At 45.2% G+C, this 115,108-nt stretch overlaps 2 protein-coding genes across 5 annotated transcripts; one reads left to right on the top strand and one right to left on the bottom strand.

Annotated features, from left to right (window-relative positions):
• Positions 1 to 8,197: 8,197 nt before the first annotated feature.
• Positions 8,198 to 76,138, top strand: RFX1 (regulatory factor X1). Of its 4 annotated transcripts, none has more exons than XM_063119100.1 (21): positions 8,198 to 8,349; positions 25,251 to 25,592; positions 37,243 to 37,352; positions 37,984 to 38,067; positions 40,396 to 40,488; positions 45,209 to 45,298; positions 46,923 to 47,018; positions 49,858 to 49,952; positions 55,289 to 55,661; positions 58,948 to 59,129; positions 61,105 to 61,224; positions 61,628 to 61,743; positions 62,586 to 62,704; positions 64,768 to 64,877; positions 65,968 to 66,119; positions 66,440 to 66,537; positions 66,813 to 66,962; positions 67,791 to 67,999; positions 68,171 to 68,324; positions 69,620 to 69,665; positions 71,303 to 76,138. In XM_063119100.1, exons 2-21 carry the CDS (start codon positions 25,298 to 25,300, stop codon positions 71,467 to 71,469), a joined length of 2,859 nt encoding a protein of 952 aa, XP_062975170.1. In that variant the 5' UTR covers positions 8,198 to 8,349; positions 25,251 to 25,297; the 3' UTR covers positions 71,470 to 76,138. The 4 variants fall into 4 exon arrangements, with proteins under 4 accessions (XP_062975170.1, XP_062975167.1, XP_062975168.1 ...); XM_063119097.1 differs by having other exon boundaries at positions 8,268 to 8,345; XM_063119098.1 differs by lacking the exon at positions 40,396 to 40,488 and having other exon boundaries at positions 8,268 to 8,345.
• A 1,646-nt stretch (positions 76,139 to 77,784) lies between these two features.
• DCAF15 (DDB1 and CUL4 associated factor 15) lies at positions 77,785 to 111,818 on the bottom strand. Its single transcript, XM_063119074.1, has 13 exons — positions 111,701 to 111,818; positions 106,995 to 107,092; positions 106,713 to 106,848; positions 100,749 to 100,855; positions 98,818 to 98,954; positions 98,169 to 98,339; positions 94,019 to 94,597; positions 90,172 to 90,263; positions 87,104 to 87,232; positions 83,446 to 83,531; positions 81,475 to 81,579; positions 79,014 to 79,129; positions 77,785 to 78,488 (listed from the first exon to the last, which is right to left on the bottom strand). The coding sequence occupies exons 1-13, from the start codon at positions 111,815 to 111,817 to the stop codon at positions 78,433 to 78,435; spliced, it is 1,929 nt and encodes a 642-aa protein (XP_062975144.1). The 5' UTR covers position 111,818; the 3' UTR covers positions 77,785 to 78,432.
• Between the last annotated feature and the right edge of the window lie 3,290 nt (positions 111,819 to 115,108).

Here is a 115,108-nt window from a genome sequence, read left to right as displayed (position 1 = left end):
ATTAAAAATAGTAAACATTAAAAGTATACAAAAATTTAAAAAACATAAAAACAGTACAAAAACAACAGTATCCATTTAAAAACAACAATTCTGGGGTCCATTAAAAACAAACTTAATGTTGTTAAATGCTGTTAAAATGCCTGGGAGAAAAGTCTTGACCTGGCGCCGAAAAGATAACAACGTTGGCGCCAGGCGAGCCTCATCGGGAAGATCATTCCACAGTCGGGGGGCCACCACTGAGAAGGCCCTCTCCCTTGTTGCCTTCCTCTGAGCTTCCCTTGGAGTAGGCACTCGGAGGAGGACCTTAGATGTTGAGCGCAGTGTACGGGTAGGTTCATGTTGGGAGAGGCGTTCCGTCAGGTATTGTGGTCCCAAGCCGTGTAGGGCTTTATCGGTTAAGACCAGCACCTTGAATTGGGCTCGGAAACATATAGGCAGCCAATGCAAGCGGGCCAGAATCGGTGTTATATGCTCAAACCTCCCTGTTCCAGCTATCAATCTGGCCGCCGCATTTTGCACAAGCTGCAGCTTCCGGACCGTCTTCAAAGGCTGCCCCATGTAGAGGGCATTGCAGTAATCTAATTTGGAGGTTACCAGAGTATGGACAACTGAAGCTAGGTTGTTTCCTGCTAACGAAGCATGGCAGCTAATGTTTATGAAACTAAAAGTCACTTTGCATATCATTTTATTCTTTCAAAAAAGCACCCAAATTGAGGAAATAGGCAAGTTTATTTAACTCTAAAGGAAAGGAAAGGAACCTCTCGTGCAAGCACTTGAGTGATTACTGACTCCTCGAGGGACGCCTGCTTTCGCTGACGTTTCCTTGGCAGACTTTGTAGCGGGGTGGTTCGCCACTGCCTTCCCCAGTCACGGTTACCTTTCCCCTAGCTAGCTGGGTGCTCATTTTACCGACCTCGGAAGGATGGAAGGCTGAGTCGACCTGAGCTGGCTGCCTGAGAACCAGCTTCCGCTGGGATTGAACTCAGGCCGTGGGGAGACTTTTGGCTGCAGTAACTGCTGCTTACCACTCTGCCCCACACGAGGCTCTATTTAACTCTACTCAACTACTTATTAAAACACAGATGAATGTCCAATTTAAAAAAATGTAATCAATCATTACTGATTTTTTTTAATTATTATTTCTGAGATGCAAATCCCCCCTCCTCTGATGATGCTGAGAATGACCAAAATCAGTGGAAGCTGGTGGCTCCAATGTCAGTGGGGTAGTGAATCTGCTTCGGGTTTCAGTCAGAACCTTTCAGAATTCTAAAGGAGCTGTCCAAGGTACATGGAGCTGTCCATGGAGGTAACACCATGGATAGCTCTTTTAGAGTTCTGATGGAAACCTGGAGCAGATTCAGTGCCTCCATCCTCTGCTGATCAAATATACTTCATCCTGGTAGGAAAGGAAGAAAATGTACCCACAACTAAATCATAACATACAACAGTACAAATTTATCCAGTATTGGTGGTGTCGTACTGGGCACGGTGGTAACGAGCTAGAAGCCAACTTCAGCAAGCAAGGAGAAGATGCGGTAGTGCGGCCTTCCCCAATCTAGTGCCCTCCAGATGTTTTGGACTTCAACTCCCATCAGCATGGCCAATGGAGAGGAATGCTGGGAGGTGTAGTACAAAACATCTGGAGGGCCCCAGATTGGGGAAGGCTGGAGTAGTGGATAAAATGGAGGAGTATTTATTTCGTCAATCTGGGATTTTAAAAAGTTGATAGCCCAAAGACATTTCTGCTCTTCAGTGACAGCCCAAGACATTTCCATGACTGAGATGGAAAAGTGAAAATCCTCCCACACACACACACACACACATTTCCCCACTAATATACATAGAATCATAGAGCTGGAAGGGGCCTATAAGGCCATCGAGTCCAACCCCCTGCTCAATGGGGCACAATCTATCTGGCACATCTCCAGCACTAGCCTAATTGAATTGAACAAGAACTCACTACCGCTGCGCTCCTGAGCAGCTCCCATTCATTACACTGGCACAGGAGAACTTCCTGGTGGATTGTTGCCAACAGCCTGAGATACGTCTGTCTTGCCTCCCACTTTCCTGCCTTTAATGGCACCCCGAATCCACCTCCTTTGACGGCTGCCAATCGGCCTCACGGCAGGTCTGTCTCTGCTTCCCCCCCCCTTCCCAAGACAGCCGCTGGCAGCAGGAGCATCACTGAACTTTCCTTATCTCTCTGAATTCTGTCCTTTCAGCCGGCTGGAGATAAGACGCCTTGCTTCTCTGCCCTGCGATAAGAAATCCGCCTCTTCTGCCGCGTGTGAAAATGCCACCACAGGGTTCCGCTGGCACAGAGATAAACTTCGGCTGAAGTTTGCCCTCTGCTGCATAAGTGTAACATTTCAAACAAAAGAGCAATTCCTCACCTTTATCGCTGCCACTTTCCCCGGAGGCAAGAGATTCTGCCTGAAGTTCCGACTTGGTTGACCAATTGGAACTGGGAAGACTTGAGCTGGAGTTTGTTAAATTTACAAGAGAGAAAGAAATAGAGCTGCTAGAGAACATTCAGGGAGGATAAATTTCTCAATGGTGCTGAAGCATTAGACAACAGAAGAAACTTCCATGCTTTGAGGCCAATGTGCCTCTGAATATCAGTTGCTGGGGAGGGCGATCAGGGGCCTATTGCCTCCACACTCCACGTGAAGGCCTCCAGAGAACATCTGGCTGGCTACTTCTGAAAGGAGGAGGCTGGTCTCGTTGGAACTTTGGACACATCCTCCAGGGCTCTTCTTATATGTTCTTCAGAACCGGCCCTACAAGAAGGTGGAGTGAATTTATTTATTTATTTAAAACATTTGTATCCTGCCCTATATCATTAAGATCTCAGGACGGCGTACAGATAAAAACATACAGTATAAAACAATAAATATACACAGCTAAAAACAAATTAAGCCACGAACCAAGTTAAAACAATATATAATTTAAAAGCAGTAAAAACAATTAAAACAGTTAAAACAAGTGGCCCCTCATCTGTTGTACGGTTGTGGCAGCAGCAGTGGTAGTAGTAGTGTTGAGGAGTTGCAGAATAGATGCAACTATTGCGAGCCTGCAGTTCTGGGCACCACAGTTCAAGAAGGACGCAGACAAGTTGGAGCATGTTCAGAGGAGGGCAACCAGGATGATCAGGGGTCTGGAAACAAAGCCCTATGAAGAGAGACTGAAGAACTGGGCATGTTTAGCCTGGAGAAGAGAAGATTGAGGGGAGACATGAGAGCACTCTTCAAATACTTGAAAGGTTGTCACACAGAGGAAGGTCAGGATCTCTTCTCGATCATCCCAGAGTGCAGGACACGGAATAATGAGCTCAAGTTACAGGAAGCCAGATTCTGGCTGGACATCAGTAAAAACTTCCTGACAGAGCAGTACGACAATGGAACCAGTTCCCTAGGGAAGTTGTGGGCTCTCCCACACTAGAGGCATTCAGGAGGCCGCTGGACAATCATCTGTCAAGTATGCTTTAAGGTGGATTCCTGCATGGAGCAAGGGATTGGACTCGATGACCTTATAGGCCCCTTCCAACTCTACGTTTCTATGATTCTAGGTGTGCTCTCCCATTGCCACTGTTGCAATAATACTCAACGGCCAGTTCAGTCAGCTTCTTTATTTTGAGTGTGGGAGGGGCACCACCTTATCCTTCATCTTGAGCAGCAAAATATTACCTTAATATGGATGTGCATGCATCGTTGTTGCGCAAGGGGATGAGGAAGCAATCTTTGTATCTCCGGTATTCATTACATTTGCATTGCTACTACAGACCTATGACCTTCTAGCTGAAATTTATAAGTTGCCACTTGCTGGTTTTGCTCAGTTGCTTTGGAACTAAAGTCTGCAGAGGAATATATCAAGTGTCCTGAGCATCTTGCTGAACTAGAGGAACATTTGAACAGACTGACTCCCAACGCCTGCAAGCAAGTTATATCTTTCTCTTTGAAATAATAGGGACTATTGGTTGCATTCTTATGTTAACAGATTACTTCTGCATTTGGCCCTATTAACGGGCAATTGCTGTACATTTTTATGTATAACTGAGGTTCTAACTAAAGAAAGCTTGCTCAATTCAAATCTGTGTGAGGTTTATGCCAGCTAACCCTAAGAAGACCTACACAAGCAAATATCCCATATGCCCATGAGAAAGTATGGTATATAAATCTATTCCACATAGGCTGGAGGCACACTAGCCCTGTTCAGGCAGTTGCCTGATCGCAGGATGGCTAAAAGTGGGTAGGGGGGCAGGGATTCAAAAGTCCCACCACCAACGTTCCAGGGTGCGCGGGTTGGGCTCCTCCACAGACTCTTGTACTATCAATTCAAAGGTCTGAAAAGGGTTTTTAAGCACCCTAAGCAGTGATGGCAGGATCCCCGTTCATATGGAAGCTTCTAGGCATGTTCAGCTAAACACACTTAGAAACCCTGTAGAGGATGTTGCAAAAATGCAGGTTCAATTCCTGGTGAGTGCCCAATTTTCCACCAAGAACGAGAGGAACTTAAGAGGTGAGGGACAAAACAGTTTTATTTCTGCAGAAAGAGACGACGAGTGAACTCACGTTCCATAAACTCACGTTGCCCACCCAAAATGGGGCTGGGGCTATATATACTCCTGGGTAGAGTTTTTACATCTGTGCACTAACAATTCCTTTGTCTAGCTGGAGAGGAAGAATGCTATAAACCAGGTAGCCCTTCTATCTGAGAACTAGGGGAGCCACTCCATATATGGCCTGGCTCTCAGTCTGCTAGAGTAGCAGAACAGAGAAGGGGAAATCTTTCTGTGTAACAAGGAGACCACACAGTGAAGGATGATGGAGACGAGGCTTGAATGTATATGCTTATTCCCTACACACTGTTAGTCAGGCCTTGTTCAGGCCAACGCCCGAACAAGGCTAAACATTCTCTCAGAAAAAATGGTCTAAGATGGTATGATAGAGCCTGCATTGTTTGTGATTTGGGAAGAAGGTAGCTCTCCAAATGTTTTGGACCTCAACTCCACACACACACACACAATATCAGCACAGCCAATGGTCAAGAATGCTGGGAGTTGATGGCCAAAAACATCTGGATCTCTCTACCACCTCTGACCAAACAGGCTCCTAAAGTGCTTCAAAAACTTGCAAAATCTGATAGTGATATGAAAGAAATGTGCAACCATCATGATCATCTGTGGCAGTAATGTACCTCCCTCCAACGCTCTTAAAATACATAGTTTATTCCAGCTTTTATAACAATTGGCTGACACTCCAAAAACTACACTTTAACTCTAAGAATGCAACGTTCTTTGGTGCAAAGTCATCCTCCTCTCAGTAAAGAAGCAGGGCCCACAGGCAGATGTGGGTTAGGTCTGCCGCTCTCGGTGTTTAGCATCAAGGGCTGAAAACCTCTAGTACACCCTTCCCAAACCTGGTGCCCTCCAGATGTGTTAAGATTACAACTCCCATAACCCCCACCTAGAATTGCTAAGGAAAGCCATCAGGATTGGGAAGGCTTCTCTAGTAACTTGTGCTACTCACACCTAATCCTATCTCCCAGAGAAAGTTCCAAGTTTATATATGCTAAAGGAAACATTTAAACAAAGTCAACTAAGGTTAGCAATGGCCAAATGGTCTTCAATGCCCTTCTTCCCAGTCACTGACCACCTTTATCACTGTCTTCCTTTCCCCATGAAACATGTTTTTAACCTGGGTGTAACACATACCCCGTTCCTCAGCCTGTGCTTTGATGTCTTTCCTTTTTTTACCCCTTGCTGCTTTGTCAACCCACACGTCAGTCTCAAGTTCCATCCGCATCTACCCACTTTTGTACCACCTAGGAAAATATACTCGTGGTACAGGCTTTTGTAACTACATTTAATTAAAGAAAAAGCCCCCGAAACACAGCACTAAGCCTCCCCCAAACAACGGCCCACCAAATGCGAGAGGAGAGAGCCTACGTACAGGAAATACTGAAAAACTGGCAGGACGATAGGAGACAGGAAACAAAACCGAATGTTAAGAAGTGCAACTGGGGAGGGCCTACGCAGCCACACAAACCCAATGGGTACTGCTTCTGCAGCAAAAATAGAATCAGGCTGCAATCCTATGCATGTTCAGATAGAAACATGTCCTACAATGCCAGCATGCCCCAGGCCAAGTTTAGATTTTGCAGGGTTAGGACATTTATAAGAATAATCTTGAAGCTTTGGAACACCTTTTTGTAGCAAAAGGGCCACTGAATCTGGTTGGCTGTGCTCATAGTAATAAGTACGTTACAGGCCCTGCAGTAGCATCTCAGGTTAGAGATGCTGGGCTTTTTCAGACAGTGCACTAACCCATGGTTAGGACGCTATCCCCTTTGCAGCAAAGGGTTGGTGAGTGTGTTTAAACCAGTGGTTCCCAAAGGGGGCGGTGGGATTGCATAGGGGGGCGCTAAGAGGCAAAGGGGCGGCAAGGGGTCGCTCGAGGTGGTCTTTTCCGAGAAGCGCCTCTCCAGAAGGTCTTAAAACCCAGGGACATTTTTATGGGAGAAGGTAGTTTGGTCCCAAGCCATCTAGGGGAAGAATCCACACAGGTATTCATACCGTTTAAGAAGAGTCCTTTTAACGGTGAATTGAAATGTTTCAAAAGCACCAAAACGCTAATGAAGAGACATACCCTGCTTGGTGTGCCCTGCCACGCCGGCTGCAAGACAGAGGCATTCACTCGCTTTTACCTCCCTCCCTCGGCAAGCCTGTGGTGGGTGCTTCCCATTTAAAGGGGCCAATTGAGCTACAAAATGACATTGAGCTGAAGCCAAAGTTTAAGAAATCGTACCAGGAGTTTTGATTACAGAAGGAATTTTCTGATCGCTATCCTGCACTATGGAGAGTGGTTTAGAAGCTCCTGGTTGCATTTCCAACATCATATTTGGTGGAATGTGGTTTTAGTGTGGTCTGCCTACTTCTCTCTAAGCAAAGAAATTGACTCCAGATTACTAAACATGGTGATTTAGGACTCATGTTAAGTGATTTTAAACCAGACATTGGGAAACTGGTATCCCTTCATCAAGCCCATCCATCATGTTAAGAATTTACAGAATAGTAAGGTACTCTACCCTAGTTACTAAATGTGATATCTAATATTCTTGCTAAATGACATGAACCCTTGCTCTGTCGGGTGCTGCTGGTGAGCTTTCCTTAATTAAGCGTTTGCTTGCTTGGCCATTGTGGGAAACAGGATCATCCTTCGGCCTGATCCACCACGGCTGTTTTTAATGCGTACACATCCATACAATTTATTTATTTATTTATTTATTTATTTTATTTCTATACAGCCCAATAGCCGAAGCTCTCTGGGCGGTTCACAAAAATTAAAACCATAGTAAGACAACCAACAGGTTAACAACACAAATACAAAATACAATATAAAAAGCACAACCAGGATAAAAACCACGCAGCAAAATTGATATAAAATTAAAATACAGAGTTAGAACAGTAAAATTTAAATTTAAGTTAAAATTAAGTGTTAAAATACTGAGAGAATAAAAAGGTCTTCAGCTGGCAACGAAAGGAGTACAGTGTAGGCGCCAGGTGGACCTCTCTGGGGAGCTCATTCCACAACCGGGGTGCCACAGCAGAGAAGGCCCTGCTCCAACAGGGCCGGGGTGACTAAAGGTCAGGTGACTAAAGAGCACAGCCAGCTGGGGCATTCTGGGAGATGCAGTCCAACACATCTGGAGCGCCCCAGGTTGAGGAAGGCTGACCTAGCTGCTTTGCAAACACAGAAGCCGTACTGCAACAAATGAACTACATTGCCCAGCATGCCGCAATCCGCGCAGGCGCTTTACTCGGCAGTCTATGGCGAAGTTTCCAACGCGCCTTTACGCTTTATTGACAAGGCCTCCAGCCAATAGTAAAGTGCCAACTCCCAATCTGATCCCGCCGCCTTAAAGGCTCACCTTCTCTCTCTGACGGACAGGCTCCTCGTCAACGCCGGATTGGCCAATGGAAGGGCGAAGCATCCGGGCGGAGGTGCGGCTTCGGACCAACGGGGCGGAGAAAGCGCTGACAAATGACTGGCAAGCACACAGCCCAATGGAACGTCGACGTCGCCCAATCGGCGTCGGGCGCCGCCCACTTCCCCCCTCCCCGCGCCAAGGTGGGTAGCAACAGTTGCCCCGGTGAGGGAACACGGAGGGCGCCATAGCCACCGTAGTCGTGGCGACCAGGAAACCCGGCAACAACAACAACAACCGCCCACCCTCCCCGCCTCAGCGCGATTCCCGCCAAAATCGAGAGAGGGCACGATAGTCGCGACTTCGTCCCCGCCCCTCCCCCTGAGGGGACGCGGCCTCGCGGGGCCGGGACGGTCCAGGTGGGTCCGAGTCCGCTTCCCCTCCCTTCTCCCCGGCAAAATGGCGGAGCCTGTGGTTCCCCCCTCGCCCTCCCCGAGACACTCGGGAAAGGTGAGGCAGATAAGTTGTGGGGTTTTCTCCCCCGGGCTTTGGGCCCCGCAGCGGCGGCCACTCCAAGCAGGGCTCGTCGAGAAAGGGCCCAGGCCCTGACAGGCGGGGCTTCGGCGCTTTCCGTTGATTGGTGGGCTAGCGGGCCAATCGAAGCCAGCAGGAACCCCGAGGGCGGCCAATAAGGCTTGGCGAGAGGTGGGCGTGGGCGTGGCCTGCTCGCTGACTGAGGGAGAGCGAAGAGTTGACTTCAGAACGCGTCACACTGTCGAGGTGACGTCACGGGCAGCCGGTTTTCCTGTATGGTTACAATGACTGACGTTGCGCCGTGGTAATAAGTTTAAAAAGTTCGTGGCCCTCATCATAGTTAAGCATGATCCACGGTTGGGTAGGAGTAATGGTTTTAAAAATATCGTGGCTTTAAAAATAAATAAATGAAAAAATAATCATAAGGAGAGGCTGTTGTTGGAGTGGAGTGATGTCATAGTGATGCCATAGAGGGATTCCTACGGGGAGAGGTCATAGATTTTATTTTTATTTATTTATTTATTTATTTATTACATTTTTATACCGCCCAATAGCCGAAGCTCTCTGGGCAGTTCACAAAAATTAAAACCATAATAAAACAACCAACAGGTTAAAAGCACAAAATTAAGTGATAGATAGATAGATTAAGTGATAGAGCACATGCTTTGCATTCAAAACGTTCAAGATTTAAACTCTCCTTAAAACAGCTCAGGTAGAGTGGGCAATGCTGCACTGTCTTCGCATAATGCAGCTTCCTACCTTTGGCAAAGGTAGTAGGGGCAGAGATACTTCTGAGAGGGCTAGAAGAATGTACAGTCAGCTGTTCTTGCTCTGCCTTCGCTTGTGTAGCTCTGTGGCAGAGGACATGCTTTGCATGCCGACTTTCTTAGGTTTAGTGCCCCACATTTCTAGTTAAGGGATCTCAGGTAGCATGTGTGGGAAGGGTCTTGTGAAAAGGTACTAGTTAGAGCACCTACTGATGGTTTGGCTAGTGTGCTGGTTCACATGTAAGAAGCCCCAAATATATGCATTTCCCACCAGTGAATTACTTCCTGGCTTGATCAAACTGGTTTGCTGGTTCAATTGTAATCTGCAAGTAACTCGTTGAAATGAAGTGCTTGAGGGGAAATGAGATTGCATAGGCACATGGCTCCTTTCTGTCGTGACGAATCAAAATTGGTCTGATTAGAAAGAGCGCCATGCAGCTTCGTATGTTTATTATTTATTAAATGCCTCATTAAAATATATTTCTCTGAGCATTTTACAGTTTAAAACCTAATAATAATGATAGAAGTAAAATCCCAATTAAAGCAATCAATGATATAAAACTAACAAACATGCCAACACAAAATATCAGGTAGAAGAGGTAGAAGCACTTTGTATATGTGCAGCACATTAAGATGGTGTGCCAAGTTCATGGAATTGACACCGTCATGTCAGAATCCTCAAATGGGGCAAACGGGATCAAACTGCTGCGAAATGTTATTGCAAATTCATTGTGTAGTGGGGATTTTGAAGGCATTGTTATTTCACCCTGTGATGGCTAAGTGTGTTTTTGAACTCTGTTTTGTGTAAGATCTCTGATGTCAGGCCTAGAACTTTACACTCTTGACCGAGAGGGTCGATATGTTATTGTGACTGCTATATCCATTGACTAAATACAAAGAACAACAGGGCTCACCTGCCTTTAAGTGTAGTGTAGGTTGTGCACCTTGTTATGTGGGGTGACAAAAGCCTCACCTATGAAAAATATGTTTCCTAATCGCTTTTTAAGATACATGAAACTTTTCTTGTTCCTACCTGATGATGGTATAGTGGTGAATAACAAGGATGAATCCCATACCAAGCAGGCTTGATGGCCAGAGAAGATGGCAGAGGTCATTGTATTATATGGTGTCACATCAGGGAATAATATCAAAGATGGTTGGGGTTACAGTGAGATAGAGATCCTACACTGGATAATAGATGGATGCTGCTGTGAAATTGCTGCAGCTGAAGTTGTGCTATCTGAGTGTCCATAAAATATATATCATCATTACAGTGTTACATAAATTTTTGCCATATTTTCAATCCTCTTATAATGCAAAAATGTGAATTCAGAGGATATTCGTCCTTCAATGTAAAACAAGTATTGCATTTCACTTAAAACACAATATTATGTGTTGAAATTCTATTTCTTTGCTCTAAGAAATCCAGCAATTGTGCAGTTAAATCGGCTTTCAAGACATATTATGTACTTATACATATCAAGTATAATATGTCTTGACATATTATTCAAGACTTGGCATTTTCAGATGTTTTTCACAAAAAAGCAGCAAATACTCCCTGTTAAAAAGATTGCAGTAAGACCTACCATTATGATCAGACAGTAAAGTGTCATAACATTTTGCAGTGTGGGGTTATTATTCAAAGATATTCATAGTCTTGCTGTCCGTCCCGTTGTGGTGGGGCAAGCAGGAGTCCAGGTGTGCCGTATGGAAAAGGAAGGACAAGAGGACTGTTGTGGGTGGGAGAAACTGAATCTTTCTTGTCTTCTGCTTTGTCAGAGGATGTAAAAGGCTGTGTCCGGAACGCAAACTGGCAATCCAAATAGAAGATTTCATAGTTGAACCTGCTGTAGGACAAGAAATTGCCTATTGGATTGATTCTGTAGCCCTATGATATGATGCTAGATTCTAGAGGGCCATTATATCATCAGAGAAAATAATTGTGCCAAACTATCAGACCATTGATCAACTTCATACAGTATGCTATTCTTCATAGTGGCCGTATAGTTTAACAGAAAGAGAACACTTGTAGAATGATCCATTAGTTCTATGTTGTTTATCCCTGAGGCTTATTATCTTGAGGCCCCCTGAAATATGGACGTTTTCATCTGCCTTGTGAGATATTTGAAAAGGTGGGATAGAAATTTAAAAATAAATAATAAACATGTAGCCCATATTGGCCTTATATCCCTTTATCCCATAAATGTAGTTTCTGTTCCTTCAATTTGAACTGGATTATAATATTGGTCCTTGACACATCTTATGGTAGTTATGTACATGCCAAAAGTTATATTGATATCTTATTTTTACCAGGAGATTTAAATTGTTTACCCATGAGAAGGAAAATATGTTCTTTCTGTCAAAATATTGTGTTTTATATCTTGAGTTCAACTGAAAATGCAAAAGTCAAAACTTGCCTCATTACTTACACATAGCGACTGCTGTGAGGACAAAATTACAACAAGTCTGTTGGTTGTAACTACACCAGTCACTGGAAATACGGAGTTTCATCCAAAATGGGCAGACTTGTCATGCGAAACTATAGCCAGGACTGCAGCAGCGCAGCTTTTGCTTTAGCTGGATTCATTCCCTTCATCATTGTGTAATCTCCACTCATGTTGTTTGTGCCACATGTGCATGTGGGGCAAAAGCAAACATTTGGAGGTCTAACTCTTCATATAGAAGCTTCCTGATATGTTATAGCAAGGGTGTACAACCTTTTTGGCCCTGAGAGCCTTATCTGCTGGGGTGGAGGGGGCCTTACCTGAACATAAGTATTCATCAAGCTGCTGTTGGCCAAGAGAAGACTTACATGCTTTGGTCAGTTGGCAACCAAGGGATGCCTGTTTTGCCTTTTAATCTTACTGGTTCCGGTGGAAGGCGTTCCAATCATTTTTCAGCAAAGCGTTCCCTTTGAGTAAGACCTTTCTGATTCACATTGGGATTTTGCAACACTTTTACTTGAAGTAAACCTGCTTGATTTCAGTGATATTTGTTTCCAAAAAATGTGTTTAGGGTCCTTCCTGACTGTACCTTTTTCAGTTCAAAAGCTCACAGAGCCAAAGTAGTTTAATGAATAAAGATTTCAATAGGAGATCTAGGTTCAAGCTGCAACTTTGTCACTGGACTCTTGGGCAATGTTTCTGCAGCCTACGTTAGGCATCTGCAAAATAAAAAATAAATACAGCCTAACTGAAGGATTTTGTAAGGAGTAAATACAATAAAGGTTGCAAATATTTGCCAGTTAAATTGTGGAGTTAGCAGGAATTTGTTTTCATCAGTTCTGGTAGACTTGTAAACATGTTTGCCAGTAGCAAGTAAAAATCTTCTCTTGTTGATGAGGGAAGTTTGTATAAAGTGGGAGAGAATTGGATATATCGCTTCCTTTGGCTACCTTGCTCACTTTATATTACCACTTCCTAATATTTTAGGCTGAAATGGGAAGGGGATTTATTATTATTTATTGCATTTTTATACCGCCCAACAGCCGAAGGTGGGGAAAAAGGGAATCTTTGTAGGAAGCTTCTCAGTCACTCCCCTTTAACTGTAACCAAGCAGGAAGAACATAGCTTCTCTTTGCCCACTTTATCACTGGCTTCTCAGCAGGCTGGGACATTCTGGGAGTTGTAGTCCAACACATCTGGAGCACCCCAGGTTGAGGAAGGTTGGACTAGAGCTGGGTTAAAGATACTTTGTATCCCAGGAGTTCTGCTTAGGAAGTAAGCAGATGTTCATTCACAGGTCCTGGGAATGCTCCACCCTTTCAGCAGCAGTGCCAGCCGTCATAGAATCATAGAATAGTAGAGGTGGAAGGGGCCTATAAGGCCATCAAGTCAGCGCAGGAATCCACCCTAAAGCATACCTGACAGATGGCTGTCCAGCTGCCTCTTGAAGGCCTCTAGTCTAGTGTGTCAATGGCATCTATGCTCTTGCACAGCTCATGTTCACAGCTCATGTTCATGTTCACTGATCATCTTCACAGCTCCTTTTCATTTTAGTGGGGTTTGTGCAGAATTTCTTCCCAGTAAATTTTGGCCAGCTCTCCATCTAGAATAATGTAATTCCCTGCACTAGAGTGATACCTTTGAACGCTTGTGTTTCACATAAAACAAGGCCAAGTAATCTTGTGAAAGAGCCAACTTAATTACAAAAGAAATTGGCCGGGTTTTGGTCATAATTCCAGAAGTAGTCATATGCCACCTCTAGTAGTTTATGTTGAAAAAGGCATTCTCCTAAAATCTTCATCTTAAATAAATAGAGTTGCTGCCAAGTCACGTTCTGCATTGGGTGGTGGGTTGTTTCCTTTCCCTTCTTGAATGATAATGCTATTATCTACAGGCCATGAAGGGATTTTTGTCTCCACACCTGACTGTGGAGTTCAGTTAATAGGAATGTTTGCTTGCTCTAGGAAAGTGATAGGAGAAACATGCATGCCAGTATGAGCCCCTGAAATTAACAACTTGCTGAGAGTCTCATCTTCAAAGACAATGTCTGTGTCTGCCAGTGAGAGACTTGAGTATGCAATTCCTTTTAGGATTAGGCTCAGTTATTCTTTGCTGTCGTTCCCTGAATCCTCCCAGGGTCTAAAAACAGCCAGGTCATTTCCAAGTTTGGCTTGTTCTGAAAGGAGTGACCAAGTGCACAGGGACCTTTGGAATGCAGCCTAAGCACAGTGTTGTCATGCTGTGGATGACATGGGGCTCCTGCCTGCAGGAAAGTGGTCTTGTCTACCCCAGCTCCATTGGCATGAAGAAGACATCTGGGAGCGACCATCATTTTAGGCCATTTTAAGCATCAGTTGTGCATAGGAATGAACAAAGTATTTCAAATCCCTAGGGTTCTGCACCAGATTTTTAAGGACCTTGCCAATTAAGTTAGGGATTTTTCTAGCACTCATTTGGTGGCATACTTAAAGAAAGATTGTGAGCTTATAGCACTGGGCTAGGAAAGGCATTTCTCTGCTGAAACCTTGGAGAGTTTCTGTTACTCAGAGCAGGGGTGGTGGTGGCTTATGGGCACGTTTGGAATTTTGTAAGTGTCATGTGTGCCATCACAAAATGGCTGCCATAGGGGCATTCCCATTCAGAAAATGACTACTGCAGTAGCCATTCACTGTCAGAAAACCCCCACTTCAAAGAAGGTAAACTTTCTGTACCAGTCAGTTCACACCCACACCCTACCCAGATCTCTCTCTTTTTCCCAGGATACAAAGAGTGGGAGAGAAAGGAGGGGGAAAGTATAGAGAAAGGGGGAGATATCCAAACTCAGATCCAATAGCCAGACCCAGAAAGAGAAAGATAGGAGGGAGGGGCAGATCTGGGACGGGTGGAGAACATAGCCAGAGAGAGTGAGAGAAGAAAATTCACCCAAAACCAGAGGGAAAAATATGCAGACATGCCCCAGTCTTTCCCTTCCTGCTCCTAGTTGCTTCACTTTCCTTCTCCCTCACCCTCCCATCCCGCCCTCTGGTTGGGTCAGTATGGTATTCCATCTTTTTCTTTCTTTCTTTTAAAACATTTTTAGAGGGTGTTTTCCCTCCTTTCCTCCTGGTCACTCTGCTTTCTGGTCAGCTACTTGGATGCTAATCTCAGGCTAACACAGTACATAGAGTTGAGAGAGTAATGTGGGAAAGAGAGACACTTTTCCCACTTTCTCCTTCATCTCTATGTACCGTTACAGCCTGAGATCAGTAGCTCAACTGGTGAGCTCTGCCTTCAAAAGTACATAGCTGTCAGAGGAAGTAAGAAAAAATGCTGGTCTTTCTCGCTTCCTCTTTTAGGTCTCTTACTTTACAAGGCTGAGATTGCTCTTTTCCCATTTCTGAATGGAGTTAGTAGGGGAGTGGAAGCACAGGGGCTTTATGGGCACCAGGTGAAACTGTCATGGTCTTCATTGCACCTGTGGGCACAGTGATGGAGACTCCAGTCCTGGGATATAGATGACCAGTGATCTGGTCATCTTCAGCTTCAGATGTCCATAGCCCAGGGGTCCCCAAACATGTTGGACTGTGGGTACTCTCACAAAATGGCTACCATAGGGGTTGTTGCTCATTCATAAAATGACTGTAAAGGAGGACATGGCTGGTCACAAAACACTCATTTCCCAGAAGACAACCCAGTGGACTAAACGAAAAATAATTTGCAAAAGAACTGAAAGTATTGCGTCCAGTTCTGGGCTCCACAATTCAAGAAGGACGCAGACAAACTGGAGCGTGTTCAGAGGAGGGCAACCAGGATGATCAGGGGTCTGGAAACAAAGCCCTATGAAGAGAGACTGAAAGAACTGGGCATGTTTAGCCTGGAGAAGAGAAGATTGAGGGGAGACATGATAGCACTCTTCAAATACTTAAAAGGTTGTCACACAGAGGAGGGCCAGGATCACTTCTCGATCCTCCCAGAGTGCAGGACACGGAATAATGAGCTCAAGTTAAAGGAAGCCAGATTCCAGCTGGACATCAGGAAAAACTTCCTGACTGTTAGAGCAGTGCGACAATGGAATCAGTTCCCTAGGGAGGTTGTGGGCTCTCCCACACTAGAGGCCTTCAAGAGGCAGCTGGACAAGCATCTGTCGGGGATGCTTTAGGGTGGATTCCTGCATTGAGCAGGGGGTTGGACTCGACGGCCTTGTAGGCCCCTTCCAACTCTGCTATTCTATGATTCTATGATTCTATGAAATACAATACAGAGATGGGGTCTCTGTACAAAACCACTATTTTGAACCCAAATAAAAATGACAGTGGAGGGCAGCTCTTTGCTTTGCAGTATGCCCGCATCCCAGTTATTTTTTATTTCTTTTTTAAACAAAAATCTTACGGATTAAAGCATGAGGGGCAGGGAGACTGGCGGGCACTAAGAGAAGAGTCCATAGGTGCCCATGGGCACCATTCTGGAAACCCCAGCTATAGCCAATAGGAGGCAAACTGTAGAATCTAAAAGAACATTAGAATTGTTAGATGTGTGTGCAAATCATTGCCATAGTTGTTAGAAGACTTTCCTGCTGAGAGCTGAGACTAGGGCTGCTTCCTGACAAGGATTTATTATGGAATTGTCATAGTTCATTGATCACATTTTATATGGGGTCCACACAATTTTGTCATTCATGTGTAATCCCTTGTTTCCCCCCAGTGTTTTTCCTTACTTCTTTCTTAATAAGGAAAATGCATATATCTCAGAAAGAGAAGAAGCATGGGTAATCTTTAGCACTACCATTTAATTTTTTAAGATGCATAGTCTTGATGTGGGTAGTGACGTTTTGTAGATTTAGCAATATTGCCATGCCTCTTCATTTCCTCTGGGTGTATCTTCATTTTCACTATTATATTCCCTCCTCTTGAGAGAAGAGTGGGCGGGGAAGCCCAGACAGATCAGATTAGTTGGTGCCAGGTGTAGGTACAAGGCCGGTCTTGTACCTAGTAGGTAGATTTATTAGGAAGTAGTTTGAGAATGTCAGATGTCTCTGTAAGCTTATCTCTGTAAGAAATTCTGGTGGGATCTAGCTTGCTTACTCCCTGTTGCGGCCTTGAAGCTGCTGGTTCTCTGGGAACTTCAGAGTGTTTTAGAAAGGTGGGGGGCACTCTTGGAAGCTGTCCTCAGATTGTAGCATCATCGAAGTGGGTTGTAGCCGTACCGTCCTGTTGGCACATGGGCAGGGTTTACAAGTCAGAGGACCTGTTTATCAAGTGGCTTTGAATAGGCCTTAAATGCTTGTGCAAAGCTGAAAAAGCTTTGCTAGGTTTCATCTCTTGACACAACGCCTGGCCTCCCTCCTGCTTTGGATTTCATCTCCGATTTGGACTTTGAAAGCACTCTGCACATGGACGCTTTGCTATTTGGACTGTGCCATGAAAAGTACTGTGAGGCTTTTCATAGACTTGGACTTGCATTTGCTGTGGATTGTGTGTGTGGCCAGACTCAGGTGGCAGGGAGTCCTTAGCAGAAGGGTGGGACTCCTGTGCCTGAGGTTTAACCTTCCCTAAAGTCATGGTTACCAGGGTCAGCTCAGTTGTGGCAGGCTGAGATTGACAAGTGCGTGACCGAGCTTCTCTGCCTGGCTCTAGTGGCTCAGAGCAACCCTTCCATGGGGTTTTGTTTTAGGCAATTGGTCATGTCCCTTGAGGTGCCAACGTATGCCTGTCTACTGTGTGATTTCCTCAATAAAAGAAGTCTCACTGATGTGAGTGTCTCGTGTCAGCTTGCCAGCGCATGTGAATGCCAGAGGGAACAGGCATGAACACGACAGTTGGCAAGTGTAGCATTTGATTTCAAAGTAAACTATTCCTATGGTTTTATTAGGCACAAGAGAGCAAATAAAAATTTAAAAAATGTAAAAGGAGAACATATTTAGATGGTTGGGGGGAGACCATAGGAAGGGCTTTGGTAGACAAAACCATTTCAGGACAAAAACAATTTCAACAATGTTGCAGAAGTGAAGTTCCTTAAAACCACATCAAAGGGGAGGCCACTGATTGAAAGTTGCAATTATAAGCAAGTAAGTCCAACTTAACAGAATGGGACTTATTTCTGAGTAAACATACTGAAGATCTGTCTGTAAGGTAGCCAGTCCCAGTTCAATAATTCCTACCCCCTTTTGCCTTTGCCACGAGGAACTCTGCCAAAAGGCTTTAGTCTGGAAGCACCCTTGAGGTCATAAATACCAGTACTAATGGGGAACAACTCTATCCTTGAGCTGTCATATCTTAAGAGCTTATTTTTATCTGTGGGCTTTCTATATAATTTGGTACATAGCTCTTAAGATATGACAGCTCACACCCCAAACATATTAGGGATAACATCCCATATGGCCAATTGATTAGGATTAGAAGAAACTACACTAGGGAATCTGATTATGAAAAGGAATCTTGGACTTTACAACAGCAGTGTTTACAGAGAGGTTGCTCAGAAAAGTGCATATCAAGAGCAAAAGAAAAAGTAGACACTATAGAAGGTTCTTGAGGTCTAATCCAAAAAAGATTAATAACAGATTGATATGCAGTTTACCATTCAACAATATTAGTATGTCTTTAAGACACTCTATAAATAAATACTGGTTTTTAGTGAAGGATGTCATGGGTTGTCATGAGAAACCCTATATTGCATACAAAAGAACAGAAAGCATAGGGGACCGTATAATTAGAAGTAACACAATTACAACCTTGACTACGCAGTCCCTCCTACCAGGTTCAGGCCCACCTGCAGGACATTTTCCGTGTGGACATTGTAAATATTGCAGTCATTCTCTCAAATTAAAGCACTTTGTTAATCCAACAGGTAACAGAGAATATCCTTTGAAAGATTTTACCACGTGCAATACAGGGTTTGTAGTATATGGCATAATCTGTCCCTGTAATAAACTATATATTGGCAAAACTACAAGAAGTGTTAAAACCAGGACAGGTGAGCATATTAGCAAGATCAAATGTGGAATAGAAGGAGCACCATTAGTTCACCATTGGAAAGAGAAATCACATCAATTAAAAGATTTATCATTCTGGGTTATAGAAATAATCAAGAATAAATCTGATAGGATCCTTTTAGAGAGAGAGGCCAGATAGATCATCAGGCTAAACACGATCAGTCCCTCTGGCCTCTATGAGTCTTTGGAACTATCGGCATTGTTATAAGAAACATCTGTTTCCAACTAGTTGTCAAGGTCTCTTTTCCCTCTATATACATCTCACTTTTTCCTGTATCATGCTAGTCTAGCAGCTTCACGAATGTTGTAAGTAAATACGGTTGTTTGTTATTGTAACATAGATGATTTATTCCTGGTTGGTATATTTTGCATATATACTCTAATTAGCTGAGTGATGATGTATTACACCTTTTTGATTGCAATTTGTACGTCTGGTTATACATATGGTTTTAAAGTTTTTCTAATTAGATATTATAATTTTTTAAGGTACAGATACTTGTAAAATGCCTCTAATTGTAAATATTATGATACAAAGGACTTCTTTGTTTTTTAGATAAAGCCCTGAGGAAGAACGCAACTGCGTTCTAAACGCGTAGGCACCTAGGCACTTTAATAATTTTTTTTGCTAATATTTATGTTTGAAGATTACTTGGTTCCACCCTTGCCTTTGGCTATTTTTTACTCCCCCGCGGGGTTTTCCTTGCTTTTGCAACCAGTCATTGGCCAGGGATGAACAAGCAGGACATGGTGCAACAGCACCCTCCCACCCATGTTCCCCAGCAACTGGTGCACACAGGCTTATTGCCTCGAATACTGGAGGTAACACACAACCATCAGGGCTAGTAGCTATTGATTATCTTTGCCTCTAGGAATTTATCCAACCTCCTTTTGAAGCCATCCAGATTGGTGGCCATCACTACATCTTGTGGTAGTGAGTGCCATAATTTAACTATGCGCTGTGTGAAGAAGTACTTCCTTTTATTTCCCACTAATCAGCTTCATGGGATGACCCTGGGTTCTAGTATTTTGAGAATGGGAGAAAAATGTCTCCCTATCTATATTCTCCTTACCATGCATAATTTTGTACATGTCTCCCCTTAGCCTCCTCTTCTCCAAGCTAAACAATCCCAGCTTATGTAACTTTCCCTCATAGGGGAGATGCTTCAACCCCTTAATCATTTTAATTGCCCTTTTCTGCACTTTTTCCAGCTCTATAATATCCTTTTTTAGGTGTGGTGACCAGAACTGTACACAGTATTCTAAGAGTCATCGCACCATAGATTTATATAAGGGCAGTATGATACTGGCCGTTTTATTCTCAGTTCCTTTTCATAGAATCATAGAATAGTAGAGTTGGAAGGGGCCGGTAACGCCATCGAGTCCAACCCCCTGCTCAGTGCAGGAATCCACCCTAAAGCATCCCTGATAGATGGTTGTCCAGCTGCCTCTTGAATGCTTCTAGTGTGGGAGAGCCCACAACCCCCCTAGGTAACATTGTCGTACTACTCTAACCGTACTGATGTCCAGCCGGAATCTGGCTTCCTTTAACTTGAGCCCGTTATTCCGTGTCCTGCACTCTGGGAGGATCGAGAAGAGATCCTGGCCCTCCTCTGTGTGACAACCTTTTAAGTATTTGAAGAGTGCTATCATGTCTCCCCTCAATCTTCTCTTCTCCAGGCTAAACTAAGCTAAGATTTTCCAACTAAGATTGTAGTGCCTGAGTTTGCTTTCCTTTCCCCCCTCCTCCTCCTCCCTCCCAATCCCCTTTCCTTTTGTGTCATGTCTTTTAGATTGTAAGCCTGTGGGCAGGGACTGTCAAGAAATACTTTTGTAAGCCGCCATGAGAGCCTTTTTTGGCTGAATGGCGGCATAAAAATACTTAAATAAAATAAAAAATAAAATAAAAATAAACATGCTCAGTACCTCACGTGATTTGGAAGCTATACTTTCATTAATACAGCCCAAAATAGCATTTGCCTTTCTTGCAGCCATATCGCACTGTTGGCTCATATTCAGCGTGTGATCTACAACAAATCAAATAAATAAAATATTAAATAAATATCAAATAAATAAAATAGTTAAATATTGACAGCTTGTGATTCCTTTCACTAACTATATTAAGCATTCCATGGTAAACAATACACAGAATCATAGAATCATAGAATAGCAGAGTTGGAAGGGGCCTACAAGGCCATCGAGTCCAACCCCCTGCTCAATGCAGGAATCCACCCTAAAGCATCCCTGACAGATGCTTGTCCAGCTACCTCTTGAAGGCCTCTAGTGTGGGAGAGCCCACAACCTCCCTAGGTAACTGGGGAGTGAAATCTCAGGATGTTATAGAAAACTGTTAATTATATAAAAAAGCCTGATGTGTTTCAGCCCCTTATTTTTTTAAGCCTTTTGTCAGGGGGCTATAAAAGTAGATATATAAAAAGCAAGAATGAGACAACACAGAACTTAAAACCTTTTTCAATTATAAGAGCGCATTGCAAACACAGTCTGTGCATAAACGTAACCAATAACATAATTTCAATAAAACACATAGAAAGTTTTTAGGGCACATTGCAGATAAGGCCTGTGCATATATTTAATAATAAAATATTACATACTTGTTATGTCTGCAGTGTGTTGTCCCATTCTTGCCTTTTATATATTTCTTCTCTTTTTGTGTACATCTTGAATGCTCACCTGATCGTACCCATGATAAACAGTACGATTTCTCTTGTGCCATTCAAGATACACTTCAGATGCAAAGCAAATAAGATTAGCAATTATAATGTAGAACAGTGGTTTCAACACTTCCTACATTAACTTGGCTTCCATGGAACCCCTGTGTGTTGTGGAAGATTTGAGGATATATTCTAGAATGTGCACTTGGGACCATCCCATGCTATGTGACAGCAGACCCAGGATTACAAGCAACTGGATGTCAACATCCTGTCATGGCTCTCTCATTACCATATATAATGTATTATTCTCATTTTTGCAAACACATCATTTCTCATTCACATTACCTTGCTAGGTAGGCAATTAAAATATGTTTGAAGTGGTTCTGTTGCCTAACATGAATATTTCCACTACTCCGTTAAAGTTGTACATTACTAGAGAAAGTTGGCAGCAGTGGGCAAATCAGCTATCAGGGAAGCTGGTATGGTGTTACTGTTGTTCTCATTGACTTGGTTTGCATGATATATGCCATCTCATGCCCCTGTCAAAAATTTATATATATTGGGGAAACCTCAAGAGTCCTCAAGGCATAATAGAATTGGGGCACTGCTAGTGAAACACTTTTCGGAGAAAAAACACCCACCCGATTCTGGGCGTTCGAAAAAGCGAGAGGGAGCGGGAATGCCTTGAGCAGAAGAGAAACATTCTGGATCTTGCACTTGAAGTCTCTAGTCCAGTGGTTCCCAAACTTTTTCAGGTCACCGCCCCCTTGGTTCCACAAACTCATGCCCAGTGCCCCCTACCCTACACTATAACAATCATTATTCAGAATAGCAGTTTTCAACGACCCACTAAGGAAGATAATAATAAAATTCAAAACAGTAACAATGAATTGAAAATTTATTCAAAATCTGATGCACCGGCCATAGGCTTGCCAAGGGAGGGAGGTAAAAGAGAGCGAACGCCTCTGTTTTGCAGCCGGCGTGGCGGGGCACACCAAGCAGGGCATGTCTCTTCATTAGCGTTTTGGTGCTTTTGAAACATTTCAATTCACTGTTAAAAGGACTCTCTTGGCTTGGGACCAAACTACCTTCTCCCATAAAAATGTCCCTGGGTTTTAAGACCTTCTGGAGAGGCGCTTCTCGGAAAAGACCACCTCGAGTGCCCCCCTGCTGCCCCCTTGCCTCTTAACGACCCCTTATGCAATCCCACCGCCCCCAAGGGGGCAGTACCGCCCACTTTGGGAACCACTGCTCTAGTCCCAGAAGGTCTTAATGAATCAGTAGAGTGGAATACTTACAATCCGTAAGAGAGAAGCGTTAAACGTATTCGGCTACCCTGTGTAACCTATGGCAATGGAACTGAGTAATGTCAGAATCACTTTTGACTTAGTTTCCCACAAACAACTGTTCCTATTTAATCAGGCAAGATAGGGTACATGTGACCTTGGCTTGCCAAAAGGGCTATTCAAAAATTACAAGTGCAGCTCTAAGCACAGAACCCTGAAGATTGCAAGAACAAAACTACAAACCACAATCCGAGAAACTTTGAACTGCAGCAGCCCACTGGCAGCTTGTTACCCCTTTCCAGGTTGGATTTCTACACGTCTACAACATCACAGCGTGGGCTCTGTACGAGATATGCTTTTTCTTGGTTCTTTTGCATGTTATAAATTCCAGAGATAAGGTCCTAGCCATTTCAATGGGTAAAGTGATGTTGTTGAAAACAAGCAGACTTGACTCTTGAATGATATAGATAACTAACAAACTTGATTTTCAAAGTGCAATGATTGTTTATAGAATCATAGAATAGTAGAGTTGGAAGGGGCCTATAAGGCCATCGAGTCCAACCCCCTGCTCAATGCAGGAATATTTGTCTATCATTCATAACAAGCTATAATACCTACCAAGTATGATTAATGAGACATAAAATATTGTAACTCCCTATGTATTTACCTGGAGATGACACATGTTATAAATTGGAAGCGCTGTGATGCATGAAACAGTTATTTTTTTCAAAAGAATGGAACTCAGACTTTGGGTGTTGTTCCTCTTCTCTACTTACTTTATTCTAACTTGTTTATTTTAAAATTATTATAGTTCCTGACGAAGGACGTCTAGTCCGAAATGTTGAGCACTTCTGGATAAATTTTTTAAAAATATTTTTTTAAATTATACAATCTCCTGAATACCTGAGCTTGTCTCTTTTGTGTCTACATAATCAAAATAAGCCATGATGGCTCATTTAAATTGTGGCGTGGGTCAGGCGCTATTTCCATAATCAACGCCTGGGTGCAGTTATTGTATCATCCAAACCCAGGCAACATGGCTTGTTGAAGGGGGAAACAACCCTCCTGTAACCCATGGCTGTTGTAGGATTATTGGAGGGTTGTTTCATCCTTCAATAAAAGCAAGGAAAGGTGAAATCCTTAACAAACAGCCAGATAATGCTAAACAAAAAGTTAAGGATATATTCAATAAAACAGTGATATTTAATGTACAATAATAAAATTAAAATCAACAATAATATTACATTAAAAATACAACAACATCTGTTCCTGGCACTTATATTCATCTTTGGTGGGAATGTCAACAGGTCAAAACTTTTTGGTCAAGGGTTTTCCAAACCATTACAAACATTATTCATGCTGAAGTAGAAACTGACCCAGCACTGGCTCTACTTTCTATTTTTAGGAATGCCAATAGAAACATTATTCCCAAAGCCTTGGTCACCCATTTGCTGGTTGCAGCCAGGTGGGAAATTGCCCAGTTCTGGAAAAGCGACAGACCTTTTGACCATCAACGCTGGTTTGATAAGATTTGGAAACTAGCTTTAAATGATAAATTGACACAACACAGCAGGTTAGCAAGAGGAGAAATAACATCAGACACATTTGTGGAAAATTGGTTGGACTTTTTCACATTTATTAATATGAATCCTGGCGAACCTAGACCCCCAATAACTCAGGAATCCTTTTGGTCAGAGGTTCTAACTTAACCTGCATCTTTTTCTGTACCAAGTGCTTATTGAAGGAATGAACACCCATGCTTTTTTATAGTGGTGCTGTGGGAACATCTATATTGTTGTTGAGTGTTTTCTTTTACTCTGTGTATTTATTGTATTTGTCCTTACTTGAAAATCAATGAAAATAGTATTAAAAAAAATACAACAACATATTATACAGGAACAATTATCCGACAGAAACAACATAAAATGAACAGTCCAAACGCGTTTCAACACGAAGTCTTCGTCAGTGGCCAGTGTTAAAATACAACATGCAAAGAGAGCAAATTACATAATATGCATGCAGGGGCAAAAGGACGTAACATAGGTTGCTATAAATGTTGTTTATTGGGATTCACAAAATAGTTATGGCTAGATCGCCATGGGAAGTTCTTGTATTCCCAGTTCCTTTCCTTAGCACAGTGCAAGAAATATGGAGCACTGTGCCTGCCAAATCAGCAGCAATGTGACTCTGGGTTTTGGAAGCTTACATCACTCCTCCTGCCCTGGGGACTGCATAGCTTTGTCTCAGTCCTAAAGGCTGGATCTGTTGGGGACTGGAAGAACATTGAATTTCTGAAGGATATGAGTGTGTGTGTGTGTGTGTGTGTGCTTGCAAACGGGAAGAACACTGGAAACGTGTCTTGTGCAGTCATGCAGATTACACCTGGGTAAATACAAAGTGTTGTGTTCTGGGCTGTCAAATTTCCAACCTGATCTTCCACTGTGGAGTAATCAGTGTACCTACTGCTATTCTTTTCAGTAATTGACTGTAATTAGGTGTTAAGCATGGTGTATTATTAAGTTAGTGCTCAGTGAATAGAACTGTAGGGAGTTCTTTCTGTCTATGGAATGTTTTATAATCGATTAATTGTGTGTTTTTTTTCCTTTCTTTTCTGTTCTATTTGTTTTCCTCTTCTTTTTTTTTTCCTTCAACGAAAGGAAGCAAAAAAAAAGCCTTATTTATTATCATTTTCCCCACTGTTGGCATGGCAACACAGGCGTACGTAACGGAATTACAGGCAGCCCAACAACAGTCACAACAGCAGCAACAGTCACAGCAACAGCCAGCAGCAACGGCGGCCACAGCGGCCCCTGTGGTGGCGGCGGCAGCAGCAGCTCAGCAACAATATGTGGCAGAATTGCAAGGTGCACAGCAGCAGCAGCAGCCCACTCCGAAACAATATGTCTCAGAAATCCCGCCTCCTCAGACGCAGGCTCCACCCACTGGACAACAGACACCAACACCAGCCCCGCAGCAGTACATTGTAGTGACTGTCCCTGGTAAGTGTGTGGGGTGCAAGGGTGCGTGGGGGGAATAGCAGGAAAAGCCTGAGCCCTGGAACCTGGAGGCGTGAAGAACACAATTTATAGCCTTCAAGGAAAGTAGACTGTAAAAAAACCCAGGATTCCCCACTGATTCCAGGTACCACCTCTCAGAACGGCAGCAGGTGGAGGACCTAAGCATCCAGCCAGTTGTGGCCAGCTGGTGGAGGTTAGGGGGAGTCAGCCTAGCGCTTCCCTCTCTTCCTTCTTCGCCACCCCCAATCACCCTAGAGCCAGCAAACCTTTAAAATATGGCACAACAGGTGCTGGTCTTCCTCTTCCTTTCTTGTGGCAGGTCGGTTCCCGCGAAGGCAGCCTTCCTCAACCTGGGGCGCTCCAGATGTGTTGGACTGCATCTCCCAGAATGCCCCAGCCAGAATGGCTGGGGCATTCTGGGAGATGCAGTCCAACACATCTGGAGCGCCCCAGGTTGAGGAAGGCTGCACTAAGGGGAACGTTCTGAGCATATGTGGTATCTGTACATGTTCAGAATGTTCCTCCAGCAATGGCAAGTATAAGGGGAATGGTTTTGGGGCAGGGCCAACCTGTTGATCGCTCCCCCAAAGGCTGGAATTTCTCCATAGTGTTCCCTTGCTGGGAGCAAAGAAATTAATAGGAAAGCCACTCACGGTGGCTCTCATCCCTTCCTTACCAGGCAGGGCACCAGGCAAGCCAATTCCCAAACAGTGTTTTTCAAGCACTAAATAAATGAATGAGCCTGTTTAGCATGGAGGATTCAGAGAGAGGCAGTGACGGTCATAATTTACGTTGACATTCCCTCACCTTTTCCACAGCCCAGGAACAAGTCAGAGTTATGGAGATGAGAGAAACGGGTTGGATCAGGTAGAGGAGAAGCTTGATTGGGACCCTGATTTGGACCAGGTGTTTATTCCTTCTCCCCTCAGCCCAGATTTGTGCTGAAATTCCACCTCCTAAAACGGGGGGAGGGAGCCTCCAATGAAGGCTCCCCCCCCCCAATAAACGCCTTTTGTCGTTTTTTAAACACTTCTCCCTGCTCCCACTTGCGAGGAGGAATTTCAGCACAAAAATGGTGTGGGGAGAAGATGTAACCCTCTCTCTCTCTGAGCACCATAGTCCCAATCTGGATTGGGGCAACATATACTTACACAGGAGTAAGTAAGGGCCAGACTTTCTTCAGTGTACGCCTATGTAGGCCCTATTCAGATCGGGACCATGGCGCTACGGGAGAGAGGGTTTAAACCTCCCTCTACACCCTGTTTCCATGCTGAAATTCCACCCTGAGGGGGAGGCGGTTAAAAAACGAAAAAGGTTTTCATTGGAAAATGAAGCCTTTTCCTCATTTTTAAACACCTCCCCAGGGTGTAGAATTTCACCATGAAAATGGTGGTGGTGGTGGGAAGCTTAAATCCCCCCTCCTGGAGTGCTACATTCTGATCCAAATAGGCCTGTGCATACTTACACTAAAGTAAGTGTTTAGTTTAGCCTTAAGAGGGGAAATCTAGGAGAGCAATTGAGAGACTGAGAAACTAGTCAGAAATTAACTTTCACCTCCCAACCAAAGTAATGACTAATCGAATGAATAATTTATATTTAAACAAAGTGATGTCTTGACCAATTCATGAAGGATGGAATTTCAATTTTATTCCAACCCCTTTTGACATGAACGTTTTTAGAATGAGTGCTGTATTGTTTCTAAATTAAGCAAATTAAAAAAAACAGTGTCAGGTATTAAAATACAATTAAATATTTTAATATATAAAAATAATATCTCCTTGAAATGCAAAATTTGGTATCCCTTTAATTAACATAGATGTTAAAATATTTACTGCTATTTAGATGCCACCTGCGAATGGATACTTATTAGGATATTTGCTCCACTTTTGTTCAAGTTTATGTATAGTTCTTAATAATCTGTATTTTCATACACACACACACACACATATCATAGAATCATAGAATCATAGAATAGCAGAGTTGGAAGGGGCCTACAAGGCCATCGAGTCCAACCCCCTGCTCAATGCAGGAATCCACCCTAAAGCATCCCTGACAGATGGTTGTCCAGCTGCCTCTTGAATGCCTCTAGTGTGGGAGAGCCCACAACCTCCCTAGGTAGCTGATTCCACTAGGGAGGTTGTGGGCTCTCCCACACTAGAGGCATTCAAGAGGCAGCTGGACAACCATCTGTCAGGGATTATGCACACATTTCATCTTCCATTTTATTCTTCTGTGTATACTATAGTTATAATGTTTTCTAAGTTTATGACGATACAGTCATGCTGCTCCCCTTTGCAATGCACTTTAAAACTTAAATAGTGCTAGTGGAACTCTGCTAAATCTTTCCGTTGTGCAAGCAGTTGCCTATTATGCTTGGGCAACTGGTTGTGCAAGTGGGATGCACAATGGGTTGAACGAGTTATGCACAACCATTTGTAGAACTGCGCTTGTGCAAATGCAACATGAACCTACCCGTACACTGCGCTCAACATCTAAGGTCCTCCTACGAGTGCCTACTCCGAGGGAAGCTCGGAGAATGGCAACGAGGGAGAGGGCCTTTTCGGTGGTGGCCCCCCGACTGTGGAATGATCTCCCTGATGAGGCTCGCCTGGCACCAACTCTGTTATCTTCAGACTTTTCTCTTCTCCCAGGCATTTAACATCATTTAACAACACTAAGTTTGTTAAAGAACTATTGTTTTTAAATGGATACTGTTTTTATACTGTTGTTTTTATGTTTCTGATGGTTTTTAAATTTTGTATACTTTTTTTTTAATGTTTACTGTTTTTAAATTTTGTAAACCGCCCAGGGAGCTTCGTCTATGGGGCGGTATATAAATGTAATAAATAAAATAAATAAAAAATAAATAACTTTAGTTCGATTCTCCCCTTGCATGTAGGTAGGGACTAGTTGCTGCTAGCACAACTTCATTTATGCTAATTAAATGATACAGGTGGATACTGCCCTTGATTTTGTTTCTTGGTTGCACACTGTTAAATTCATTTATTTCAAGTATGTGTCTGTGGCCAAATTGATTTTTAAGAATATTTTTTATCACAGTAGCCACACTCATTTGTTTTTTTAAAAAAAATGCATTTGGATGTGTGCTCTTTCTAAAAAACATTTGTGCATGTCTTGGTGCCACAAGACTCTTTGTCATTTTTGCTGTTAATGCAGTTTCGTTGAGTTCAGGGGAAAGATGGAGGCATATGGGTGGGGCGTATGAGAAGCAAGAGGACATTTTTCAAATTTTGAATCCTTAATATAAGTTATAAGAGTTGACGTCAGTCTTCAGGCTTCTTCCACATGGCCTTTATAAGATAAATTTCCAAGTGGGATACTGGATGCATCTTGTTTCTAGTGGACACACATGTAACTGAGTGCACGCGGTAATGCAATGAACAGGTGGCCATTTTACACGCTAGGGAGGCTTATTATGAATGCATTGTAAGTTAACTATGGCTTTCTACTATAGAATTGTTTACTTGATTTTATATTTGTGTTTTGCCTTTCCCCTAGAAACTAAACTTCTCCCCGTTTTTACCCTCGCTACAAGCCTGTGAGGTAGGTTAGGCTTGGAAGTAGGGACTAGCCCAGATCATCCAGTGAGAAACGGGAGACATTTGTGGGTTCTCGCTGGTCCTCCCCAGGAAGCAAAATGTCCTGGTGTATGTACCATGATTGACTGTTGTGACTGACTGAGTCAGTAAGCGGGTCTATGTTTCATGCTTGAGTGCATGTGTGCGAGAGAGCGCTTTGATAGTGTTTACATTTTCTGTGTCTGTGTGCTGTAAAAGGAGAAGCTGGTGTCAAGTTGTCTACCGTGGAGGACATGTTTGCTTTTTGCTTCCATTCTTTTGCATGGAAGGTTATTTCCACTAAAATATGTAGTGAAAAATGTTTTTGCATTATTTCTGTACATTGTTTACTCTGTGTGTGTGTGTGTGTGTGTGTGTGTCAGTTTTGGGGACAAAGTAGGGAGGTCACAATAGATGGCTAGCCCCAGGGCCCTTCATGGCCTTGATATGGCCCTGGCTCTCAAAGCCTGGCTGTGTGGCTCTGAGGATATCATCATAAGATATCATAATTTTGTGTGGTTGTGTGAATTCGTCCCCCACTGTGCTCTTATGGTCTTGAAAGTCACTTGACTCTCTGTGGAATGGGAGTTGTTGCTGGATCAGGAGAATGGGGCCCCAAAGGAGTGATAAAGGGGTTGGAACATGTTCCCTTTGAGAAAAGTCTTGCCTGGTATTCTCCAGATGTTTTGGGCTGAAACTTCCATAAGCTGTAGCCAATATACTTACAGTTCTCAAAATGACACTTCAGTCTTCCCCAACCTGGTACCCTTCAGATGTTTTGGGAGTTGTAGTTCAAAACACCTAGAGGGCACCAGATGCATCTATGCTCTCTGGACAGATTGCAAATAGTTAAAAGAATGAAATGCAAAATAGTTAGAAAAATAAATAAAAAGCGACAAACAGCAAAGGGATAGATAAATATAAAAATATATAAGAGCAGCTATAAAATCTAAAACCAAGGCTCTAAAATGCCTCAGGGAAAAGAAAGGTCTGCCTGGTGCTGAAAAGATAACAATGCAGGCTGATGAGACTCCTTGGCGAGGGCATTGCATAAATGGGGTGCTATGAGAAGGTCCTCTCTCCTCTAGCCGTCCGCCTAACTTCCTTTGGTGGGGGCATCCAGAGGAGGGCCTCCGAAGATGACTTAAGGGTCCAAACAGGTACATAGTGGAGGAGACATTGTTTTAGTTACTCTGGTACAAAGCCGTTTAGGGCAGGGGTCCCCAATCTTTTTGGAGTCATGGGCACATTTGAGAAACTGCTGTGGGCACCACCATAAAATGGTTCCCATGGAGGATGGGGCTAGTCACATAATGGCAGATATGGGGGAGAGATATAGTGAGGCTAGAGACTGGGGGGAAAGGAGAAATGGAGGGAGTTGCTACCTGGTCTTCCCAATCTTTTTCTGCCCACAGAGACCTTTACGCTCTCTTGCTCTCTCCACTGCCTCGCTGTTTCTCTTCCCTCAACCCCTTTTGTCGCTTTTCCCTCTCCCTTCCCCATCCATAGCCTTTTTCTTGTTCTCCCTAATCCCTAGCCTTGCTCTTTCTCTCCCGGTCACCCCTCTCTCTTGCTATTTCTCTCAACTCCCAGCCTCTTTCCCCATCACACACCTCTTTTATGTTACTGTTTCTCCCCGCTCCTTACCTCTAGAGCAGCCTTCCTCATCCTGGGGCGCTCCAGATGTGTTGGACTACAACTCCCAGAATGCATTCTGGGAGATGCAGTCCAACACATCTGGGTTGCCCCAGGTTGAGGAAGGCTGCTCTAGACTCTCCCTTTCTCTCCCCTTTACCACTTTGCCTTGCTTTCTCTTCCTCCCGCTGAAAAGCTGACCAGTGGCAGGTTCAGGAACAGTCAGGAGAACCTGGTGCCCTAAAGGAGGAACAGAGCAGTAGCCACCCTTCAGAAAGGAACGATGTTCAAAACAAAGCAAAACTCTGGAATATGTATGCTGAGTTCATAGAAGAGTCTTGCTGAATTCTTTCTGGCTTCTGCATCAACAATGAAGATTTGCATTTAGAACTTAGGTGTGGGGATGAGAATAGAACCCGGCTTAGTCTTCTGCAACTTAGACTTTGCTGTCACTAAACAGATTTTTATGGTAGCCATTGAATTTATCTATACATTTTTAATAGTTGTTCCGGAGTATCAGTCTGTATCCAGTCTATTGGGAAACATGTCATGAACTCTTCATCCGAGCTCTGCCCAAGCCTACTACTGTTCAAGGGTGAGATTCCAGCCAATTTAAAAGTGATTTGAATGGGAGAGATTTAAGCACATGCTTAACTCTCCCATTTATATTAATGATACTTAAAACTACTTAGCTTCAGCTGGATTTTACCACAAAAGGGCACTTAGAGCTGAGCTGCCGCTATGCGCTGTGTTGAGCGCTCCACGCCCTCATTCTTGCCATGGATGCACAGGGAGATTACACTAAGCTGGAAAATCTGCACAGTCATTTTCAGTAAACATTTTAATGTGTTGTTTGAATAATCAGTGGAAGGGACTGATTAATAATACCGTCCTCCGTGGCACATGACTTGTATCGCTCCTAGGCTAATGCAGAGATAATCAGATGCAAGCCCTTCTGTCTGATCTTTTCCAGCTCAAGGGTGTTCAGACCTATGCTTTGAACCACTTCCTTGTATAAGGGTGTTTTTTTGGTTTTTTAGACTGACTAAAGTGGCTCAAGATTCCTGCATTGAGCAGGGGGTTGGACTCGATGGCCTTGTAGGTCCCTTCCAACTCTGCTATTCTATGATTCTATGATTCTATAAGATATTGTAGTGCCTGTAGCAGAACGTCTAGATGCATCCGCCTCCACTAATTAACATGGGTGGGGTACAATCCATAGGGACGTTTTCCTGTGCAAGTCTCACTGAAATAAATGGCGCTTGGCTGCACAAGAGTTTGGTGGATCTTGTCAGTGATCCAGTTCGTGCGATCATTTATCCAAGCCACAGGGGGTTGTGATGTGTTCTGGTGGCCCTTTTGAATTATTATTATTATTATTATTATTATTATTATTATTTATTTATTTATATAGCACCATCTATGTACATGGTGCTGTACAGAGCAAAACAGTAAATAGCAAGACCCTGCCGCATAGGCTTACATTTCAGTGACTAGCCGCAGCTTGTGTTGTGCAAACCACGGGGGTTGTAACAACTTTCACATAGCCCATGGTCTGTTGTTGTTTAACCCTCTCACAACCCCTGCTGCCTGGGTTCGTACAACACAAACAAGCTGCAGCCGGGCGTTGAATATCCAAAATGGCCACCAGCACGCATTGCAGCCCACCATTGCTTAAATAAGCCACGGTGGCTGTTCAGTTGTGCAAACCAGCCCTGTATCTTGAAGAAGGCGAGGCAAATGGCCAGATAGAATTGCTGCTGTCTCTAGTAGTGTAATGTGCCACTTCATCTGGCCTGAAATATTATCTGAAGAAACCTGGCCTGCATCTGATTCTAATCAGGTAGCTCCTAAGCTGCTGAGTGGAACTGTTTGATTTGTGTTGTAGCTGGGAGTTTAACCAGAGATTTTCCCCAGCTATGGAAAGCAACTTTCAAAACTGGCAACATTCAACTTTGCATTAGTGAATCCTGTGCAAGCACTGAGTCTATTGGATTTAGCACACTTCCCTTACCGAGATAACTCTTTATCCCAGTCCCATTTTTTTCTTTCAGATCAGGTCCAATTTGGACTGTTTGCAGTAGGGTTGACTGGAAATTCTTCTGGATTTTTCAGGCAAAGGTTATCATGACCTCCTGAGAAAAAACATTTGACTTCAGACTGCCAGGGCCCAAGCCCAGACCTTCTTTTCAGTTTTAGTGCGTGATCCTTGATTAAGTGAATCAGATTAGGGAGCAGAGTTTCCAGGCCATAGCATGTCTTTGTGAGTCTAGAAGACCATTGACTATGATAGCATTTTGCTTCTTATGAACACAACTCTTGCCTCTTCTTTCAGTATTTTGCCATTTCTGCATTTTCCACATCTTTCCAAATGCTATATTTTCTGAATAGACCTCTCTGTGTTTAAGGCTTTCTTTTGTACTCTTCTTCTCATATATCAGTGAAATTGGACAAGACGTCTGGTGGTAAATGGACAGGAGGTGCCATAGCTTATTCATAAAGCAGGTACTTTGCATATAGGGTCACCAGTCAGAGTACACAAAACTGGTCTAGACGGACCAGCGGTTAATCTCCATGTAAGGCAGCTTCATATGTTCAAGTCATGGATTTGAAAGATATTGGACTCTTCCTCATGGGAAGGGCCCCCGGCCGGCTTAATGGAAAAGCATTGCTTTGCTTGTAGAAAGCTGCAGGTTTGATCTTTGACATTGCCATTTAAAAGAACCAGGTAAGCACATCATGTAGAAGACCTCTGTCTGAGGCTTTAGAGAGCTTTTGCCAGTCAGAGTAAACAAAACTCGACTAGATAGACAAATAGTCTGGCATGGTATAAGGCAGCCTCCTATGTCCTCCTTTATCTCAGTACCTGAATTTAAAACAGGACATGTCTCCATTTTTGCTGCTGCTGCTGTTGTTGACCGTTATTCTCAGACACCACTGTTTTACTCTGTCCCTGTGTAGTGTTTTACCCCATAGGTGAAAATGGAGCAAATTATATGCTTTTGCTCTTTTAGAAATAGAAAACACAACTTGTTCTCTCTCTCTCTCTCTCTCTCTCTCTCTCTCTCTCTCTCTTTCTTTCTTTCTTTCTTTCTTTCTTTTATACCTTGCTGGCAGGTTTAATTAGTCTGAATGTATCCACTTCTAAAAATCAATCTTCATTCATCTTAAGGTTTCCTTTTCTGTATGTTGTTGTCATAATCATAATTTAATTTTTTTTTTTACTTCACTGCTGGTATAACATGTGTGTTGGACAAAATCAGAGATAACAAAAGGGTAAAGTGATATCTTCTTCTGTTGATGTAGGGATACGCAAGGTTTTGAGTTACACTGACTCCGTTTATCCTGCAAATGGAAGAGGCAGCTAATTTTCAGCTGCACTGAAAGAGTGTGAGAGGAAAATGGCTACAAAAGCATTTTTAAAAATTCACTGTAGGTGAAATTCAGCTCTGCTCCAGCATCTACTCTGCTGAATAGTTTTTGATAATTTCCGTAACTCAGTGAGACTTCCGTCTGGATATTTGCAGTGTTAATACTACCTTGTTGTTCCCCTTCTTTGGCACTTCCCATCCCAGAACAATGTAGAACACATTTGAACAGGCTAGGAGAGTGGTCTCTAAGCTATGTTTATTTCTGTGGCGCTGAATTGAACAGATTTCTAGCAAATGAGGATTTGGCTCAGAGACTCTACTGGATAAATGTTTCTGTGATTGCCTTTCTGGTTCCTTAGTTCTAGTTAAACTGAGTTGCTGAGAAAATTAAGGCCATAATCGAGCACCCAGAAGATACAATGAAAAGAACATGGAGACGCTTGGGGATCACATTGTTCCTTTAATAAGGTGACAGTGGTCATTGTTAGCAAGTCACTATTGCTTTAAGCCGCAACTGCTTCTCTCAGTCTCAGCCACTTCTCAGCTCATTATGACAATTTATAGATCTCTCATTTGAAACATAAGGCCCTTTGCTATTACAGACCTCAGAAAATATATCTGATAAAGTAGGATTTTCAGACTTCCAGAATGAAAGGCAGCTCTGTTGTGGGGCGTTTCAGCGAGCTGAATGGGTAGAACAATCTCATCCCTGAGAGAGTTGTTTGCCATGTGGCCTGGCAGTTTTTGAGCCAGCCACGTTCGTACTCGTATTGGTTATGTAGTGCTGCTGACCATTTGTGTTTCAGGAGCTTCATCTTTTCAAGGGAACAGATTTGAAAACCTACATATTATACTACTTTTTCTAAGAACATAAACAAATTCATAGGCCTAATGCAGGTGGCCCAAAGTGACTTCCCCTATCCTTTCTTCCCCTCCCGCTGAGCATGTCAAATGAGACACTCATGAAACGTGAACTCCTGCTTCGTGATTACAATCGGGTGAACAGCCGGCATCCGCCACCCCATCCTGAGAAGAACAGAGGGTGTACCTACTATGATGCGAATGTTTATTCGAAACCAACCTGCCTGGAGCTTTGGTAGGAACTAGCAGGGATTAGCTGGCCAAGGTTCCAGTTTATAAAAGCCTTGGCTGTTTTATTTTCAAGGAAAGGAACAACTAGAGCTGAAACCCTTTCGGCAGCCTCACCATGTATTATGATTGCTTTTATGCAATGCCTTTTGACCGTAAGTACTTGCAAAAGGGATTTCTGCTTAGGATCTGCCAGCCTGTGTCAGAGGTAAAGCTTTTCCAAATCGGCTGCACTCTTTGCTTCCTTGCAAACCTCTTCTGGTCAGTGGAATTACGACAGAGAAGAAGCAAGCTCTGTTGATGCAGGAAATTGCTAAACCTCACTCCTGAGCACCGAGAGCTCAAGGGTTCTGCTCTTAACATGGACAGCTTCTTGATTGCTGTTATTGCTGCTTAACCATCTCTGCTTTTGGGAAAGGGAGTCACCTGCTGCCCAAGACTGTTCATGAAAAATAGGAGATTGAGATGCTGTATTTCTAGAAAATAAGAAAACAGTGTCCCTTCCCCCCTCCCCACCCCCCCGGCAGCATAACTTCCTCTAGTGTGGATTAAATGCCAAGAGCACAATATCTTGTTCTGATGTAATTGGGGGTGGACGTAGGGGAGATAATCTTGCTGCCAGAGAGGCAGCCGTGCTCTAGTTTGTCACATCTAAAAATCAGAGAAGATGATCATTTTAGTGCTGAGTAAAAGATGGCGACAAAGTATTATCATTTTTACCAAAGCCAAAGGAATTTATGACATAGTGTGAATTTGCTGTGGCAAGAATGCGTAGCCTTTCTGGTGTTTGTGTTTGCTTTTTCCTCGTTGTTGCTGATGTGAAAGGGTTCGGTGAGCACTTTTGAACTGAGCGGCACAGCAAGGGTGCATTCAACCTCTAAAATAGTAAATTAATAAAACTTTCAAGAAGTTCCTGAAAGGGCAGGAATGGTGTGGAGGATAGCGTCACATCACTAGTAATATTGCAGGCAGTATTCATTCTATAGCTGTGACACACAAACGCATTCCATACCAGAACTCTCTACCGTAGTGGGTGTGGTAGTGTGTAATACCGGGAGGTAAGGGATAGCATTTTCTCACTCTACAGTTGTATGCACACTTTACTTGGGGGAGTAAACACCCTCAAACTCAGTGGGACTTACTTTTGAGTGAACATGTCATAGGCATGGGCAGTGCCCAAAGACTGCACATTGATTGCAGGGAAAATGACGCCTTGAAGAAATATATTTGGATCTCTCTCAGCCGATAAGCAACAACCACACAATTATGTCACAAAATCGTAATAGTCTGAAAACATGCTAGGAAGTAACAGGCTTCTGGGAGGAAAGGTATGGTTACATTTGAAGGACTTGTTTATTCCTGCTTTGGGAAAGGGAATCCTTTGTGTTTAACTGCCAATCGTAATTCTCAGGTTAGGATGTAGATATTTCTTAACTGCCTAGTCCTCAGAGTCCTGGATAGGTAGCAGTCTATAGGAATGTACTCAGTGAAAAGGAATTCTGGTCCCAGTGTACCAGCATGTGTTCCCCTCCAAAGCAATGACCATCTTGTATGCACAAGCAACCCAAATAGTTTGGGCAGTAGTATCAACAGGTGTGCAGTTTGGGAAATGTGGCCTGAGATACCTTGTAATAGTATAAATGGTGCTGGATTGGAGCACAGCCCTCGTGTTATGTTTCGTAGAGTTGCTTGAGGTAGCAGTAGGTCTTGTCATAGAATGTAGGAGCTGTGCCTCTTGGCCACCAGTCATTCACATGCCCCCCCTTAGAAACTGGAGTGACAGAGACCTGAACCCCCAATGCCTGAGCTGCTTAGACGTTCCTCCCTTTCTAGGAATCCTTAGCCCAGTCTTGTGCTCCATCCACTTTGCTTTCCTAATGAAATGTCAAATGGGTGGCTGGAGAGTTGGGCCTTTCCTGGGGCTGCTGGTGTAAACGTCTTTCTTCTGCCTCTCTACAGACGGCTCCATGAGGCCCAGTGACACGGTTTCAGAGTCCAGTCCAGGCTCCACAGCTACACAGTCAGGGGTGCCGACTCAGGTGGTCCAGCAAGTCCAGGCTACTCAGCAGGTAATGTGGATTGACCCTGGGGTCCTGCTGTTAGCATGACGAAGGTAGAAGTGGCATAGATGTACTTAATCAGGACAACTTTGGCACTTAAAAAATTACAAAGGGATTTCAAATTATGTATTAGTGGTGTTACAGTAATCGGTATGCGGAGCTGTGAACCAAGTTCCTGGATTCCATTCCTAAATATATGAGGGGAGTGGGATGTTGTGGATGAGAACAGGGGAAGGATTTGGGAACCAGGATTCCTGGGTTCATTTTGTGGATTAGAGCAGGAGATAATAGTCTCCTGTTCTCACTGATGTTGGGAGGGGTGAAGCAGCTTGCCAGGGCCATTCCTACTAGTAAAAGAGGCACAAGATCCTGTAACTACGGTGGGTGATCTGTAAGTAGAGTGCCTATATTCTTTTCCTGAAACAGTTCATAAGTACCCAGGAGCAAAGATCTCAGCTGGCCACTGTGTGTCCTCCTATGTTAAATGCAAATATCAGTGCTTTATTGGCTTTATCATGAGCCTTGCTGTCTCTGAGGGGGAGTGCCAGGTAATGAATTTGATGAAGGCTGAAGTGTTTTCTTCTGCCACTGCTATGAATTGTCTCCATTTGCCTTGACCCTGGGCTCTTTTGTTTTGCAGAGGTTATTGGTTCAAGCCAGTGTGCAGGCGAAGCCCGGAACAGTGTCCCCTCTGCAGCTCACAAGTGTGCAGGTTCCCCAGCAGGTGAGTCTGATCTTCCTCTGTGACGCTGTTACAAGTGGTTGGTGCAGTTTTAAAGCCCAGAGACCTTACCTGCTGGGCCACATCTGCGTTCTATACCTGTTCCCCTGAGAATGTGTTCCAGCTGTAGTGCCTTCCTATCGCGGTGGCATGTCTGTGTTAATCGCTCAGAATGGTCTGTCTGGTATGGTTTTCCCCAAGGAACCCTGTGAGTTAGTTTGTGGGGATGCTGAGAATTCCTTTATTAGACATCCCCTAGTTCCTTTGCAGTGCTCTTTTGAGGAGCTCCTTAGAAAGTTTTTAAGAAAATGCTGGATCATCACCTGTGTATAGGATGTTTCCTATGTTAAGGCAAATGGTTGATCATGATAATCCATTTAGCCCTTTCTAACTCTATAGTATTAGCCAAAGTTTCAGCCTTGTGGTTATCCCACTGATAATTCTGAATGGAGAGAATTCTAGGATGATAGATTGATTAGGGCCTTTAAGTGCTACCTGTTCTAACCCTGAAGCAGGATTACCGTATTTTCCGGCGTATAAGACGACTTTTCAACCCAGGAAAATCTTCTCAAAAGTCGGGGGTCGTCTTATACGCCGGGGGTCGTCTTATAGGGCGGGTGCTGTAACTTCCGAGCCGGACTGGAGAATCTGCGGTCGCCGCATATGGTTCAAATCCCCATCCTTCTGTTTAAGGCTTGCCTATATATATACACGCACACCGTTGCCCCCCTCTGCCTCTTTCTTTTTCTCCTCCCCCCCCCCTTTTTACTGTTTGGGTTCTGAGGGTGTCAGTGGTTGAGGCAGGCAAAGGGAGCGCGAGCCGCTCGCCTTCAACCGAAGCCACGAGCTCCTGAGTTCTGTGTGTGTGTGTGTGTGTGTGAGAGAGAGAAAGCGAGCGAGCGAGAGGGCGCGAGCGAGCAGGAGGGAGGGAAGGAAGGAGGAGAGCGAGGGGGGGAGAGCGACCGAGCGAGGGAGAGAGGAGAAGCGGCTCAGCGAGCAACTCCTAAAGGAGTCTAGCCCGGCAGCGCACCACAGACACAGACTCGTAAACCGGGAGAGAATGAGAGCGCGAAAGCAGCACCAGCCTTCCTCAGCTCAGGCAGCCGCTTCTCGCCAGCTGCAGGCGCACAACTAGAGCAGGGAGAGGAGAGGCGGGGAGGGGAGGCTGAAGGGGGGCCACAGAGGCACAGTCTTATACGGCGAGTATATCCCAAACTCTATATTTTAACTGGAAAAGTTGGGGGTCGTCTTATACGCCGGAAAATACGGTATTTATGCCCAAAAGAATCCTAGTGAAAATAGTGGGTTGACTAGTGGGTGCTTGTACTAAAAAGCTTTTAAAAACCCAACTGTCTCTTGGGGAAATTTGGTGGATGGACTGCAAGTCCTGATGTATTGCTGTAGTTAGGATATGGGGAGAATTTGGCTGGTTGAGTTGAGCTTTTAAATGCAGTAGGGCTCGTGTACTGATTCACCTGTTACATACCATTTGGATGTGTTGGGCTTTGTGGGTATTATTTCTGAACCTGTTCAGATGCTTGGATTGCTTTTGCTTTATGCCTGTGGAAAGGATAAGAGGTATGGTTGGACCAGTATATTAGGGGAAGTGTGCATATAAGGTATCAATTGCATTCTCCGCATGTGCTCCTGAAGCAATTTACAGCTTAAGGGTATGGCGAATTCTGCCTCAGTGTGAGACCATATGTGGCGCAGTCTCCTGTGAGAATATAACCCTCTGCCAGACTGTTACTTTTTGATGTTGATCTTTCCTTCTTCAGTTTGCGCTCTTCTGGTCTTAAAAGCTATAGCCAACTGGGTTTCATCTGCTTACTAGTTTTGTACACATTGAAAAATGGTTCTGTGATATCTCCTCTGAGAAGGGTCAGTTTTTCAAGCCTTCTTTCTAACTGTTGCATTCCCAACGTGGGCCAATCAGCCACAGCTAGCTGAGCAAGACTTTCAGGAATCAGAGACAACCATTTGGAAAGGAAATTGGATTAAAACACTATGAAGTGCTGGCCCATTCATATACACCCCAGCTTCATCTTCCAGGATGTCAGCAGATGCCATTTTTGTCTCAGGCACCGAAATGCTTTGGGCCAACCTCATGTGTTTCAGCAGACATTAATGCCTACCTGCAGGATGGTTAGTAAAGAATGATTTATATCCTCATTCACCAAATGCATAAATAGGCAGAGTGCATCTAGTGAGTGGTTCCTTAGTAAACCCCTGGCTAGCTGAGCTTTCGAACAGCTGGTTCAACTTGGGACACTTCTCCTAGAGATGCAACAATTAACCAGGGCTTGCTTCTTTTGTGTCATCCTGTTTCAGCGGCTGGTGGTACAGAGTACTTCACAGGCTAGTAAAGGAGGAACGGTTGCGCTGGCCATCCATGGTGTTCAACAGGTCCACTCTTCGCCTGAGGTGGGTGGCCAGATGTTCAGACCTGGCAGGTTTGGGGGAAGCATGTTTAGATGTTCTATCCACCATGAGTTGTGTTTGGTAATTTGGCCTTCACTGTGTTTTGCTGTTGCTCATTTCTTCATCTGCCTGCCCCAATCCAGTACTCATTTCTTCATCTGTCGACCCACTCCAAACCAGTCAGCTCTATTGCATCCTTTCATCTCACTTTCTGATCAGAAGCTGAAGAGTAAACACTTCTTTTCAGACTGGTCTTTCGTGTGGCTCTGGGCATTATCCAGAGTTCAGTATCAAGGGTCAGCTTTGAGTTGTGTTCATTGAGTTGAGTTCACTTTACTTTCTAATTATGCTCTTGCTACACCAGCTATATTGTTGAGTTTGAAAGAGGATCTACATGATGCTGGCCACCTAAGTTACAGAGATCTGCTGTCATCTGTAAGAGGACATCATCAAGGGCTAAAGGCTTGATTATAATCTTTTTGGTCCTGAGATGGTTACTCTCCCCACTACAGTTGGGAGGGCTGTTAAAAAAATGGTAGTTACAGGATTTAATTGCATTTATTGCTCTAAAGATTAATATCAAAAACTTGTTCCCTTTGATACATTTACCAAGAAAGCCTTGGATATTTGGAAAATACAGCTAAAGAGGCACGCTGGGTTATTTTTGCAGACTGTATCAGAGCTAGTTGGAGCACTGAACATCAGAAACCCTTGGTACTGTTCAGCTTTTGGGGAGCTTTATTTGCTGGAGAAGGCAGAATCCTATTCTGTGCTCTGGATAGATAGATGTAATTAGAGTGTTGTGGTCAGAGAGAAAGAGAGAGAGAGAGAGAGAGAGAAAAGAGGTGTCTGTATTGCACTCCAAAGAAGGTCCTCATCTGTCTGTTTCCCTCATTCTTTAGAGTCTTTTAGGGGGGTTGCAGCAGGATTCAGTAGAGAGTGCAGGATTCTCGACCCAGGGTTCCTACTTCGGTTTCAGATAGAGGGAAGGGAGTTAAATAGCAATCAGCTTTCCTTCTCCTTCTCCTTGGTACCTTCCATGCTCGCCTTCCTGTCTGTAGCACTTAAATTTTGCCTCCTAGCCATAACCCACTTCCTGTTCCCAACCCAGCTCCCTTGTGGCTCGTCGCCAGGAAATATATCTCCATCACCTGGCAGTGCAGCCAGAGTTTCTCTCCCATCCTTGTTTCTGGTGTCATCCGCACAGAGGGATCTTTGGGAGAGGCCCTGCTCCCCCCACCTCCATTTGAAGTTTGGCAGGTGGCTACTAGATCTAGAACTTTCTCAGTAATGGCACCCACCTTGTGAGACTCTTTTATCTAGGGAAGCTCACTTAGCTAGTGATTGTTTGACCTTTAAGAACTTGATTTAATTTACCTTCTATATTATGGATACATACTGATGCCAGTATGGTTGTTTTTTAAGTGGAATTTAAATTTATAGAGCACGTTTGTTTTAGTATTTTATTATCCTGTCTTACTCTGGCTGTTTTTTAATGGTGCCTTTGTTTTTATTGCATTTTTAATTTGTCATACCCTAAGAACCCTTACTGGTTAGAAAGCGGGATCTAAATTTTAGAAGTACATCAGAATAAATAAGAAGCCCTTTGCTATGGTCCCTGGAAACTTCACCCAGTCCCTCTCTGCTTTATTAGCCTCTGGCACTGTTTGCACACATCTTTCTAGCAGCTAGAAGCATTCTCTCCTCTCTCCAAGGCAAACTTAGATGCTTAAAATACCTGGGTTGCTCTCTGACTGTGTGTTGGAGGCGGGTGTATTCTTTGTTGTGTGATATGCTCATGGCTGTATGAAGCACTATTTTATTTATTTATTTATTTATTACATTTTTATACCGCCCAATAGCCAAAGCTCACTAGAGCCTTGATAATCATATTGGAAGAAGGTAGGGGACATTCTTTATCCTCCTCCTAGGGTTTCCAGTATGGTTCAATGGCTATTTTTCTGTATGTTGTGTTTATATAACAAAAAGGTGGCAATGTCAGGCAAATGATTTGGGGTATTATTAAGCGGAAGAGTGGGAGATAGACAGACCTGACCTGAAGGACACAGTCCATTGCGGTTTTTCTTACATAAACCCTACTGAAATGAGCAGGAGCTGCACAAGAATTTTGCTGTCAATTGCCTCAGTTTGCCCTTTAGTCTGAGTGGTAACTATACTTACTAATTCTTACTAATTCTATAATGCGTTAGAATTTTTAAAGGATGCCACATCTGTTATCTTGTAGTCCTTACTACAGGGCTTGTAAATGTCAATATTATTACTTCCATATTGCAGTGGTGGGGGGATAAATTTGAGAGAATGTGGCTTGCCTAAAGACACCTAGTGACTTCATGGCAGAGGTAAGATTTGAGCAAAGGACGCCCTGCATTGAAACTCAATCTCTCTGTCATTAGGCGAAAGATTTATGTGATTTGAAGAGAAACCAGGGTATCGGGTGGATCCATGCTGTATAAATATTGGATTTAGATGTTACTGGGAAGAAGCCAGGGGGAAGCAGCAACTGCATTGCTCTGTTAACCTTAAAAAATGTCCCGAAGGGTGGGCTTTGTATGCATTGGAGCAATCTGTTAGTAGAGGGCCAAGAATAGGCAAAAGAGGGAGAATCAAGTGAAGCTGGGATGAAGGGAGCAGGGCCCTTCTGGATGCTCCAGACTGTCCACAAATGGGTATATCCCAGCCAATCAGTAGGCTGGACTGAGAATTGGTCGGGGCCTGAGACATCTTCGAAAGAACAGGGAGAAGTGGGAATTCATGCCACTTCTATGAGTAGCATAGGTCCAAAGGTGGGCTAATAAAATGCCGTGTTCCTGGGGCGACTAGCAGCTGTCTCTTGGAAAACACCTGCATGGCAAATTTGAGCCATGCAAGGAGCTTCAGAGTGCTGCTACCACCTGCATGCACAGCTTAAGAGAGGTACTGGGACTGGCCCACCTCTCTCTGCCTTCTTTTTCTTCAAGCAGGGTAGGTGGGTGGGAGAGGCAACCAAAGTTGGGGTAGACAATTCTTCCCTTCTGTTGGGCATTATCTGTAGTACTTCCCAAAGGATCCATGCATTGGTTCCAGCTGTGGGCCAGCATTTGAATTCTGGTGGTCATTGTAGACTATGCTTCTGTTGCCCATTAATGTAATGAAAAGAATTCTGTTAACCAGTCAGCAACTTCTATTGTTGGCTTCATTGACAAGGACAATTGACAAGCATGAACTCTTGTAAAGAAGAGATCACCCCATCAGATAGAAGAACTGCATGTGTCTGGAAGACACATACATACATGCACACATTAATGTTGAGAGAGAGAAAAAAATTGGGTAAGGTAAGATCAGAAAAAATAAACATGTCCTAGATATAATGCATGATCCAATAACCTGAAATCAACCCGATCTCATAATTTGAAATCAACGAACTCTCTGCTATGGATGGTGCTTAGGTGCATCCGACTCTTGTTGCCTGGTGTACAATTTATTTGTTACCTTTATTTTTATTTTATTACATTTATATACTGCCCCATAGCCAAAGCTCTCTGGGTGGTTTAAAAAGTTAAAAACATTGAACATTAAACACAGATAAACAAAAAATTAAAACCATCAAAAGCATAAAAACAATATCAATATTTATTTATTTTATTAATTTATATAACACCACATGTATATAAAAAAATTACACTGAATTTATTGACGTATTTGACACCATTTGTTCTGGCCTGAATAGAATTCTAGGCTGGTTTGTTGTTTATTCGTTCAGTCGCTTCCGACTCTTCGTGACTTCATGGACCAGCCCTCGCCAGAGCTCTCTGTCGGCTGTTGCCACCCCTAGCTCCCCCAAGGTCAAGTCCGTCACCTCCAGAATATCATCCATCCATCTTGCCCTTGGTCGGCCCCTCTTCCTTTTGCTTTCCACTTTCCCTAGCATCAGCCACTTCTCTAGGCTGGTACTTCTATTAACTGTAATTGTTTCTCGCCAGCAACATTATACAAATTAAGCAGGATTGAATGTGCCCAGAAGAATTGGCACTTATTGCCCTGTAACAACAACCTATAGCATGAGTTGAGTATGGATTGTTATTGAATTGTGGATTGTTGTTACATTTATTTATTTATTTATTTATTTATTTAGAATATTTATATACCGCTCCTCATTGAAAAAATTTCGGAGCGGTGTACAAGGTAAAATGAAAATAAAAACAGAATAAAAGAGTTAAAACAAAATTTAAAAAGAAGCAAAAATCAGAAATCCAAGGCTGCATGTTAAAGAAAGGCTTCTTGGAATAAAGATGTTTTCAGGAGGCGCCGAAAGGAGTACAAGGTTGAAGCCTGTCTGACCTCCAGAGGCAGGGAGTTCCACAGGAGGGGGGCCACCACGCTGAAGGCTTGGTGAAGGCCACCACATTTAACTATGGGTTGTTAACCATGAACAGCCCAGGAAGAAAACCCATGGTTTGTGGTTGCGTTCATTAACACTGGGGATGGTCTTTCCCCCCTTTTTGTTGTAAAAAAAAAAATTCTCTCAAGAGGTAAGTTAATCGAAAGGCAGTGATGATGGTGTAAAAGTCATTCAAAACAGGGGAGTGCTTTGTCACTACAGGGTTTGTGTATGTGTAACCTGAATGGTGTTAGGCTGAAAGCAAGCGAGCATGACTTGTGAGAAGGCTTTGCCCTTCCCCTTTGGCCATACCCAGAAGGTAAAGTCCTCCTCCTTGCCTTTCAGCGCTCCCCTGTCCAGAACAGCAGCTCCGCCTCTAAACCAGGACAACAGCTCCAGGTCCACGGAGTCCCGCAAGTGCCTGTAGCGCAAGAGGTGCTGTATGTTTGCTTACAATAGACTTGTGACCGCTGCCCTTGTCTCGGGGACACAACCAGATTTTGGGGTGACGAAAGCTCAAGTTTGCTAATGTGTCACCCTTGATTCTCAAATTGCCGTCTGCTAACACTTTCCAAACACACCTGGGAATCTTTACAGTATGTCACCTAGCCACTGGTTTGGTATTACAATTAAGGTATTTGTGAGCTTTGTGATAATTTACTTTTTGTTTTATCTCACTAACACCCAGATTTGCATAACTCCAAAAGACAATCATGTGAGCAACTGGTGGGCTGTGGCCATTCTTGATTCATGCTACATTGCTCAGAAGTGAAGGTTTTCTGTGGCTTTCCTTGTTCTACTGCTAATAATAATTTAAAAAAAATCATGGAAGATGGTGTTTATTTTGATTTTCAAAACAAGAGGGGTGGGCTTTTTTTTTTGTATTTCTGTGTTCAGAAACCAAATATTTTCTATGTGAGATGTGTGGCTACAACTTTCTATATAAAGTTAATTGCTTTCTTTTTAAAATATATTGAATTCTCAAGCAAAAGAGTATTTTTTGTAGGGCAATTTTGTTAAGACTTATTTAAAAAAAGAAAGAAAAAGATAATGGCATATTTTTACAGTGCAACCGTATACATGTCTACTCAGAAGTAGGCCCTAACAAGTCCCAAGGGCTTTACTCCCATGTCTCTGTGTATAGGATTGCAGCCTTACCTACATTGTTTCCTGCTATTAATGTAGATTAATTTTTCATTCGTTGAAAATCAGATCTCAGCTTTACAAATTCAGTTTTGCTAAAAAGCAGCTCCTTAATTTCCCCTTTAGATTTCAACAAATTTCTCATTGGGATGAAAACTTGTATATATGCTCACACTTGTGTTATTTGGCACTTATCTGGCAGCCACCAGAGGTAGGAAGTACATTTTCAGAAAATTCTCTCCTGTAGCCTAGCTGATGAGCACTAGTCAACCAGTGCATGCTATTTTGGGTGGTGGAAGCCTGAAAATCCACAACTTTTGGAAGACTGAGATCTTCTTGGCTGAGGATTTAGAAATGTTGTGACAAAGAGCCTTCCTTAGTCAAGAAAATGTTTTACGCCTCCCTCAGGTGAGATAGACAGTTTCACTATTGGATGCTGCCCGTTCTTGGCCCTGTTGTGTGAATAGGCCAATCAAAGGACAAAGGAAGAATCTAAGCTATTTGGGTTTATCAGGGTCTTTTAGATTACCGGAGAGAGGACCCTGTGGGAGCACAAGAAGTTATTGACAAAAACTGCTTGGGCGTTCTCAGCATCTGGACAACCTGATCAAGGCTCTTCTAAAACTGGGGATACATGAGAGTTGGGAAGGATTCTTTCCAAGCAGTTGCCTACGTCCCCTGAGGATGGGCTGCCTCGTCCTTTGAAAACTGTGCTTCCCAGAAGATACAGAGCACCGCATGGAAATGAAGCCCCTCTTTGCCAGGCAACTAACAGAGCCCGGTTCGGGTCTCTTTGGAGAACCATTATCAAAAAGGGAGACTGTCTTGCCTTCTGTGCAACTTGCCCCGTCATAAACCAGGCTACAGCTGGCTTACCAAAGGGCACTAATGGGTTCTGGTTTGTTTCACTCTGCAGAGATCTGTTGTGCAGACGACTCCCCCAACTCCCAAAGCAGGCACAGTGCAGCAGCTGGCAGTGCAAGGACTTCAACAGGTTCATGTTACTCAAGAGGTAAGTGTCTTTTATCTGCTGCCCTCTTGCTGCCCTGCATTTGCAGCTGATGTGGCCTAATCGTGGCAGGACATAGCTGGGCCTACTGCTCCCCAAGACAGCTAGCCAGTCTCAGAGGCGTTAAAGCCTTTATACCCATCCCCATCTTAAATTCCTCCCCTGCAGAGATTCTCCCAGCTTAATTCTATTTGAATGGCAATGTGGCGTAGTGGCTACAGCGTTGGACTCAGAGTCAGGAGATCCGAGTTCTAATCCCCACTCGGACATGGAAACTCACTGGGTGACTTTGGGCCAGTTCCAAACTCTCAGCCCGGCCTACCTCCCAGGACTGATGTTGTGAAGATAGAATGGAGAGGAGGAGGATTATGTATGCCACCTTGGTTTCCTTGGAGGGAAAAAAGTGGAATATGAATGAAATAAACAAACAATGGCAGCAAATGTCTCAATCCAGGACCAGTATCAGAGGCAGTAAGCCTATATACTCCAGTATCAGAGGCAATAAGCCTATATATTCCAATTGCTGGGGTACATGGGTGGGAGGGTGCTGTTGCACCCGTGACCTGCTTGTGGGTCCCTGGCCGACAGTGGCTGCTTGGCCACAGTGTGAACAGTGTGTTGGACTAGATGCACCCTTGGTCTGATCCAGCAGGGCTCTTCTTCTGTATTTTTCCGCATATCCCCTTCCCCTTTGTGGATGTGGTTAGCAGTCACCCAGAACTCTCCTTCCTTTATGGATTGTTTCCTCTTCCACCCCCCTGATGACCACTCTAGCTGCTATACCATGAAATGGGGGAAGGTTCTGAGTCTTGCCAGTTCCTTGCTTTGTAAGGTGTCTTCTCGCTACCATTGTAGAAGCCGTTGAATAAAACCCTGAAGAGCCGGGCTATGGGGACCCGTTGCCCTCCGCCTTGCCCTTCTGATCGGGCATGTCTTGGCTTCTCCACTGGCTCTGGTTGCTTCAGTCTTTCTGTTTATTGTCTAGAGCGCAGACAGTGGCCCTTCTCAGAGCAGTCAGCAGGAGCAGCAGCAGGAGCGTCAAGGAGTTCAGCAAGGTCTCTCCCTAGAGGGCAGCAGCAGTGCACCCCAGCTGGCCAGCTGTTGCTTATCCGGCCAGGAGCACAGGCTCCGCTACATGCACTCCCTAGATCCCGCCTCGGAGCAGTGGGTAGAGCTGGTCCGCATGCTGCCTCAGCCGCTCCTCCTGCCACAACAGAAGGTGGTGATAGAGCAGCTGCCATTCCTCTCCTCTCATCACTCCAGTCCCGACCAGAGAGTCAAGATTCAGAGAGTCCCTCAAGTGCTAGTGTTTGGAACAGCAGCTACAGCGCTTAAAGTAGGTCCTCCAAAGGGCACCCACCGAGATCCAAGAACAGCAAGCTCTGCGCGTTTCCCTTCTCACAGAGACCGATACCGGAGCCAGCCTGCCTCTCCCTCCCTCCCTCCCTCCCTCCCTCCACTCTTCCTCGGATGTGGCTCTCCCCTTAATCAGCGGTGGCAGAGCAGCCATCTTCCTTTCCCCACATCCTGCCAGAGGAGTTGAAATTCTTGGACCTCTTCAGCAATTTTGCTTTAATCTACTGAAGTCAAGTATAGATATGGAGTCTTGAGGGCTTGGGGGAGACATATTTGATCCAATCAGCAGATTATATGCCGGGGAGGGCGGGCGGGGGAGTAGGGGGAGCGCTCAACACTTGGGAGCCAAAGCAGACACTGGTCGTAGCTAGCCAGGATCCAGGCCACTGCCCTTGGGCTTGTGAACAACGTCTGGTCTAGGTAAGCTAGGCCCTGCAAGGCCAATTGCATAATGACTGCTTGGATGTTTTTGCCGAAATATTCGTATCGACTACTGAAACAGGCAGCTTCCTGGGCCATTGCTAACTGCTGTCTCTACAAAAGTAGGAACTGGGTTTTCTGTAAATTGTCCCATCCGATTGTAAGGAGTTGAAACCATCATGACAAGTAAATGGCCTCTTGTTTTATAACACTATAAAGCAAATATTGTCACCAAAGCCATTTATGAACCCACATTGTGCCATCTTCACCCATTGCACAGGGGCAAACCCAGCATGCACCCCACAAGCAGCTGCAGCCAACTGTGGCTGCCTGACAGATGTCCCTGTATGATGCAAACGCGTTTCTGCCACACTTGCATCTTACTTTTTAGGAGTACATTAAAAAGCACATCTTATATGTAGCCCTAAAAATGCAATCTGGGACGATGCTGCATTAACAAATGCCGGAATTTTGTGCCCTTGCCTTCCAAATAGGAAAATCTGTTGTGCTCAGCAGAAGACCTGACACAATCCATTCTCAGTGTGATGCCGTTGTGCTTCTTTTGTCTGGGTTAGAAGACATGGAGCCTGGACTCCTCATAGAATCCTAGAATAGCAGAGTTGGAAGGGGCCTACAAGGCCATTGAGTCCAACCCCCTGCTCAATGCAGGAATCCACCCTAAGCATCCCTGACAGAGGGTTGTCCAGCTGCCTCTTGAAGGCCTCTGGTGTGGGAAAGTGTGGGAAAGCCTCAATGTCGCTTTGCTGGAGGAATCTTTGGTCCCTAGAAATAATAGTTTCAGAGTGTTTTCGTTTTTCTCTTTAGGATTATTGCTCTTATTCGGTCCATGGTAGCTGAGTGTCAGGTGCAGGAGAAAGACAAATGTAATTCACGAGACAGGTGAAGGGCGCCAAAGAGCAGGTTTACAGTCAGCCTGGCAGTCAGGGCAGAAAGGTGGCCTTTTCCCTAGAGCAACCTGCAGGGAGAGGCAAAAAAGAATACACTTGGCCCTTCCTTCCTCACCTCAGTTTGCCTTTCCTTTCCTTGCTGCTTCCTGCCGCCTCAGGTCCAGCAGCTCCAGCAGGTACCTGTGCAGCATGTCTATCCTAACCAAGTGCAGTACGTGGAAGGAGGAGATGCCAGCTACACAGCAAGTACCATGTGAGTATTTATTTGATTTGTACCGCGTCTTTTTACTGAGAAAAATGGCGCCCAAGATGGCTTGCAATCATAAACAGAACTTGAATAGAACAATGCATTAAAACAGTAACAGAATAAAAACAGCATCCAACCCTACCGAGCTGCTTACGTGCCAGAGGCCTGCTTGAACACATGCTTTGAGAAAAGGAAGTTGTAACTGCTTGTCTGCACCAGGACTTGAGCCAATGCATGTCAAGTCCAGGTTCCCAGAGCCTTAGCTCAGTGAAGGAGTTGTGAGTTGCATAATAGAGTTCCTCACATTCCATCTTGTGTCTGTGCCAGAGATGACAAACCTCTCTGTACTCACCAGCTGTGATTCTCCAGACAGTGGTCTGGGGGCTGGAAACGTTTCCCCCCACCTAAACCTCTCTCCTGGGTGGTCAAGTCAGGCTCCATAATAACAGCGCTGAGGGTTTCATGCTTATGGAGCACCTGCCCTTATAATACATATGAAATCTAAAGGGAGATTATTATTATTATTATTATTATTATTTATTTATTTATTTATTTATTTATATAGCACCATCAATGTACATGGTGCTGTACAGAGTAAAACAGTAAATAGCAAGGCCCTGCCGCATAGGCTTACAATCTAATAAAATCATAGTAAAACAATTAGGAGGGGAAGAGAATGCCAACAGGCACAGGGTAGGGTAAGCAGGCACAGGGTAGGGTAAAACTAACAATGTAAAGTCCGCACAACATCAAGTTTTAAAAGCTTTAGGAAAAAGAAAAGTTTTTAGTTGAGCTTTAAAAGCTGCGATTGAACTTGTAGTTCTCAAATGTTCTGGAAGAGCGTTCCAGGCGTAAGGGGCAGCAGAAGAAAATGGACGAAGCCGAGCAAGGGAAGTAGAGGCCCTTGGGCAGGCGAGAAACATGGCATCAGAGGAGCGAAGAGCACGAGCGGGGCAATAGTGTGACATGAGAGAGGAGAGTGTGGGCAAAATCATTCACGCAACTTTTACACTTTTTCTTTTCAGTGTATAATGGACACACATACCTTGCTTTTTTATATACACAAGGTATTTTTGCTTTATGAGCAGTAAAGAATGACAGTTTACTCCTAAAACAGAAAAGAAAGAAAAATCCCCAAATAAGGTTGCTTATAGAGGCACATTAATTGCACATTAATAACAAAAAAATTGTGCAACTTTAAAGACTAACTGATTGATTATGCCACAATAAAGCCATTGTCACACAATCCTGCCCACCTTGGTATCCTATCCAAGGGGCTTAGGGTGTGGCAGAAGTGTCTTCTGCTAGCGGAAAAGAGTCCACCACAGAGGCTGGCCAGGTTTGGGAAGTGGCGAACACGTTGCCATTTATTTCCTCTGCCTCGCTGCTTCAGATTTCTCTTCCCATCTTTAAAGTGCTACACTACTCTTTACGGTTTTTCTTGCAAGAAGTGAATATGGATACAAGCGTAAAAATAGTATTGGAAGACATAACGGGGAATTGGACCAATTTTTTTAAAAAAATGTGATAGGAGGTTGCAGAACAGAAGATTTGTTTTCTTAAGAGACAAAAAACATAACTTGGCATGAAAAATATATGGTCTAGCCAATTAATGCTCAGAATTGTTTTATTGTTGTTGTTTTGGTATCCTAAACTTTTTTCCTTGCCATAAAATACAATCCATATTATACATATTGACTGGGTTTGCACATCAATGGGCAGCTAACATAGCGAGTTGTTCTGAATCCGGTGCATTTTCTGCAGGGTGGATTCCCCCCCCTCCCCAAAACAAGCCACTCCGAGAACCCATGGCTTGTTGTAGAGTTGCTTATACATATGGTGGGTTGTTGTGTTGTCCAAACCCAGGAGAGCGATTTTATAATGGGTTGCCAGGATTGGCTACAGAGTTGCTTGGCAAGAGTGGCAAAAAAAAACACCCTGCTGCTCTTTGCGATATCCAGCCTCCCTCTCCATTGGCTGCCCCTCCAAAGTTGACCAAATGGCACTTTGGATTGACTGTCGCTTGTTCGCCACCTGTTTTTTTAATTTTTCGGGGCTTCGGGAGTACGCAAAAGGGCCCTTTTAAAGTTGTTGTTGTTGTTGTTGTATTCCCATTCTTTCACAAGTCTCCAAGAGTGCAGATTCACCTGTCCAGTCTATGTACTCTTGCTTTGTATGTTTTGGCTCTCAAAGGGAGCGCCGAAGTGAGAGAAGTAAGTGCAGCAAAAACAGGGGAGTAGGGAGAGACAGGCAGTATCTCCCACTTGCCACTGAAATCCTCTCCCGATTAAGTGCTAAATTGACACTTGTCAGTGTCCTCCTCTCATTCAACACTTCCCTGAGTCTCCAGAAAGGGAACATGTGGACTGTGGCGCAGAGTGGTAAGCAGCAGTTTCTGCAGCCGAAAGTCTCCCCACGGCCTGAGTTTGATCCCAGCGGAAGCTGGTTCTCAGGCAGCTGGCTCAGGTCGACTCAGCCTTCCATCCTCCCGAGGTCGGTAAAATGAGGACCCAGCTAGAAAGGTAACCATGACTGGGGAAGGCAATGGCAAACCACCCCACTACAAATTTCCAGATGACACAAAGTTGGGTGGGATAGCTAATACCTGGAAGACAGAAACAAACTTCAAAGTGATCTGGATAGGCTGGAGTGCTGGGCTGAAAACAACAGAATGAAATTTAATAAGGATAAATGCCAAGTTCTACATTTAGGAAATAGAAACCAAAGGCACAGTTACAAGATGGGGGATACTTGGCTCAGCAATACTACAAACGAGAAGGATCTTGGAATTGTTGTAGATTGCAAGCTGAATATGAGCCAACAGTACGATATGGCTGCAAGAAAGGCCAATGCTATTTTGGGCTGCATTAATAGAAGTATAGCTTCCAAATCACGTGAGGTGCTGGTTCCTCTCTATTCTGTCCTGGTTAGGCCTCATCTAGAGTATTGCGTCCAGTTCTGGGCTCCACAATTCAAGAAGGACGCAGACAAGCTGGAGCGTGTTCAGAGGAGGGCAACCAGGATGATCAGGGGTCTGGAAACAAAGCTCTCTGAAGAGAGACTGAAAGAACTGGGCATGTTTAGCCTAGAGAAGAGAAGATTGAGGGGGGACATGATAGCACTCTTCAGAAACTTAAAAGGTTGTCACACAGAGGAGGGCCAGGATGTCTTCTCGATCCTCCCAGAGTGCAGGACACGGAATAATGGGCTCAAGTTAAAGGAAGCCAGATTCCAGCTGGACATCAGGAAAACTTCCTGACTGTTAGAGCAGTGCGAGAATGGAATCATTTACTTAGGGAGGTTGTGGGCTCTCCCACACTAGAGGCCTTCAAGAGGCAGCTGGACAGTTGTACAAATGGGTTCCTTCTCTCCTTTAGTATTATTTCCCCCTCAGTCTTTGGCAACGATGGGCAAATTAGCCCTTCCGCTGTCTCGAGTTGTCAATTTCCTTGGTATGCGCTCCACTTTGGTGCTCCCTTTGACAGCTGAAACGTACAAGGGAATTGGCAAGGCAAGGCTGTACATATCAGAGAGGCGAAAAAGCACTGTTGTGCACTTGTGAAAGAATTGGGTGAACTGACCTCATTTGCATACACCCAAATCACCAGGGGGGAAATGTGGTGAATGAATAGGGGTACTGATCAGAGCAGGGCTGGGGACGAGGAGACAAGGTTGGTTCTGCTGCAAAGGCACCTGGGCCCACCCATATGACTATATCATTTTTAACCAGTTCTGGTTCTGTTCTATATTTTTAACATAATTTATAGATCTTAGGTAGTAGATGTTCATTATGCCTCATTAGCAGTTGCTCAATTTCTGTCATATCTCGTAGCTCTTGGGTCTATTTTAGATATTTAGTGATAATTAAACATTTGCCCAAAATGAAAGGCATGCAGAACTTCAAATTAAAATGTCGATTCAATGGCAGTATCCAACTGTGTCATTCCATTAGTGCAAATGACATTGCGCTATCAGAAACTGCACAAGAGAAGAAGGCAGCTAAACCGTCATTAGCGCAAGCGTGGTTGTGCAAGTGGTGTTGCGTAACTCTTGTGCAATGCATAGTGCAACTGGGCAACTGCTTGCTTGAGTAATGTCACCACTGGACACTGACAATGTTATCGAAAGCCGTTTCTGGATCTAAAGATGCATGAAAAGCATATGGTCTAGGCCAGTGGTTCCCAAACTTTTTCAGGTCACCGCCCCCTTGGTTCCACAAACTCAAGCCCAGTGCCCCCTACCCTACCCTATAAAAATCATTATTCAGAACAGCGGTTTTCAACGACCCACTAAGGAAGATAATAACAATAAAATTCAAAACAGTAACAATTAATTGAATATTTATTCAAAATCCAATTACCTTTTTTCAGTTTATTCAATTAAACCTAATTGATGAACTTGATCCAGTGATATCCTCTTTTCAAAGTCTGATAGTCATTTAGCAAGAATATTAGATATCACGTTTAGTAACTAGGGTAGAGTACCTCACTATTCTGTAAATTCCTAATGTGATGGATGGGCTTGATGAAGGGATACCAGTTTCCCAATGTCTGGTTTAAAGTCACTTAACACGAGTCTTAAATCACCACGTTTAGTAATCTGGAGTCGATTTCTTTGCTTGGGGAGAAGTAGGCAGACCACGTTAAAACCACATTCCACCAAATATGATGTTGGAAATGCAACCAGGAGCTTCTGAACCACTCTCCATAGTGCAGGATAGCGATCAGAAATTTCCTTCTGTAACCAAAACTCCTGGTACGGAAAAGACCACCTCTTAGCACCCCCCTATGCAATCCCACTGCCCCCAAGGGGGCAGGACCACCCACTTTGGGAACCACTGGTCTAGACAGTTACATAGATGTCCATTTTTATAGAGTTTTCCAGATCTGCACTCTCGAGTATAAAGCAGCTATGGTGGAAAGTTTGTCAGTTTTCTAAACCATTATATAGAAAACGTTGTAACAAATTCCAGAGAGAGGAAGGGGAAGGAACAGTGGACTGCTTGGTATTTTTTTACCTGTTTCCTCAAAAACAAGATCCCAAAACAGCAGAATGATCATGCCATGCTTAGAATTTGGAAGAGCCGACAGGGACAGACGAAATTGTTTTATGAACCTGATCAGAGCTAAGGGAAATCACACAGCCATACCTCAGCTAAGCAGCCAAACCAAAAAATCTATCTTGGTAAAGGGCGATGGTGGATCTACAAGATGTTTTTCCTCGCTTGTTGTAGGCTGATGCATATATTTTTACCTGCCACCTTGCCCTCTGTTACTGGTGGCTGTTTTCCCACTTGGGAGAGGAGCATGGCACCAATACCTGTCTGGGTTTCTTCCTTTCAGACGCTCCAACACTTACCCTTACACGGAGACTCCTCTCTACACTCAGAACGCTGGAGCAAACTACTATGAATCGCAAGCCACCCCGACCCAGGTCTCCACCCCAGCAACCTCCCAGACAGTGGCCAGCAGTGGCTCAGTGCCCATGTATGTCTCCGGAGGACAAATCATAGCCAACCCAAGTGGAGGCAGCAGTGCTGGAGGAGGGAGTGGAGGTGGGGGTGGAAGCGGTGGCGGCAGTGGTGGCGGCAGCACTGCTGGAGGCGGAGGCAGCGCTGGCAGCGGCAGCACAGGGACATACGTGATTCAAGGAGGCTACATGTTGGGAAGTTCAAGCCAGTCCTACTCACATACCACCCGTGCCTCCCCAGCAACTGTAAGTCTTTGAATCTCCCCACTAAGATACTTTGCTGTCCAATTTATTTATTTAGAATATTTATATACCGCACCCCATTGAAAAATTTCGGAGCGGTGTACAAGGTAAAATGAAAATAAAAACAGAATAAAACAGTTGAAACGAAATTTAAAAAGAAGCAAAAATCAGAAATCCAAGGCTGCATGTTAAAGAAAGGCTTCTTGGAATAAAGATGTTTTCAGGAGGCGCCGAAAGGAGTACAAGGTCGGAGCCTGCCTGACCTCCAGAGGCAGGGAGTTCCACAGGAGGGGGGCCACCACGCTGAAGGCTCTTCCCCTGGTGGGTTCCAATCGGAGGATGGATCTAGGTGGAACCATCAGGAGCAGGCCCTCGGATGACCTCAGTAACTGGACAGGTTGGTAGGGGAGAAGGCGCTCTCTCAGGTATCCTGGTCCCAAGTTGTTTAGGGCTTTGTACACAAGTACAAGAACCTTCAACCTGGCCCGGTAGCGAATAGGCAGCCAGTGCAGTTCCCTCAGCAGAGGAGTTACATGCTGGAAAGGGGCCGCTCCAGACAACAGCCGAGCTGCAGCATTCTGCACGAGCTCCAGCTTCCGGAGCAGCTTCAAGGGCAGCCCCACGTAGAGCGCGTTGCAGTAATCCAATCTTGAGGTTACCAATGCCTGTACCACCGTGGTCAAGCTATCCCTGTCCAGGAGAGGCCGCAGTTGGCGAACCAGCCGAAGATGGTAAAAGGCACTCGAAGCTCCTAGAATCTTTTGTCCTCTTCTGTGCAGCTAATGAAAGTGCTCCCATTAGTGCAGTGGTTTTCACAGCTGCATCCAGGGGAGCCCCGAGGTTTCTCTGAAGCTTCTCAGGGTTCCTTTGTGAGAAGATCACTAGAGATTTTCTGAAAGGCACCTTGCTTGCCCAATTCAGTAGATCTCTCCCTGAAGGTGCAACTGCAAGATTCTTGGGCATCTCCTAGGCTGCACTCTCAGCCCAGACAGAGCAACTTCTGGGCTCAGCAGATGGGTGCGTGAACCGAGTGTGTATTCTGACTAGAAAAACATGGTGTCGTTTGCGTTGCTTTTGAGACTCTGTTATGGATTTGGGACGGGGTGGTGGTGGTTTTCTTTACCAGTGGATTTCCCTTCTTTACAAGGGTTTCCCCCAAAGGGAAAAGAGGTTACGACTGGCTATCTCCTTCATCTGAAAACTCTTCAGTCCAGATGCTTGGGGATATTCTGTTACGCCTCCTCCCATATGTACCTGCCCGGACCTTAAGATCATCCACAGGGGTCCTTCTCCGTGAGCCCCTGCCAAAGGAAGTGAGGCAGGTGGCTACTAGGAGGAGGGCTTTCTCCGCTGTGGCACCCCGGTTGTGGAATGAGCTCCCCAGAGAGGTCCACCTGGCGCCTACACTGTACTCCTTTCGTCGCCAGCTGAAGACCTTTTTATTCACTCAGTATTTTAACACTTAATTTTAACTTAAATTTAAATTTTACTGTTTTAACTCTGTATTTTAATCTTATATCAATTTTGCTGCGTGGTTTTATCCTGGTTGTGCTTTTTATACTGTATTTTGTATTTGTGCTTTTAACCTGTTGGTTGTTTTATCATGGTTTTAATTTTTGTGAACCGCCCAGAGAGCTTCGGCTATTGGGCGGTATAAAAATGTAATAAATAAATAAATAAACACCAAGGCACCAACCTTCTGCCCAGCTCTAGGAAAAATAAAATAGAAGGTGCATTGGCCAAAGTCTACAATGCACAGAAATTATCATAACCTTGTGAAATACCTTAAGAACTCATGTAAAGAAAAGGAAGACAACCATCACACACACTAAATTGCAAATAAAAATCAAAGTAATCTCATTTCAGCAGTGCATTTTACCTGCTTGAGTCGAATCTTGGGTTTCAGAGCAAATGCAGAGTGCCTAGAATCATAGAATCATAGAATAGCAGAGTTGGAAGGGGCCTACAAGGCCATCGAGTCCAACCCCCTGCTCAATGCAGGAAGCCACCCTGAAGCATCCGTGACAGATGCTTGTCCAGCTGCCTCTTGAAGGCCTCTAGTGTGGGAGAACCCACAACCTCCCTAGGGAACTGGTTCCATTGTCGTACTGCTCTAACAGTCAGGAAGTTTTTCCTGATCATAGAATCATAGAATAGCAGAGTTGGAAGGGACCTACAAGGCCATCGAGTCCAACCCCCTGCTCAATGCAGGAATCCACCCTAAAGCATCCCTGACAGATGCTTGTCCAGCTGCCTCTTGAAGGCCTCTAGTGTCGGAGAGCCCACAACCTCCCTAGGCAACTGGTTCCATTGTCATACTGCTCTAACAGTCAGGAAGTTTTTCCTGACGTCCAGCTGGAATCTGGACATCATACCTCGCTGAAGGCAAACCGTCAGTTTCCTTGGCTTCCTGACCTTGCTGCATCAAAACTCAGATTCCTAGACCTTCGGCAACGTTTCTGATAACGCTTTTCTGGACAGTCCCTTACTGGCTTTGACGCTTGGCTCCATGACCACTTGGCAACTGACTACGGACTGACCTGTCTATGCTTCTGCTTTTCGATACATTACTGGAAATTAACAGAGAGGACCTGGACTGCCTGTTCTGCAAACCCTGCTTAGGGCATGGACCATCTGTAAGCAGGACACTCCCCTTCATGGCTCTTGTTCTTTGAGGCACGCCTAGCATCAGGGCTCTTCACCAGGCATCAGATGCAAGGCAGGTCTAGCTGAAGGGTTGTGAAATGTCCCTGTTCTCTCTTCTGTATCTGTTATTTTAGATCCATCAAGATTCCTTCGTTCATCTCACCTTGACTCTGCATGATGTTCACTAGCACAAAATGCTAGTGGTGCTTTAGGGTGGATTCCTGCATTGAGCAGGGGGTTGGACTTGATGGCCTTGTAGGCCCCTTCCAACTCTGCTATTCTATGATTCTATGATTCTATGAAAAACATGTCAGGTGTTTGAAAGTGCTGCCTGTTTTGATGAAACAGGGACTGGATTGCAAAAGGCCTGTAAAATGGCTAGATGGTCAGATGGTTGTCTCTGGCATCAGTGTGACCTTAACTTGTATTTTGGTTTGGGGGCCTGGAGGGAGGTGGTGGGAGAAACTGAAGCCTCGCATGGGCATCCACTTCCCAAATGCAGGCTGCAGTTTTTGGACTGTGTATTGATCGACTTTTTGCACAAACCTGTCAGTTAATAACTGCGAACAAAGGAAGGCATCAAAACTTGAAAACGGAATCTGAAGTTGGAAGACGCATAACGTGCAGCCCTTTTTCTTTGCAGGTGCAGTGGCTGCTGGATAACTATGAGACAGCTGAGGGTGTGAGCCTTCCACGCAGTACCTTGTACTGCCATTACCTCCTGCATTGCCAGGAGCAGAAACTGGAGCCCGTCAATGCAGCGTCCTTTGGCAAGCTGATCCGTTCAGTGTTTATGGGCCTCCGTACTCGCCGGCTTGGAACCAGGTAATCCAAGGAGGCCTCTCCCATTGACCCTCTGAGTGACCTTGTCAGCCAAGACAGAAACCTAATTTCTGGGCTCAAACGGATCTGAACCTTGCTATACCAGCAAAACTTCATAGTGGCCAAATAGACCAAAACATTATTTATATTTTCCTCCTAGTTACTGATGTTGGAACAAAGTAAGGGTTGGTTGTTGTTTTTTGCAGCAGTGGGGGTTTTACCATTTATGTTTTATGTAATCATGGAGAGAAAGAGTGTGGTCCAATCTATAGGCTGGAGGGGTCTGGGTTCAAATCCCACCCTACCCCATTAACTCCCTAGATGGCCATGGGTAAGTAATACTAACATTTAGCATTCTTATAGCACTTTAGAGTGTTCAAAATACTTTGCATACATTGGCTCTGTAGTCCTTAAAATGGCTCCCCACCCTTTTAGAATAATGAGCAATTTTGAGAAAGTGTCATTGGCGCTGTCAAAAAATTGATGCCATGGATTGCTGTGGTCACAACTAGTCTGAGCCTAGAACGCAATCCGACTCTTTTGAACCCCCAGTTTCCTCTTTCGGGATCACTCCACACTCCTTGCACACAACATCCACTCACCTCTCTCTTTCTCTAAAGATCAACTCCCCCAACCCCCCCTTTCTCCCCCACCACACCCAAAACACACACACACACATAGACAGGCCCTCTCCTTGCTTTCCCCCCACCCCCACCCACCTCAAGTCAGGTCACTACTCAGGCCTGGCCAAACCCTCCTTTTGCTCTCCCGGCTGTGCCCACCAGTCCCGCAAACTAAATGAGGAGGAGCTGCTTCTTTTTTGCTCCCTGCCTTTCAAAGAGAGTTTCTGTAGGGCAGATGAAGCACTGACTTCTGGCTCTATGTGGGCTGGCTCCTTTCAGAAGTATGCCTCTGGGGCAATGTGTGTGTCAAAGCTTTCTGAGGAAGGGAAAAGAGGTGGATGGGGTAGCTAAAGAGCAGCCATTTGCTTTCTAGCTGCCCAAGGTAAAAATAATAATTGGGTTGGGCAAGGAGCTGGGCACCACAGGAGATGCCTGAGGGTATTGTAGCATGGGCATGGACACCAAGCCTGGCTTTAAATGAATCTTGTAATGTAGTCCAATTTCATTGCGATTTTGTACACGAGGCATTTATTGTGCGCTTGTGATTCCTCGCTCGTGGTTCTTTAGACAATGTCACGATAGTCCAGTTTCCCTTCTGTTTTTTAAGAGCACTTTCTTGTGTTTTTTTAGAGCAGAGAAAATGGGGGGTGTTATTTCTGCAGCTAAAAAAAGGGTATTCTCCCACTTACGTAATTGCAGTATTCCACTGTGGTGCAGCGCCACCTAGAGGTTATGTAATGGAAAAGCAGGAAAGGAAAGGCTGTTTCTGTAGTGCTCGGATGGATACTTATTCTGCGATGAAACCAAAAGTTGATAAAGGGAGTAACAGCCTCATGAAAAAAGCTCGTTGTTTCTGTGTCAAAGCCGACGGTGAGGCTGAGAGAGAGCAGCTTGCCTAGGGCCTCATAGTAGTTCACACCACAGGCAAGATGCCCACTAGGAATTTCCGAATTCATAACTCACACTCGTTCTTAGTCACTACACTGCGCTCTTCACTCTCTTTCTGTCTTAATCCGAACGTACTGTTATATGTATTGTGCTGGAAACTTACTGGAATCGCATCAAAAACATACATTAGGAATACAGTGGAGATGATAGTGAACAAGTTAAAAACGGCAAGGCACTTTTAAGTTACAAAGTGCTCTGGAGTTAATTAGCCACAATGACTAAATGAATCCACATGTGAGCAAAGAGGTCTTCACTAAAGAGGTCGTCCTTAAAATTACGCTCCACTGGTTGCTTGGATTGACTTGCCATCAGCTGCCACAGTTGAAATGTGGTGGTGTTGAGTGGTGACCGTGAACGTAAAGGCCGTGCTCCAGGGCCCAGCGGGCTCACGCTTTCTCTTCTTTCAGAGGGAACTCCAAATACCACTACTACGGGCTGCGCATCAAAGCCAACTCCCCACTGCTGCGGCTCATGGAGGACCAGCAACACTTGGCCATGAGGCAACAGCCCTTTTCCCAGAAGCAAAGGTAGGAGACCGTGTAGGGAGAGGAGACTTTCCATGCCAAAGACCCCAGGGCCAATCTTTGGCATCTCCAGGTAGGGGCGGGGGGAAACCCTGTCTGAAACCCTGGAGAACTGGTCCTCCGCTAGATGGATCAATCATCTGGCTTGATATAAAGCAGCTTTCTGCCTGGCCTCCATGGTGTCCCTCTGGAAGTCGTGGTTCCCCGACCGCTTGCTCAAGAGCAGTGCTCAGTCCTCAAGCAGCCTCTTTCTCCCTGCTCCCTTCCCCCCCCCCCCCATGTTTGGCAGGACGCAGCTACATGCCTGTCAGCCTACCACCACCGTGCATGCTCCCCTCCACACCTTCCTCACACGCAGCGGCCGTTGCTCCGACGTGCCCTGACCCCACGTTGCTCTGCCTTTTAGGCTCAAACCCATTCAGAAGATGGAGGGCATGACCAACGGAGTGGCTGTAGGGCAACAGCAGGCCTCCGGGCTATCTGACATCAGTGCCCAAGTGCAACAGTACCAGCAGTTCTTGGGTAAGGCAGCCCCCATTCTGGTATGTGCTGGGAGGCTTCCAGCTGGGAGGTCTCTGGGAGGGAAGCACAACCGGCCTCTACATGCAGCGGTTAGAGTTGCAGTCTTTGGCCACTTGGCTCACAGAAAGCGGCTCTTGATGGGGACTGTGAGAGCTTGTGGGCTGGGTCTAGATTTGCACTGGATCACCTGCCCCTTCCTTCCTTCTCCTGGAGGCCCCGCCAGCTCCCAAAATGGCTACACAGAGAGTCAGGCTATTGGTGAATGGAGTGAGCTGTGGGGAGATCCCCCAAAATTGGGTGGAGGGATTGGGGTGGGGTGGGGGGCGGGGAAATGGGCCGAAGGCAGAACCTGGATCTATGTGTGATGTTAGTAGTTTTGTTACCCTACGTAGTGGGGGGAGCTCACTCGAGGGCCATCACATAGACTGAGCCCAGTTATATGGAGGTCCGTGTCCCAGGAAGATACAGAGCTGGCCGGAGGTTTTCCACATGGTTGGACCACTCTCTAGGTGGGAAGTCATTTGCAAATGTTATGACCCCCCCCCACACACCTCCCGTACATGGAGCTTTCAGCACGAGGAAATGGTGTACAGCCACAACCATGTTGCAGGTGTCCTTTTTGAAGCAGCTCTACACGACTTCAGCGCTGACAGTCTCACCTTGGGCACCAATGACTAGAATGGGCCGTGGGGACACAATTCCTCCGACCCTTAAGAAGCTGTAGATCGTGGATCCAAAGGAACTCCAGACTTTTGGTTCACACTTGGATGAATGATGGCAAAGTGGGGCTGACCTCAGAGGGTTGACCCCTCTCTCTCTCCCCCCCCCCCCGCTCCTTGCAGATGCTTCTCGCAGCCTGCCTGACTTTGCAGAGTTAGATCTACAAGGGAAGACCCTCCCGGAGGGCATCGGGGCGGAAGATGTGAAAGCTTTCCAGTTGCTCTATCGAGAACATTGTGAGGTATGTGAGGGCAGCAGGCTGGAAGCAGAGCCTTCGCCCCCCAGGGAACCCCACTGGCTGGCTGCTACGGAGGGCTGCTGGGAAGTAGCAGGCTAACATGACTCCCGAGCAGGTTGGCATCAAATGAGCCACGCTGTGCTGCACCACAGGCACGCTTCTTGGCCAGGCACTCCTCCGGCTGCTTTCAGTGGAAGCCAGAACAGGCGGACTCGGCCTTTGGGGATCTCTTTCCCTGAATGCCTTCCCTTCTTGGTTTATTTTATTTTAAAGATTCCTGTATTCCCTTCAGTTTAAAAAAAAAAGCAGGGCCAGTGAGGCTGCAGCAGTACTGTACATCTTCCAAGCCGCTATTGCAAATGCCGCTGGTGAGGGTTCAGAAGCGTCTTGCTGTTCGCATATATTTATTCAGTACTAAATATGGGCTGTAGTACCATGAGCTTTAATAGGCTAGAGCCAATGAGTATGAAGTGGACAGTGAATATGTATTCATGAATCTGTGCATGTGTGTGTGTGTACACATACACACACACTCATACTGGAAGAGTGGGGAAGGTCCATTTTGACATTGAAATACTCATAAACAAACACTGAAAGTTAATGAGAGTTAGTCACTAGGGAGGGTGTCCCCAAGGTGGCGCCCACAGGGACCTCCAGCGGCATCCACAAAGCCCTGCACTCCCTTCAAAATTTTATTTTTAATAAAATTAAACATTAGGGCATCAAGTTCTCCTCCCTGTTCCTGAATGTGCCACCGATCACCTTTTTAGCAGGCAGGAAAAGAACGAAAGGGTTGCTTCCTGGTTCCACCCACTCTTCTTCTGTCCACACAGACCTTTCCCCTTTGCTCTCTCTCTCCCCTCTCCCAGGCTGTAGCCGTGTCATTTCTCTCCACCAAACCCATTTCCTCGCTCTTTCTCTCCCCTCTAACCCCTTTAATAATAATAATAATAATAATAATAATAATAATAATAATAATAATAAATTTATTTCTTACCCGCCTCTCCCTTTAGATCGAGGCGGGGAACAACATTAGAACAGGAATCAATACATCTTAAAAATTCTTGATTTTACATTGATCTGGATAGGTCTGCCGGAAAAGGCTAGTCTTTAAAGCGGCCTTAAAATCACACACAGAGTGAATTTTACGAATCTCCTCCGGCAGGCCATTCCACAATCTGGGGGCCACAGAAGAAAAGGTCCTCTGGGAAACTGATGTCAGCCTAGTTTTAGCTGACTGAAGTAAGTTCACCCCAGAGGACCTGAGTGTGCGGGGCGGACTATATGGGAGAAGGCGATCCCGCAGGTAACCTGGGCCCAAAGCATTTAGGGTTTTAAAGGTGATGACCAACACTTTGTACTTTGCCTGGAAACTAATTGGCAGTCCGTGGAGTGAACAGCCATTGGGTGACTAGCCACATCGCCTTGGCAACCGTTTAGTGGTGCTTACCACAGCAGTGTCTCATATTCCCAAATGTGGCCCTGGGTCCAAAAAGGTTGGGGACCCCCTGCACTAGGGGGCCGCAGGCCCATAGCTCAGTGGCAGACAGCTTGTGGCTCTTTGTTTTGAGCCACAGCTCCCACCGTCCCTATGCCAGCTGGGGACTGATGGGAGTTTTAGGTTCAAACATCTGGACGCTCACCAGTTGCTCCCCTCCCTGCCCTGGGTGCAGCTGTGTCCAGGGTCATTCAGCCCTTGCAAGGAAGGTGCTGAATTTGCATGACACCGCTGGAATGATCGAAGTTGTCCAACCTAGGTCTCATTTCAAGCTGAAAAGTTTGTGTTGAGTCGATCTGTGAATTCCAGTTGAGCAGCAGCAGCCGCCTCTTATCTGCTGTCTGAAATCATCTTCTGGAGTATCACGACCTGGCATTCAGAAATGGAATGCTCTGGACGATTAAAACAACAACAACGCTGGACAACTAGATTGGTTTGTTATAAACAGCCTGTAATCTAGCTGATAGGAGGTAATTAATTCAGTAGGGAGGATCCTGTTGGTGCCCCTCTCTGCCCGGCAAATGTATAATTTGACCATACAGCTGCTTCCGCTCCTCTTCCTCCACAGGCCATTGTTGATGTGATGGTAAACCTGCAGTTCACCCTGGTGGAGACGCTCTGGAAGACCTTTTGGCGGTACAACTTGAACCAGCCCAGCGAAACCAGCCCCATCGTCATGTGAGTATGGCTCCAAGACTCGCATAGCTGGGCGTCTGCTGGTGGGATTCGCTTCTAGGGAAAAACTGCCTCGGATTATTGGGGGGGAAGGGCAGTTTCACTCCGCTGTCTCCCACTCTTGGCAATGTCAGGACCCAGTTCTGTGTGCATCTTTCAATTCTTGGAACAAGAAAATCATGACATGTTTGCCCCGGTCCCTAATGCGGCCTTCCCCCAACCTGGTGCCCTCCAAAGGCGATGGCCTACAATTCCCAGACTCCCCTCCGCCAGCACTGCATCGCGTATACATGTCACAAGTGGCACAGGCAGCCTGTGCCAGGCTACGGCAAAGAGCAAGGCCTGCAGTCGTGCCAACTCTCTGCGGAGTGCTGTGCTGTCTGCCGTCACTAGTGGAAAACACTCACACCATGGGAGGGGGCGGTGCTTCCTATGTGCTGTAATTCTGACCAGAATGGCCTTGCCTCCTTCTTTGGACTTGGCTTTTGTCGCCCTTGACCATGGATTGGCCCACCCTGATGCACATTCTTGATTTAAACTGATGCTCTGGTCTCAGGATGCTCCTCTCTTTGCCAGCAGCCCCGGATTATTTTTCTCGTATCGGCTGTGAGTTCCTTCGCTGCAGAATTTGCTTCCCCGGGTGTGTCTCGAAACGAGGCTGCTGATTCAGGCTATGCACAGACTTGGGTTGGCACACAGTCACATCGGTGCATGAAGGCCGAATTCAGACATCATAGAGTGGTGGTGGGAGGGAGTGTAAGACATGACCCCAAAAAAAGATTTCCCGCCCTCCCGTCCCATGGTGTGTTAGTGCGCTATAACCTGGTGCCTAAATACCCGGGCAAATTCCATTGTGGAAGGACGGCTGGCATTGGCAGAGGAAGTGTTAACTTGCAGTGGAAGGAAGTCAGGACGTGGGTTCTCCCGCATTCACTGCCTGCCGTGTTACCTCCACCGTGGCTGTGCAGGCTGTGCACCCTCTGAGTAACCCAAACCCATTGACTGCTCCTGAGGAAGGGCTGCTGGCGCGGGGTCTTGAGAACCTGAGTTGTGGTTTTGGGGTGGTGCTCTCTAATCTGCGCTTCACATTTAGCCACGATGAAGCGGAGAAACGCCTCCCAAAGAGCTGCTTGGTGACCCTGTCCAAGTATGAGCCTGTCCTCAAATGGGCGAAGGACTGTGACAACCTGCTGTACCAGGGGCTAGTAGAGGTCCTGATCCCAGAAGTGCTCCGGCCCATTCCGAGTAAGTCCAGCTCATATTTGCGGCCAGCAGTGGGCTGTCACAAACTTATGGCCACTGCCAGCAGCAACGGCAAAAGCTGAATACTTCAGCGGTTGGCAGGGCTCTGCCTGGCTCTCGTGCCTTGCTCCAAAGAGGCCCGGACGGTTGGCCACATGGCACCATGTGGGTGGTGGGGTGGGTATCAGCCTGCACGGGAGGCGCTGAAGCTGCCCCCTTAGAGTTGGGTTGCCCTTGGCCTCCCTGCCCACCGAGGACGGCCAGCCACACTGGAACTGGCTCTTCTAGAGCAGTAGGACAGCTGCTGTTCCATTCTGACCCAGGTGCCTTGACGCAAGCAATCCGAAATTTTGCAAAAAGTTTAGAGAGCTGGCTGACGAATGCCATGATGAATATTCCAGAAGAGATGGTCCGCGTGAAGGTGAGCCTAACGAAGGGAACCTGGCAGCGGCGAGGGTGGGCTCAGTGTTGTCTTGCTTGACAGTAGGAGGCACTCTGGAGGCGGTACTCTCCGGAGTCTGGGGGAGGGCAGATTGACAGACAGCATTCAGGGGACGTTGAATTAGACACCCCACCCACCCCTCGCATCCTGTTCAGGCTTGTATTGGAATAATCTCCCAGCTGCTCAACTCCTTCTCCCCCGCCCCACCCCAACTGTTGGGAAAGAAGTTGTGCCTTCTGTATTTTGTGTCTCAGGTGGCAGCAGCAAGTGCCTTTGCCCAGACCCTGCGGCGGTACACCTCCCTGAACCACCTTGCCCAGGCTGCCCGGGCCGTCTTACAGAACACAGCCCAAATCAATCAGATGCTGAGCGACCTCAACCGGGTGGATTTTGCTAATGTCCAGGTAACAACCCACAGAACGCTGCCTGCTCTACGGTGCTCCAGGTTTCAGCCCTGAGCCTGCCTTACCTACTTTTTTCTTCCTCTTCCATTTGGAACCTGGAGTCTTTGGGCCGGGAGGTGGAGGGAGCTTTGAGTGGCCAAGGTAAGAGCAGTGTCAGGTGCAGCCCCAAGATCTGCTTTGCTAGCCCATCTGGTCTGGCTCTCTGCTTGAAAAAGTGTCCAGCCCTACGCCTGGGGGAGCTCATGATCAGGGCACCGTCCTCCCATTCATTCATTTGTTCCCAGAGGGATCTTCCCTTTTGAGCATAGCTGTGCTCATTGAGCGATGATAGGTGTTGATAGATGCTTGGGGAGCGTGTCTACGCCAGCCTCCCCCCGCTGCCCACTACCCTCCAGATGCTTTGCAGTTCTGAACCTGGCCTTTAAGGTAGTTGGTGCCCAGTGGTGACCAGCAGGACAAAGCAAATATCTGGCCAGGACTGCGCTGACCTTGGATGGCTCCCACTGCCATGGCCCCAAGTAATCCATCTCTTCCTTCCTTCCCAACGGTTGGTAGCCCTCCCTCGCCAACGGCAGATGCTCTGGGACATCTGGGCTCAGTGGGCCATCTGGGTCTTCTCCTTGGCCCAGTCACTAAAGGAACCTAGCAATTTGTAGTGTTTTGCCAGCCTTCCTGCTCAAACGGTGTGAGATGGCTTTGGCTCCTCTGTCTCTGGAGCTCCTTTAAGCAGCTCGGATGGGTTGTCCAGTGGAGCAGCAGCAGCAGCAGCAGCAGCAGCCACCCCCCTCCCCCGAAGGTGCCCCTCTCCCTCTCCTTGCTGCCCCATAGGAGCAGGCCTCGTGGGTGTGTCGGTGCGAGGATCGCGTGGTGCAGCGCCTCGAGCAGGACTTCAAGATGACTCTGCAACAGCAGAACTCCCTGGAGCAGTGGGCGGTGTGGCTGGATGGTGTCGTCAGCCAGGTCCTCAAGCCCTACCAGGGCAGCCCCAGCTTCCCCAAAGCTGCAAAGCTCTTCCTCCTCAAGTGGTCCTTCTACAGGTAAGTGGAAGGCGAGAAGCCGAGTGTCAGGCTTCACTCTTGGGTCCTGCCCAGCCCAGCCCAGCCGTGGGCTCCTCGCTGCTGTTTAGCCTCCGTAAAACGGGATGACTAAAGAGCCATTGTGGCACCGGCTGGCTTGTAACTACGGCATTGGGCTCCTTCTCTTCCCAGCTCCATGGTGATTCGGGATCTGACCCTGCGCAGCGCGGCCAGTTTTGGCTCCTTCCATCTCATCCGCCTCCTCTACGATGAGTACATGTATTACCTGATAGAGCACCGTGTGGCCCAGGCCAAGGGCGAGACTCCCATCGCTGTCATGGGAGAGGTAGGTCTTGCGGCCTTTGAACTCAAGGATGAGGAACCTGTGGGGCTCCCTGCTTAAAGAGTTAGATCCTTGGCTGAGGGGTCAGAATCAAGAAGGAGCTTCTAACTCTTTGCCCAACTGCATGTTGACATCAGGGAGTTTGGGGATGCAGGACTACCGTCTCATTTAGCCCATCATGGTCTCCTCTGGCAGTTGCTCTTCTGATTCTCAGGCACAGGTCTTTCCCAGCCCAACTTAAGTTCCCTTTAAATGGAGATGGTAGGGATTCAACGGAGGACCTTTGGCATGTGCTCTTCTGCTGAGCTGCAAAAGAGTGGGACTGTATCTTTGCTCGGAGGCAGGAACCAGTATGTTTTGGTTCATTCTGGGCTGGGACTCCAGACGCTGCCATCATCTACTGCCGTAAAGCCAGAGCATAGTAATAAATGAGCCGTGCCTATCCACGACACTGCAATGTGTTCCATCCGTTGGTGCGACTCAGGCCTGGCGCGAGCTCTGCTGCCGCCTGAAGCGGAAGAACTTACGGTGGCACTGCCGCCATACAACCCTCCCTCCCTGCTACCCCCAGCTCGGAAAGCCCCCGTGCGGTAGCAATGGAAAGGTGGTGGGCTCTCTGGGCTGGGGCTGGCGGTAGAGGTGGCAGGGAGGGAGGGAGGGAGGGAGGGAGGGTTGAGATCTCAGTGACTCTGGGCTCTCGTGAGATCTCAACACATGGCCAAGATGTCATGAGGTGTTGACCATCGGCCAGGATGTCATGAGAGCCCCACAGCAACAGAGGGCCATTGGCTCCTCCAAACAGCCCACTTACTTGCAATCTCACTGCAGCAAATGCTACGGCAGGAAAGCAGCTGGCAGGGCTCTGTAGAGCACCCGATGGAGGTATTGGTGGGTTTTCTGGGCTGGGGCTATATTGGGCTGCAGGTGGGGGAAAGGCACAATTTGCCACTCTTCCACCACTTCTGCCTCCCGCGGGCACCTCTCCCTGCTTCATTGGAGCTCCGGCCCTGGTGGGACTCCCTACACAGTTTGCGCAGAGGCCAGGAAATTAGCAAAATTCAAAGAGGGAGTACCCTACTCTCCCAAATCCTTAGGGCTGAAGAGTGTGGATTGCCACATTTTGGAGAAGAGAAGGCCTCGTCTGCGCCTCCCTTCTCCACTTCTGGGCCTTTGCCTGGGAGAAATAGCCGTGTCCACCTGAATCAAAGAATTGAGTGCCTAGAGTTCAGTTTCAGGCAGGGCTGTCTGCAAAATAGGGAACATCTTATGCTTATGTTTCTTTCTTGTTTCTTTTTAAGTTTGCAAACCTGGCGAGCTCTTTGAATCCTTTGGACCCAGATAAAGGTACTGTCCGGCCCCTCGGGAGGCCAATCACTTACTTAGGGCTTTGTCAATAGTAGATGTTAAGAGATCGTTGTGATCATTACTCCCCCACATATAAACGTGTGGGATGGCGTTGCTCTTCCCGTTTGACTAGTGGGAAGAAGAAACTGAGCTAAGGGCTGCCAAGGCCAAAAGTGGGCAGACTGTTGTGGGATCTGCTTTTCTTTCTTTTTACTAGAACCCTGAGATGCAGCAGCCAAAGTTAGGGGCAAAATAGTGGCGGAGACCCACTGTGGAAACTCAGTGGAGGTGTGAACTCGAACAGTGGCCACGGTCCATTTGGACTCTCCTGCTTCCATTTTCTTTCTGTAAATTGGGAATGAAACGCCTTAGCGAAGGAGAGTGGGAATTAATATCTACAAGAATGATTAATTCAATTTGTTACTTTAAAAGAGACTAATATAATTTGATTTGCTGTTGGCGTTTGACACCATTAAGAATGAACAAAAGTTTTAGGAAGAAAATTGTGCATGTTGGAAACATGTACTGCAATCATGCCAAAAGATTCAACCTTTTTGGAGACATGTCAAGCAATACGTAACTAGAATAACCTGATATATCTTGACTCTTAATCCAAAAATGATGCTACTAAAATGTTTTCAATTGCAGGCATTGAGAACACAGCAACTAATGATATCAAAGCATTAACAGCAGCAGAACTCATTTTTGTAAAAACTGGAAAAATACAAAATTACATACTAAAAATGGATTAATGAAGTCTGCCAGCTAGTGCAGTTTTTAAAAATTAGTGTGTCAGTTAGATGAGAGATCATGAAGACAGATGAATCCTAAACAGATGAAAGAATAGGATTCTTGTATCTTACAGGAAAACAAATTCTGATATAGAAATTAATCCCCCTTCATATTTTATTTATTTATTTATTGCATTTCTATACTGCCCAATAGCCGAAGGTCTCTGGGCGGTTTACAAAATTAAGACGATTCAAGTATAAAACCATAATATAAAATACAATATAAAAGCTCAACCAGATAAAAACAGCAGCAATGCAAAAAATACAAATTCAAAATACAAATTTAAAACACCAAGTTAGAATTAACTTATAGACTGTTAATAAAAAAGGTCTTCACCTGGCGTCTAAAAGAATATCATGTAGGTTACTATTTCTTAATTATTTGATTAATCAGTCAGTGATTTGTGTATGAATTATTTGTGTCAAGCCAAGCCAAAATCTATGAATGCTGGAGCGTACAAATGGCTTTGCTTGTTCAGATTTACGTCTGTCCACCTAGTTCAGCCTTCTGTTTCCAATAGGGCCGTTCAGATGACTCTGGGAATCTCACAAGCAGGGCATAAAGCTGATAGACCTTCCCTGTTGCTTGTCCCTGGCATCTGATACTCAGAGGGTTTTGGGGTTTTTTGCCTCTAAGCATAGAGGCTCCATGATAGCTGTTGCAGCCTCCTCCGTTTCTCTCCCTGCTGTTCAGTCAGCTGGACATGAGAGGTTCTCAGCCTTGCAATTGTTGCTTGAACTGGAGAACACTAAGGAGCAGTTGGAAACGAAGCAGGCCAACGCTCCCACTGTGCAGTACTCAGGTTTGCCCCAGGATTGCTGTAACGGCCTCTCATTTTAAATCAGATGAGGAAGAGGAAGAGGAAGAAGAGAGTGACGAGGAGATGCCCCAGGAATTGTCTCTCAGCTCCAATGAGTCCAGTAGCTTAACAGCCGAGCCCATGGAGCCACCCTCGAAGTTGGCACGGACAGACTCGCGGGGCATCTTTGTGCAAGCCCTGCCCTCCAGTTAAAGAGCGGCGAAGGAGGGACTGACTGCGAAAGCGTCCGGCAGGAGGCCAGGGTGCATCTTGCGCTGCGTTGTGCTGCCCTGTGATAAAGATGAGCTGTTCCCTGTCTCCGAGTGGTATGCAACGCGCTTTCATTTCACACCTCCCTGTCCCGGCTGCCCCCCAGTGCAGCCCAAGCAAGTCCCCCGTTAGGTGCTCTCACCCTGAAGGCCTGCCCGGCCCCAGGTCTTGCCGTTGCGGCTTGGGCTGGTTTCTGCCTCTCCCCATCTGCCTCCCTGATTACCAGGGATAGTCAGAAACTGGCTTAGACACCCATCAGCCACAGCTGCTTTTCGTTGTCACTTGGAGGGGGTGAGCGTGTGCATGTGTGTGCCCAAGCCTGGTGCCTAAGCCCCCAGTTCTCCACTTACACTACTGGGGATGGATTAAGTCCATGCTTTTGAATCGTAAAATGGGTCTGGGCTCACCTAGGGCCTGGCCTTTCCTGCCTCTTTGCAAGGACTAGGAGAGGCACAGGATCAGGCAAGCCTGAGCTACCTTATGTGGGTGCCCAGATGAGCCACAGAGATGGCTGCCTGGTGAGTGACACTCTGGCCACAAGCTTGGATCAGGCTGTGTGTCACTATATTGTGGGAAGCTTTCCTTGTCTCTGCCTGGGAGGGTATCTGCCTTCGTTCTGCACTTCAGAAGCCTGTTGGCCGCAGGATTTAGGTTTCAAGCTGTGTTTGGGCTTAGGACAGTGCCCGTCAGCAAGAGTTGGGCCAGCTTGGGAGTAAGGTCTTGCGCTGTACTCATCCCACAGCGACAGCACAGACTGTGGGTTACTCTTTGCTGCTTTCTGTGGCACTGCCTGAACCAAGCGGCAGGCTTTCTCAGTGTGGCAGGTGGTACTGGACTTTGGGGCTGCCTTGAGCTAACGGGACGACGGTGGGGGAGATGGCAATTTGGAACAGGGCAGTGGCGTGCTTTGCGCAGCCGCAATTGTGTCCATCCAGGCTCCGGTTTGCCACAAATAACCATGCGCAAGCACGTGCCCCCTGCTGTACTTGCCTTTGTAGGCCAGCAGCACCTGAGCTTGAAGAGCCAGCGGCCTGCAGGCAGCTGATAAGCCCACAGGGAGAACCGGAGCTCTAAGCCTGCAGCATCATGGTCTGCAGGTGGTGCACCTGGAAACTGTGCCCGACGGTTCCAGGTTTGCAAGGGAGCTTAGTCCCGATTCCCCAGCTGCTTAGAGGTACATTGCCTAGGGCATCGGCTCCCTGGATAACTCATCCCAGGTTGCTGCTAGGTGGGGGTGGGGGGAGAAATCAGCCTCCGAATCGGCATTTCTCAATTCACAGATGCCTCTCTCTCAGAAGGTGCAATGGAACTTCTGCTGCGGAGCCTTTTGGATTCTGTTGCTTCTGTGCTCCCTCTGGTTCATTTCGTGGCAGGGAGGCAAGAAGCAGAAGCTTCATTGTACCTGCTGGTTAGCCTTTTTGTATGCAATTTTGAGCCTGTTGGCACTCGTCCTGCCGACGGCAATACATCAGGCATTTTTGTGGCTCTTGAGCAAGTTTGAGACTTTAACCTGAGACACTTGCTGTTCATACAAAGCCAAGCTAACTGATCCATTTGATCTCTGCCAGCAAGACAGGCCCTGTGAGTGGGTTTGATCTCCACCAGCGCCTTTGAGTCAGTGCCCTGGGCTCCCGTCACAGCTGAGACCATGTGATAGCACGCGCTAGCCAGGAGAGGTCCTCTTCCACACCCTTTGTTGCCCGCTTAGAAAAGCCTCCAGTGCCGGGCTCCTCCGTTAATGGGTAGAACAGCAGCATTACTTGTCCTGCCTTCCCTCAAACATGGCTAATGTGACCCATTTCTGTTCTACTTGTTAACGAAGCCTTACTTTGAATGCTACAGGCAATGGCACTAAAAATACACTTGGCCTTTCCAGGTAGTGGAAGAGGAGGTAGTAGAGAGCCCTGCCCTTCCACTGCCCAAGGTGGAGGCTTCAGAGGTGTTCATCCCACTGATGTCTCATGAAGGCTGTCATAGTGGTGGGATAGGGCTAGCCTCTTTGGAGTGCTTGGAGTCCAACGACTGCCGGTTACACAGCAGTAAGGTGGAATCTGGGCTGCAAGAGCTACTACAATCAGTGCGTCAGAGTGCACTTTCATCCCAGCCTCCACACTGCAGAATAACTAGGCCAGTTACACTAGTTGCGTAGATGTATGGTTGTAGCCCATCAGCTGTCACTGGCAACATGCCGAGGAAGCAATGCAGGGAGGCACACGCCGTGCAGGACCATCTTCAGGGCAAAGGGTTACCCTTCTCTTCCAGGGCTGGGCTGGGCTCATAGGCTACAAGCAATGGGGTTCTTAGTCCCTTAAGAGCTACAGGTGCCATTCCTTAGCGTTGACATTCACCCAGCCAGATCTGGAAGGTAGCCATCAAAACTACACACCTGTGTATATGAAAACCATTTGCCCATTGCTGGATTTCAGGGTTGACTTATTCAAACAGTGGCATCCCCCGCTGCGTGAATCCAGATCAGTGACATTATTGCTGTGTCCCCTACAGAACTCCTGTAGGCGTCTATGAGTTACAGATGAGGGGGTGGGGGGGTGGAGAAGAGTCTAAAACTCTCTAGGCCATCTCTGTAGCACCTGAGTGCCTAGCAACCCATCTCCTTACGCCTGGATGCTTCATGGGAGCTTAAACTTCCATAGACCGGCACACTGATGACAGTCTGAGGAGAGTGAGATTGATCAGCCTGTCAGGTTTCTGGTTTGTCCAAGCTGTCTGGGGAAGAGAATAGGCGTGCAGAGGCTACATGCAAGCAGGCAGGTAGCCCGCAGAATGAGAGAAACTCATTATGCCAGACATCACTGGCCCATCTTATTCCCCGCTCCAGCCACGTAGGCAAGCCGCTGCTCTTAGCAACACCCAGCTGCTTCAGACGCCTGTGATTGCTGAGAGCATAGCACACTCCATCTGACCCAGCACACCAACTTGCTTCGCTGCTGCACATGGCAGGATCATAGACTGGCTCTCTGACCCTGCTGCTTCTAGTGACACTACCCCTCCACCCCACCCCCAGCTGTTACTCCTGCAGCAGAGCAAGTGTGTGCTACATGTGTGCTAAACCAGAACCTTCCCACTTTGTAGTCCCTCTTGAAAGTGCAACCTGCGTCAGCCTACCTGAGTGAAAGGCTCCTTAAGATTGTAGCCCGGACTGCGAGCCAGAAAGTTTGTCCTTGAAGTGAGCTGACTGGAGGGAAATGCACAGGTGCCAACCTGATTGCTTAGCTCCTGTAGCAAAATGCTACCTTGAAAGAAGATTTTTGCACATAGAGCATCTTAGTTTTGAACGACAGCAGGTAGGCGGTATCTTCAAGGAGCAGATGGCAATGAGATTGTTTTATTCCCTTGCTGGAGGCTTCATAGCCAATTCCCACCCTGCATAAGCACTCATCCTCTCAGAGAAGCACCTTAGCTATACCATACCTGCCTCGTCTGCCATTTTCACGAACGGTTCACGGCAAAACAGCGAGCACTCAGACATGTGCTGCGTTTGCATTTCTGGTCTATATAAAAAGGACATTAACTCCATCGTCACAGATAATGAACATACCCCTTGCTTTGTGAAGTGGTACGGGCATGTCCACCAGTGAAAAATGTACACTTTATACCCCAACAGGGATAAACCAATGATTTAGAAGGGACAGACCCTAATCAACAAATAGACTTCTCTGTTCCAGCGTTCCCCCAGTCCCTGCTCTCTGAAATGTATGCAGATTGGCTTTTAGCTTTAGGAAAGTCCTAACTTTGGTAAGGAAAATGGATCTAGTTGTTTGCAAAAAAACAAAAACTTGCTTCTGCCAGCTAGCTATTCCCTCTATGAACTGCAAAATGCTGGATCCTCCCAATCACACAGGACTCAACAACATGAATGAGCTTACCTTTTTATTCAGTTGCTGCCTTACACAACAACAAAATCCTTTCCCTCTGAACCAGGATTCTCTCTGTCCACCACGCAACTTGGCTGCAGAGCAGCTTGGGACAGTTGTTAGCAAGTCCAACAGTTTGGATGTTCCAGACTGCAGAAATACTTGCTAGCTGAGAACATAGTAGCCCTTGGTTTTAAAAAGAAATCAACCCTCCGTTCCCTCTGTGCTCGTAATTAAGCAAACAGGTTGGGTTACTTCCTACTCTAAAGAAAGGTAATCACTCTTCTGGTTTGTAACTGAATATTAGATATTCTAGTTTTAAACAGAAAAAATATCTGTGCTTTTATATGTAATTACTAATTCTTGTTCTATAAACCACCTAAATATTGTGAGATTGGTGAAGATAAATTACTTGATATTTTTGGGTTTTTCAACCATCATGGCCTTATTTGTTCAATTTTTCCAGTGTTTTAAACCTGTGATATAGATGTTTATTGCAAAATCTACATATTGTATAAAATATATATTTTGTGTCAATCTTTTGTGCGGCGACAGCAGCTTTTAGCTGCACTATAGACTTCAAGTGGAGTTTGAAGAGCTTTTGTAGGTGTCCTGGGTCCATGAGATGGGCAGTGCCTGTGGTCAGATGATGTACGTGTGTGTAGTCTAGAGTGCAAAAGCTGTTTTCTACCTTTTGTAGTTCTTTCTTAAGAAATAAATTCAGCTGTGTTCTTTGCCTAGGATACTGCTTGCTTACTCTTGCCAAAATAAAAACTTCACATTTGAATGCACATCTGGCAACTAGATGAGATTTTAAATACATGTAAGCAATTAGCATGTACTTTTAAACATTGGGCTTGGGGAATTACTGGATTTAATCCTTCCCCTCTTGCCATAGACCGGAGGAAAAATACCACTGTGAGGAGGGGGAAATATCCTCATCATAGTCTACAGCTGGAGATTTAACATTTTAAAACTGTTTGCAAATTGCTTACGCTAGAATGGGCAGCTGCAGCAGGTCGGGGCAGGGGGGCTTTTCTACTTCCAGATCTCCCCCAATGGGCCACACACTATGGGGCACTATACTGTATGCAGGCTGTTTCCCCAGAGTTTTTATTAAAGAGACTAAAAAATTGCAGGCCTGCTGCCAAAATTCAGCTCCATAACACTACAAGAGTTAAATTTAACTTGTTCCCAAGCTAAATTTGGTCCTTTGGGCATTCAGTAGCCTGACACGATTTTATTTTTTTCAAAAAGCCTTTCAGAAAAATATTGGGGAAAGCATTAGTGGACGGTGGGACTAAATGCAGCCCTTGAGCTGGGTTTTGCTCACACCTGGCTAACATGCAAGTAAGGTAACGTCTGGTCTGGGCCTATAATAGCCACTTTGCAGAGGAGGAAGAGGAGCGCAGCAGTTAGTGGGATCTTCTTGTTTAAGCGGATTAGATGCCTGCTTGGCTCCCTTTTGCCATTTCTCAGATGCTCACTGTCATCCAGCTGCTGCCAAGTGTCCTATAGGCCAGCTGCGTGTGAAGAACAGGAGAAAGCCGCCAGTGAAGCGAGGAATGATTTGGAACAAGCTCCTCTGAAGCCAGGCCTCTCATATAGCAGCTTTTAGTCAGAAGTCTTCAAGCAAGTGTGTTACTACTTTAGTCACGTGAAAATGCCTTTGCAGGGTAAGGAGTAGGAGCTAGCACACAGCTACAACACAAGGAGTTTCTATCAAACTCCGAAGAAAATCAAGACCCCACGGCCTTGAAACTGCAACCTGTTTTGAGTTTTTGCTAGTATGTAGTATGAAATTTCTGAAAAAAATACTTCAGATGCCAAGTGAACACGGAAGGGAAGTAATGCCTCCTCTCACATCCCAACAGAAACCTTACCACTGTTCCTCTCGCCTCTTAAAGGCCAACATATTATTTGCACCATTAGTTAGTAGAGGTTCACAAAGGCATGTGGTACAGGGCAAACCTTGCTCGAGCTTAGCAAGACTAGGACTGGATATTTGTTTATTTATTACATTTATATACTGCCCCATAGCCGGAGCTCTCTGGGTGGTTTAGAAATGTTAAAAACAACGAACGTGGATAGACCATGTAAGAGCTCTATGTACACCAGCTTGCGTTATATATGGGATATAAGCAAGCCTCAGCCCAGCTCCTGTGAGCCGCCGCTGGAATGTCCTTTTGTGTTTTTATCCACACAGTTCCACAGTTGGTAAGGTGGGCTACAAGAAACCGCTTAAGCTTGCATCTTTGTTTTGCAGCTATTGGCTTTGGGGAGCCCTAGCCCATACGGTGAATATTCTCCTTCCCACAGTGGCTGTAGCCCTAGAATCCTCATCGAATCTTCTCTCAAACCGCAAAGGAGACACTAAGAGCCAATCTCAAATTTAAGTGTTTATTGCAGGAAACACAAAGCCTGCTTGAGAAAAATTAAAATGGGGAGGGTGGGGCTCATCCACCAGTGGCAGATGACAACTCTGCTTGGGATGGGAAAATCAGTTTTGGGGGGGGGGGGGGAGGAAGTGCCTGAAATACAGAATGACCCTCAAAACACAGAAGGGGTTTTTGGTCTCCTTAAGCAGAATCATTGCCCTGGAATTAACAATGCTCTAGCACCAAGGGAGGGCAAACCCTATAGCAAACGACCTGCTAAAGACTCCTTGCAGTTTCGCCAAGTAGACAGACAGACTTAGGAGACTGTGGAGGGCCCCAGCAGAGCAGAAGCCGCTCAGCTGGAGCTTGTGCAGTCCAACCATTAAGACTAGCCTGCAAGGAGAGGCAGGTTTTTCAGAGCATCCGGACCAGACTTGTGTTCCCCCCCCCCCCCAACATGCTGAGGCAACGAAGTGGAGGATGTGGTTCTACCCACAAACCAAAAGTGATGCAGCACTCAAGGTCATCTGGATACCTGTCTAGTTGAAAGGGATGGGGAAATGAAAAACAACTTTTAACAAGGAGGTAGTTGAATCTGACACACAGTTATGGCAGGAAATGAACTACTGATGCAAGCTTCATCTCTGAGCCTGGCCTCATAAGACAATCCATGTGTAACGCTCGTTGTCTGCAAGGAATTTCAGGGAGCAGCCTGCAGGGGAAGGCAGGAAGACAAGACGTTAGTTACGTTCTGCAGTCAGCGTTCTCTTCGGGTCGGGTGAGTTTCCTTGCAGCCCATCAAAGGACAAGAAACTCCGAAGAATCTACTGTATTACAATCTAGGCGGGAGGTGTGGGTTCAAGCCAGAATGTAAAGCTATCAATGGGATTTTTGGAACCTCTCATCATGGACATTAACTGGCAGCAGTAGATGAATCATGGTCCCCCAAGCGCAAATGAAAAGGGCAGGAGAGAGAAGTAGGACAGTGGTTGAAGCAACAAAGCAAGAGCAGGAATGAGATCTCCCGCATCCTAGAAGTACGATGTGCACCTTCAACACCAGAAACGTGGTACGAAATGGCCAATTGTAGTGAGCCCTTTTACTGGTGAGCGTCAGGCACAGAAAGCACCACCCATTTCTTTGGCTTGTAGCCGGCTACCATGTCAACACTGGCCAGCCTGTACCTTACGAAAAGCCAGCCAGAGGCCTCCAGCCAAGAGTTGAGGAGAGGAGTTACCTTTGTGCAGGGCCTCATTGGTCATCCTGTTGACATAGCGACCACTGCTCTCTGGCACCAGCCACTTCATTACCATGTCCACACAGCTTTTCCGGTAGGAGCTCCACACACTGCCACTGAGGGAGGAAAGGGGGTGTCGGTCAGCAAAGGGCCATTGCAACATGAATTCAGAGTACCAAGGCTGAAACCAGCATTGCGGAGAACACATGACTTCCTTCCCCTTCTCTGTATCCTTTATGTATGAAGACTGAGCCTTCAAGGCATGTCTACATGTTTAGATCTGCAGCCTCTCCTTAGGCTCTGGGAACAGTATTTGACAAAGCAGTATGGACACAATAGTTGATGGTGACTTCAGTAACCTCCCTGTCACTTGCAAGGCGGGCTGTGTTGAGCAGGGCAAGATTTCTCATTCCACATAGCATGGCCACATGCCGGTGTACCACATCAAGCACAGGCCCTAGCATTTGGCTACCACTGAGTTTTGCGAAAGGAAGAGACCCCAAAAGAGACAGAAAACTTATTCCCCTCACCGTAAACACCCTCCCGCCCTGGTCTTTATATCAATCACCTATTGTATATCTCCCTTTTCAGGCAGACCAAATGGAGGGTGTGGGAAACTATTTTCCCAGTCTTAAAATTTTCAAAACATTGCCCCTGTAAATCGTTTTTTGAAAGGGGGGAAGCTGGAAATGAGAAGGCAACAGTAACTTGAGAGGCCTTTCAGATCAGGGCAGAAAGAGTACCAACTTCAAAATCTAGTACAATTAGCTCCAGTGCTGTTATGCCAGTTATTTAAAAAATTCACTATTTCCCACAAATAAAATTGAGGCTGAAGCAGACCAGTTGCAGAGGTGACACTGTAGGTCATGCAGGGGCCAAGGCAGAAAGAAGGAGGAGCAAACTTCTGCTTGTTTCCTTTAAGTGGCAATGGAGTCAGGAGTGCCCTGACAAATCTAGTCAGAGGAATAGAAAAATCAATAGCAAAGGAAGAGGTAGAAGAGAAAGTTTCAGAGGGAAAGTGATTACATTTGGCTTTGTCAATTTTAAGCTTATATCACATGAGACACTGGAGAGAGATCATCAGTAGTAATACTGAGAAATATTGAGAAATATTGTTTCAAATATCAAAACAACTGGACCACTGGATGGCGACATAGAGCAGATGAGTTTACCAAGAGTATTACCGATAGTTTTCCACTTTCTCTACATCACACTCTTAACATGATTGAGAAACTAAATCTGGGAAACTCAGTCATCAGTGGCTCTCATATGCCTCACCCCCACTCCATTCTGGGATCAACGGTGTCACTGGCTATGCCCCCTTGACCAATAAGGGGGTGAGGGAAGAGAAATGACGTGTTAAGACTTTGAAAACCTTCATAGCAAAGGAAAAGTATGTACCCTGACAGAAACCCCCTCCAAGACAGGTGAGGAGTAGAAAGGGGCTGACTTCAATAGAAGAGAATGAAAGAAGAAGAAGAAAATTCAAGGCATGAAGAATAAGTACATTCAAGTCGAGAAGAAACAGGTGATGCTGTTTAAGATGACAAATAGCTATTTAAAATCAGATGGAAAAAAGACAAGATTAATACGATTAAGGGGGGACTAAACAATAAAAGAGAAATAGGACCAAATAAGCAATCACGAGAGAAATTGTAGAAGGTGGTACTCATAGTTCATTTCACGAATCAAAAACAGGAAGCAAAACTTGGGAGGGAGGGAAGAGAAGGCAGTTTAATGCAGAGTCATTTTTAAAGAACCAAAATTGAGGGCAGCTTCAGACATTACAAAGACCGCATAGTCAACTAAATGCACAAGTGAACATGCAAGCAGCTGACAGTGCTTCTTTGTAATGGCCAAAGATGCTTTCAGGATTATCTAAAATGAGTGGATGATTGTAATAAACCAGGGAAACGAGAGTGTGTGGGGGGGGTCTATGCAAAGCTTCCCGTGTGCCAGCAGTGAAACGGCTCTCAATACTGGCTGCCCCTCTTCGTTTAGAAGTGTTTGGTAACAAGTCAAGAAGCAGCTGCTGGAACTAGATGGGCTTCTTTTAGTTACGACATGAACACCCCATCATAATAGAAATTTATCTGGGCAGCTTGCACTAAAAAAGTATAAAAACTGAAATACAAGGTAAGCCATAAAATCAAGAACAATATAAATACAACAGAAAACTCACAGCAACCCCAGAGGTAAAATACTGATGTTGAACTGAGAGGTCCAGAATACAGTTATTTTAAAAGACCCAGGTGAACAATAGTGCCAAAAAAAAACCCCAAAGATGGAGCCAGGCAAACCTCTCTGGGAAGGCCGCTACTGAAAAGCCCCCCCTCCTCGGTGGATACCTGACTCATTTTATTAGGCATTTGGACCAGACCTCTGAAGCTCTAACAATACATGTAGGTAAATACGGGAAAAGGCTTACCCTAGGGTAGGCCGCATAATTCAAAGACCTTACCTGGTCTGCCCTTTGACTTCTGTGAGGTCTCCCACACTGACGGTAACAAAGATGCCAGTGTTCAGATCCCAGGCTACTTTGAGGCTGGTGTGATAGGTCTTTGGCCTGCAGGAGGTGAGAAAGTCAGTTTTCAGGAAAAGCTTTATACGTCACCGTGGGAAACGAATGTGTGCCTATCAAGTAACTGTGCCTCAACATACTTTTCCCAACCTCGTTCACTGACTGTCTTGCCAAGTGAGATGGAATACATTTCAATGACTGCCAAATCTATACCAGTCCACACCCAGCTCTTGTCTCTTGGAAGAGAATGGCTCGGTTTGGACGACATGGTGCAGCTTGTCATAGCTTATGCAACCCCTGCTCAGGGTTGTCGTGTCGTGCAAACCTGGCGAGCGTGGGTTATGAGACCATTCAGGGTTATGCAGCCATTAACCCTTGCATAACCCACACTCACTAGCTTTGCACAGCATATTAAAACTGGCAGCTGCATTTACTCCACATGCAGTGCAGCCTCACCGTGGGTTAAATAACCCACAGTGGGCTTCATTTTATTTATTTATTTATTTATTTATTTATTACATTTCTATACCGCCCAATAGCCGAAGCTCTCTGAGCGGTTCACATTTTGCATGAACAGCCCCAATGGGCCACTTTGCATGACTGAGATGGGATATCTGAGGCTTAAACGAACCTCACATAATAGTAAAACAGACCATGGGTTATATGAGGTTTACTTTACCATCACACAGCCCATCCCTGCTGGGTTTGGATTATAAATAAGATGCAGTCGCAGCTTGAATATTGAAAAGTTGTCTGACACGCACTGCAACGGACTGTTGCCATAGTGATCATCCGAGCTAGGACACTAAGTGACAACCGTTGACGTAATTATTTTTTCTCCCAATGAATTTCCCCTTTAAACACTGATGCCATGTATTAATCAGATATTATCCGAGTAACCACCATGTAACTATGACTGGTCTGTTGCATCTGATATTTGATTTCAGTACTTGAGAGAGTAGATATTAAAGAGTATTTGAAAGCTGGAATGCAATTGTTTTAAATATTTGGCAGACTACATGCAATTGTTATTTGACAATCTGTTGACAGCTTATGAGTCTTCCTATTTGACATTGCTGAAAGTAAAGAGATACAAGTCCAAGTTTCAAAATGAGGCAAAATTTCATTCAAAATTCAAATCTGAATTTTGTCGAGGTTTTGCAAATTTGCATTCAGCTCTACCCAAAACCAGACCAAAAATGCAAGAGTGAGCTGACAAAGTAGGCACAACGTTAAAAAAGGAACCTCCGTGAGATTCAGTCATCAAATCACCTCCAATTATTACTTGATCAATCTGAAGGGAGAAACAAATATTTTGCACGGATGGGGAACCTGTGGCTCTCCTGACATTGGACTATCACTCCCATCATCCCTGACCACTGGACATGCTAGCTAGAGCTGATGAGAGTTTGAGTCAAACACCATCTGGAGGGCCAAAAGTTAAGCAATCTATATAGCAATCTTGGGTTGCTAGTTTGAGCCATCTGGGCAGTTCAGCTAAACATCCCTTAAATCATATCGGCACACACTTCTGTGCTCCTTCATCTTGGAGCATATGGTACCATAGATGCAGGGTATGGATATGGTTCAACAGACGGAAGTCCGCCCATGCCTGAGAGGATTGGTCTTCCTTCCTCTCTCATTGTGGAGGTTTTAATCAATAGCTGCTTAGCCAAGTAGGAAATTCTCTCAATGTTTAACCCTGGAGCTTTATATCTAATTGTAAATAGGACTTTGGCTCCTAAATATTAATGCATATTCTGCTTCCTTGTGCTCTAATAGAGAGGCCCAACAAGTTCCCTCCTCAAGTGTCAAAACCTTATCATAACAAAACCCCTTCATGGCATGTCAAATATGCCAGGCAGTCAGGACAAGAAACCCAAAGAGGTCCTGGCAAGGGCTTGGACTCACCTGAGTTGCCCCTCTTCAGCAGGGGAAGGGAAGGCTAGGAGCAAGAGTCCAATATTGATGATAACTTGGTTGGTTTCTGGACACACCTAGAAAGATAAATTCAACAGCTGGCAGGGGAAGCTACTTGAACTAGTTTACACTCAGGGCTGGTGCAGGAGGTCAGGTCAAACTGTTGACCTAACACCTTTCAGAAAGCCAGCTTTGGCACCCAGACATTGGTTTCTAAAGATAGTGGAATTATCTAACCAGGGCATTCAACAGTTCACTCCTTGAGGAGGTGGAGGGCTGTGCTCTTCCCAAAAAGCTATTCAGGGTTGAACTCCTCCTTCACAGTTGACACCACCATGCACACAGTAGCTTGGTTAGGGAGAACCCAAGCCACACAGCCTCAAGAAGCTGCAGGAACCTCTCTAAAGAATGAGAAGAGGACCACTAGGGAAGTCTCCCTGCACCCTCCACTCCTCCCATATGCCAGAGTGAGGCATACGTATCATTTCTAACATGGAAGATACAGTTTGCCTTTCAGGAAATGGCAGGTAAGCATCAGCACAACTTGCTTGATTTTGAAACGCAGCAGGGAGCTGCCAGTTGGGTATCCCTGCTTGAAATAAAGGAGGAATCCATATCACCCTATTTTGGAGGCATGGAAAAGCTCTCCCTCTGCCCCTTAGTAGACAGAGAAGCTATCTGAAGCAAGGGAGTTCTCTTTTGCTATCCAGAACGGTCATTTCAAACAGAAGGGAGGTCACAGGAGGACTTGGGTGTCAATTGTTAGCCGGCAAAAAACATCTATAGTCAGAGCGGGAGATTAGCCAGTGATCCCCAGTGAATCGCCACACATTGATTATCCTGTCTTGCCAACTGTACAACTAGGAGAACCCTCTTACAAATCCTCTTTTCCCCCACTAGTAGGTCAACATTATGCCTGCTTCCATAAAATCTAAGACCTTGTCCAAAAGCGGTATGGAACAGTCAAATGCCACCTTGAGAGGGAAAGGGTAGAGCTGCCCCTGGTGGGAGACAACGCAAGTAGGCACGGAACCGAATCACCGGTCGCAGCGAGAGAGTTGAAATAAGGCTTGGTGCTGTTGATCAGCATGGCCAAGGGTAAGCGTATTGAGGGAGTTGGACTTCCAACGAATGATGCGAACAGATCTCAACTCCTCCTCCCCCATAGTCACTCTGTTTCTTCACTAACAGCTGAACAGACCAGACTGCTGAGTCCCCTTTGAGCGACTGTGGATGAACTTAAACTGAAGCTCGATCCAGATAAGCAAAATAGATGATAGTGGAGGACTCGGAAGGACTCAATAGTGGAGGACTCGGAAGGACTTCCACAAGGCTTATTGTGGAAATTCCTGTTCTGGATGGGATGGCACTCTCTTCCCTAGGAACTAGAGCAGCCTTCCTCAACCTGGGGCGCTCCAGATGTGTTGGACTGCATCTCCCAGAATGCCCCAGCCAGCTGGGGCATTCTGGGAGTTGCAGTCCAACACATCTGGAGCGCCCCAGGTTGAGGAAGGCTGAACTAGAGTGTGACTTAGTGACGTTCTCTGAGCCAGTGTTGCAGTCGTCCCTGAGTGCCTTTAATCTCCATTGGACGATTCACCAGCTGTGTCCATTAGCTATTGTCACTCATACCGTGGGGGCCTCCACACAGAACTGCTATAATGCGCTCTGTGTACGGCTGTCGTGAAAATGGCCCAGAGGCTTCCTGCCCACTTTTTAACAGGTCTCAGGTATATAAATATAACACATATTTCTTAATCATGCAGTTAGTTACATGTAAACTGCTATAGGAACTATCAAAAAATCTGTTTTCCTTTAGCGGTCTAGCCATCTGTAAAAACTTCATGACGATGGGCTTGCAGGCACCCATTGTACCACCTGCATGTGTTCTCTCATGCTATTCTGGTCTCAAGGCCTTCAAGTCTGGAGCAGAACTCTTGCCAAGAAGAGTAATTTCAGCTGGACTTCTATTAGAACTTCCCACCTCCAAGAAAGCCTGGGGAAATTATTCAGCCAATTGATGACTGGCTAAGGAAGCTCACTTCATAGTTGTCAAAGATTTTTGACTATGAAACCGGGGTGTGTGGGGTGTGTGCTATGTCTACTCTTTGTCAATTTGGTTTTGTTCATCTTCCTCTTTGCTGCTTGGTCCTGTCTTATTTGAAGACCCATGATTTTTTAGGTAAGCTTTGTTGTTTTTACCTAGAAGCAAGGTTTCCAAACCTCCTCTGTTTTTTGTATGTCTTTTATTCCCCCTTTCCCATTGTAAGTAAACACTTACATCAAGTATTTTATGTGCTTCCTTCTAAGTAAGCCTTGGCACTAAATCCAAAGCCTTCTGCTTGGTTAATGCTACTGTTTAGTTTCAGGCCTAGGGCTTGAAATAGAGGGTGCCAGTTTTAGGACCATCATAAGCCCTAGGAGTATCTATAAGATCTTAAGAGTCCCCTGACTCAGGTTCAGGAGGACATAAGGGGTGGTAGCAGCCTACCTTGCTGAGTTGTTGTTCAGCCCATGCAATCTTTTATTTATTTATTTATTTATTTAGAATATTTATATACCGCTCCCCATTGAAAAATTTCGGAGCGGTGTACAAGGTAAAATGAAAATAAAAACAGAATAAAAACAGTTAAAACAAAATTTAAAAAGAAGCAAAACAACAACAACACAGAAATCCAAGGCTGCATGTTAAAGAAAGGCTTCTTGGAATAAAGATGTTTTCAGGAGGCGCCGAAAGGAGCACAAGGTCAGAGCCTGCCTGACCTCCAGAGGCAGGGAGTTCCACAGGAGGGGGGCCACCACGCTGAAGGCTCTTCCCCTGGTGGATTCCAATCGGAGGATGGATCTAGGTGGGACCACCAGGAGAAGGCCCTAAGATGACCTCATTGACTACGCAGGTTGGTAGGGGAGAAGGCGCTCTCTCAGGTATCCTGGTCCCAAGTTGTTTAGGGCTTTGTACACAAGTACAAGAACCTTCAACCTGGCCCAGTAGCGAATAGGCAGCCAGTGCAGCTCCCTCAGCAGAGGAGTTCCATGCTGGAAAGGGGCAGCTCCAGACAACAGCCGAGCTGCAGCATTCTTTTGTCCCTGCCTACGCTGCTGGCAGCTAGGACAACCCCCTTCCTCCCTTCACAGGACCACTTCATATTAAGAGGCAGTAAAGAAATGTAAACAAGCCAGCCAGCCCTACAAGAGATGGCCACAGGTGCTGCAAGAGAGACTGGGTGTCTCTCCTCTAGCCTGAGGGGCTTTCCTCTTGCCCACTGGATTCTAAAAAGTGCAGCTGCTCGCTAGAACATTGCCCATTCACACTATTTGTACAGAGGCCACCATGTGACGTTCTCATGGAGTCTGCTCCCATATTTTCCCCTAAGGCCAGCTGAAGCCTGTCCCATAACCATTCTGGAGGCAAAATTATTGGAAACCAATCATGATTTATGCTCAAGTCATGCCCGATATATATGCATTACTGCCATGAAGGTCAGAATCTTAATTAGCGAAGGATAAGCAGGATTTTGGGAACTGCAGTCCAACACATCTGGAACGTGTCAGGTTGGAGAAGGCTACTCAAAGTCAAATACTAAATAACTCAACTCTGTTCCAAAATGAGGTTACTTTTAGTAGGATTATGCACCCACCATGTTCCTACCTCCAAGATGACGATGTCATAGTCACTGAAGGAGCAAAACTGCTTGGACCATGAGGCGTCGTTCCGGATCACCTCGTTAATGACATATTCAAAATCCAGAGTCAGCTGCTCCACCGTTAGGTATTGGCCCTGGAAAGGCAAGATGAGGTGTGGCTTGAGGAGAGAGGAAACATCTGCATTACCAGTTTCCTCCAGAGTCTAATCTTCAGCCAGGAAACTCCTAAGCCCGTTATTTACAGAGCACAAAAACGCCGTTTTGAAAACCACCAACCTTTGAGAAGACCCAGCAGATTTCTCTCTCCCTCGCCCACCCTACCCAAGTTCTCTCCAACAGGGCAAGATTCTTCTTGCTGTGAATAAAAGCCCAATCGTTGTTTTAATTGGAGATTTTTTAATTTTTTAATCATTTTTTTTTAAAAAAAATTAACTGTAGTCTTTGTAGAAGTAGCCAGGTTCAATCTGAAATTGGAATTTAATACAACATGTTATTAAAGAAAAGTATACATTTAAAACCTCTTAAAATTGACTCCACGACCCTGTTATCAAACATGCTGAGCTAAGGACTGCTTTCCTATGTAAAGACTGAAAACTTAAAAATATGGCACCATTGATGCCACTTCATTTATTATTGGGGGTTTGATATAGGAGATTCGAGGTTGGCAAATCACCACAGACACTGTGGTCCAGCTCCAGAAAACACCATCTTATATCTTGCTATTTATCATGCACTGGGCCCAACTAGATAACCTTATATTCTAATTTTACCAGTGTAAAGCCCATGTCACCATAGGTACTAGTAGGGCAACCAGGATGATCAGGGGTCTGGAAACAAAGCCTATGAGGAGAGGCTGAAAGAACTGGGCATGTTTAGCCTGGAGAAGAGAAGATGGAGGGGAGACATGATAGCACTCTTCAAATACTTAAAAGGTTGTCACACAGAGGAGGGCCAGGATCACTTCTCAATCCTCCCAGAGTGCAGGACACGGAATAACGGACTCAAGTTAAAGGAAGCCAGATTCCAGCTGGACATCAGGAAAAACTTCCTGACTGTTAGAGCAGTACGACAATGGAACCAGTTCCCTAGGGAGGTTGTGGTCTCTCCCACACTAGAGGCCTTCAAGAGGCAGCTGGACAAGCATCTGTCAGGGATGCTTTAGGGTGGATTCCTGCATTGAGCAGGGGGTTGGACTCGATGGCCTTGTAGGCCCCTTCCAACTCTACTATTCGTACTCCTACTCCTTTCCTGATTTTTTGGCAGTCACCACAGAGGAGCTCATGAATAATGCAAATGTGGCTCATGCATGGTGAGTCCTCCCCCCAAAATGTGCATGTGGCACGGCCCCTCTTCCCTGGAAGCAACACAGTCTAACCATGTGGCTCTGCCCACAATCTGCCTTTGCACCACACTGATTGGCTGAGCAGGGCTGTCCATCATCCAGCTGGTGAAGGGGCTGCCCAGCCTGTTTGGCATGGAGGAAATTAACTGCTATTAAAGCTCAAGTTTCAAACTTATTCGAAGTTTCAACATTTTCTGCACATCTACACTGGTCAAATTTAATTTAAAACAAAAATGAGCAAAATCGGTCTGGTAGATCTGGAGTAATATGCCTTACAGTACTATATTCTTACATAAGATGTCTTCTAGCTATGGGCTGATCTCCTAGGTAGTATGAAGGCTCTCTTTAGTTGCAAAACTTATATATCAATTAATTAGTATTGTTTAGGATATGTATTAAGTAATTTTACAGCAGATTTCCATTGACTGCAGCAAGAGAGCTTCCACTCATGGAATGGGGATAATGTACATGGGTCACTAGTTAACACACTGTAACAGATGTTTGGAAGAAGCTAAATCCAAGCCACAAAAACCATATGTATTATTCCCCAAGGCGTAATACCTATTCAGGAACTGATTTCATATTAATATGGTAGATGGTTAAGGGTTCTTGAGGCTCAGATAGGAAGCATCATAATCTCTGATCATTTAATAAGTAAATGTAATAAGTTCCCTACAAGAAAGATGACACTGAACATTTGACAGGCATCTTAACTCAAGCCTTAACCAAGTTCTAGTAGTGATTATTGATTTATTCATCTTGTTATATCCCGCCTTTTTTCCTCCATAAGGACATACATAATTCTCCTCTCCATTTTATCCTCACAACAACAACTCTTTGAGGTAGGTTGAGCTGAGAGCCTGTGACTGGCCCAAAGCCACAAAGTGGGCTTCCATGGCTGATTGGGGACTAGAACCTACCTCCCGACATCCAGGCCAACACTCTAGCCACTACTCCACACTGACTGCAGAGGCCACCAGTGAGGGAGAAAGCAGCAGCCAGGCACCTCTCCACCGTGCCTGGGTCCAGCTCCAGCTGAGAGCCCCCTCCCTCCTGCTAACAACTCTCTCTGGAGAGGCCACCAGTGAGGGAGGAAGCAGCAGCCAGGCACCTCTCCACCGTGCCTGGGTCCAGCTCCAGCTGAGAGCCCCCTCCCTCCTGCTGTCAACTGTAACTGCTGAACTTTCCAACTAAGATGGTAGTGCCTGAATTTGCTTTCCTTTCCCCCCTCCTCCTCCTCCCTCCCAATCCCCTTTCCTTTTGTGTCATGTCTTTTAGATTGTAAGCCTGTGGGCAGGGACTGTCAAGAAATCCTTTTGTAAGCCGCCGTGAGAGCCTTTTTTGGCTGAACGGCGGCATAAAAATCCTTAAATAAACAAATAAATGGAATGTGCATTCAAGAGGCAAACATCATAAAGAACAAAACTTGTCAACTAAACAAAAAAGCACATAAAAGACATCAATAAATTGGAAGCTGAAGACAAAAACGGAATAAAAAAAAGGTATGGAAAGCTTGTACTAAATCAATGGCTAAAACCTTCTCTTGATGAGTTCAAGTCACCTTGTTTAAACCAAACCACCATGACTACTTCCGATCACAATGCTGTGCTAGCAGAAAGTAATGTTTTACTCTTGATTTCAAGCCAGGAATAACCCTTTACAGCTATTCCCCCTCCGGGAGAGCAGCAGTTCCCTGATCATTAACAGGATGTTTCCAAAAACTACCTTCACCTGACAAACAGTCTTCTCCTTCAACAGCTTCAAATTTCTTCCTCGCAGGTCAGTCACAACGAACGGCAGGGAGATCTTGTCATCCTCATACTCTGAAAAGAAACACAGCGTGAGGCCAAGCAGAGGATAAACCCCGCACAGAGGGCCAAAAGAAATAGATTTCAAGATTAAACTCCTTTGCACGAAGCTCACTTATTAGGAAGAATGAAAAAAAAAAATAACAGAAGTGGAGCCAACATAAACAGACCTTCTAGAAAAGGATACTCCAAAGGGATCTTTTTGCATCTTCCTTTCTGACAACACAAGGTCGAGATTGCTTTTCTCAACCATCCCAATAGCCCCAAGCAGGCCATGCATTTTTTTTCAACTCCATTACATTACTCTTTCTCATGCCCAGCAGTTATGAATTCCATGTACTTCTATTCTGCTTTGGAGACTGCCCTATCTTTAAGTGCTCAAGACAATTCGGGAAGAGCTTAAAATATAATTTCTTTAGTGTTTTCCAACATGCCAAGTGTTTTATGATTTCTCTCATCTAGCCTCACAATTGCACTCTGAAATAGGCAAGACTAACAGACAGCAACCCCCTGATCACAGAATCATAGAATAGTAGAGTTGGAAGGGGCCTATAAGGCCATCAAGTCCAACCCCCCTGCCCTCCGCTCAGTGCAGGAATCCACCCTAAAGCAACCTCCCTAGGTAAATGGTTCCATTGTCATACTGCTCTAACAGTCAGGAAGTTTTTTCCTGATGTTCAGCCAGAATCCGGCTTCCTGTAACTTGAGCCCTTTATTCCGTGTCCTGCACTCTGGAAGGATCAAGAAGAGATCCTGGCCCTCCTCTGTGTGACAACCTTTTAAGTATTTGAAGAGTGCTATCATGTCTCCCCTCAATCTTCTCTTCTCCAGGCTAAACATGCCCAGTTCTTTCAGTCTCTCTTCATAGGGCTTTGTTTCCAGACCCCTGATCATCTTGGTTGCCCCCTCCTCTGAACATGCTCCAGCTTGTCTGAATCCTTCTTGAAGTGTGGTGCCCAGAACTGGACGTAATACTCAAGATGAGGCTAACCAGGGGGCCGAACAGAGAGTAACCAGTACCTCATGCTATTTGGAATCTATACTTCTATTTATGCAGCCCAAAACAGCATTTGCTTTTTTTGCAGCCACGTCACACTGTTGGTTCATATTCAGCTTGTGATCTACAACAATTCCAAGATCCTTCTCGTTTGTAGAATTTCTGAGGCAAGTATCCCCCATCCTGTAACTGTGCATTTGATTTCTATTTCCTAAATGTAGAACTTGGCGTTTATCCCTATTAAATTTCATTCTGTTGTTTTCAGCCCAGCACTCCAGCCTATCAAGATCACTTTGAAGTTTGTTTCTGTCTCCCAGGGTATTAGCTATCCCACCCAAATTTGTGTCATCTGCAAATTTGATAAGCGTTCCCTGCACCTCCTCGTCCAAATCATTAATAAAAATGCCATAGCTGGAAAGCAGGTTGGATTTCAGAAAGACTCAATTTAATCATGTAACTCCCCCCTCCCCCAAAAGTGCACTCTTCCTCACTATATTTTACAAAACTCAGAGTTACCAAAGACTCATTTTTGCTGGTATAATCTTAATATTTACAACCAGATGAAGGTTTCATTTTTAGAATAGCAACTTTTCGGTTTAGTTTTAACACACCATAGATAGATAATTATGAAATTATTGCGAGGTGAACTATCTCCAGTTTAATAGCTTAATCATTCATATTTGGACAACTTTTTTGCTGTACTTTATTGGAAGGAGAAAAATAATTTTACAGAAACCTCTGGAAGAGCATGACGTTGTGAATGGATTAATGGAATTCATTTACCAAAACATTTAAACAGCTTCATGCTACATAATTAAAAACTAATCCTTATTTCATGATATATAACCTTTAGACTATAATGTATCTTAAACAGAAAACTATCTTTAGATAGATTTTTCCTCAAAAAGCATTTTATTTAAAAAATCCAATTTAAATTAAAAAAAAATCTGATTTAAATTTAAAAAATCCAATTTAAATAAAAAAATCCGATTTAAATTTTAAAAATCCGATTATTTTTTTTAAAAAAAATCATAGATTTTTATTTACCCTGCTGGAATGGAATAGAACACAGGCTTCCCCACCTCAGTTCAATCACAGCCTGAACACACTATGCTCCAACATGCAGTCTGTGATTCCACCCTGCTTGGGAAACATATCACTCAGGATTCTTATCCATTCTGATTTCCAAGAGTCATGAAAGACCATAGTTAGGCTACATGGGAGGTACTAGGTTCAAAAGAGGGTGAAGTGCACAGTCTAAGTATTTTAATCTAAGGCAGTGGCAAATACCAAAAAAATAGAATTGCAGCTTACAAGGAAGCCAGGAAATATGTTAGCCACTGAGCTGACTAATGAGGCTCTAGAGCAGCTTTCCTCAACCTGGGGCGCTCCAGATGTGTTGGACTGCAACTCCCAGAATGCCCCAGCCAGCTGGGGCATTCTGGGAGATGCAGTCCAACACATCTGGAGCGCCCCAGGTTGAGGAAAGCTGCTCTAGAATCTTTGCAGTTCACCTTTATGGGTAAGACACCAAATCCATCAGGCCCTTGATGCTTCAATGCAACTCACAGAGGTGAACAAGAACTAGCTAATGCAAATATACAGATCAGCTACATACAAAAGGCAGCTTTGTACCTACAAAGATCTTCTGGAAAGAAGAGGACTCAGAGGCACATATCTCCTCATAAGGGAGGAGAGACCATGATAGAGTGAAGCAAAAAAAGAAGTATCTGACAGAATAGGCATTACGCCTGTCTTTTCAGTGGCTGGAGCATGATCACCACAGCCAATGAAAGTGCAAAGCCAAGGGCCTCAGCTTAAACCATCATAATCCAGCCCCAAACCCCTGCAGCAGTGTGCCTCCAACACAGTGCCTCTCTAGTTGGTCTAAACTAGAGCCACCTTCTCCAAACTGATGCCCTCCAGAAGTTGTGGACTTCAACTCTCATCAGCTCCAGCCAGAGTGGCCACATATAATTATCCCACATAGACCGTATTTCTTCGATTGTAAGACGCCATCTATTGTAAGACACACACTAATTTCAGTACCACCAACAGGAAAAAAAACCCCTAAGACACACCTGCGATTCTAAGACGCACCCCATTTTTAGAGATGTTTATATGGGGGAAAAAGTGTGTCTTAGAATTGAAGAAATACGGTAATTATCAAAGCTAATTGATAATTAACAGAGAATTAACTCTTAAACATGGATTTTATTTCCAAGAGGTTCACCAGCTGTATGCTAAATTGAGTAACTACTAGGCCCATTTGAAGAGGCGCTATACTAGAAGAAGCACTACTAGGCCTATTCAAGCCTAGGGCAACTAGGATCTATGCCTCAGTGCAACTGAGGGGGTAGCAACTTTTAAATAAATTACAGAGAATAGTTCCAGAATAAAGGTCCTTCATGCAGCTACGTTGGCGTTTGTGGCCCACTGTCAGTCCTGCCTGAGAATGCTTAGTTGTGCGCACACGGAAAACCCACAGGATAAGAGGTGGCATAGGAAGGAAATTGTTGCTTATAAATACACAATGGGGTAGCATGGGAGGCTGAAGAAAGCAGCTTTCCCTTATGTATACAGAAAGTCAAAAGCAGTGTGGGTCTAACACACCGTGCATTCTATAGGAGACGGTGCCTATCCATCACCAGAGCGTAACACTTTTGCTGCTGAGCTTCCTAGCTTATGCCTGTGAATCCTGACGCCAGAGATTCAAACCATGCTACCTGCTCTTTCCCCACACATTGAGCTTTGCTTTAGAAGAGATACTCACCATCCTCTGCCTCAGAGGAATCACTGGGCTCCAGAACATAGCGCAGTTTGGTATAGTTCACATAGCCTGGCTCGGCCGGCTGGCTTTCCAGTTCAGCACTGGCAATAGGAGATCCTTTGGGGGATCCACTCACATCAGAAATGCTGTCTGTCCCAGAAAGTGTGGAGCTGCAAGCGCCACTGCCATGCAAGGAAGACCCCAAACATTTCCCTCGCTCCCAAGAGGCTAAAGTGCTCTGGCCCAGGGCTCCATCAGAGTCAAGAAGACACTCAAGCCCCCTGCCTGTCTCCTCTTCCATTGGGGCAGTGCCTTTGGCTTCCTTAGCCCGCCGGAAGATGTCCGCCACAAATTCCTTTGCTTTCGCTACAGCAGGCGAGACATGGTTTTCTATGTCCTGCAGAAGGACAGCAGTTGGCTGCTGAAATGCAGCTCTGCTCCGGCAAGAGCAGCCGTCTTTATCCAGCCCGTCCTCTGATCCCGTGTGGCATGGAGACACAAGAGTTGCATGGCTGCCTTCACCAGCAGGGGACCAGGGCTGACGACTCCTGTCATAAAGGATTTGGCAGAAGTTCCTGTCATCTGAAAGGAAGCAACAAGGAAAGTCAGAAGAGCTGAATCCACCGCAATTTCTGCAGTAAATGTGGCAATATTTCCAATCACCATCAGAAGTAGTTTAGTCAGACTGCAAGGTATTCAAATACAATAATGGGAGAGACTTCTAGATTCTGATCCTGTTGTGTGAAGGGATTAGATAAAGTGATAAGATATGAGGAATGTGCTGGTTCTATCAAAGACCTTTTCAGGAAGGGAGTCTGAGGAACTGCGGCAAATAGTGGTGACAAAAGATCAAGTTCTCAACCATGGACAAATTGAAAGCAAATAAATCACCAGGCCCAGATGGCATCCATCCTAGAGTTCTCAAAGAACTCAAATATGAAATTGCGGACCTCCTCACAAAAATATGCAACGTGTTCCTAAGCTCAGCCTCTGAACCAGAGGAAGATGGCCAATGTAACACCAATTTTCAAGAAGGGATCCAGGGGCGATCCAGGAAATTACAGGCCAGTTAGCTTGACATCTGTTCCAGGTAAATTGGTTGAAAGCATTATTAAAGATAAAATTAGTAAGCATATAGACGGGCAGGTCCTGCTGAAGAAGAATCAACATGGCTTCTGCAAAGGCAAGTCCTGTCTCACTACTCTACTAGAATTCTTTGAGAGTGTCAACAAACATGTAGACAGGGGTGTTCCGGTGGACATTGTTTACTTGGACTTCCAAAAGGCTTTTGATAAAGCCCCCCACCAAAGACTCCTGAATAAACTTAGCAGACATGGGATAAGAGGAGAGGTCCTCTTATGGATCAGTAACTGGTTAAAGAACAGAAAGCAGAGAATAAGAATAAATGGTCAATTCTCCCAATGGGACGAAATAAATAGTGGGGTCCCACAGGGATCGGTATTGGGACCAATTCTTTTCAACTTGTTCATAAATGATCTGAAATTAGGAGTGAGCAGTGAAGTGGCCAAGTTTGCTGACAACACCAAATTATTTAAGGTTGTTAAAACACAAAGGGATTGTGAAGAGCTCCAAAGGGATTGCTCCAAGCTGGGAGAACGGGCATCCAAATGGCAGATGCGGTTCAATGTAAGCAAGTGTAAGGTGATGCATGTTGGGGGGGGGGGGGAACCAACTTCAAGTATAACCTAATCGGATCTGAGCTGGCGGTGACCGAACAAGAACGAGATCTTGGGATTGTGGTGGACAACTCGATGAAAATGTCCACCCAGTTACGGCCGCTGTAAAGAAGGCAAACTCCATGTTAGGCATTATAAGAAAAGGAATTGAGAATAAAACGGCTGGTATCATATTGCCCTTATACAAATCTGTTCTTATGTTTTCTCTACCCTTCCCTTCCCACAAACAAGCTGGACTTCAGATCAGCCAAAACCCAAGCCCTCCTCCTTTTTAAAGCACACAGCTATGTCTATGAGCACTCCACGATCATGCAAGCATACCAATTGGCTTAACTCAGAGGCAGAACATACATACATACTCTGCATAAACATCTCAGTTTCAATCCCCAGCACCTGCAAGGGGATTGAAAGATCCCCTTGCAGATTTAAAGATCTGCAAGATAATACTGGTCTAGATGGACTAATGGTGCAAGTGGGCATTAGGCAGCTCCTTATCCAGTTGATATTTTATTTTAGTGTGACCCAAAAATATAAGCCAAGATGGACAAATATTGATAGGACCTGGATTTATAATGGCTTGAGTTACCAGAGGGTGGAGCGGGCCAGGGAGTATGTTTAGCTTCCTCTCCAATAAATTCTCAGCGCACCCATTATTTTCTTCCGTTTAAGCAAGCGGCTGCCATTCATTCCTCTCAAGAAAAATTAAGTGCTGCACTTGTGGACATTGAACTGAGGCCAAAACATGTTGACCACCCCAACATTTGGTGATTCAGAAACTACCACAGGGACCCCACAAAAGATGCACTGCATGCCTCATCTCCATCACACCAGCTCATAGTTAAACTATGGAATTCACTACCACAAGATGTAGTGATGGCCTCCAATTTGGATGGCTTTCTAAGAGGGCGGGATACATTTCTGGAGAAGGCTATCAATGGCTACTAGTCCTGATGGCTGTGTGCTACCTTCAGTATTTGAGGCAGTAAGCTTGGGGAACATGCAAGCCAGTTGCTGGGGAACATGGGCAGGAGGGTGCTGTTGCACTCATGTCCTGCTTGTGAGTTCCTGGTCGACAGCTGGTTGGCCACTGTGTGAACAGAATTCTGAACTAGAGGGACCCTTGGTCTGACCCAGCAGGGCTCTTATGTTCAGAGATCCTCATTATAAAACACCTATATCCACACAGCATACACAATCATAACTATTTCGCTAGTATAATATAGCATCAGATACAGAAGCTGGTAAAAGACTCATCCCAACATCCATTTCACTAGCAAGGGAGTGGAGGCCTAGGAGATTCCATCAATATGTGTTTCCCCCATAGGGTACCACCCCAGGTTTGAAGATCTCTCAGAAAAGGAAGTTAAAGTCACATGAAGTTCTCATGTTTTTGTGTCTCAAGCTAAGGGTTTCCACAAAGTGACAAAAGCCATGGAACCAGTTTGCCAAGTGATTTCAACAGCTTAGAAAAGCTGATGTCATATCACAATATTCCAAGAGCCAATTCCTCTCATCTTCACCAGCTCTCAGCTCCATCCCTTTCCATATTCTCTCACGCCTCATAAGCAGCCTGAATAAGGTAAATCAGGCAAGACAGAGATCAAGACATCATCCCTCTGTGATGGCACCCTGTTTTTGGAGTGCCCACCCAGAGAGGCGTACTTAGTACTGACTTTGTTAACTTCTCAGCACCAGTTGAAGATCTTATTTTCCCAGGCTTTTTAGGTATCCTGTGCTTTTACCCTCCTGCCTCTGGATGTATCTATCTATCTAGCTATCTATATAGATATTACTATCTATATTTCTAAAAGTTCTGCCATTTTAGTTTTAGTTTTATTTATTTTATCACTGTGATGGCTGTTTTCATTATTTTGTTAGTCACTCTGAAAACTCTTTGGGGTAGAAAGACAAGATATAACTGTAACCAAATAAAAATATGCACACAAAATTCATCTCAGCTTTTTATAACTGCAGAATTCTGCTTTATTTACTGCCTTTGTTATTGGGGTAAGTCCAGGATGAACCTACGCAACAATGAAATTTTTGTTACCTGGATACAGCTGTGGAGACAACATGTGCAGCAAATCTCAGTGGCACAGGATAAAAAAAATGAAATCAAATATCATAAATGTAAAGGGTTTAAGCTAAAGTTCCAGCAATTGCAGATTTATTTATTTGATTTATAACTCACCCTTCCTCACAAAATGCCCAGAGCGGCTAACAACCTAAATGCACTTGAACATTTTATTTCAGTGGGGTACCTGCTCATTTTCTCAAAGCAAGCTTCTTGTCTATCAGTTCTTTAACTGTGCGGTCCTAATCTTTAAAACCATCAAGACATACAGCGCTATCATTCAGTAGTTATATCTTGCCTGGCATGGAAGCTGAGCAGGATCTCCAAACAAAACAGAATTTGTGCAACGCACATCCGCACACATACTTCCCCACTCTCTTACCTGATGTATGCACAGAAACAGCGCAGGCTACTAGAGAGTAGCTAGTATTAAGTAGTACCACTTGATCCTTCTTGAGCTGGAATGCTGGCTGGAATGTGGGGAACGGATATACCACCTGATACTTGGTGTGCAGCATGAATCCATGCTGCAGACATTTGGCATTCGGGTCACCTGGGAGCATATACAAAGAAACATCAGCACGAACACAGGGCAAGCTGTGAACATAGGGAATAGTCAGGGGAAAGCTGCTCTCCATAAAATACTTTTCAGAAGGTTGGGTGGGGGGGAGGGTTCCCACCCCCAAAAAGAATTAACAGTGGATTTATATTTCAAGATGGAAGCAATGGGCACAGCTACAGAAAATATAAAGAAACATAACATGTTCTGAGGTTTGGAACAGGGTTGGCATTAAAGTTAAGGAGCTTTTTGGCTATTGACAAATGTTAATTTAATGCACATTTTTGATGCCTCGCATTGATTATTGGCTTCATAGAAATAAACATTTAGTGTTTACCACATTTAAATAAACCAAAATATTTTTTATTGTATATCTATTCTGCTAACAATTTCAACCTGTCCATCCAACATTTGACCTTAATTCAGGGCACCCTGCCAAACAATTCCTCTCTGCTAATTACACCTCACCCACCTGGATGTGCAATGGCCATGTCCCTGCAGCTTGGACAGTGCACAAGGGGAGGCATGGCAACTGTACTAATGTAGATATCCCGATGGTTTTCATCACTCATCATCATGTTCATGAGCAGACCATTGGCTGAACGGGTACTGCCAGGAGAGAAGAAGTAGAAGCCATTTTCAGAGAAGGCCTCAAACACTTTTGCCCACCCACCTTCCAGACACAGGAGGTGCTTCCTTAGCTAGCAACCTGTTAAAAGCCACTTGCAATATAATCCTAACTACATTCAAATTCAGAGGGTAAGGAACAGAAAATCCAATGGTACTTGCTTCCTAGTAAGCATGTTTAGAATTGCAGGCTTAGAAAGCAACCCTATGGTCCTGGGAGAGCATCCCAGGGATCACAGGGTTTTTCAGACTCCCCTTCCCAAGAACGTGGACACTTTTACAATCTCGGGAGGGGGGCTCTGGATTCTGACACCCCGCCCCCCCAGTGCAGTAGCTGCTTTCCAGGGTCACAAACGCAACTTCAGAAAGGGGAAAAGGAGCAGGGAGGGCAGAGAGAAGGAGAGGCCAAGATAAATTGTATCTTGTGGCCTCTCCAGCCCTGAGCGATGCAGCTCCTCTAAACAGGCTCGGAGGCCCACCTAAATGATAAAATCAGAAAGGAGAACAGAGAGGTGAAAATCTCCTCTGCTGCTCCTCCCACACGGCCAGCAGTAGCCCAGCAGAGCAAAGGATACTTGGAAGCCTCCAAGTGGCTCTGTCACTAATAACGGAAGGCAAATAATTTCATAGGGAACCTTCGTCAGTTTACAACTCACTAATATTCAGTAGATTCAATTCAAACACAGGCCAAAATTGCTCACTATCAGGGCCCAGTTCAGATGGATTAGAACTGAATTTAGACATAGAAGGACCAAACACAGAAGAATGTATTGTCAGCACTGTAATTAGAGAGCTTCGGCTGTGGGGCGGTATATAAATGTAATTAAATAAATAAATAAATAAATTAAAACAAATAAAAAAAGCACAGAACATAGGAAGCTGCCTTATAACCAAGTCAGGTCATCGGTCCATCTATCTCAGAACTGGTGACACCGACTTCAGAGGCTAAAACAGGGTTTTCCCCCCAACCCTACCTGCAGATGCCAGGGATTTGAACCAGGGACCTTTTGCACATGCTCTGCAACTAAGGCCCTTTCTACACTTTTATTATTATTATTATTTATTTATATAGCACCATCAACGTACATGGTGCTGTACAGAGTAAAACAGTAAATAGCAAGACCCTGCCGCATAGGCTTACATTCTAATAAAGTCAAAGTAAAGCAATAAGGAGGGGGAGAGAATGCAAACAGGCACTGGGTAGGGTAAACAGGAATCATCCCTGCCTACTCCCGGGATCCCCTGTGTGTCATTTGGATGCACAGGGATGATCCTGGGATGATCCCGGGGGAAAAGGCAGGTGTAGCAATGGCCAGAGATACAACCGATCCTTATACTCACACTAACATCAGTCAATAGTAAAGGAACAAACTGAAATCACAGCTCTATCTTTTTTCATCATACATTTATTTCATCTGGGGCACAGAACTAGCTAAGTAGAATTCCTATTTCTTAACTTCCCAGTCTGAGGTGCCCTAGCAAAATTCCTAAATATAGCTTAAAACACTATGGGAGTGAGATACCCTTGGTTTAGATAAAAAGCACTAAAGAGCCAAGCCACAGGATCATGTCAGTTCCAGAACCTGTTGCCTCAGTCAGCACATAACAAAAATGCCTAGATTTTTAGCATTGTTGATATGGCAGAAGACAAGGTGGAGTCATCCAGAAGGCCTCAAGCAAGTGCAATGACTTTCTGATTTTCGTAGCACATGGAAAGTTAAAAGTGGCAGATATTACTCTCAACCTCGACACCAACTTTCATTCAAAGAAACATACTTGAAACCAAAGATGATGACTTTCGAGGAGTCACTGGGCCATTCGCATACAGTCAGGTAGAGGTCACTGTAGATTTCTTCATCCTGGAACAATCGAACCTGACGTACCTAAAGGAGCAGGAAGACACTTGCTGGAACACGGCTGGGCCTCAGAAGAAAGACTAATGACAAAGAGATGCAACAAATACTACAAGAAAACTACGCAGAAAACTATTAATTCAACATATTAGTTCCAATCTGCTTTGGGACGGTCCAGCCCTTATTCAAGAGAATATTGCTATATATGCCATGGACAGCTAGAGTGTATTTTAAAAAATCAAATAGGTATTGATCAAATATGTATGCAGCCTGTCCTGGCTTTTACTATTACTAGTATGTGCTAAGGCTATGAATTAAGAGTAAGTTTAATCTATTTTTATATTGAGCAGGCTAAGTTCAATCAATCATCAGTTTATTGTGCTAGCCGAAGGCCATGACAAATACATCCATAGAAAAGCATACAACTATAAAAGTACACAACAGTTTAAAATAACTAAGAGAGCCATACAGACAAGCTTAAATTTACTATGACTAAAGCTCTCATTTCGCTCAGCACTTTGAGTCTCCGTGACAGTTTATAGCAATTTTATCAAGAGCAGGCTAAGTTTCTGACCTACATATACAATTGCCACATACCCAAGAACAGAGGTAGTGTTAGAATAGTATTTTGTGAATTGCTGTAAAGAGTGGAAGCCCCACAAAACTGCTGCACTGCAGTTACAGCACTATGCACCGCAAATTTCATGTTGGGGATCATTAGGAAAATAATAAAAAATAATACTGCCAGTACTTTATAGGAATCTATGTTGCAACCACACTTGGAATGTTGCGTACAGTTCTGGCACTGCACCACAAAAAGAATATTGTAGAGCTGAGGACAAAGACAATCAAAATGATCAAGGGGCTAAAATGATACAGCATTTGGGGCTCTTTAGCTTGTAGGGGATGGGGTAAAGAGCTACAGGGTAGAGATGTATAAAACTATGCATGGTGTGGGAAAAGTAGCTAGGGAGACATTTTTCTTCCTCTCATACTAGACCAAAGCTGAATGGCGACAGAAGATCAGGACCAATAAAAGGAAGTACTTCTTCGTATAGTGCAGTTACAGAATTTGCTGCCACAAGATGTAGTGACGGCCACCAACTTGGATGGTTTAAAAGGAGATTAAGCAAATTCATAGAGGCTCCTAGTCATGATAGCTATCCATTATTTCCAGTACCAGAGGGAACATGACTCTCAATACCAGCTTGCTGGGCAACACAACTAGGAGGGAGGGTGTTTTGCATTCACGTCCTATGGTAAGCTTCCCATTGGGGCATCTAGTTACCCATTATGGGAACAAAATGCTGGTCTAGGTAGGCCTTTGGGCTGATCCAGCAGGGGGATTTTCTTCTTTCCTTAAATTTGTTGCTTTGATATAGAATCATAGAATAGCATAGTTGGAAGGGGCCTACAAGGCCATCGAGTCCAACCCCCTGCTCAATGCAGGAATCCACCCTAAAGCATCCCTGACCGATGGCTGTCCAGCTGCCTCTTGAAGGCATCTAGTGTGGGAGAGACCACAACCTCCCTAGGTCACTGATTCCATTGTTGTACTGCTCTAACAGTCAGGAAGTTTTTCCTGATGTCCGGGAAAATGTTTGCATATTTTATAGTCTCCTTTGCTACAAGTTTTAACGGCACCACTTTTTTATGGCTTACACCTAGGACAACGAGCATGTTCAAGTAGCCTGTGTTTCCCTGCATTCCTGGCTTTTCTCCAATCTTCTTTAAGGGATCCTCCCTCAATGTGAGTAGCACTGTCTTGTAAATAAGCTGACAGTTCTTAATCTACAAACATTTTGACTAGCGTGCCTGTGATAGTGATACACATACTGTGATAGTAGTTTGTGGTGGAGATGGACCAATTCTTCCAGATTACATAAACTTCCCTGCCTGTGGACTACTGGTCATTCTTACCACAGACAAAAGGTTTGTGGCTATTTATAAGATGGTATAGGAGAAGAGAGCCTCAGGACATACTTACCATATGTTTAAAAACTGAATAAGCCACTTAAATAGGCTTAGTGATTGCCTATCTTTTTTATTTCTGAGTACATGAACAGAGAAATTTTACCCATTCTCAAGACACCATGCAGAGTGACAGACATTTCTTAATCAAATTCCACCTAAATCTCCCCTCTTTACCCCAAATCCCTTTCTAGCCTCAGCCTTGAAGTGTTCTTACTGTTCAGGACTGCTGCTTTTCACAAAATTTGCATTAAAGTTATTAACATACATCCCTGTTCTACAGAGCTTTGACTTATACTCCCACCTATATGTTTTCCTTGGGGTAACCCTAATTTCCACTGCGGGAATAAACCAATTATGCAGAACTCCTTTACTGAAACCATTGCAATGGCTTCCAATTTATTTCTAGGACCAATTCCAATGGCTGGCTATGACCATTAAAGCCACTTACAGTTTGAGACCCAGATATCTGAAGGATCAGCTTCACCCGTATAAAGCCACCTACTTACCAAGATCGATTGGTAAGCTACTTACCAAGATCACTTACCAAGAGGCCCTCTTAAGTTTTCCATCTAACCCTGCAGGCTGTCTGTCTGGGATCAGGGAGGGAGAAAGCCTCCTCAGTAGTCACTCCTAAGGTGTGAAACTCCCTCCCAAGAGAGGGTAGTCTTGCCTTCTCTTTACTAGCTTTCCACCAAATGCCCGGACCCTACGGTCATCCTCAGGGGTCCTTCTCCGCAAGCCCCTGCCAAAGGAAGTGAAGCAGGTGGCTACCAGGAGCAGGGCCTTCTCTGCTGTGGCACCCCGGCTGCGGAATGAGCTCCCTAAGGAGGTTCGCTTGGCACCTACATTATATGCTTTTAGATGCCAGTTGAAGACCTTTTTATTCTCCCAGCATTTTAACAGTCTATAAATAAATTTTAACTTGGTGTTTTAAATTTGTAATTTTGCATTGCTGCTGTTTTTATCTGGTTGAGCTTTTATATTGTATTTTATATTATGGTTTTATACTGTTTTATACTTTGAATGTTTTTAATTTTTGTGAACCGCCCAGAGAGCTCCAGCTTTTGGGCGGTGTAGAAATGTAATAAATAAATAAATGGTGAATACTTTCCTTTTTAGGCAAGTCTTTTGGTGCTTTTACTCTACAACTAGTTTTAAAATGAAGCTACTTAATTTTTTATTTTTAGAATTGTTTCATCTTGGGATAATACTTTGGATTGTAGGGCATTTATATTTACTATATATTTCATATTGCTTTCCTTTAGTCATACCTATCCCCTAGTTTGCCAAATGTTTCTCTTTTACAGGGTTATTTCCTCTTTTAATTTACTGTCTTCTCCACGCTACCTTTACACCAATTTATAACATTATATTTCTGAAATTATTGATTAGTAAGCAAAGGGAAAAATCACCCTGGAAAAGAAGTTTACAAAAAATGTTTCTTTATCCAATTCTGAATATTATTATTAATAATAATAATATTAATATTATTTATTTATTTATTACCCGCCTCTCCACTTGGAGTGAGGCGGGGAAAACAGTGAATATAAAACACATAAAAACTGATTAAAAACTTAGTATACATGATTAAAACATCCTTAAAACATTCTAAAATTTCACTGGATAGGCCTGCCAGAATAGATCAGTCTTTATTGCTTTTTTAAATGCTAAAAGACTGTCAAGTAGGCCATTCCACAGTCTGGGAGCAGCAGAAGAGAAGGTCCTCTGGGTAATACCTGTCAGCCTAGTTTTGGCTGGCTGAAGCAGATTCTTCCCAGAGGACCTGAGTGTGTGCAGGGCGGATTGTATGGGAGAAGGCAATCCCGCAGGTAACCTGGACCCAAACCATGTAGGGCTTTAAAGGTGATAACCAACACTTTATACTTCGCCCGGAAACTAAATGGCAGCCAGTGAAGAGATTTTAAAACTGGTGTAATGTGGTCACCCCTAGCTGCACCGGTGACCAGCCTGGCTGCCATATTTTGAACTAGTTGAAGTTTCCGGACTAGGCACAAAGGTAGCCCTATATAGAGTGCATTGCAGAAGTCGAGCCTCGAAGTTACCAGCGTGTGCACTACCGTCGTTAGGTCTTTTGACTCTAGGAAGGGGTGCAGCTAGCATATCAGCCGAAGCTGATAGTAGGCACTCCTGGTCGTCGCATCTATCTGGGCTGTCATTTGGAGTGACGGATCCAGAAGCACCCCCAAGCTGAAAACAAGTCATGATATTAAAGGCAACTCTAAGTAAAACTCCAGAAACATAACTGGTCTAGGTGGTGATGATTATTAAAGTACAGAAGTGACCCAGGAATGCACAGGGGCGTTTGATCAGCCTTGTATCAAGAAGGTGGCACCTATTACCAAAAAATAGCAGACTACACAGACATTAGCCTTTTCCACTTGTTTTTAGAGCTTAAAATCTCTAGTCTCGTATTCACTGCAGATTGATAAACTGCACTGTTCAGAGGCTTGAATATCCCACTGATCACCAAGATGTAGTGAAAATATATAAAGACATAACATAAGAACATAAGAAGTGTCATGCTGGATCAGACCAAGGGTCCATCTAGTCCAGCACTCTGTTCACACAGTGGCCAAGCAGCCATCGGCCAGGGATGAACAAGCAGGACATGGTGCAACAGCACCCTCCCACCCATGTTCCCCAGCAACTGGTGCACACAGGCTTACTGCCTCGAATACTGAAGATAGCACACAACCATATGGGCTAGTAGCCACTGATGGCCTTCGCCTCCAGGAATTTATCCAACCCCCTTTTAAAGCCATCCAAATTGGTGGCCATCACTATAACTTGTAGTAGTGAGTTTCATAACTTAACTATGCACTGTGTGAAGAAGTACTTCCTTTTATTTGTCCTGGATCTCCCACCACTCAGCTTCATGGGATGACCCTGGGTTCCAGTATTTTGAGAGAGGGAGAAAAATGTCTCCCTATCCACATTCTCCATACCATGAATAATTTTGTACACCTCTATCATGTCTCCCCTTAGCCTTTTTTCCAAGCTAAACAATCCCAGTTGATGTAATCTTCCCTCATAGGGGAGATGCTCCAGCCCCTTAATCATTTTAGTTGCTTTTTTCTGCACTTTTTCCAGCTCTATAATATCCTTTTTTTAGGTGTGGTAACCAGAACAGTACACAGTATTCTATGTGTGGTCATACCATAGATTTGTATAATGGCAATATGATACTGGCCGTTTTATTCTCAATTCCTTTTCTTATAATGCCTAACATGGAGTTTGCCTTCTTTACAGCGGCCGCACACTGAGTGGACATTTTCATCAAGCTGTCCACCACAATCCCAAGTTCTCTTTCTTGTTTGGTCACCGCCACCTCAGATCCCATTAGGTTACACTTGAAGTTGGTTTTTTGCCCCAACGTACATCACCTTACACTTGCTTACATTGAACTACATCTGCCATTTGGATGCCCACTCTCCCAGCTTGGAGAGATCCCTTTGAAGCTCTTCACAATCCCTTTGTGTTTTAACAACTTTAAATAATTTGGTGTCTTCAGCAAACTTGGCCACTTCACTGCTCATTGGCCTCTATAGAAATAGACATTCTTCCTAGCTAACAGTCATCTGGGACCCACTATACATAGAACTAAAATTTGCACACTTTGATAATTGACGTCAGAAAAAACACTGCATTCAGCAGTGGGATGTCAGCTGAAGCCATGCATAAAGATCACGTCTGTTGCTTCCTGCTGCGAAGCTGAAGCACTCGCTCCCTTAATCCTATTTTCACTACTTGAACCTGTCCAAGTGCTTTCCACAGAATGACAGAACAAGCTGTGCTTAATACCACAAGCCAAGCCAATTGCTATAGCTCTCATAATCACAAGAAGAGGGTGTTATCACAATCCCATATTCAAGACATGCAGCATGTTCCATACCATTTTTAGCTTGCTGTGAACATTGAATTCCCACCAGTAGAGATGGTAGATGTAGAAGGAGAAGTCATCATCACCGCTGCTACTGGTGTAGGACAAGACATATCTCCCACACTTAGAGAAGCCAAGGAAAATGTGCCTGCAATGCAAAAATGAAGAAGCCAAGTTCAGACTATAGGACTCTCAAATACATAGCCCTCATATGCAACCAATCCTTTCATACCTAAGAGATGAACCATCATCATGGCAGCTCATCAAAGGGTGGACCACACATCATAACCTTACCCTGCACACAAGAAATGCTCATCAACAATGCTCTTCAGAGACACACAAACCCTCGGTGGCAGCTTACGGAAGAGGCGAGGTGAGAGCTGTCCGCTGATCTGCAAAGGGTATCAAAGCTAGTAAATGAGGTTCTCTTAAAGATCTCAAGACCAACTGTAATACACAAAGTGCCACAAAATGGAGAGAGGGGGGAACTGACCATATCAGGACCAAATGGATGTTAATGGTGCTAAAACAGTGGAACATGCATCAGGTGCAGTCTTTGTAGCCTTGACAAATCATGGCTTTAGGTACGAATCAATTGCAAGCCTTCTTGGACAAACCAGGCACACACACCCTCCCCTACACAAATGTCACTGCCCCACTCAAGGGTTAAGAGCAAAGAAATAGAACTGGACTTAAAGTGGCTTACTTTTTGATTGTGCCTTAACACCAAAGTGCATCAAAAGCACAAGGAGATCATTCCTGGTGGCAGCAAAGTGTCCTTAGCAACTTACTTTGTCTCTCTAGAGCAACTATGGCCACCAGTATGCTTGCATACTTCTCTCCCCACCACTCAATAATAAAAAAGGCTTTTACAAGGCTAGGTGATTTTAAGACTCTTGTTGGATCCTTTCCCCTTCCAAACAAGCACAACGTTCAATTGTTTCAATGTATTGTTAAAATTCCAATAGATTATGAATGTCCAGGGTTCAATAAAAATGTTTTCTCATCCAGCGAACAACAGCCCTTTGGTTACAAGTCAACAGCAATAGAGACATGCTAGAGAAATTCAACACCCATTTCACCACAACTTTTGCCAAATAGTTGGGGATCTTCTACCTGCATCAATGTACCATCTGCAAAATGGGAATATTGGTAAGTGACCAAAACCAAACAAAATGTTGGTCTTTTATGTAAGATTAAGACTCAGAGTCACTCAGTGAAGCTAACTGGCAATGGATCCAAGGAGGCAAAAAGATGCTGGGCTAAATGGACATTTAAAGTTCATATGATGTGGAATTAATTAAATACAAGATTTAATGGTGGGAGACATTAGTTTAGATGGCTTTTAAAAATGATTTGACATGTTCATAGAGAATAGGTCTAACAAATGGTTATTAACTACAATAGAAAATGGAATCTTCATGTACCCATGTCTCTGAAGGCCAGGTACTGGGGATAACCCTCCCCTTCCCCCATCATCTATATGCCCTGCTTGTGAGCTGTCCAAAGCCATCTGACTGCTGGGTGAAGAATGCTGAGCTAGATGGACATATGAAATATTTCATCCACAAGAAAACATGATATTAAAGATTGATTTTTTTCAGATGGGTCAAAACAGCCAAGAGCAAATGACTTAACCAAGGCTGCCCACAGAGGTTGAATCTGAATGCTCCTGATCCCTGTACAAATCGCCAGACCTCTGTGTTACTAACCACACAGCCTCTCCCAATACCTGCAAGAACATAAGAAGAGGCATGCAAAGGCCTAACTAGAATCATAGAATAGCAGAGTTGGAAGGGGCCTACAAGGCCATCGAGTCCAACCCCCTGCTCAATGCAGGAATCCACCCTAAAGCATCCCCGACAGATGCTTGTCCAGCTGCCTCTTGAAGGCCTCTAGTGTGGGAGAGCCCACAACCTCCCTAGGTAACTAGTCTAGCATTCTGTTCTCAGCCAGCTGCCTCTGAGAATCCCACACAAGTAGAGGTTGTGGAGGGCTCAGAGCACCTGCTTTCAATGCAAAAGATCCCAGGTTAAACCCACAGAATCTCCAGGTAGAGCTGGAAAAACTACTACCTAAAACCCTGGAGAGCCACGGTTGCCAGTCAGTGTCAACAATACTAGATGGACCAAGAGTGTGGCTCAGTCAAGGCAGCTTTCATGTTCCTAAGTAGGACATGAGTGCAATAGCACCCTCCTGCCTTTGTTCCCAAGCTGTCTTAACAGCATTACCACACACACACACACAACCTACATAAGCCCCATCTCCCTCCCTACCTATTGTATTGCCACCCACATCCCCTTCTCCTTCTGCCAGCACATTTGTTCTTCCCCTAAACACACCATATTGGACAACTACTACATATTTATTCTCTTCGGCTCTCACCCTTCTATTCTATTTTTATTCTCTCTTCGGCTTTCACCCTTCTATTCTATTCGAACAACCCTGAAAAAAAGTATGGCTGTGCAAAGGGACCCTGGAGAGCTCTGGCTATTGGGCGGTATAGAAATGTAATAAATAAATAAATAAAAGCGAAGCAAGAATCTGAACCTGGAGTGCCACTGGTCCAAGTTGAGCACTCAGAGTATTTCCACACACTCTTCATCTCTTTCTATCCACCCTTATCTGTCTGTAGTGCCAATTTACACCCTCCCTTTTAGCTTCAGAATTCTTAATAACACACACACACACACGTGTGCACATGCACACACACACTACCACCGCTGCCCCTCAGCGCCTCACAAATACTCCTTCCCCAATTGACCTTAAAAATACGTTTTTTTTATTTATTATTTATTTATTAATTACATTTCTATACCGCCCAATAGCCGGAGCTCTCTGGGCGGTTCACAAAAATTAAAAACATTCAAAGTATAAAACCATAATATATAATAGAATAGAATCATAGAATAGCAGAGTTGGAAGGGGCCTACAAGGCCATCGAGTACAACCCCCTGCTCAATGCAGGAATCCACCCTAAAGCATCCCTGACAGAGGGTTGTCCAGCTGCCTCTTGAATGCCTCTAGTGTGGCAGAGCCCACAACCTCCCTAGGGAACTGGTTCCATTGTCGTACTGCTCTAACAGTCAGGAAGTTTTTCCTGATGTCCAGCTGGAATCTGGCTTCCTTTAACTTGAGCCCGTTATTCCGTGTCCTGCACTCTGGGAGGATCAAGAAGAGATCCTGGCCCTCCTCTGTGTGACACCCTTTTAAGTATTTGAAGAGTGCTCTCATGTCTCCCCTCAATCTTCTCTTCTCCAGGCTAAACATGCCCAGTTCTTTCAGTCTCTCTTCATAAGGCTTTGTTTCCAGACCCCTGATCATCCTGGTTGCCCTCCTCTGAACATGCTCCAGATAAAAGCTCAACCAGATAAAAACAGCAGCAATGCAAAACCACAAATCTAAAACACCAAGTTAAAATTTATTCATAGACTGTTAAAATGCTGGGAGAATAAAAAGGCCTTCACTTGGCATCTAAAAGCATATAATGTAGGTGCCCAGTGAACCTGGTTAGGGAGCTCATTCCACAGCCGGGGTGCCACAGCAGAGAAGGCCCTGCTCCTCCTGGTAGCCACCTGCCTCACTTCCTTTGTCAGCCAAAAACTCAGCTTTTGGCTGAAGTATTCTTAAAGTTATCGCTAGATGCAAACACATCCTATCACCATGGACACCTTATCGCAAGCCCCCTTCTCACGCCTCACCACGGACACCAACTCTCCATCCTTCTTGGTGTCAGGCTACCCTCTCCCACCATAGTTATGTTATTCGGCCTCCCGGTACATTGGGTTCTTCCTGCTACACACACACAGAGAACACACACACACAGAGAGAGAACACAGAGAGAGAGAGAGAACACACACACACACACACACAGAGAACACACACACACACACACACAGAGAACACACACACACAGAGAGAGAACACAGAGAGAGAGAGAGAACACACACACACACACACAGAGAACACACACACACACACACACACAGAGAACACACACACAGAGAGAGAGAACACACACACACACACAGAGAGAACACACACACACACACACACAGAACACACACAGAGAGAACACACATACACAGAGAACACACACACACACACAGAGAACACACACACACACACAGAGAACACACACACACACACAGAGAACACACACACACACACAGAGAGAACACACACACAGAGAACACACACACAGAGAACACACAGAGAACACACACAGAGAGAACACACACACACACACACACACACACAGAACACACAGAGAGAGAACACACATACACAGAGAACACACACACAGAGAGAACACACACAGAGAGAACACACACACACACACACACAGAGAACACACAGAGAGAGAACACACATACACAGAGAACACACACACACACAGAGAACACACACACACACACAGAGAACACACACAGAGAGAGAAAACACACACAGAGAGAGAACACACACACACAAAGAGAGAACACACACAGAGCACACACACAGAGAGAGAGAGAGAGAGAACACACACACACACACACACACACACACAAAGAGAGAACACACACACACACACGAAGAGGGGACCGTGTCAGTGTGCTGCAGCAAAAACAAGAGAGTCTTGTGGCACCTCAAAGTCCACTTCACCACACGCACGAAGTGAGTACTTATGCTCAAACGACAGGCACGGCCATGCATCTTCCCCACCTCCATAAACCGCATTTTAAAATAAATAAATGGATTCGATTTAAACCCACCCACCCCAGTGTAAACCCAAGCCGAGTTCGCCATTTACCTCAGACGCTCTTCATAACATCGCCACACGCGCGGGGCCCCTCCGCCCCTCCCTCCCTCCCTCCGAGCCGCTCTGGTCCCCCCACAGCCCCGTCCTTTTCCCACCTCTGAGGTGGTGGTGGTGGTGGTGGTGGTGCCCGGCCCTCCTTTCCCCTCAGCCACCCACCCCCGGCCAGGCCGCTCCCGCTCCCGCTCCCGCTCGCACTCACCTTGACGCGCTCGAGCTGCCTCACCACATGCTCCCGCCGCCCCCCGCGCCCCGACTCCGCCGAGCCCCGCTTCCCTCCCGAGGCGCCGCCCCGCTCCGATTTCGAGCTCGGCGCCATTTTCCTCCTCCTCCACCTCCTCTGCTGTTCGCCGCCGCCCCCGCCGCGTCCCGCCGAGCACCCACTCCGGGCCCACCCACCGCTGACCGCTCATTGGCTAGCTCTCACACGTGAACGAGCTCTTATTAGTGCTTGCTCCGGATTCCAGCACACCTCTAGGTGTTCATTAGTCGACGTAGCTGTCAATCTCCGACGATACAGCCCCGCCCCCAATCAGAGAAAGCGAGGAAAGAGCAACACAGCCGTTGAAGTCCGCACCGGCGCGTGTCAGGCTCGTCGCCGGCTTTCGATTGGCGGGATCGCCTTTCAATACGGGAGAGACGTGAATAGGCCCCGCCTTGCCTCGTCCTTCGCCTCTCGTCCCACCCTTAATGTAGAGAAGGGAAGGATGCGTGTTGCTATGGTAACAAGGCTTGGGCCTGTACGCCCTGTCAAGCAAGGACCACAGAAAGGCAGCAGGAAAAAGTGGCAGCAGGGCTGGCCCGAGGCAGAGGAAGGAGACAAGATGGCATCTCAGCCCCTTAGACCAGTGGTTCCACAAACTCATGCCCAGCGCCCCCTGCCCTATACTATAAAAATCATTACTCAGAATAGCCGTTTTCAAGGACCCACTAAGGAAGATAATAACAATAAAATTCAAAACTGTAACAATTAATAGAATATTCAAAAAAAATTACATTTTTTTAGTTTATTCAATTAAACATAATCGATGAACTTGATCCAGTGATATCATCTTTTCAAAGTCTGATAGTCATTTAGCAAGAATATTAGATATCACATTTAGTAACTAGGGTAGAGTACCTCACTATTCTGTAAATTATTATTATTATTATTATTATTATTATTATATTTATTTGTATCCCGCCTTTTGCCCAATGCTGAGCCTCAAGGCGGCCTTACAAAGTTTAAAACATACATTGAGTAGGGGAAAAACAAAACCATAAATGTTTAAAATACACAACAAAATTATAAGACATTAACATAGATGGGGGGCCAGATTATTCTCCAAAGGCCTGCTGGAACAAACAAGTTTTAGCCTGCTTCCGAAAGCCCATCAAGGAGGGAGCCAGCCTAGAGAGTTCCAGAGCACCGGAGCAGCCACCGAGAAGGCCCTCTCCCATGTTCCCACCAAGCGTGCCTGTGAAGACGGTGGGACTGAAAGAAGGGCTTCTCCATAAGATCTCAAAGCACGGGCAGGCTCATAAGGGAGAATACGTTCTTTCAAATAACCTGGACCTGAGTCATATAGGTCCATATAATGTTCCTCTGGATCCTGCTGGTCTGGGCGCCTGGTTTGAGCAGCAGCGGCAGCACCTGGGCAGAGGAGCTGAGCTGAGGAGCTGAGAATGAAAAAGGGGCAGTGCTGTGCACGGCCCCTTGAAATGGGAAGCACCCGCCACAGGCTTGTTGAGGAAGGGAGGGAAAAGAGAGCAAATTTATTTATTTATTTATTAGATTTTTATACCGCCCAATAGCCGAAGCTCTCTGGGCGGTTCACTGTTTTGCAGCCGGCTTGGCGTGGCACACCAAGCAGGGTATGTCTCCTTAAAAAGCATTTTGGTGCTTTTGAAGCATTTCAATTTACGGTTAAAAAGACTCTTCCCCTATATGTCTTGGGACCAAACTACCTTCTCCCATAAAAATGTCCCTGGGTTTTAAGACCTTCTGGAGAGGCGCTTCTCGGAAGAGACCACCTCAGGCGCCCCTTGCCTCTTAACGTCCCCCTATGCAATCCCACTGCCCCCAAGGGGGCAGTACCACCCACTTTGGGAACCACTGCCCTAGACCATATATAGGAGTTGATGGGACAGACAATTGGATCTTACTCCAATACTGGCGATTGCATAGCATCCTCCACCATACCTGAGGCAGCGGATAAGTTTAGAAGGGAAGGCATCGAATCAAAGAATAGTAGAGTTGGAAGGGGCCTACAAGGCCATGGAGTCTATCCATAAATGTGCTGAGGTGAATTAACCTAGAATCAGAGAGGAGTGTGTTTATGGGGGAATGGGTTGAGGGGAGAAAAGATTTTTTAAAAAAATCCTTAAAAATGAAGGGACAAACTGATCTGTTTCAAACTTGGCATGGCTAAAGCCCTATTAAGAGCTATCACGGTGCCAAGTTTCACCTCTTTATCTTTAAAAATAATGGAGATGTAAGCATTTTTGTTAATTCCCATAGGTGGGGTGGGGTTGAAGCACCAAAAGTTGGTTCACCTGACTCAGCACAAGCCCGTTTGTTCCACACAGCCTGTTGGAGAAGAAGAACCGCCCAGCTGCAAGCCTATACTCATTTAACTGGGAGTAAACCACCTTACACTCAGTGGGATTTACTTCCAAGTAAATGCAAACAGGATGACACACTTAGATACATTCTCTGCTGCCCATGTTCCCCACATCCAAGGACTTCCTTCCCACCCCACAGGTTTTTTTTTTAATGATGTTTTGTTCTACTGAGTTTTTTTCAGAATAATAATCAAAAAGAAGAAAATCAACCCTCCCTTCACCTTCATTGTGCATTCTAGGTTAGTTAGTAGTACATATAACAAGTTCATTTAAGACTCTTTATGTAAATCTATCTTTGTATTTGTTTGGCTTATCCCAGTTCACAAATTCCAATTATCACTGGTGGCCAGTCTTGCATGAAGTAATCTGCTTTTTGTCTCCCCTCCATTTCGTTGAATGTACAGACATGTCCCATGATGCTCAGAATTCTTTTCCCAGTTAGTACTACAAAGTGCCTTAACGTCAGCGGATTGTTAAGGCTCTCACGTGTATGTCTTTCCCATTTGTACACAGGTTCTTTACTTCCATTGCAAATCCCATGGTTTCTCAATTCAAGGTTGCTTCGAGTAATGTGAACCAAATATTTGATTTTATTTGGGCTAAAAGTGCTTACCTCTGTTATGTCCCAGGTTTTGTGAGAGAGGAGGGTTAAAATGCTCTGTTTTTGTGTGTGTGTGTGTGTGTGTGTGTGTGTGTGTGTGTGTGTGTGTGTAATCAGGGTTATGTTGGATTATGGTTGTGTCTTAGCCACTTCTGATGTCAGTAGAACTGGAGATGAAGCTCTAGCCGTGCGCCTCAGGGCCTGGAACAGCACAGAATATGCAAGCAAACAGGAGAGAGAGGAGGTAAGGGAGCCAAGAACAAAATAAAGATGCAACAACAAAAGTGTTTATATCTACGTCAGCTGAGCCAAGCCAGGGAAGGAAGCTATAAATAAGACTTTAAAGCCAGCTAGTCTGATATTGTTGTTTGGCAGTCTTCGGACAGAGAACTGCGTCCTTTTGCT

This window comes from Elgaria multicarinata, chromosome 3, assembly GCF_023053635.1.
Source record: "Elgaria multicarinata webbii isolate HBS135686 ecotype San Diego chromosome 3, rElgMul1.1.pri, whole genome shotgun sequence".
Taxonomy (NCBI): domain Eukaryota; kingdom Metazoa; phylum Chordata; class Lepidosauria; order Squamata; family Anguidae; genus Elgaria; species Elgaria multicarinata.
Note: the sequence above shows the minus strand (reverse complement) of the source record. Positions and strands in the feature narration are given on the sequence as shown.

Bases quoted from the DNA above. Each gene is read 5' to 3' on its own strand.
- RFX1 (XM_063119100.1), top strand. From the start codon at position 25,298: ATGGCAACACAGGCGTACGTAACGGAATTACAGGCAGCCCAACAACAG. The intron at 59,130-61,104 runs GTAATCCAAGGA...CTCTTCTTTCAG, and splicing joins ACTCGCCGGCTTGGAACCAG to AGGGAACTCCAAATACCACT. The intron at 64,878-65,967 runs GTGAGTATGGCT...CTTCACATTTAG, and splicing joins GAAACCAGCCCCATCGTCAT to CCACGATGAAGCGGAGAAAC.
- DCAF15 (XM_063119074.1), bottom strand. From the start codon at position 111,817: ATGGCGCCGAGCTCGAAATCGGAGCGGGGCGGCGCCTCGGGAGGGAAG. The intron at 106,849-106,994 runs GTAAGGTTATGA...TTTGCATTGCAG, and splicing joins GAGCATTTCTTGTGTGCAGG to GCACATTTTCCTTGGCTTCT. The intron at 98,955-100,748 runs GTATGTTTCTTT...CTCTCCTGGCAG, and splicing joins GTCATCATCTTTGGTTTCAA to TACCCGTTCAGCCAATGGTC.